At 42.2% G+C, this 105,021-nt stretch overlaps 1 protein-coding gene across 1 annotated transcript; it reads left to right on the top strand.

Moving 5' to 3' along the window:
• Positions 1-4,989: 4,989 nt before the first annotated feature.
• Positions 4,990-100,456, top strand: LOC121865321 (helicase POLQ-like; the record flags this gene model as incomplete). Its single annotated transcript, XM_042364660.1, is given in 7 exon segments — positions 4,990-5,027; positions 5,626-5,804; positions 23,191-23,312; positions 34,187-34,270; positions 42,011-42,169; positions 52,525-52,639; positions 100,344-100,456. Coding segments are annotated over 7 exon segments (810 nt in total), but the record flags the coding sequence as incomplete, so codon positions are not given.
• Positions 100,457-105,021: the final 4,565 nt, after the last annotated feature.

The following is a 105,021-nucleotide window of genomic DNA, read 5'->3' as shown; positions in this document are numbered from 1 at the left end:
ATTATACAGAATGTGGGCCAGTGACTCAGCCTGGTGTTAATCCTCAAAAAGTTAAAAAACAAAAACACACCTTTACCACCACCACCTCCCACCCTACCACCACAACCCTCTCCCACCCTACCACCACAACCCCCCACCCCACCAACTCTACCACCCCCACCCCCACCACCCCCACCCCAACCCACCACTAACTCTCCCACCCCTACCACCACAACCCTCCCACCCCTACCAACTCTCCACCACCCCCACCACTAATTCCCCACCCCTACCAACCCCTCACCCCTACCAACCCTTTCCCTACCACCCCCACCCCCTACCACCCCAACCCTACCACCCCACCCCTACCACCCCCCACCCCTACCACCCCCAATTCCCTACCACCCCACCCCTACCCAACCCCACCCCTACCACCACCAATTCTACCACCACCACTCCCCCCACCCCCTTCCACCACCACCACCCCCACCCCTACCACCACCCCCTCCAAACCCCTACCACCACCCCCTCCAAACCCCTTACCACCACCCCTCCAAACCCTACCACCACCCCTCCAAACCCCTACCACCAACTCTCCAAACCCCTACCACCCCTCCAAACCCCACCACCACCCTCCAAAACCCCACCACCACCCTCCAAACCCCTACCACCACCCCTCCAAACCCTACCACCACCCCTCCAAACCCCTACCACCAATTCTCCAAACCCCTACCACCACCCCTCCAAACCCCTACCACCACCCCTCCAAACCCCACCACCACCACCCCCCACCCCCACCCCACCTCCACCACCCCTCCCACCCTACCACCTCCACCACCCTAACCACTCCACCACCCTAACCACCACCAATCCCCCAACCACCACCACCCCCTAACCACCACCACCCCCAACCACCACCCCCCAACCACCACACCCCCTAACCACCACCCCACCACCCCAACAACCAACCATCAACCCCACCAACACCATCAACCCCACCACCACCATCAACCCCAACCCCACCAACCAACACCCCACCACCAACCAACCAACCCCACCAACCAACCCCAACCAACCAACCCCCACCAACCAACCAACAACCCCAACCACCAACCAACCCCACCAACCCCAACCCCACCACCACCCCCAACCAACAACCCCAACCACCTCTAACCACCCCACCAACACCAACCCCACCAACCTACACCACCAACACCAACTAACTCCAACCAACTCAACCCCCACCACACCACCAACCCCACCAACCAACTAACCCCACCAACACCAACCAATCAACCCCACCAACCACCAACTAACCCCACCAACCAACCCCCACCCCACCACCAACCCCAACCCCCACCAACCAACCCCCACCACGACCACCAACCCCTACCACGACCAACAACCCCACCACCACCACCACACACCACTCACCCACCACCACCATCAACCCCACCAACAACCATCAACCCCACCACCACCACAACCCCCACCACCAACCATCACCTTGCTACCACCACCAATCAACTCCCCATCACCAACCAACCCCCACCAACAACCCCAACCAACCCCTACCAACTAACCAATTCCAACCCCCACCACAACCAACAACCCCACCAACCCAACCAACTAACTCCCCACCACCCAACTAATCAACCCCACCACCACCCCACCAACCACCAACCCCACCAACAACCATCACACCCACCAACCACCACAACCTCAACCTACCACCACCATCACCAATCACCACCAACCACCATCACCCCACCACCTCACCAACCCCCACCACCATCACCAACTCAACCACCTCACCACCACCACAACCAACCCCACCAACCACCAACAACTACCCCACCCCACCAACCAACCTCCAACCCCACCAACCAACCACCAACTCCACCAACTCACCATCACCACCAACTCAACCACCACCACCACTAACCAACCAACCAACCACCACCAACCAACCACCAACCCCCACCAAACAACCAACCAACCCCATAACCAAACAACTAACCCCACCAATCACACCAATCAACTCCCACCAACCACCATCAACCCCCACCACCACCATCAACCCCACCACCACCAACTCCCCAACCAACCAACCACCCCACCAATCAACCACCCCACCACCAACCAACCCCACCACCACCAACCCCCACCAACCAACCCCTCCAACCACCAACTCCCCACCAACCAACCAACTTCAACCCCACCAATCAACCCCACCACCACCAATCAACCCCCACCACCAACCCCAACCAATCCACCACCCCAACCCCACCACCACCAACTACCAACCCCAACCCCAACTAACTCCCCACCACAACCAACTCTAACCCCACCACAACCACCCAACTACTCCCACCAACCACCACAACTCCCCTACCACCACCAACCCCCACCAACCAACAACCCCTACCACAACCAACCCCACCACACCAACCTCCCCACCAACCCAACCAACCCCCACCACACCACTCCCCACCACCAACACCAACCCCTACACACCACCCCTACCACCACCACCACCCCTACCACCACCACCAACCCCACCACACGCCACCACCACCACTGCCCCTACCACCACTGCACACCACCCCTACCATCACTACCCCCCACTCTCACCACCACCACCACCACCCCACCACCACCACTACCCCACCACCACCCCTACCACCACCACCACTACCCCTACCACCACTACCCCTACCACCACTACCCCTACCACCACCATCCCTACCACCACCACCACCCCTACCACACACACACTCATGCACACACACACACTCATGCACACACACACACACACACACACACACATGAAAAATAAATACAATAAAATAAAAAATAATTGAACAATGTTCTCACAGATAATAGGAAATAAGACAACAAAATGTTTGAAGACGTGCGATAGTCTACACTCAAGTCAACTCCAGGCTTCTATATATCTATAAAACAAAGAAGTATGTCTGTTTGTTTGTGTGTGTGTCCGCACGAGAATCTCGGAAACTACTTTACCGATCTATGGTGATGATGGATGGTGTTATATTGTAGGGTTATGGGATATTGGTTCACACTCAGGATGGGATGGAGAAAGGAAACTCACAATGTGCTCACTGTATACATATTGTATTGGATGTACAATTCAGCTTGTTGCTGGGTAGGTAGCATGGTAATAAGCATTGAGTAGAGAGAGCTGGGTGGTGAGGGTGCCCAGAGTGAGGGCCTGCGGCTTGAGGGATGCCAAGGTCGCTGGCGGGAGCGGCAGCCACACGGCTGGCGCGGAGGTGGTGTTGCTTGCTGGTGGCACTGGGTAGAAAGAGAGAGAGCTGGTCACAGCGGTGTCAAGCCTTATAAGTCTCCATGGGCGGCGCTGGAGGCGTAGGCTGGGGAATTCGAGAAGGTTCGGTGCTTGTAGGGGAGGAATCCACTACAATATGTAGTGATGATGGATGGTGTTGTATGTAGTGATGATGGATGGTGTTGTATGTAGTGATGATGGGTGGTGTTATATGTAGTGATGATGGGTGGTGCTATATGTAGTGATGATGGGTGGTGTTATATGTAGTGATGATGGATGGTGTTCTATGTAGTGATGATGGATGGTGTTATATATAGTGATGATGGGTGGTGTTATATGTAGTGATGATGGATGATGTTATATGTAGTAATGATTAGACAATAAAATAATAACAGTTTAATGCAAAAAAATATATTTTACTGTACCGTTGTAGTGAAAAATATGGTGGAACTTACATACACTGTTAATGAACTATTGATGGAAGAAGAAGTTTTTGTGATTGAACAGTGAGACAATGTGGAGCCTTACGGAGGGTGGTGTCCTACCGTGGCCTAGCGGATGAGCCGGAGGGCAGCGTTTCTGCTAGTTGTTTATAAAGTTGGGTGGGTTGGGTGCTGTACGGCCATTTTTTCGTAAAAATTACTGTCTCGAGAAGAAATGGCATATGAGCGCCAAATTGGTTGATACGTTGATCAAACTTTAGAATTTTTTCCTAGCCAACTAGCCAACCCAACAGGAAGGATGATCGGTAATTGTGGTGTAATACAATTGGTGCAGACCACTTCCAGGAATGAGAGATTTCCCAGTAACGAGGTGATTCTCTCAAACCCGGAAAGATATCCCCCATTTCCGGAATTTTCAGGATGTCTGGAAAATTTTCTCAGAATTTTCCATAAAATGTGCCCCTCAGGAAATCGTTCCCAAAGCTGGAATTTTCCGGATTTGGGAACGATTTTCCGTGAAAATTTCAATTCCGGCTATCGGAGAGTTCCGGGTTTGAGAGATTCCGGCTAACGGAGATATTACCGTATATCTACCCGAGAAAACGAGTTGAAAAAATCCTTAACACCACACAGCTTGGCCCAGTAGCCTGATGGTTACAGTGGTGAGTTTAACCTGGCTACAATGCCATGTTTAATCACTATTAAACACTATTCTAGCAGCAAACACTAATAATAACAGTAAATCCTGTGAAATGTAGCAGAGAGGAAGGAGAAATACAACTGCAGACGATGTGCTAACCAGCAGTCACTCGCTCCCATTGCTAGGTGTACGTATTGGAGAAATACGTGACCTTTTCTCATCGCTTGTTGGGCACCTTCCCGAGGCTGGATGAAGGTGGTTGAGGGTGTTTGGGAGCCATCACAAACACGAGGAGCACAGTTGTTCACCCTTAAGCCAGGGGTTAGGGTGCTGCTGGCAGTACCTCCACGCGGGGTTAAATTGAGGAAAAAAAAATTTACATTTCCAAAAATAATAATAAAAAAAAATATTAAAAAAAAAATGGCGGGAAAATAGGCGGACGTTCTGGAACGTCACCCGGGGCCTAAGGGTTAAGAGAACAGAGTAGCACATGCGTGAGACAGACAAGTGTTTAACCCGGACTGAGGCGGAGTGAGCGCACAGGGCCCAGCTACCTGGGACAAGAGATACACCTTGTGGGACACCAAAAAACTCGCTGGCTCCCCGACCCGACCGTGAAAATGCCGCCAGCTTTAAAGCAACCTGCTGACATTCTTGGGTACATCCAGGGTATCATCCGTAAATAATCGAAGGCCGCGAATTAAAAATCCGTGAATTGTAAAGGCATGCTGTACCTTTGTTTTATTGAAAGCTTAAGATTCTGAACAGTGTACAGTGGTGGAGAGTTACAGGGTTTAGGAAGTGTTACAACTTATGGTTTACCAAAAGATATTGTCACTTTATCTGTAGTGTTTTTTTATATATATTCTAAGGTCCTTGAATTAGTAGTGTTTCAAGCGCTTGTGAATCCTTTGGAAGATCTGGTGCTCTTGATAAATAAAAAAAACAGCTATTATTATTATTATTATTATTATTATTATTATTATTATTATTATTATTATTATTATTATTATTATTATTATTATTATTTAACTTATCCAATAAAAAATAGGCATGCATATTCCCTTCCAAATTTGTCAGGGCAAGTAAAAATAAAATATCCGGTCAAGTAAGTTACATAAATCACTTGCCCGGGCCAAGTAAGTGTTCCACATATTCTGCTATGATCATTACAGTATATTAATGGTGCTTTATAATTACAGAATTAAGAAGCAAGACACTTGTGGGTTGTAGTGAACTTATTGTACTTGTTACAGAAACGTTGTTTATGTTGCCACCATAGAAAAGGCATCTGGTCTGGTCAACTCCCTGTTGGAGCTTGCCCGTGTGGAGGAGCTTGGCCTGGTGGTGGTGGATGAGGTGCACATGCTGGCTGAGACTGGGGGGAGGGGGGCCTCTCTGGAAGATGTTCTCACAAAACTGCGATATGGTGCATGTAAGTCTGACTATCCTTGTGTTATGGTACATGTAAGTCTGACTATTTCATCTCACAGTATATTCATCAGAGTATGATAAGCATCAAAACACATTAACTCCACATTCAACCTTAAGATTCTCTCAGTAAACTCAACAGAAGAAAAAAAATCCACTTTCTTACCCTCATTATTTATCAGACACAAAATAAATGTATGTTAAACTACACTTCTTTAGAGTGGTCGAGTAGTTAAGGCACGTAGGACGGATATTTTTAAGAAATATCTAAACCGCTGTCACTATGTAACAATATGTTCATTTTATTTACCTCTTATTATTTTATTGATTTATTTGTTCTCTTTTTAACTCTTTATTTATTTCTTTATTCTCTGTATTTCCCCCTTTCTTTTCTCTGTATACTCGTGAGATGGAGGAGGTTAGGGGTAGGGGGGGTTAACGAATGTGAGGGGAGGAAGGCTAGTGGACCTAAAGAGAGAGACTTGTTTATGGTTGACAGGAGGTGGGGGTTTGCCTGTGGTCACTCCCCCCACCACAGGGTAATCTTATATGAGGGTAGACTAAGGGAAAGGCTGATAGTTAGGGAATAGGACTAAAAACTTAAACAGAGGGAAATATGAAATAGTTATGTTATTACTCAGGACTCACTGTATCAGCATACCACCAAGACAATTATAACGAATCAACCTTTCTCAATAAGGGAGGATGAATTAGGACTCTTAGTAATGGTTATTGAATACTTTCTATTAGGGTGTGACAGTTACACTTTAAATCAATGAACCTATCTTCCTAGCTAGTTAAACAGGGATTACATGAATCACAATACATTTTGTGAAACGGATGAAACCTGAAGGGTACTCGTTTATATATATTGTATATCCTGCCATGTGGGAAGGCAATACATGGCATTGTTACATCCTCCTCCTCATTGGTGAGCTATGAGGTGACTCAAGAGGCCAGAGCTATGAAGTGACTCAAGATGCCGATACGGGACCGGCGGGGTCGTCTCCAGATGTTACACATGTGGGGGGCTACATCTAGTGCGGGAGGGGCCGCGGCAGCCTCCTTCTGGCGCTGGTGCTTCTCTGCAGTCGGGCATAACTTGAAAGTATTGACACCTTCTTTTGTGGAGTAATCATCTCCCATGTGTGGGGGTAGATTTGGCACTTTTTCAGGTTTGTCTTAAGACTACCTTTATACCTTATCAGTTGCCCGCTCGCATTACGTTTGCTATTTGTTAGGTGACTGTAAAGCAGCTGCTTTGGCAGTCTACTGTTTTCCATGCTGGTGACATGGCCAGTCCAACGTAGATGTTCATGGATAATGGTAGCCTCGATGCTTCTACAGTTGGTGTCAGCGACAATACTGGCATTTGGTCTCTTGTCTTCCCAGCGAACTCGGAGGATGGAACGTAGACTATGTTGGTGAAAGTTTTCAAGTGCCTTGAGGTGCTTCCTGTATGTAACCCTTGTCATATAGCAGGTTTGGGGGGGGCACTGCTCGATATACATGCAACTTCGTAGATAATTTCAGCTGAAGACGCTGGTACTGAGTCTGCCAAATGCTTGAGATGCATATCTGAACAGATGTTGAATCTCTTCATCCATGGTGGTGGACAAGTGGGAGCCAAGGTACTGAAAGTGGGTAACATTAGAGAGGGTAGTACCATTAAGCTGCCTGGAGTCATCTTGTATTGAAAATTTCCTTCATCCGATACTGGATGTCCACTCGCTGGCTAAATTGGCACTGGCACGAGTAAGTAAAGCAGCCAAGAAAATGGAAAAGAGAGTTGGTGCCGATACACACCCTTGTTTTACCTCCGTTTGGATGGGTAAGATCTCGGACTGGGTGCCATTGTGCAGGACACTGCCGTTTATGCCATCGTGAAGTTGCCTCACAATGGCAATGAATTTTGGTGGGCAGCCAAAACGGTTGATGGTCCACCAGAGGGCTTCCCTGTTGACCGAGTCGAAGGCCTTGGTTAGGTCGATGAAAGCCATGTACAGGTCACAACGTTGTTCTCTGCACTTTTCCTGTATCTGGCAGGCAGCAAAGATCATGTCATTGGTGTCACGGGATGGTCTACAGTCACATTGAAATTCTGGGAAGAAGTTATCTGCCTCAGGAAGGAGTCTGTTTAGGAGGACAGGCGATAATCTTGCCTGCTACGGAGAGCAGCGAGATCCCACGGTAGTTGCCACAGTCTTGCCACAGTCTTATAAATATTGACGATGGAGGCGTCTTTAAGAGCTTGGGGGATTTCCTCCTTTTCCCATATATTCTCCAGGAGAGAGTGGAGACGGCTGGTAAGCAGAGGTCCTCCTGCTTTATACTCCTCGGCTAGGATTCCATCAGGCCCTGAGGCTTTGTTATTTTTCATCTGTTTGATGGCAGTGACTACCTCATCCAGGGATTGAGGATAACTGAGGTGGGTCACCTCTGGATGCTGAGGGACCTGCTGGGTAGACCTCACCATTTCCTCCAATATGTCCTGGAAGTCACACATCCTTATTATAGCTAAAGCTGCCTCCCGAAAGTTGGGAATGCTGTACAGATGCCGTAGCTACTTCAATCCTGTGCAGTTGCTCCAAGTATATAAGGGATTCATTCATCCTAACTTGGAGTACTGCTTTCATATCTGGGGTGGCTCTTCTACTGTTAGGTAGGGTGAAATCAAAGGCATTTCATCTTATTAACTCTCCTCCTTTAGTCGACAATCTCTCTTCCCTTTCTCTTTGCCGCAATGTTGCTTCACTCTCTCTTTTACAGGTACTTTAATGGACATTATTCGGTAAATTTGGCATCCTGTGTACTGCCGGCAAGGCCATGGGCTTGTAACACTCATCTTGCCTGCGGTGCCCACCGTTTCTCTGTGGATGTCGGTCAAACGAGAATAACCCGATATAGTACCTCCTTCTTTCCTCACACGGCCAAACTGTGGAATGCACTGACTTCTTCTGTGTTTCCATACTCATGCAATCTGTCTCACTTTAAAAAGCTGGTTTTCCGGCATCTTCGTGGTGTAGATTAACACATTATAACCTTTTTCTTCACTATTTTCAATTTCTTTCTGTTCTCCCCCCAGGCTCCATTGTGGGTCGTTTGACCTGTGCACAGGTGGGCTAATTCCCTTTAAAAAAAAAAGAATAAAAAAGTCAGGACATCCACATTGGTGTTTTGGTTGAGTAGCGAATGGTAGTGCTCTTTCCAGAGCTGACGGATGCTTTCTTCATCTTTAATTAAGGAATTACCATCGGATGAGTGAAGGGAGCTGAACAATGAGTAGTTGGACCATATTTGTTTTAGTGGCATTGAAAAATTATCGCATCTTCAGTTGTTAAGCCAATTTTTGTATTTCACATGTTATATTTTTCCATCATTTGTTCATTAGTTTGTGAAATTTGTTCTGGACCACCGCTTTCTTCTCGAGCGAGGTTATCAGCTTTGGTCCGAGACTTAGGGTTGTTCTGTCAATCAGTGAGAGCAACGAGTATGCCATTGACATACTTCAGTTTCCAGGTTGTTTTCATCAAACCAATCCTGGTGTTTTCTTTTGATCAGGCCGAGTGTTTTATTGCAGGTTGCTGTGATGACAGATATGATGGGACCCCATTCGGCAGTGGAATTTTGATTGTTTGTTCTTTGGCTGTTTGTCATCCTATCGTTGAGTCTGCTCTCTGAAAGCATGTGTTACCGCTGGATCCTCCAGTCACTTGGAGGCTTGTTACCTTCACTGTTTTGGAGTGACATGAAGTGAGAGCTCGGCTCTGACGAACTGATGATCAGTGTCACAGTGGTCTGAGCCACGCATGGCACGGGTGATGAGGATAATCTCGGCAATCTCTTTCTCTGACAATGATGTCAATGAGATGCCAGTGTCTGAATCGTGGGTGTTGCCACGACCCCATGAACTTGTTGGCCTGCCTAAACAAGGTATTGATGACAGTGAAGTTGTATGCAGCACACTGGCTGAGGAGGAGTAGGTCGTTTACACTTGCCAAGTCCTTTTCTGTATGGTTCCCTGCAAAGTGTCAGCATATCTGCCAACTCTGGCATTGAAGTCACCAAGGAGCACAACCTTATCTTCTCTGGGGATAGATCATGGAGGTAGAATAAGGGTGGTGGCTTCATGAGCTGTGTTTCGCACCGTCGGGGCTTCAGCCACACTGCCGCCATACTGTGGTTGGCAAGAGCCCACTGCCCGCCTCCACACCTCACCAGTCAACCACGGGGGGGAGGAGGGAGGGTGGGAGAGGAGGAGGAGGGTGGGAGAGGAGGAGGGTGGGAAGAGGAGGAGGAGGGGCAAGGAAGAGGAGGAGGGGAGGAGGAGGAGGAGGTGGGAGAGGAGGAGGAGGTGGGAGGAGGAGGAGGAGGTGGGGAGAGAGGAGGAGAGTGGGGGAAGGGGAGGAGGAGGGGGAAGGGGAGGGAGAGGGAGGGGAGGGTGGGAGGGGAGGGGAGGGAGAGGGGTGGGGAGGTGGGAGGGGAGGAGGAGGGGTGGAAGAGGGAGGGAGGGGAGGGAGGGGTGGAAGAGGAGGAGGGGAGGGAGGGGAGGGAGAGGGATGGTGGGAGAGGGAGGAGGGAGGAGGAGGGAGGGGGAGGGAGGGTGGGGAGGGAGGGGAGGGAGGGGGGGAGGTGGGGAGAGGAGGAGGAGGGTGGGGAGGAGGGGAGGAGGGGGAGAGGAGAAGGGGTGGGAGGGGTGGAAGAGGAGGGAGGGGAGGAGGAGGGAGGGAGGGAGGGAGGTGGGAGAGAGAGAGGGGAGGGGAGGAGGAGGGGGGGAGGTGGGGAGAGGAGGAGGAGGGGTGGGAGAGGAGGAGGTGGGAGAGGAGGGAGGAGGAGGTGGGAGAGAGAGGAGGAGGGAGGGTGGGAGGAGGAGGAGGAGGGGTGGGAGAGAGGAGGAGGAGGGAGGGAGGGGAAGAGGAGGAGGGAGGGAGGGGAGGGAGGGTGAAGAGGAGGAGGGGAGGAGAGAGGAGGAGGAGGGGAGAGGGAGGGGAGGAGGGGAGGAGAGGAGGAGGAGGGGAGGGGAGGGAGGGAGGAGGGGAGGGGAGGGGGAGTGAGGTGGGGAGGGAGGAGGAAGAGGGAGGGGGGAGGGAGGAGGGAGGAGGGGAGGGGAGATGAGAGGGAGGGGAAGAGAGGAGGGGAGGAGGGAGGAGAGGGAGGGGAGGGAGGGAGGGAGGAGGAGGGGAGGGAGCGGGAGGAGGAGGGGTGGGAGAGGGGAGGAGAGAGGAGGGGAGGAGGAGGAGAGGGGAGGGAGGAGGGGAGGAGGGGGGGAAGGGAGGAGGGAGGAGGAGGGAGGGGTGGAGGGAGGAGGGGAGGGGAGAGGTGGGAGGTGGAGGAGGAGGGAGGGAGGGGGGAGGGAGGGAGGAGGGGGAGGAGAGGAGGAGGAGGAGGAGGAGGAGGAGGAGGAGGAGGAGGAGGGGAGGAGGAGGAGGGGGTAAGAGGAGGGAGGGGGGTGGAGGGGAGGAGGGAGGGGGAGGGGAGGAGGAGGAGAGGGAGGAGGGAGGGGGGAGGAGGAGGGGAGGGGAGGAAGAGGAGGAGGTGGGGAGAGGAGGAGGAGGAGGAGGTAAGAGGGAGGGAGGGAGGGGAGAGGAGGGGAGGAGGAGGGAGGAGGAGGAGGAGGTGGGAGGAGGAGAGGGAGGAGGAGGGAGGAGGGAGGAGGAGGGGGGGAGGAGGAGGGGAGGAGGGAGAGGGGAGGAGGGGGAGGGGGGGGTGAGGAGGGAGGGGGGGGGAGGAGGGGAGGGAGGGGAGGGAGGAGGAGGAGGGGAGGGGGGGAGGAGGTGGGGAGGGGAGGGAGGGAGGAGGAGGGGTGGGGGAGGAGGGAGGAGGGAGGGGAGGGGAGGAGGGAGGAGGGGGAGGGAGGAGGGAGGGAGGGAGGGAGGAGGAGGGAGGGAGGAGGGAGGGGTGGAGGGAGGAGGGGGGGAGAGGAGGGGAGGAGGGAGGAGGAGGAGGGAGGGAGAGGGGAGGAGGAGGAGGGGGGGAGGAGGGGTGGGAGGGAGGGGTGGAGAGGAGGGAGGAGGAGGAGGGAGGGGAGGAGGGAGGAGGAGGAGGAGGAGGGGAGAGGAGGAGGAGGGAGGAGGAGGAGGAGGGGAGAGAGGAGAGGAGGAGGAGGAGGAGGAGGGGAGGAGGAGGTGAGAGGAGAGGGAGGAGGAGGAGGAGGGGGAGAGAGGAGGGAGGAGGGAGGAGGGAGAGGGGAGGAGGAGGGTGGAGGAGGAGGAGGAGGAGGGGGAGGAGGGGAGGAGGAGAGGGTAGAGGGGAGAGGAGGAAGGAGAGGGTGAGAGGAGGAGGAGGGAGGAGGAGGAGGGAGGAGGAGGGGGGGAGAGGAGGAGGAGGAGAGCAGGAGGGAGGGGTGGAGGAGGAAGGAGGAGGAGGAGGAGGAGGAGGAGGGGAGGGGGGGGAGAGGAGGAGGAGGAGGAGGGGAGGAGAGGAGGAGGGTGGAGAGGAGGAGGGAGAGGAGGAGGTGCAGGGGAGGAAGGGAGGGTGGGAGGAGGGAGGAGGGAGGGGGAGAGGAGGAGGTTGCAGGGGGGAGGGAGGAGGGGAGGAGGGAGAGGGAGGTGGTGGGAGATTGGAAGAGGAGGAGGGAGGAGGAGGGAGGAGGAGGAAGGGTGGAAGGGGGAGGGAGGGAGAGGAGGAGGGAGGAGGAGGGAGAAGGGGTGGAGAGGAGGAGGGGAGGGAGAAGGGTGGGAGAGGAGGAGGGAGGAGAAGGGGAGGAGGAGGAGGAGAAGGGGTGGGGAGAGGAGGGAGGAGGAGGGAGGGAGGAGAAGGAGAAGGGGGGAGAGGAGGGAGAAGGGTGGGAGAGGAGGAGGGAGGAGGAGGGGTGTGGGAGAGAGGGGGGAGAGGGGAGGAGGAGAAGGGAGGGGTGGGGAGAGGAGGGGAGGAGGAGGAGGGGTGGGAGAGGAGGAGGAGGAGGGGGTGGGAGAGGAGGGAGGGAGGAGGAGGGGGAGGAGGAGAGGAGGGGTGGAGAGGAGGAGGAGGAGGAGGGAGAAGGGGGAGAGGAGAGGAGGGGGGGTGGGGAGAGGAGGAGGAGGAGGAGGAGGGGTGGGGAGAGGAGGAGGAGGAGGAGGAAGGTGGGGAGAGGAGGAGGAGGAGGAGGAAAAGGGGTGGGAGAGGAGGAGAAGGTGGGAGAGGAGGAGGAGGAGGAGGGAAAAGAGGGAGAGAGATGGTTGGGGGGGAGAGGGGATGGTGGGGAGGAGAGGAGGAGGAGGAGGAGGAGAGGAAAAAGAGAGAGGGAGGGGGAGAGGGAGATGGTGGGTGGGGAGAGAGGAGGAGGGAGGATGGTTGGGGGGAGAGGGATGGTAGGGGAGAAGGAGGAGAGGAGGAGGAGAGGGGAAAGAGGGTGAGATGGGAAGGGAGAGGGCTGGGTGGGGAGGAGGAGGAGGAGAGGGAAGAGGGGTGAGATGGTTGGGGAGAGGACAGGGGAGGAGGAGGAGGAGAGGGAAGAGGAGATGGCTGGGGGGAGAGGATGCAGGGGGTGGGAGGAGAGGAGGGGGTGGGAAAGAGGGAGAGGGAGGGAGAGGGGAGGAGGAGAGGTGGGGAGGGGAGAGGAGGGAGAGGGGGAGGAGGGAGGAGGAGGAGGGAGGGAGAGGGGGAGGGGGAGAGGAGGGAGGAGGAGGAGAGGAGGAGGAGGAGGAGGAGGAGGGGAGGAGGAGGGGGAGGAGGAGGAGGGGAGAGGAGGGGAGGGAGAGGGAGGGAGGAGGAGGGAGGAGGAGGGAGGAGGGAGGGGGGAGGTGGGAGGGGGAGGAGGAGGAGGAGGGGTGGAGAGAGGAGGGGAGGAGGGAGGAGGAGGAGAGGGGAGAGGAGGAGAGGGGGGGGGAGGAGGAGGAGGAGGAAGGAGGTGGGAGAGGAGGAGAGGGTGGGGAGAGGAGGAGGAGGAGGGGAGGAGAGGAGGGAGAGGGAGGAGGGGGGAGAGGAGGGGGGGGAGGGAGGGAGGGGGGGGAGAGGAGGAGAGGGTGGGGAGGAGGGGAGGAGGAGGAGGAGGGAGGAGGGAGAGGAGGATGAGGGAGGAGGAGGAGGGAGGAGGGAGAGGGGGGGGAGAGGAGGAGGGAGGAGGGGGAGGAGAGGGAGAGGAGGAGGGAGGAGAGGGGGGAGAGGAGGAGGAGGAGGAGGGGGGAGAGGAGGAGGAGGAGGAGAAGGGGAGGGGAGAGGAGGAGGAGGAGAGGGGGGGGAGGAGGAAGGGGTGGGAGAGGGGAGGAGGAGAGGAGGAGGAGGAGGAGGAGGAGGTGGAGGAGGAGGAGGAGGAGGAGGAGAGGAGGAGGAGGAGAGGGTGGGAGGGGGGAGAGGGGAGAGGAGGAGGAGGAGAGGAGGAGGAGGAGGAGGGGGGAGGAGGTGGGAGGAGGAGGGTGGGAGAGGAGGAGGAGGAGGAGGTGGGAGAGGAGGAGGAGGAGGAGGGTGAGTCACTGAGACCTGCGGCTGCCTCTTCTACTTGTTTGGTTCCTCCACTGTTGTTTCTCCTCCTCCATGATTGTTTGCTCTCCACCTCTTGTTGTTTGCTCCTCCTCGGCTGCTGTGTGCTCCCTGTTGTTTGCTCCTCCACCATTGTTGTTTGCTCCTCCACCATTGTTGTTTGCTCCTTCCACCATTGTTGCTCCTTCACCATTGTTGCTTGCTCCTCCACCATTGTTGCTTGCTCCTCCACCATTGTTGTTTGCTCCTCCACCATTGTTGCTTTGCTCCTCCTCCACCGCTGTTGTTTCCTCCACCATTGTTGCTTGCCCTCCACCGTTGTTGTTTCTGTTCCTTCACCATTGTTGTTTGCTCCTCCACCGTTGTTGTTTGCCCTTCACCATTGTTGTTTGCTCCTTCACCATTGTTGTTTGCTCCTCCACCGTTGTTGTTTGCTCCTCCACCGTTGTTGTTTGCTCCTCCACCATTGTTGTTTGCTCCTTCACCATTGTTGTTTGCTCCTTCACCATTGTTGTTTGCTCCTTCACCATTGTTGTTTGCTCCTCCACCATTGTTGTTTGCTCCTTCACCATTGTTGTTTGCTCCTTCACCATTGTTGTTTGCTCCTTCACCATTGTTGTTTGCTCCTTCACCATTGTTGTTTGCTCCTTCACCATTGTTGTTTGCTCCTTCACCATTGTTGTTTGCTCCTTCACCATTGTTGTTTCATTGTTGTTTGCTCCTCCACCGTTGTTGTTTGCTCCTCGGCTGCTGTGTGCTCCTTCACCGTTGTTGTTTGATCCTCCACCGTTGTTGTTTGCGCCTCCTCGGCTGCTGTGTGCTCCTCCACCGTTGTTGTTTGCTCCTTCACCATTGTTGTTTGCTCCTCCACCATTGTTGTTTGCTCCTCCACCATTGTTGTTTGCTCCTCCACCGTTGTTGTTTGCTCCTCGGCTGCTGTGTGCTCCTCCTTCACCGTTGTTGTTTGCTCCTCCAACGTTGTTGTTTGCGCCTCCTCGGCTGCTGTGTGCTCCACCTCGGCTGCCAGCTGTTATGAAGAAGCTTCTGCCGTCCCAGAACGAACAAATTAATCCAGTGTTGACTGCTTGGTGCTACTCTTCTTCTCCTTATACGTCTCAGTGTAACAATCAAGACTGTCATCAATGCTAAATTCAACCTTTGAGCTACGTTCTCTGTTGGGTCGTCATCTATAAGGATTTGCATTGCTTGCTGGAACATGTTGAAAGCTTCTTCCATCCTCTTGGACGTTAGCGTTTGTTGAGGTTCTTCGTCTTCGTTGTCTTCAACGGGACTGTGTTCTGTTAGTTGTTGCAGATCTTTGTTGGTGAGCTCTTCTGTATGGGATGCCAGGACGTCGTCAATATCCTCTGATTCCAGCTCATCAAAGCCTGCCTGTCTAGCCAAGGTAAGGATATCCCTATTTACTGCTGGGACTAAGCCTGTGAATCTCGTAAAACTGTTGACGCATTCAAGCCGCAATTTACGCCACACACCATTCAGGCAACTTTCTGAAACCTCTTCCCATGCCTTGCCAATGTTGTCAATTGCATGAAGAATGTTGAAGCCGCGCCAATATTCTCGGATCGTGGGTTTATTTTCTCCATCTGTAACCTTGAGCAGCTGGGCCATGGTACGGCATAAATAATACACTTTGAATGTGGTGATGATGCCTTGGTCTATAGGCTGCATCAGTGCTGTCGTGTTGGGAGGCAGGAAACAATTTAGACTCTCATGCAAGTCGTCGAGATTGGGAGGATGAGCTGGAGCATTGTCAACGATCAGAAGAATTTTGTGGTCAAAGTTCTCCTTGGCACAGTATTCTTCAGTGCAGGGACGGCGTACACGTTTAACCACTGGCTAAATATGGCGCCAGTTATCCATGCCTTCTTATTTGCCTTGTAGATCACTGTAAAGTGATCCTTAGAGTAACCTTTCAGGGCCCGTGGGTTGGCAGCGCGAGAAATCAGTGTAGGTTTCAGCTTGAAGTAGCCGGCAGCGTTTGCGCCAAGCAGCAGCGTCAAGCGGTCTTTTACTGCTTTGAAACCTGGTGCTCTTTTCTCCTCCTTGGAGATATAGGTCCTCTCAGGCATCCTCTTCCAAAAGAGACCATTCTCATCCACATTGAAGACTTGCTTTGGTGAGTATCCTCCTCCCTGGATAATCTGCTTTAATTAAGGAGGGAATGTCTCGGCAGCAACCGTATCTGAAATAGCAGCTTCACCAGTCATCTTTATGTTGTGGAAGTTATAACGACATTTAAACCATTGAAACCATCCCCGGCTGGCCGTAAAGGTCTCATCCTTCGATCCTTCACCCTCTGTTTCCTTTATGTCGTCAAACAGGGATATGGCCTTATGCTGGATAACCATAAGGCTCACAGGGGCATTGCGTTGATTCTGGTCCTCCATCCACATAGCCATCATTTCCACCTTTTCTATCACAGTACTTCTAGGACGAGTTGTTTTAGTTGCACTGAGAGTAGTACCACTTCCAGCACTAACCTTAATCTGGTCAGCGTTGGTCTGGATAGTGCGCACCGTTGTGGGGGTTAGACCAAGCACAGAGGCTCAGTCCACAGCTCGTTCCCCTTTTTCAAATTGGGTTAATACATCCATTTTTGTAGCAAGGGTAATGGTCTTACGTTGCCTCTTCACTACACTAGCATCAGTAGCACTTGATGGGCGCTTGGAAACCATTTTGAATGATTATAGTACAGTTTTAGAGCAAAAGCACTTATGCACACACGAATGATGTGAAGTCATAACAGACTGGCTTGGTGTCTCTTGGGGACGCTGTGATGTTCCATGAGTGAGGACAGCGCCCCGAGCCGAGAGAGAGCTTAGCGCCGCCAAACAAGAGCGGTGGATGTGCCGTAAAAAGTAGTCCGTGACGACGCAAAACGACGTTGTACTGAATCACCTGGACGTTAAACAAATTTTAAGTCTCTAAAGTTTAGCGACGTAGTACCGAAACAACGTTAAGCGGGACGACGATAAGCGAAGACTTTCTGTATTTATAACTTTGTTTCAAAACAGAGGTATTATTAAAAGCCTTCACAAAGAGGGTGTCTACCCACACATTATTTGCACTGCTGCTAGTCACAGCCAATATTGGTACAGTTCCTAGTGTAAACAGTTGCCACAAACTATATCATTCATGTCATTATGTACCATGATCTTATAAGCAGCAGAAAACTGCCTAACTGTGGTATTGTTATTACATCCTCCCATGCTTCTAATTTTTCCGAAAAACAATTCAATATAAGCAGCACACCATACTGGCATTTTTATATGTTATACACACAAAAAGAAACGTGTGCACCTGTGAGCTGGTGGCTGTTAACTGGAGGGACACGGCCGCAACCTAGCCTATTTTGCCAACCACAGTGTGGCCGCCGGCAGCTCAGAGAGACCTCACTTTTCTGAGGGTATGCCGCCTCCACCCATATTCAACCTCCATGGGATAGAGGTTATCACTCTGTCAAGATTAGTGTAAAAGGTCTCCTTGATGTCATCCTCTGCATCCAGTGTTGGGGCATATGCACTGGTGAAGAAGGCATGACTTGAGTGATTCAGTGGGACTCGAAGAGTCTTGAGGCGCTCGTTGATCCCAATAGGCATTTCAGCTAGCCTGTGAAGGATGCATTGGAGGATGACAAAGCCAACTCCATAAATGCGGTTTCTTTCTGCAGCAGGCTTACCCTTCCAGAAGAAGGTGTAGCCAGACCCCTGTTCTGTGAGTTGGCCAAACATCTTTTTATTATAAATTTTATTTATTATGAATTATTATTATTATTATTATTATTACATTTTTCCCCTCTAGGCCCTGATGTGGGTCAGTGACCGGTGCCCGGGTGGGCTAATACCCGTAAAAAAAAAAATCTGTGAGCCGGGACTCACTGATGGCTGCTATGTAGATGTTATACCTAGCCAACTCTTTTGCCACAAGGGCAGTTCTTCTTTCAGGATGTGCATCTCTGCCAATATCCAGAATGGTCCTGACATTCCATGCAGCGACCATAAGAGGTTGTATACAGTTGTACCCCACTTAACGCGGTCAATAGAACCCAGAGGGTCCCGTGTTAAGTGAAATCCGCGTTAAGTGAACAACAGAACATATGGGATTAATTCCAATAGAAACCGGCCCGACCCCCAAACTCCACTTTTTGAAGACACATAACTATGTTGTAGTAAAAATAACATCTTAATTTTATGATGGTACATGCACACAATTAATACTTAAGAGAAACAGAGAAATACAGTCGCCAAGTTAATGTCCATTCAAATAATGGACTCAACTCCCTCCTCCTCTCACACTACACTGCCGGCTCTTCCCTCTCTGAGAAATTTTTGGGGGAAAACCACTAAATTTTAATAAATAATACCTCAAACTAAAGTTAGGATAATACAATTGACATTGCTGGATTCCTTGTAAGACCAGGAATATTTTGAATATAAATGTCATATATTTTGCACAAAAGATAACATAGTTACTCAGAAAATTTTTTTATCTAAAATTTGTATGTCTAATGCAAAATATATGATGTTTATATTCAAAATGATCACCAAATTATAAGAATTCCAGCAATGTAAATTATATTCTGGCCGGGTAATTTGTATGAATTTTATGAGCTAAAACAAATATCTTCAGATAATAAAAAAAAATATAATCTTCACGACACTATCTGTCAATCAAAGTACCCCACCTTGCATCCCCCCTCTTCCAACCGCACGGTCAGTCCCAACCCTCCCCCCCCCCACCCCCACCAAGAGAAAGAGTGGGTGAAAAAAATAAATTTTAACATTTTGTATTAAATAATACCTCAGATTAAAGTTAGGATAATATAATTGACATTGCTGGATTCCTTGTAAGACCAGGAATATTTTGAATATAAACGTCATATATTTTGCGCAAAAGATAACATACTTACTCAGATTAAACATTTTATCTAAAAATTTTATGTCTAATGCAAAATATATGATGTTTATATTCAAAATGATCATCAAATTATAAGAATTCCAGCAATGTAAATTATATTCTGACCGGGTAATTTGTATGAATTTTATGAGCTAAAACAAATATCTTCAGTTAATAAAAAAAAAAATATATTCTTCACGGGTAACAGATGGTCGGTCGGTCCCTCCCTCCCCCCCACCCCCCACCAACCGTCCCAAGGAGATGTGTGGGAAAACCAGAATACTTAACTTTTTTGTAATAAATAATACCTCAAACTAAAGTTAGGATAATATAATTGACATTGCTGGATTCCTTGTAAGACCAGGAATATTTTGAATATAAATGTCATATATTTTGCACAAAAGATAACATAGTTACCCAGAGAAAAAATGTTATCTAAAATTTGTATGTCTAATGCAAAATATATGATGTTTATATTCAAAATGATCACCAAATTATAAGAATTCCAGCAATGTAAATTATATTCTGGCCGGGTAATTTGTATGAATTTTATGAGCTAAAACAGGCAGTCAGGCAGGGTGGCGGGTGGGGCAAATCTAAAAATAGCGTCTCGAGCCGGACACTCACCGCGTATATGTGGAAAAAATCCGTGTTAAGTGAAAGTTCAGCTCTGGCGAGGCACCGCGTATATGATAAAATGCGTTAAGTGAAACCGCGTTAGGCGGGGTAATACTGTAGTTTGTTTTCGCTTTGATCTGTGATTCTGATTTCTGATTATGGTTTTGACTGCATTAGGATGACATTACCGGGTGTGGTTGCCCAGTCAGGTTTCATTCTTTAGGCAGGCTATGTTTAGGGCACCTTTTCTAGCCCCCTCCCCAGGTGGGGTGAGCGGAGCGGCTCCTGGTAAGGGCTGTTCAGTTGCACGGACAGGACCGGATTGCACTGCTGCCCAGAGCCCAGTGCATAAATGACCATCTTATCTGTGCCTCCCATGTGCAGAGTTGTGACTGGAGGCTCCCGGCAGTCATCTCGGCCTGTCCCCGTCGCCACAGAACTTTTGGGGTTTTGATGATGATGAAAGGTGTGATGAACTGGATGATGACTGCGCGTGAGTTGATTTATGTGGTGAGGCAGGAGCTCAAGCTGCAACCACACATCTTGGCTTTCCTTTTTCCTGATCCAGTGATGCAACTGTTGCAACGACTGGGGAGAGGGAGAGTTGCAATGGACTGCCTACCGCCCAGTTTGTTGGGTTTCGCTTTAGTAGCATGTCCATACTGCATTGCTTTCGTTCGCCGGTGTAGTCGTTGGGTTCCCATGGTGGTCACCTCTTCCACCTATACCACTATTGGGGTCTTGTTGGAGCTCTGTAAGCATGTCTGCCTGATGCGGGGCTCCACCACAGATTTTCAGCCAGGGTTTACTCCAGTAGCTTTATACCTACCAAGGTTAATCTGCAAGGCAGAGGGGCGGTGGTTGGTAGGTGCCAGGATGTGTCCACATGCCAGTGGGCCAATGCGCCGTCCCTCTGGGGCCCACTGCTACTTCGAGATCCCTGCTGATCTAGCCTGGGCCCACGAGGCACCCAGTTACCGTGTGTTGCTACGAGGAAGCACAGCGGGAGTCTTGATGGTGAGGAGGCTGTATACTTGCAGGGTAAGAGTTATGCAAGTTGCTTCCCTGTTCGCCACGAGGGCTAGCCAGCAGCGGAAGCTGAAAGCGAGAGGGAGCAAGTAGTGCTTGCACCTTAACACTAACATAATGCTGCAACACTAGATGCATCACAACACACTGTGTTTACTCACACACACCTCTCATTGTCAATAAACTTATTCGAAGTGCTATAGTCACAGCTCCAAGGTGGCACAGTACCCAGAAGGCATGTTAATGGTTTCCTCACATTCTCTTCATATTGTTCTCAGGTTTATACACTTTGCTTGACAAAAAAGTGATTGTCTCGTTATATTGTATGTACAGTATTGGACTTAGGATATAGTTCGTGTCAGTGTGATGGATAAAGTGGTGTGTGTGTTGGTTAAGTCATTGTCATCTTCTGCTTACCTGTTGTAATCACTGATGAATATCCTCTATAGTCAGTATTTAATGTATTCTGGAAGTAACGTAAATAAATGTTTGAGTTAAATTTTCAAACCCAAATGGTCTTTTCTCCATTTATTAAGGAAGTAAGCTAATGCACAATAACTAGGATATCACCGTTATTGATGCTATGAGCCAAGAGCATTAAGGGATGATGCTCATGTGTAGCGAGCTTCCTGAACACACGTGGGTGAGAGACATGTACAGACAGTTTGATAGCCTGCGTACCAAAGTGTTGCCCCAGGTGCGGGAGAGGTCAGTGGAAAGCAGTCACATGTTCAATTAAGACTACTCACTGCTCATAGTTTATACCCTTTTCACACTAACCTGGCCCGTAAGCCACGCCCCTCGTCTATAGCTACAAATATCTGATTGGTTCCCCCGAGTGTTTTACCCCCCCCCCCTGTGAAGTGCTAATGCCTTGAAATGATTTTCATTTAGATAGTTCAGACATTAAGCATTATTGTAGATAATAACAGGTCTGCTTACCTATTGTGAACATATTTAGTTTAAATATTCTATGAACCAATTGCCTATTAGTATAGAAGAGGAGCATGGCTTATCTATGTTTAAGATAGAAATTTCTTTGTTATTGTCAGGGTGCTAGGACAATTCGTCGCCAGGTCAATTCGTCGCCGGACAATTCGTCGCCGGTCAATTCGTCGCCGGTCAATTCGTCGCTGGTCAATTCGTCGTCGGTAAATTTGATATGAATGGTTTACAATTTGAACCTAACCTAACTTAACACAAATAAAGTGCAATATAGGATTATGCATTGCCTTGTGTTATCTATTTCTGGCTATATTTTGTTGAGTAGTGACCGTGTTATCTTATGATTATTTCTTGATTGTCCGAATAGAGAGATATTTTCTCTTCCGGTTGTTTGTCACCCTTGGAAATCCCTGGCTTTTGACTCTCCTGTTTTTAAGATCCTGAATAGGTTGGCCAGGACTGGCGTGACTGATGACGAATTGACCGACGACGTATTGACCGGTGATGAATTGACCTGGCGACGAATTGACCGGTGACGGATTGACCTGGCGACGAATTGACCGGACGGATTGACCTGGCGCGAATTGACGTGTGGATTGACCTGGCGACGAATTGACCGGCGACGGATTGACCTGGCGTAATTGACCGCGACGAATTGACCTGGCATTTAATTAACCGCCGACGAATTGATTGACCTGGCGACAAATTGACGGCGACAGAATGACCCTGGCGACCGATCGACCAGCGACGTTCGACCTGGCGACGAATCGACCTGGCGACGTTACCTGGCGCATCGACCTGGCCATTGACCTAATTGACCTGGCGGCGATTTAATTGACGACCGGCGTATTTAATTGACGTGACCAGCGAATTGACCTAATTGACCGGCGACGAATTGACCGGCGACGAATTGACTGGCGACTAATTGACCGGACGCCATTGTCAGGTACAGTGAGTGTCAGGAACTTGCTGGTGTCAGGTAGAGTGAGTGTCAGGAAGCTGCTAGTGTCAGGTAGAGTGAGTGTCAGGAACCTGCTAGTGTCAGGTAGAGTGAGTGTCAGGAACCTGCTAGTGTCAGGTAGAGTGAGTGTCAGCTGAGTGTCAGGTAGAGTGAGTGTCAGGAAGCTGCTAGTGTCAGGTAGAGTGAGTGTCAGGAACCTGCTAGTGCAGGTAGAGTGAGTGTCAGGAACCTGCTAGTGCCAGGTAGAGTGAGTGTCAGGAACCTGCTAGTGTCAGGTAGAGTGAGTGTCAGGAACCTGCTAGTGTCAGGTAGAGTGAGTGTCAGGAACCTGCTAGTGTCAGGAACCTGCTAGTGGCCATGAGCATCTCTAGCCAGGGTACAGCTTGTGGCCATGAGCATCTCTAGTCAGGGTACAGTTTGTGGCCATGAGCATCTCTAACCAGGGTACAGCTTGTGGCCATGAGCATCTTTAGCCAGGGTACAGTTTGTGGCCATGAACATAACTATTATTCTTTCTCTCTAGCCAGGGTACAGCTTGTGGCCATGAGCGCTACCGTTGGTAACTTGAAGGAATTGGCGATATATTTGGATGCCAGACTGTACGCAGGAAACTTCAGACCAGTGCAGCTGACGGAGTGTGTTAAGGTACTGTACTGTTGCAGCTGACAGTGTGTTAAGGTACTCGAAAGTATTGACACCTTCTTGTGTGGTGCTCCTACAAGCGTTACAGTGTGGAGTGATCGTCTCCCAGGTGAGGGGGTCGATTTGGCACTTTTTCAGGTTTGTCTTAAGACTATCCTTATACCTTTTCAGTTGCCTGCTAGCATTACGTTTACTATTCGTTAGGTGACTGTAAAGCAGCTGCTTTGGCAGTCTACTGTTGTCCATGCGGGTAATATGGCCAGTCCAACGTAGGTGTTCATGGATAATGGTAGCCTCGATGCTCCTATAGTTGGTGTCAGCAAGAATACTGGCATTTGTTCTTTTGTCTTCCCAGCGAACTTGGAGGATCGAACGTAGACTAGGTTGATGAAAGTTTTCAAGTGCTTTGAGGTGCCTCCTGTATGTAACAAATGTCTTGCTGCAATATAGCAGGGTGGGGAGGACCACTGCTCGATATATGTGCAGCTTTGTGGATAATTTCAGCTCCCTACAGCTGAAGACACGATTTTTGAGTCTGTCAAAGGCTTGAGATGCACATCTGATCCGATGCTGAATCTCATCGATGTCTGCGGTGGTGGGCAGGTGGAAGCCGAGATACTGAAAGTGGGCAACATTAGAGAGGGAAGTACTGTTAAGCTGGATGGATGGTGGAGGTGTGTCTGAATCGGGCAGGCTGAAAGAGAATACGAGTCTTACGTACATTCACCTCAAGGCCAAAGTGTGCATAAGCGTCTGCATAGGTGTTCAGGATCTCCTGTAGGTCGCGTTCAGTGTGAGCAACAAGGGTGAGGTCGTCTGCATACAGTGGTACCTCGGTTAACAAACGCCTTGGTTTACGAAATTTCGGTTAACGAATTACCTTCCATAAGAATGTTAAATTTGGTTAATGAACAAAAATTCGGTTAACGAAATTCTTAAGAAAAAGTTTCGACATGCTTTGGCTTGCTCACCAACTGGAAGATTAGTCTGCCAATGCAGAAATCGGTTCTAGGGCTTACATTCATTAAAATTGGAGTAAATATCAAGAAGGTTGTACTATTCAATAATTTTCATAGTTTTATATTCAAATTTTTAGTAATTTTAACACTTATTTAACAAGATTGCAGTACAGGGAACTAGTTTTTGGTGCACCCAACAGCCACTTACCTCACCCACCAAGGCCTCAGTTTGTGACTGTTCAGTGGAGGAAACATCTTGTTTGTGGGTCTCTTGAACACAGAGTATTTTTACGTTTTTACAGTACAATTATTGGTCATTCTGAAATTTATTTAACACATTCACAATATATAGTGCAGTGCAGTGTTGATTTAAAGAAAATAATCTTGAATTACACCGAGTGAACTTAAAATTTTATGGGTGAAATAACAGCATGAAGCATGGGGTGATTTCTCTTCCACCCTCACTTCCTTCTCTTCTCTCTTCTCCTCCACCCCCACTTCTAATTCCCATCATCATCATCATCAACCAGGAACCTTCTACATACACACCTCAAAGTGAGTGTACTTTATTGCATTTTTTTTTACTTTGTATGTAATTTTTGGTGAGCTGGAACCAATTACCCAAAATCCCATTGAAACAATGGTTTCGGTTAATGAAATTTTCGATTAACGAATGACCTTCTGGAACGAATTGTGTTCGTTAACCGAGGGACCACTGTACTGAAGTTCAATAATGGAAGCTGCTGACACCTTTGTTCTTGCCTGGAGTTGTCTTACGTTGAAAAAACCCTTCACTCGGTACTCAATGTTCACCCGCTGGCTAAATTGGTACTAGCACGAGTAAGGAAGGCAGCCAAGAAAATGGAAAAGAGAGTTGGTGCCAGAACACACCCTTGTTTAACCCCTGCTTGGATGGGGAAGAACTCGAACTGGGTGCCATTGTGCAGGACACTGCCATCGTGAAGTTGCCTCACAATGGCGATGAATTTTGGTGTGCAGCCAAAACAGCTGAGGGTTCACCATAGGGCTTCCCTGTTGACCGAGTCGAAGGCCTTGGTTAGGTCGATGAAAGCCATTTTCAGGTCACGATGCTGTTCTCTGCACTTTTCCTGCATCTGGTAGGCAGCAAAGATCATGTCGGTGGTGCCACGTGATGGTCTAAAACCACAATGAGATTCAGGGAGGAAGTTTTCCACCTCGTGGAAGAAGTCCGTTTAGGAGGACTCGGGCGATAATCTTGCCATCTACGGACAGCAGTGAGATCCCGCGGTAGTTGCCACAGTCTGACTGGTCTCCATTGTTCTTATAAATATTAAATATTGATGATGGAGAGTTTCAGGGCGACGTTAATTGAGAACTTGGCTCTGATGAGGACATATCAGCAATCTCTTTCTCTGACAATGATGTAGTCAATGAGATGCCAGTGTCTGGATCTTGGGTGTTGCCACGAACCCTTGAACTTGTCTGCCTGCCTAAACAAGGTATTGGTGACAGTGAAGTTGTGAGCAGCACACTTGCTGAGGAGGAGTAGGTCGTTGGGATTACACTTGCCTAGTCCATTTCTCCCTATGGTTCCCTGCGAAATGTCAGCATCTCTGCCAACTCTGGCATTGAAGTCACCAAGGAGCACAACCTTGTCTTCTCTGGGGATAGAGGTTAGCACTCTGTCAAGGTCTGCATAAAAGGCCTCCTTGATGTCATCCTCTGCATCCAGTGTTGGGGTGTATGACTGATGAAGAAGGCATGACCTGAGTGATTCAGTGGGACTCGAAGCGTCTTGAGGCGCTCGTTGATCCCAACAGGCATTTCAGTTATCCTGTGTAGGATGAGTTGGCGGATGACAAAGCCAACTCCTTAAATGAAGAATGATTTTTTTTTTACGGGGATTAGCCCACCTGGGCACAGGTCTCTGACCCACATCGATTCCTACGGGGTGAAAATGTAAGAATAATAATAATAACAATAATAATAAAAAATAATAATAATAATAAAAATAATAATAATAATAATAAAGAACCACAAAGAAATACAAAAATTTAGAAAAAAAAATCAATTGTTGGAAACAATATATGTATGTTGTGTTGTCAAAGTAAGAGAAACAATTGAGTCCCTTGAATTGTGTAAATACGGCAGAAAGTCGGCTCAGCAATATGGGACTTGGTCACAATTTTTGTGATGCCATATGGCAGCAGGGTCTATCATTAGACAATACATTATGCTTCAAATGTCTTCCCAGACATTAGTACCTCCCTGTTTGGTAGTTGCCTGCTACCTACTACCTGTAGCCAGAGCCCCGTTCTGTGAGTTGGCCCTCATCTGGGAGCCGGGACTCTGATGGCTGCTATGTAGATGTTATACCTAGCCAGCTCTTTTGCCACAAGGGCAGTTCTTCTTTCCGGCCGCTCATTTGTGCCAGTATCCAGAATGGTCCTGACATTCCATGTAGTGACCATAAGAGGTTGTATAGTTTGTTTTTGCTTTGATCTGTGATTCTGATTATGTTTTCGACCCCATAATGATGACCTTACAGGGTGCAGTTGCCCTGTCAGGTTGGTTCTTTAGGCAAGCTCTTAGAGCACCTTTTCTAGCCCCCTCCCTGTGTGGGGTGAGCAGAGTGGCTCCCCGAAAGGGCTGCCGAGTCGCACAGACTGGACCGGATTGCACTGCTGCCCAGAGCCCAGTGCATAAACGACCATCTTATCTGTGCCGCCCATGTGCAGAGTTGTGACTGGAGGCTCCCGGCAGTCATCTCTGCCTGTCCCCGTCGCCACAGGACTTTTGGGGTTTTGATGATGATGAGAGGTGTGATGAACTGGATGATGACTGCACGTGAGTTGATTTATGTGGTGAGGCAGGAGCGCAGGCTGCAACCTTGGCCTCCTTTTCTGATCCAGTGCAAGTGTTGCCACTGGAGAGAAGTTGATGGACTGCAGATAGCTCGTTTTAGTAGCCTGTCCATACCATTGCCTTTGTTCGCGTAGCGTTGGGTCCGGTGTCACCTCTTCCCCTATACACCAGGGTCTTTGGAGCTCTGTAAGCATGTCTGCCTGAGGCCACCACAGATTCAGCCAGGGTTTACTCCAGTAGCCTTATACCTACAGGTTAATGCAGAGGCGGTTGTAGGTGCCAGGATGTCCACATGCCAGTGGGCCTATGTGGCCCTCTGGGGCCCTCTACTCTGAATCCTGCTGGTCTAGCTGGCCCAGAGCTTCACCATGTATGCCGAGGGGCAGAGTTGATGGTGAGGAGGTGTACTGGCAGGGACTTCAGTTGCTTTCCTCACAGGCTAGCCAGGAGCTGAAAGCTAGAGGAGCAAGCAGTGCTTTCACATTAACACTAACATAATGCTACACTAGATACATTTCACCATGCTGTGACACACACACACACACACACACACACACACACACCCTAAAAGCAAAATACATAAGACTATTTTCTCCCCCTCCCACATATCAAAGCAACGTTGACCTCCGCCTCACTGACCATCACCTACTCATCTGCAAATTGGTGAACACACCATCATAGCTACACCACTCAGATCCCTTGTCCATGACTTCACATCCAGCCCATAAGCACTTACTGATCACTATAAGAACAGCCCAGTCAACCATTGTAAAAATTATGAATAACTAAAGTGCCCCCAGTCAATCTTACCTTCACTGTCACTATTTAAAATTCCTGTATATGTCCTTCTCCCACCTAGTTATTATATATTTAACTGATCCTTATTTTGATCAGGCCTCGTTACACAATGTCCAGAAGTTAGTTAACCAACATGTTCAGTTTTGGTTGGTTCGCTCAAATACATACAAACTAAAATAAATGCAAAAAACACTTACAGAATTGTGTGAATAGTGAGGGTGGAGGAGAAAGGAGAAGGCAGTGAGGTGGAGGAGAAGGAGAAGAGGCAGTGGGGTGGAAGAATCACCCATGCTTCATGCATTTCACCCATAAAATTTTAAGTTCACTCGGTGTAATTCAAAATTATTTTCTTTAAATCAACACTGCACTGCACTATATTGTCAATATGTAAAATAAATTTCAGAATGACCAATAATTGTACTGTAAAAATAGTTTATTTTCAAGAGGGTGTCAAGCAAGTGCTACCTCCACAGAGCAGAGATACAAACTAAAGCCATTCTGGGTGAGTCAGTAGGGTGTTTGGCACGCTAAAAACTAGTTCCCTGCACTTCAATTATGTTAAATAATTGTTAAAATGATTGAAAATTTTAATATAAGACTTGGAAAATTATTGAATAGTACAACCTTCTTGATATTTACTCAAATGATAGCAATTTAAGCCCTAAAACCGATTACTGTTTTGGCGGACTAATACTCCAGCTGGTGAGCAGGCGAAAACATGTTGACACGATTTCGTAATTATTTCATTAACCGAAATTTTTGTTTGTTAATCGAGTTGAAGATTCTTATGGAAGGTAATTTGTTAACTGAAATTTCGTTAACTAGGTCGTTAACCAAGGGATCACTGTACGATTTGTTAATCAAGGGACCCATTCCCCAATTATGCAACTGTATATTTTTAGCCTTCTGACTGCCCTGCTCATTCAACAAACCGTTAATTATTATTATTATTATTACTATTTATCACACACACACACACATATGCAATATATACAGCATTTCACCAATATTAGCATTAGTAAAAATTAAAACTTGAGCCATATATTAATAATGTAATATTGAATAAATTTGAAATTTAATTTATTTATGTTATGTGCATTTATATATAACATGTTATGAGTGCTCTACTGTAGTGTGTGAGTCATGAGGGATATAACATGTTATGAGTACTGTAGTGTGTGAGTTATGATGGATATAAGATGTTATGAGTACTGTAGTTTAGTGTGTGAGTCATGAGGGATATATCATGCTATGAGTACTGTAGTGCGAGTCAAGGGGATATAACATGTTATGAGTACTGTAGTATAGTGTGTGAGTCATGAGGGATATGACATGTTATGAGTACTGTATTGTAGTCCGAGTCATGAGGGACATAACATGTTATGAGTACTGTAGTGTGTGAGTCATGAGGGATATATCATGTTATGAGTACTGTAGTGTTGTGTGTGAGTCATGAGGGATATAGCATGTTATGAGTACTGTAGTGTAGTGTGTGAGTCATGAGGGATATATCATGTTATGAGTACTGTAGTGTGTGAGTCATGAGGGATATATCATGTTATGAGTACAGTTAACCCTCACTTTACGCGGTTAATGTAACCCGGAGGGTACCGTGGAAAGCGACAGCGTAAAGTGAATAACATAACATATGGGATTAATTGAAATGGAGTCAGGCCGATCCCCAAACTCCACTTCTGACACATAACTATGTTGTAGTAAAATAACATCTTAATTTTATGATGATACATGCACACAATTAATACTTAAAAATAAGAAATACAGTCGCAAGTTAATGTCCATTCAAATAATGGACCCGACTCCTCCCCTTCTTCTCACACTACACTGCTGGCTCTTCCTCTGAAAATTTTTGGGAAAACCAGGTATAGTAATAAATAATACCTCAAACTAAAGTTAGGATAATATAATTGACATTGCTGGATTCCTTGTAAGACCAGGAATATTTTGAATATAAATGTCATATATTTTTCACAAAAGATAACATATTTACTCAGATTAAACATTACATCTAAAATTTGTATGTCTAATGCAAAATCTATGATGTTTATATTCAAAATGATCATCAAATTGTAAGAATTCCGCAATTCCCCACCCCCACCAATCCTCCCTTCAAGAGATGTTGGGTGAAAAAAATAAATTTTAACATTTTGTATTAAATAATACCTCAGATTAAAGTTAGGATAATATAATTGGCATTGCTGGATTCCTTGTAAGACCAGGAATATTTTGAATATAAATATCATATATTTTGCACAAAAGATAACATATTTACTCAAGAGTAAACATTATATCTAAAATTTATGTCTAATGCAAAATCTATGATGTTTATATTCAAAATGATCATCAAATTATGAAATTCCAGCAATGTAAATTATATTCTGGCGGATAATTTGTATGATTTTATGAGCTAAATTAAAAAAATTATACTTCACCCGTGTAAAGGGGTACACCCACCGCGGAATGTGAGCATCCTGGGTTCTGGCAGGGCACCGCATAAACGTGGAAACGCGGAATGTGGGACCGCGTAAAGTGAGGGTTGACTGTACTGTAGTGTTGTGTGTGAGTCATGAGGGATATAGCATGTTCTGAGTTCTGTAGTGTGTGAGTCATGAGGAATATAACATGTTATGAGTACTGTAGTGTAGTGTGTGAGTCATGAGGGATATATCATGTTACTAGCCGAATTACCCGCGCCTTGCGCGGAACATTTTCTGTCGACCATACATGGGGATCCTTCATTTAGGGGACCACATGAGCCACGGATCATATGTTTCATGACCAGATCATGGAGTTCTTTATCTTGCTCTTTTTTAGGGATTTCTGCAGAAATTGCCAAATCATATTCTTCGGCTTTGAATTTGTGCTCTGGAGCTATCCAGAAAAGAAAGTGTGCATGGGGTAAACCTTTCTTCTGGTACTCAATGGTGTACAGCCATGCTTGCAAAGTACCAAATATTCCCTTCTTCATATGTTCCATAAACTTTTTCACTTTTAATCTGAAGACTCTCGCAACAATATCTGGTCGATCATGACTCTCTTGTCCGGGAGCCAAATTGTCAACAATTTCGGGCCAACGTGGATTACATGTCATAGTGATAAAGTAATCTTCTCTTCCGTAGTGTCTCACAAAGGCCATCGCATCTGACCTTTTTTCATGAACGTATCGAGGACCACCAGTATAGGTCGCTGGAAGCACAATGCGACGACCAACTTGATTTGGATCTCCATCAGCAGCAAGCAGACTGTCACGTAAATCTGAGTAATTTTCAGCACGGAGACTTTGCTGTTCTCTTCTCAAAAACTTCAATCTTTCAGTTTCTATTTTGCAGTATGCATCCACCAAGAATTGCTGGAAGAGTCGCCTTCCAAGCAAGAGGTAGTTCCCTTCTCTGCACATAATATGGAAAGAGTAAAACTGCAACTATGTGACTTTCCGACCATTTCTCCCTTGCAAATATATGTGGTAGCCGTCTGTTCCATATGGAAAAAAACAATGGATACATCAAAGGATCATAGGATCGATGTAGCTCTGAAATTCTCCTCAATCCACCTTGTTTCAACTGAAGAACAATATCTCTATTTTCTGTAGGCTCATTTGACATTAAAATTGCAACTTCAGCCCCTGTTGGTGCATTAAAACGCTGAGCATGTTCTCCCTGGGCACGCTTATATTCCCAAATTACAATGTTCTTGTCATTTATGTTTCCTTGCCGTACTTCCTCTAGCGCTGTCTTTAGCTCCCTCACATAATGATTATTTTCATTTAACCAGGCTGTAATTCTCTCCAATATATCAGCATTCAAGTTTTGATGCTCTCCTCTTGCTCTCAGTTGATCTTCCAAAGTGTCCAAAAAGTAAACTTGAATGTATCTTGCTCTTCTATCTTCAGGAGGCATCAGTGACCCAAGTTGATGGTAAATTTGTCCTTGGATTCTTACAGATGGATTCCATCCTTGGACAGATGCATCTTTGTGACCAAAGCTGGTCATGGCAAACAGAGAGTTGTACTCCCTGAGTCTTGACAAAAAGTGTTTGCTGAATTGACTTTCCCTAGTGAACAGTTCTTCAAATAACTGAGGCAGGGGTGGAAATTGATCCAGTGTAACCTTTCCATTTCCACAGCAAATTTCTTAGCGCCACACTGACAAAGTTTGGTCATTTCTCCAATTGCAGCCTTGTTACATGGGTCATTTTTGTCATACAGTAATGCAGAACGTTTAGCATTTTGAATCTCACGTTGTCTTAAATTTTGATACCTGTTTCTGTCAGCAATCAAACGCTGTTTTCTCTCTTCTTCAGACTCATTTCTTCTTGCAACTATATGGCGAAATCTATCTTGCTCCTGTCTTTCTTGATGCTCACCCAAGGTTTAATTTTGCCGAGACTCTGTTTGCCTCTGTCTTTGCCTAGAAAGTCGTTCTTCCCTTGCATCACAGCTTTCAGATTGACGACGAAGCCTCATCCTTTGTGCATGTGGAGTATTTGCATAACTGGACTTTCTTTTCCGTGGCATAATGGATGTCTGAAAAAAAATAAGTAAATGAAAATGTTAAAAAAGTAGAGTCATTAACTAATAATTTTTCTTGCCATAATTCTCGTGATGTTTTGTCATAGATAAAATGTCTAAATTTGCCAAATTTTTCTATAAAGGGAGAGGTAATTTTTGTTGTTGTTTTACGTTTAATTAATAGAAAAAGCCCGGGATAATAGAGGTTCCAATACTCAAGTTATGGGCTTCCAAAATTTTCAATATAGGGGGGTTTAGCCCCCATTAGGGTGTCTTAATATTATTGAAATTTGCTGATATTTTGTGAATAGGCAACATTTCTGGTCATTTACCTATGGTTTAAATTTCATTTAAATCGAAGGGAAAAAATTTTTCAGTGGAGGGTTTGTGCCCCCCGGGGACCCCCTTTGATCAAAATGAAATATACTTATCCAAGTACCCTGGGTAATGTAGTTTCAGAATATATATGGTTATGGGGGTCTATCTTCAAAACCCTAGGAGGAGTTCGTGAACAAAGAGACAGAGGCTACAACTTTATATATATAGATGAGTACTGTAGTGTGTGAGTCATGAGGGATATAACATGTTATGAGTACTGTAGTGTAGTGTGTGAGTCATGAGGGATATATCATGTTATGAGTACTGTAGTGCGAGTCATGAGGGATATAACATGTTACGAGTACTGTAGTATAGTGTGTGAGTCATGAGGGATATAACATGTTATGATTACTGTAGTGTAGTGTGTGAGTCATGAGGGATATAACATGTTATAAGTACTGTAGTGTGTGAGTCATGAGGGATATAACATGGTATGAGTACTGTAGTGTAGTGTGTGAGTCATGAGGGATATATCATGTTATGAGTACTTGAGTAGTCATGAGGGATATAACATGTTACGATACTGTAGTATAGTGTGTGAGTCATGAGGGATATAACATGTTATGATTACTGTAGTGTAGTGTGTGAGTCATGAGGATATAACATGTGTTATAAGTACTGTAGTGTGTGAGTCATGAGGGATATAACATGGTATGAGTACTGTAGTGTAGTGTGTGAGTCATGAGGGGTATAACATGTTATGGGTACTGTACTGTACTGTAGTTTGTGAGTCATGAGGGATATAACATGTTATAAGTTCTGTAGTGTGTGAGTCATGAGGGATATAACATGTTATGAGTACTGTACTGTGGTGTGTGAGTCATGAGGAATATAACATGTTATGAGTACTGTAGTGTGTGAGTCATGAGGGATATAACGTGTTATGAGTACTGCAGTGTGCGAGTCATGAGGGATATAACATGTTATGAGTACTGTAGTGTGTGAGTCTTAAGGGATATAACATGGTATGAGTACCGTAGTGTAGTGTGTAAGTCATGAGGGATATAACATATTATGAGTACTGTAGTGTGTGAGTCATGAGGGATATAACATGTTATGAGTACTGTACTGTAGTGCGTGAGTCATGAGGGATATAACATGTTATGAGTACTGTAGTGTAGTGTGTGAGTCATGAGTGGATATAACATGTTATGAGTACTGTACTGTGAGTCATGAGGGATATAACATGTTATGAGTATTGTAGTGTGTGAGTCATAAGGGGTATAACATGGTACGAGTACTGTAGTGTAGTGTGTGAGTCATGAGTGGATATAACATGTTGTGAGTACTGTACTGTGAGTCATGAGGGGTATAACATGTTATGAGTATTGTAGTGTTTTGTGGTGCTTCATGAGTTATCATTATTGCAGGTGCTTGATAAAATATGGGAGGTGAACCTTGGTGCTCACACAGAGGAAGAATTACTCCAGAATGAACGGCTGTGTTGTTTCCCGGTAAGTGAAGTACTGTGATATACTGTATTGTGTTATTGTCCATATACTGTACTGTTACCGTACCGGGCCGCATTTTCAAAAGCATTTACAGGACTGTATCTCTTTGTTTACCCTGTAACTGGACTTACAGTCTCCGATCGGTATAATTAAAACAAATATTTGGCACTGGACTCGGTAAGCAAGTTCGTATTCGAGGCCGTAACTTACAGGACCTCCTTAGGTGTTGTAACATGATCAACCCGGATATAGTGAGTCAAAATTTCCCGATTGCATTAAAAAATATAAACTAAATACAGTACTGTACTGTACAGTATACTGTACAATAATAAATAAAAAACAATAGAATACTGTATTTTAACTTACTTTGAGGTGGGTATGTCATATTCCTGGCAGCTTTTTTACATATCAAATGGCTGATTGTAGAGGCTGTCGATGATGACATGCGATATTCTTTACAGAGTGCATTGGTTCTAATGCCTTCTTCGTGTTTCATTATAATTTCTGCACTGTATATTATCAATATGCTGACTAAATTTCAGAATGACTAATAATTTTAATATAAAAAATGCAGAAATATTCAAGAACACAACTTTCTTGATATTTACTCCACTGGGAACGAATGTAAACATACAGTCTGCGCGGAATATTAAATCGCGATAGGGTCGACGAACTAAGTTCTCGCAAAAATAAGATCATATGTCGTGAAGGCTGTCCTCGGATGCGAGATGTCAAAACGCCTGGTTTGCTGGCAAGTGGTGACATTTGGCAACTGAGCACACATCACGGTTTGTAGTCAGTACGCCTCTGGCAACTGTGTGGGGAAGATTTATTGTGCGGGTTCCCGCGCCATGTGGCCGTGTTTTTGTCTAGTTAAAGGTGCATTAACCCAACATAGTGGCCATCAGAGATGTCCAGGAGGGTTACTACAAGAGACGATATTGTAGCAGTGATTGCATTGTACAAAGTGAACCATGTACTGAGAGAAATTTCGGCTCAGACTGGTGTGGCTCTACGAGTTGTTCAAAATGTTGTCAAACATTTCCGTGATCTTGGAGAGGACAAGTTACCAGCTCCATTACCTAAGTCTGGTAGGCCTAAATTATTGTCTCCACGGACACTTAAGGTTATTTCTCGACAAGTTCGGTCCAATCCCTCACTCACAGCACGTGAAGTGAAAGAGAGAAACCCCCGTCTTCTGAGTCACGTCTTGTTACGTTGTGTTCAACAAGCCCTGCATGATGACCTGGGATTTAAGAGCTTTCGTGCCCGCCGTAAACCTCTGTTGACAAAGAGACAGAAGGAAAATAGAGTGAAATTTTGCAAGAAATATGAAGTGTGGGATTTAGAGACATGGAGGAGTGTATTATGGTCGGATAAGGCTACGTTTTCTGTGAGTGGGAGTAGTGGAGGGAGGGTGTACCGCCCGCCCCACTCAGACGCGCACCTCCCACAGTACACTGTAAAGACTGTTGAGCACCCTGCCTCGCTTATGGTTTGGGCTTCCTTTACGTATTATGGTGTTGGTGAACTAGTAATCCTCCCTAAGAACCAGATGATGAATCAGTACAACTATCTTGAACTGCTCAGTGATTTCTTACCTGAATCATTTGATAAAGCAAAGGCAAGCCTTTTCATGCAGGACGGTGCCCCATGCCACACTGATAAAAGTGTCATACAGTGGCTCAAAGACTGTGAGGTACCTTTCTTTAATGACTGGCCTGGCAGTAGCCCAGATCTTAACCCAGTAGAAAATTTGTGGTCCATTATTAAGCGTCGTCTGCGCGACGCTGACACATCATCAATCCCGAAGCAAGAGGCAGCCAGCAAGGATACCTGGGCTAACTTGCCACCTGACCTCTTGCAAAACCTTGCTGACAGTGTTCCTCGAAGGCTAAAAGACTGTCTGAAGCGCAGAGGAAACACTACAAAGTATTAATTGAAGTGGTAAGGGTTACTTGACTTTATTTATATAATATAATCGTAAATATGCATATTTTTTCAGCACATGATCTCACAATCCGCGCAGACTGTAGAAGAGATTACTGTATTGGGTGACTAGCCGATCAGCTGATGAGCACAGCAAAACGTGTTTGTCGTAAGGATTTCGTTAATCAAAGTTTTGTTCGTTAATCAAGCTGAAAATCCTTATGGGAGGTAATTCGTTAACCGAACTTTCGTTAATCGAACCGTTCGTTAACCGAGGAACCACTGTACAGTGGTCCCTTGGTTAAAAAAATTTTCGGTTAACGAATTACCTTCCATAAGAATCTTTAATTCGGTTAACAAACAAAAATTTGATTAACGAAATCCTTACGAAAACATGTCAACATGTTTTGGCATGCGCATCAGCTGATAGGCTAGTCTGCCAATACAGTAATCGGTTCTAGGCTTACATTCATTTCCTTTGGAGTAAATATCAAGAAGGGTGTGCTATTCAATATTTTTGCAAGTTTTATATTAAAATTATTAGTCATTATAGCACTTATTTAACATACAGTGAACCCTCACTTTACACGGTTAATTGAACCCACGGCGGCCCGCGTAAAGTGAGAAACGCGTAAAGTGAACAACATAACATATGGGATTAATTGAAATAGAGACCGGACCGACCCCCAAACTCCACTTTTTCCCAACACAATACGTACGTTTTACTAAAAATAACATCTTGACACTTATGGTATTCACACACACATAATATAGAAAGGAACAATCAATAAGAGAATAATAAACTGAAGGTTAGGTTAGAAAAAAACAAGGTTGGGGTTAACACTTACGTTAATAGAAGAGATGGGTCGGCGTAGGGGAATGGAGGCTGGTTCCGAGGCAGAGGGCAGGCTACTGGTCCTCAGGCGAGTCTTCATCGGTGTCATCCACACTTACTAGTGCCTCCCTGACAAATCCCTCAAAGTCATCATCACTGTCTCTGCCTCTGTCACTATCACTGGCTTGGGCTGGCTGTGGTGGGTTGCGGGCGAAGAACTCTGTTATGCTTTGCTGACGGCTGGTGTTTATGTTGTCGTGATAAACCTTGATGTAGGGCTCCATAGTCTGCAACAGCTGGGTAGTGAAGATTTCATACCTGTTAGCGTCAGGGTCGTCGGAAAGGAGGAGCTTGACTTTCTCAATACGCTCGATGGCACCCCTTACATTACTATGGGATAAGCAGCGTTCTTCTTGGGATGACGCACCACCTGCCTCTTCACTGACGTCATCTACCATCTCGTCGGTTGTCACATCAGGATCCCTTATCACCTCCAGGATGTCGTCGTTGGTGGTCTCGGAGAAGCCTGCAGCTGTAACACTTGCTGCAGCTTCTCTGGCAAGGTCCACTGCTACTGCAACAGTCTGAACCTCACCAGTCACAGATTTACTCTGCCTAACACCTGGAATGCCTTGCAACACATGTCTCCATGCGTGACGAACAGTTGCTACAGACAGCTGATCCCATGCCTCCACCAAGAAGTCCACAGCTTTCTTGACGTTGAATGTTCTCCAGAATTGTTTCAAAAGTACTTCTTGCTCTGCAAACTGTTGATCCTCGTCGTCTTCGCTCTTGCTATCGGTGTTGGTGTCACTCAGGTTACGCAACTCTTCCTTGGTGTTGGTGTAGTCGTTCAGGAGCTTGAATTTTTTAGCAGAGAATGCAGTTTTTACATTACAGATCAATTCTTGGTCCTTGGGCTGTATTATAGACGTAGTGTTGGGAGGAAGGAAGACCACTTTTACGTTGGGGTGACGATCTAACAGTAGGGGCGAGTGTCCTGGTGCGTTGTCAAGCAGCAACAAAATCTTGAATGGCACATTCTGTTGCTCACAGAATTTCTTCACATCGGGAACGAAACAGTCATCAAACCAGGAGAGGGACAGTGTAGAGAACATCCACGCCTTACGTGCGGTCAGCCAGTGGACATTTAGCTTGGTCATGTCCATGCTCTTGTAGGCGTGCGGCTTGCAGGCTGTGTGGATCACCGATAACTTGAGCTTACAGGTACCGGAGGCATTGGTGGTAAACAGGACGGTGATGCGCTCCTTCTGCAACTTCTGGCTCCGACACTTGCTGGCATTCTTCACAACAAAGGTCTTGGAAGGTAGCTTTTTCCAAAAAAGACCAGATTCGTCCATGTTAAACACCTGGTCATCGGTGTACTGTCCTTCCTCCATAATCTCACGTAAAAACGGAGGAAATTCCCTAGCCGCAACACCGTCAGCACTAGCTTCTTCACCACCAATGTTGATATTGGTGATCTTGTTCCTCTTCTTAAACCTCTGTAACCACCCAGAGGAAGCATTAAAGGGTTTAGGCTCTGTAATTCCCATTTTTCGTGACACTGCAGCATACAGTTCACGTGCGTACTACTTAACTGAGCGCGTGTCCACCGCCATGTTCCGTCGCGCTTGACGCACCAAGTAGCTCACAAGTAATTTTTCCGTCTTGAGAAGCACCTGGTTGTGGAAATACTTGATCATAGAAGCACCTGTAGACTTTGTGATGTTCATGTGCTCCTTAATCTTGGCTGCATCCTTCTTAATTGTCCTGATAGTTGATTCGTTAACACCATGCTGGCGCGCGAGATTAACCTGTCTTGTTCCTTTCTCCAACTGTTGTATGATCTTATATTTGATTTCGTAGCTTAAGGAACGTCGTGTCTTCTTTGGCTTAGGGCGGCTGGGTCCAGGTAATGCAAGATTTCTTTGTGGTTGTGGTCCGGTGGAAGCCATTCTTATGGAACAATCGATACCGATATACACGGTGTAGCCGGGAGGGGTGTCACTGACGCGGTAGGTCAAGGGGCTTGAACGCTCTCGCGGCGGGGCACGTCATAGTACTACATTAAACCAATCACAGCTAGCAGGGAGGGAGGTAAGGATGCTTTGCCCAATCACAGTCCGCTACGTCATATGACGTCACCGATAACGCAACAAAGACATACACTCACAACCTACTCGCGCCGCTTACACAACATGGAGGATGGCGGGAGAGGGGACGAGAGGTTTGGATCCAAAAATGGCGCGGCGCGAGAGGACCCCCAGCCGCTCTCCGCATAAAGGGGTACACGCACCTCGGAAAGTGAGCATTCCGTGTTCGGCAGGGTACCGCGTAAACGTGGAAACGCTTAAAGTGGGACCGCGTAAAGCGAGGGTTGACTGTATTGATAATATATGCAGTACAGGGAACTAGTTTTTTGTGCGCCCATCAGCCACTTCACTCACCCACTAAGGCATCTCTTTAACTCTCGGTACAGTGGAGGAAACATCTTGCTTGTGGGTCTCTTGAACACAGAGTATTTTTACATTTTTACAGTACATTTATTGGTCATTCTGAAATTTATTTAACATATTGATAATATATAGCGCAGTGCAGTGTTGATTTAAATAAAATAATCTTTAATTACAGCTAGTGAACTTAAAATTTTAGCGGTGAAATTACTGTATTGAATCAAGCATGGGTCCATTGAAATCTAGAAAGGCGATTTCAATTCAAGTGAAACGGGAAATTACTAAGAAACATGAAGAAGGCATTAGAACAAATGTGCTTAGTAAAGAATATGGCATGTCGGCATCAACTGTGTCGACAATTATTACGCAGAAATAAAAATTTAAAGAAGTGAAAGTGAGAGATAAATCTACCAGGGAGGTTACTTCCTATTTGGATTAAGGAAAAACAAATAAAAGGAGATTCAATTTCTACTGAATTTATTTGTGAAAGAGTCAGGAAAATATACGAACATTTGAAGGAAGATCAACCTAGTTCTTCTGAAACTGAGTTTGAAGAGTTGAGGGCCAGCAAGGGCTGGTTCGATAAGTTTAAGAAAAGAAGTGATATTTATAGTGTTGTTAGGCATGGTGAAGCTGCCAGTGCAGATAAAGAAGGAGCAGCAAAATTTGTAGTGGAGTTCAAGGAACTGGTGGATGAAGAAAATTATCTTCCACAGCAAGTGTTCAACGTGGACGAAACTGGGCTGTTCTGGAAGAAAATGACCTAAAGGACATTCATCACCAAAGATGAAGCCTCTTTTCCTGGGCATAAACCCATGAAGGACCGTCTCACTCTATTGCTTGGTGCCAGTGTTTCAGGGGATTTCCGACTGAAGCCTATGCTTGTATACCACTCTGAGAACCCCAGGGTGTTCAAGCAACAAAAAGTGGTAAGAGGACAAGTTGGTGTTTATTGGAAGTCCAACCGTAAGGCATGGGTAACAAGACAGCTCTTTAATGAATGGGCAGTTGAGGGGTTTTGTCCTTCTGTGAAGAGTTACCTAACCACCAATAAACTTCCTTTAAAGGCTCATCTCCTTCTGGATAATGCCCCTGGTCATGACCCTGACCTTGCCAGCACTTTGGAGGCTCGATTTGACTTTGTGAAAGTGTTGTTTTTGCCTCCCAACACTACATCAATTATACAGTCAATAGACCAGAATGTGATCAGCAACTTCAAGAAGCTGTACATGAAGAAAATGTTCAGGTGTCATCAGGCAACTTCCACTGATCCTGAACTAACACTGTCACAGTTCTGAAAGACGCAAGTGGACGAGGATGATGTTGAAGAGCTTGTGATGTCTCATGAGCAGGAACTTACTGCTAAAGACTTGCAGCAACTGGATGTGATGTTAGAAGCTGACAGTGGTGAAGAGGAAAGGGAAAGTGATGACCATATGTCTTCTTCAGACTTAAAAGATGTTGTTCACTACTGGGAGATGTTCAGGAAACTGTCTTCAAGACACCCTGATGTGGAAGCAACAGAACCTATTTTGTGTACTGTGGAGGGTAAAGTGGTCTCCTTCAAGAACCAGCTAATGATGAGGAAGAGAAATGCCCCACAAAGAAAAATTGACAGTTTCTTCTCCAAAAGGCAGTGGGAGAAAGATGCTACCCCCCAGCCTTCCACTTCAAAAGGAGAGAGGATTTTCCTGTTGGAGAATCTGTCAGTCCAGAGGTTCCTGACATTATTATGTAAGGTGACTCGCCTTCCAAGAAGCATTAAAATGCTTCTTCTCCATCCCCACTTCCTTCTCTTCTCCCTTCTCCTCCACCCCCACTTCCTTCTCTTCTCCCTTCTCCACCCCTACTTCTAATTCCCATCATCATCACCAACCAGGAGCCTTCTACATACACGCCTCAAAGTAAGTGTACTGTACTGCATTTTTTTTTTTTTTTACTTTGTATGTACTTTTCAGTGAGTTGGAACCAATTACCCAAAATCCCATTGAACCGATGGATTCGGTTAACGAAATTTTTGGTTAACGAACGACCCTCTGGAACGAATTGTGTTCGTTAACCGAGGAACCACTGTGTGTGTGTGTGATACTGGATTGGGTTATGTTTGTCACTGGTTAATCGTTAATCATTGTCCTCAAGTATTATTTAAACATAATTCCATCTTCACTAATTACCTTCAAATATGTCTAGCAATTATCACGTGCGTCGATCTCAGCTGATTTCTCCTTCTCTCGTGATTGGTTGATGATTTTGTTCACTGTGCGACGATTGGCCAACTAGCTCCTGCACTGCCATCTACCTTTGGACAAGAGAACTGAATTTACAGGGTAAGCACTAGAGTTACATACTGCTTACGGACACACAATTAAATTTTGAGAATGCCAAATTTACTGGACCGTAAGGCGTCCATAAGTTAGGTTACCGTATCTGTGCTGCTGTACGTAACTGATGAGGTGTTTCTTAAATGCGGCCCCTGTACTGTACATGTTTTACCTCATAGTCATTAAGAGTTACTTTACCCAGTACAGTAATGAGCAGAAGAAGATAGATGTCGACATGGTTGGTGGGCTGGTGGGGGAGGTGATACCTGACCACTCCTGCCTCGTCTTCTGCCCCACAAGACGCAACTGTGAAACTCTCGCTGAGTTGATCTGCAAGGTGTTGCCTACACAGCTGAAACAGGTGAGTACATGTGTTGCTCACTGAGTACATGAGTGTTGCTCACTGAGTTCATGAGTGTTGTTCACTGAGTACATGAGTGTAACACCCTTATGGTGTCATACTGCCCTTGTGTAACACTTATGGTGCCATACTGCCCTTGTGTGGTAGTGGGACGTGTGTGTGGGAGCTCCCATGTTTTTCGTCAAAAACGGACTTTCCAGGAGTACCCGGCCTGATTTCTAGGAAGTCTGATTCGTGAGTGACATGTGAGTGTCGTGACCAGTACAATATCTATCTGTGATCCCCCTAAGTAGATATATTTGTCAATTTACTGGTGAATCTGTGACTACCACATTAGGTATAGGCCCACCAAATTCCCCTCAGTGCCAGGGCTTGTAATCTGAGCCCTGTCCACCCTCCCCCACCGTCCCACCAGGCCACCCAGCTGACCACACAACTTGACCGACTCCCTACTACTGCCAGCTACTCACCCCTCACTAACTCCAATATGTCTAAGTTGGCTGCTAGTATCAAACATTCAAATTTCACGAAACAACAGCTGACTGATGTGATAATGGAAGTCCAACGGACTCTCATACAGGACATCATACACCAAATGAATAAGGAGATCATCAGGAAGCTAGAAAAGGCTGACCGGCATCTCACTGACCAGCTTAGTGAGATTAAGAGAAGCTTGGAATTCTCGCAAGGAGAAATAAATGACTTACAAGCAAAATTGAACGTTGAAGCTAAAGACAACTGAACACTCAAGACCCAAGTTCAACAGCTGAGTGAGGAGAATTCCAAGCACAAAACGGAACTAACGACAACTGCAGACCGGGTGGATTATGTGGATGACATAGGGCGGCGAAACAACCTCAAGATTGCCGGAGTCGCCGAAGATGCCCACGAGAACCGGGAGTCATCCCAGCACAAAATTTCACGCCTGCTGAATGACCATTTTAAACTTCCTGAAGTAAAGTTTGACCGTGTTCAACACTTCGGGAACCCAACTCCTCCCGCCCCCGCGACATCATAACAAAATTCTCATCCCCCTCTGACCGTGACAAAGTGTTTTATCTAGCTGAAAGACACCACTATCTTCGTCAACGAGGATCTCTGCCCAGGTATGACTAAAGCCCGCCTACAGCAAATGGACCAGTTTAAAGAAGCCAGGAAACAAGGGAAACACGTGACGTTAAGTCATAAAACCCTTGTTGTGAGGGATTGGGCAAGTGGACACCCGCCCACTCACCCACCCGCTGTACCAACCCCTCTAAGCCCCTCGAGAACCCCCTACCCACTGAGGGGGAACCAGCCACTGTCGCGATCACTTGAGGAGTTTCCCCCTCTGCCGGCCAACTCGAGTACTACACGTCTACCCTCTGTGGTGGAAACCAGCAACCCTCAAAACCGAGTGACAGGCGCACCTCCCACTCTATCTGGGAATCACCCTCAACAGTACCGGTCATCCTAATTCTGTTGGTTGTAGCACTTGTGAGTACGTGTCCCCCCCCCCCACTTTTATAATTTTCATAGATCTTCCTTTTTCACACCTCGGTGACCCTGAGTTTTTACTGTTCCTTAATCAGTATCAATGTCCCCACAATGATGATGCTAGTGTCATTCCCTTAGATGTGCTAGATAGTATGTGTTACACCCCCTTTACCCATGGTGTCGACAATACTCCCTCATATCGATCCTGATGTCTTTCTACAAAACTCACTGGGTTACACCAACCCCAACTGTAACTATTACTTTCCTGACTCCCGAGTTTAGTTCTAGTCTTCTACTACCTCATTCCTTCTCCTTGATTAGCCATAACATCAGCAGTATTCCCCTTCATCTAGATACCTTTTTAGATCAGTGTTTATCTTCTATTGCCCACAAATTTGACGTACTTGGGTTCTGTGAGACCAAACTCGCTAACGATATTGAACATTTGTATAACATTCCTAATTATAATAGACACTGCGTCAACACGTCACGACACAGTGGTGGTGTCGCCCTACAGTATATGTTGATATCATGTGTAAAACTTTTGTAAGAGATGATTTAATGGTTCAGGAGGAGTACATGGAGAGTGTTTTCATTGAATTACGTAATGACACACGAAATATCCTAGTAGGAGTAATCTACAGAAGATCCCACACTAATGTAAGGAATTTTCTTGATAAATTTTTGGAGCTTATCACCAACATAAGTTCAAAGAGGAAACATTGCTACATTACAGGAGATTTCAACCTTGATCTATTAAAATCAGAAACTGACACCTCAGTATTAGACCTTCTTGCTACCTGTCATTCTAAACTCTTCTTCAACACTATAACCAAACCCACTAGAGCAGGGGTGTCAATTATGCGGCCCGACACACTCTTGCATGCGGCCTGTGGCTCATTTGCTGCTCCAGCCTTACCTTAAGGAGCTAAAACTAAATAGAGAGTGTATCCCTCAGCTGAATAAAATAGTCTGCTGTTTTCTAGAACAAAATACTCAATCAACATCACCAATGAAAGAACAATAAGACTAGTTGCAGAAAGAATTGGTGAATTATCAGAGAATATTAACAGTCAACTCAAAGACAAAGTTAAGTCCTTTACTGCATTTTCAGTTGCAATTGATGAAAGTACCGATGTAAGTATTGTAGCACAACTTGCAGTTTTTATATGTGGTGTGGATGAAAATATGCAGGTAACAGAAGAATTTGTGAAACTGGTATCAATGAAAGGAACAACAGGTGATGACATCTTTGTGGGTTTGGTAGGGGCACTGGATAAATTAGGTGTTGACTGGGCACAAACTGTGAGTCTGGCTACAGATGGAGCACCACAAATGGTGGGTAGAAAAGCTGGCGTGGCAACAGAATTAAAGGAAAAACTAATAGCTGTGAACCCAAACCATCAAATTTATAAAGTGCATTGTATTATACATAAAGAAGTGTTGTATAGTAAAACATTAAAGATGGATAATGTCATGGATGTTGTTATAAAGATGGTGAACTTCATACACGCACAAGGTCTGAACCACAGACAGTTCAACTGCTTATTGGAGGAAAATGAGAACGCACACGGACTGCCATATCACACTGATGTTCGCTGGTTAAGTCGGGGAGTCGTACTGAAGCGATTTTATGAATTGCTCAGTGAAATACAGATGTTTATGAAACGGAAAGGAAGGGATTTGCATGAACTGAAAGATAATGAATGGGTTCAAGATCTAACTTTCATGGTGGAAATTACAGAACACACAAATTACTTGAATACAAAGATGCAAGGATGTAATAAATTGGTGACAGAGTTTTATGACTGCATTCATGCCTTTGAGATGAAACTTCAGCGTTTTGAACGGCTACTATCAGAGAGTAATCTTTTTCACTTTCCGACCTTGAAGTCCCTGCAAGGCACACCTGAGTTTCATGCTGATATCAACACAAAAAAAGTATTGTATCAAGATTTCCAAATTAATGAATGAGTTCCAAGAAAGATTTGCTGACTTTAAAAGACAAGAAGAATTTTTTCATTTTTCGGGACCCATTCTCTGTTGGTGTTAATGAGGTACCAGAACATCTTCAGTTAGAATTAATTGAGCTCCAGTGTGATTCTGTGTTGAGGAACAAGTTTTTGAGTGTTGATGTTGGCACATTTTATCAATATTTTGGACCAAATTATCCCAGGATTAAATGTTTTGCCTCAAAGATTGTCAATGTTCGGAAGTACATATGTCTGTGAACAACTCTTTTCTGTGATGAACTTGAACAAGTTTCGGCTTCGGTCTCAACTTACTGATTCAATACTGAAGGTTGCTACAGTTCAGTCGTTAGTGCCAAACTTTGATGCACTGGTCCATACCAAGAGGTGCCAATTATCAGGAAGCAGCAGTAGCAAACAATAAGATTGATCAAGGTAAGTAAACACTTGATTTGTTTGTTTTTAAGGGTTTCGCACGAGCCAGACTAAATCCACCTTTCTTATTTTGTCGTACTACTCACCTAAGAGGTGATTGCGAAGTGCTCATAATTATGTTACTTGTCCCACATACTGTGTACTCATATTAAATCTGGCCTGCTTTGGCAAATGAGTTTGACACCCCTGCACTCGAGTAACCTCCACCTCTGCCACTGTGATAGATCATATCTGGACTAACGACACTACTAACAATCTTGCAAGTGGAATTATTTAAAACAATATCTCAGATCACTTCCCAGTTTTTGCCATGTATAAAACAGCCACAAGACTTGAAAGGTCTAGTAGAGTCTCAATACAATACAGAGACTACTGCACCGACAACATGCTCCTTTTTTAAAACGACCTAATGAATGCTAACTGGGATCTTGTCTATACCTCCGACAACCCTAATGTGAACAGCTGCATCTTCAATGCTTGCTTTGATAAATGCTTCCTGCTCAAGACTACTGTAAGTCAGTGAAAACTGTATCCATTTCCAAACCCTATATCACAAGCGAAATTATGATAATGATAAAAGAAAAACACAAACTCCAAAGGAAATTTGCAAAAGACCCATAACTTTCGGTGATGCTTACCGAAGTATCAGAAATAGAGTAATTCATACAGTTAGAAATGCCAGACGTAGCTATTATACAAATAAGCTCCAGTCGGCATCAGGTGACGGTAAGAAGACCTGGAATGTCATAAATTCTATTCAGATCTGGAACACTCAGCCTTCGGCCCCCCACTCAGCTTTTATGATAAATGATTCCGTTGTAACGGAACCCTCCTTCATTGCCAACCACTTCAATGAATATTTTATTAATGTTGGCAAAAATCTTAAAGAGAGCATCTCTGATCACTCTGAGGAATTTAGAGCTAACCTGCAAAACAGACAGCAAAATGAGCTGTTCTTATCCCCTGTCACAGCAGATGAATTATTGGCCATAAAAATGTCCAAAGATGCAGCAGCAGGCAAAGACAATATATCAATGAGCATCATTAAGAAAGTAGCCCACTTATTACTACCTGTTCTCCTACACATTTGTAACTCCTCCTTTACTAGTGGTGTCTTTCCAGATAAACTAAAAATTGCTAAAGTTCACCCAGCATATAAAAGGGATAAAGGTCTCTTCAAGAATTACCGCCACATATCAGTGTTTCCAGCCTTGAGTAAGATACTGAAGAAGCTAGCATGTAGTAGAATAAGTTCCTTCTGCAATGCCAATAACATCTTTACAGACTCCCGGTTTGGCTTTAGAGCTGCAAGGTCGACTGAGAGTGCTCTGCTATCCTTTACTAATGACATCTTAAATTCCTTTGATGACAGTCAGTTCACAGTCAGTATATTCCTGGACCTCTCTAAAGCCTTCGACACTGTTGACCATAGCATCCTCCTTTCAAAGCTTGAACATTACGGTGTTAGGGGCTTGTCCCACAATTGGTTTACCTCATATCTGTCCAACAGGAAGCAGTATGTCTGCTATAATAATCAACAATCTGATTCCTCACCAATCTTGTATGGCGTCCCCTAAGGTTCCATTCTCGGTCCAGTACTGTTTCTGTTGTACATAAGCGACATAGTCCACTCCAGCACACTCATAAAATGCAACTTATTTGCAGACGATAGTAATCTCTATGCCAGCAACTCAGACCTCCATTCCTTGATGAGAACTATGAACACTGAATTGACTAAAGTCAGGACCTGGGTAATACGTAATAAACTGAACTTAAACCTTGAGAAAACCCACTACACGATCTTTCACTGAAGGAAAAACTTACTCCCAGACTTGGACCCCCTGTACCTTTGTAATACAGTTCTCAAATGCGAATAAAATACTAAATTTATCGGAGTTATTGTTGATAAGAAACTTAACTGGAGAAACTACATACAAGCCATTCGCAGTAAAGTCAATAAACAGTGCGGTATCATGTATCACACTCGACAGTCTCTCACTCGCAGCAATGAAAGAAATCTATCATGATCTTGTTTACCAACACCTGATACACTGTCACACACCATGGGAGCCTCTGGCTCTTCAAAAACACAATCCCTGGTTACTACACAAAAGTGAGTTGTACGGACAATGACCTACTTGAAATAAACAGATCACACAAACAAAAAATTTGCTATATTGAAAATGTTAAAATTCGAGGATATTAACACCTACTGCTGTGCCCTCTTTGTTTACAAATCTATCAATCACTTGCTTGACAATAACTATTTCCAGTTCCGGAATAATCAGAGACACAACTTAAGGCACCCAGAGCTACTAAGACCACCCCCCATGCACTCCTCTCAGTCCCAGACCTCCATAAAATATCATGGTGTGAAGGTGTGGAATAACTTACCCCCACCCATCCAAGCAAAGACTACGCTCCCTTCCTTTAAATCATCTCTTAAAAAATACCTATTGTCGAAGTATTAATATCTCTTGTAATATGTACTATAATTACAGTACAGTTGTACCCCACTTAACGCGGTCAATAGAACCCAGAGGGTCCCGTGTTAAGTGAAATCCGCGTTAAGTGAACAACAGAACATATGGGATTAATTCCAATAGAAACCGGCCCGACCCCCAAACTCCACTTTTTGAAGACACATAACTATGTTGTAGTAAAAATAACATCTTAATTTTATGATGGTACATGCACACAATTAATACTTAAGAGAAATAGAGAAATACAGTCGCCAAGTTAATGTCCATTCAAATAATGGACTCAACTCCCTCCCCCTCTCACACTACACTGCCGGCTCTTCCCTCTCCGAGAAATTTTTGGGGGAAAACCACTAAATTTTAATAAATAATACCTCAAACTAAAGTTAGGATAATACAATTGACATTGCTGGATTCCTTGTAAGACCAGGAATATTTTGAATATAAATGTCATATATTTTGCACAAAAGATAACATAGTTACCCAGAGAAAAAATTTTATCTAAAATTTGTATGTCTAATGCAAAATATATGATGTTTATATTCAAAATGATCACCAAATTATAAGAATTCCAGCAATGTAAATTATATTCTGACCGGGTAATTTGTATGAATTTTATGAGCTAAAACAAATATCTTCAGTTAATAAAAAAAAAATAATCTTCACGACACTATCTGTCAATCAAAGTACCCCACCTTGCCTCCCCCCTCTTCCAACCGCGCGGTCAGTCCCAACCCTCCCCCCCACCCCCCACCAATCCTCCCTTCAAGAGATGTGGGGTGAAAAAAATAAATTTTAACATTTTGTATTAAATAATACCTCAGATTAAAGTTAGGATAATATAATTGACATTGCTGGATTCCTTGTAAGACCAGGAATATTTTGAATATAAATGTCATATATTTTGCCCAAAAGATAACATATTACTCAGAAAACATTTTATCTAAAATTTGTATGTCTAATGCAAAATATATGATGTTTATATTCAAAATGATCATCAAATTATAAGAATTCCAGCAATGTAAATTATATTCTGACCGGGTAATTTGTATGAATTTTATGAGCTAAAACAAATATCTTCAGTTAATAAAAAAAAAAATATTCTTCACAGGGTAACAGATGGTCGGTCGGTCCCTCCCTCCCCCCACCCCCCACCAACCGTCCCAAGGAGATGTGTGGGAAAACCAGAATACTTAACTTTTTTGTAATAAATAATACCTCAAACTAAAGTTAGGATAATATAATTGACATTGCTGGATTCCTTGTAAGACCAGGAATATTTTGAATATAAATGTCATATATTTTGCACAAAAGATAACATAGTTACTCAGAGAAAAAATTTTATCTTAAATTTGTATGTCTAATGCAAAATATATGATGTTTATATTCAAAATGATCACCAAATTATAAGAATTCCAGCAATGTAAGTTATATTCTGACCGGGTAATTTGTATGAATTTTATGAGCTAAAACAGGCAGGGTGGCGGGTGGGGCAAATCTAAAAATAGCGTCTCGAGCCGGACACTCACCGCGTATATGTGGAAAAAATCCGTGTTAAGTGAAAGTTCAGCTCTGGCGAGGCACCGCGTATATGATAAAACGCGTTAAGTGAAACCGCGTTAGGCGGGGTAATACTGTACCTGCTTTTATTGTACCATCAAAACCTTTTTATTGGAAATTATCATGTAAGTAGATAAGAAATTACCATTGCAATAAATATATTTGCCAACTAGACATAATCCTGACAGCTCTGTCCTCTTGTTCAACCTTAATACCGTACAACCCATGTTGTACTGCTCCCCCATTGTACTTATGTTTTTTAATTCTACTTTAATTTATGTATATACTTATACAGGTTGTACCTCTCTAGTCCGGCATTCTGTGGTTCGGAAACTTCCGTGGTCCGGAATGATTTTAGTTTGTCCAATAGGTAGATAGGCAGCTTTTTTTTTTTTTATCTGAATTATTATTATTATTACAGGAGTATTAAATTTTTGCCCCTCAGGCCCCAATGTGGGTCAGCGACCTATGCCCGGGTGGACTAATCCCCTTAAAAAAAACAAAAAAAAAACAAAGCCGCGGGAAATTAAGGTTTGTTTACATCCGGCAGTTCGGCTGCTCTCTCTCTCTGCTTGTCTATACAGAGTACAACATTTAACCCTTCAATATATATGAGCAGTAAATAAGTGTTGCTTTCATATTCTTATGTAGAGTAATAACGATATGTTTTCACATGTGTGCGCTTACATACGCGCAGTCTCACTCTTTTTTTTTACCATTAATGGTTAGCTACTTATATTGTTCCATTTATTAACATTAAATAATATTACAGGTACTTCAAACAACCATATTAATTTTTTTACATTAATTTTACTACAGCTAAAATCAGGATCTTATTTTCTTCTGTTTTATATGTAGAACCAATCAGTCACTGGTTTCGTAAGCTTTAACATAAACAATGCCGGCAGCCGTCTCGTCTCCTCTAATATTCCACGTATTATTAATACTTGTAAATTGTATTGTTAATTTTGCACACACAAACATTAATTCAATAAAAACAAATTCAGAAACATTAATTAAAATATATATGAACAGTAAATAAGTGTTGCTTTCATATTCGTATGTAAAGTAATGACGATATGTTTTCACGTGTGCGCATGCACACTTACATACGCGATCTCTCTTTTTTCTTTACCATTATCGTTAGCTACTTCTATTGTTCCATTTATTTCCATTTATTAACATTACATAACATTACTTAAAACAACCATATTAATTTTACTACAGCTACAGCCAAGGTCTTATTTTCTTCAGTTTTATATGTAGAACCAGTCAGTCACTGGTTTTGTAATCAACGAAAACAATGCTGTGTCATTTCCTTGTGTGTTTTAATATTCTACGTATTATTAATGAATTGTATTGCTCATTTTGCACACATAAACATTAATTCAATAAAAAAGACATTCAGTAATAAACAATAATGAATCTTTTGTACATAAGAGAAATGACGCTGTTTACACGATTATGCCCGTCGTCTGCACGTTGGCGGGCCGTTCAAACCCGTCGAAATTCAAGTTTCCGCCGTCAAAATTTTTACTTTTTTTTATTTTTTGTTCCAATAAAATACGTTAAGAATTAAAAACTCGCGAAATTTGAGAAGCTACTATACGACATTTAACCCTTCAATATGTCTTTAAAGAGACCATGATGCAGAGAAAGTGGTGCTGTGCTTCCAAGCATAAGCACAAGTCACTATCTATCCAGGAAAAGGGTGAATTTCCATGGTCCGGCAATTTCCATGGTCCGGCACCGGTCAGGTCCCGAGGTTGCCGGACTAGAGAGGTACAACCTGTAGTATAAATAAAAAATAAAATAAATAAATAAAATAAATAAATATTGAAGTGATAACCGTGGTAACATTATGAGATGTTCTTATTACCACCATGCTATTGTACTATTCCAGATATTACCAGATATTACTAAATGTTACATGATACTTCCTTTAGATAAATATATAGCATATATCAGGTGCCTAAAAGAGAGCTCAGGTTCTCAACTGGCTCAGCCATGTTATTATTATCCACTCTGTATCTGTGTTTTCCTGGCTAAATAAACTGTTTCAATTCAATTCACTTATGATGCCATACTGCCCTTCTGTAACACTTATGGTGCCATACTTCCCTTATGTAACACTTATGGTGCCATACTGCCTTTGTGTAACACTTATGGTGCCATACTGCCCTTGTGTAACACTTATGGTGCCATGCTTCCCTTGTGTAACACTTATGGTGCCATACTGCCCTTGTGTAACACTTCACTTATGGTGCCATACTGCCCTTGTGTAACACTTCACATATGGTGCCATACTGCCCGTGTGTAACACTTCACTTATGGTGCCATACTGCCCTTGTGTAACACTTCACTTATGGTGCCATACTGCCCTTGTGTAACACTTCATATATTATGCTTATATCTGCCATATTATTAATTTCAGGTAAAAAACAGAGAGAAAGTGTCGCTGTATCGGGCGTTGGTGGAGGAGGGTGGTGGCTCTGTGTGCCCAGTACTGCGCAAGACCTTACCTTATGGGGTCGCCTACCATCATTCAGGTCTGTTAACTTTATTTATTCTGAATTTATTTAATGGCAGTGTGACCATGTATTTATTGCCTTAACTACTATACAGTGGGGTATGCTATAACGAATCTAATTGGTTCTAGAACCTTGTTCGTTATAGCATTCGTTCGTTATAGGATTAATCCGTTCCAGGCCCCCAAATACAACCACTTAACACTGAAAAATATAATATAAAATTGTAAAAATTGTAAAAAAGTGCATAAATATGCATCTAAACCCCTGAAATAAAAAATATCATTAATATTTGTAATAAAAAAACAATAAATTAGTAAAAAAAAAATTTAAATAATGTTCGTTGTAGGAGTTTCGTTCGTTATAGCATTCTCAATTTTATAGGTAAAACCGTTCGTTATAGGAATATTCGTAGTAGGATCCGTTCGTTATAGCATACCCCACTGTATAGTGTTTCCCTTGTGAGTCTGTGTGTCTGTTTGTCTTGCTACATTTTTCATCTTTGTGATCAGGATTTATTGTCTCATTGGTATTGTAGTTTTCACCCACATATGAAACAGTAAAAGTGTTTGTTGTAAGCTGCACTTTGTACAGTGTGTATGCTGTCATGTTGAAACGAAAATATATTACTGTAGTTTTCAGGACATTAAGTAAAAAAATGAAGGCCATTCTTGCTGAAACTAAATGAATGTTTTGCACTGAAGTTTATAGCCAAATGTAGCCTAGTATGAAGCTTCCCTGTAGTAACTTATAGCCAATTGTAGCCCAGTATGAAGCAAGTTTATTCATCACTTATAAATATTTATACAGTATTACCCCGCCTAACGCGGTTTCACTTAACGTTTTTTATCATATACGCGGTGCCTCGCCAGAGCTGAACTTTCACTTAACACGGATTTTTTCCACATATACGCGGTGATTTTCCGGCTCGAGACGCTATTTTTAGATTTGCCCCACCTGCCACCCTGCCTGACTGCCTGTTTTAGCTCATAAAATTCATACAAATTACCCGGCCAGAATATAATTTACATTGCTGGAATTCTTATAATTTGATGATCATTTTGAATATAAACATCATATATTTTGCATTAGACATACAAATTTTAGATAAAAATTTTTCTCAGAGTAACTATGTTATCTTTTGTGCAAAATATATGACATTTATATTCAAAATATTCCTGGTCTTACAAGGAATCCAGCAATGTCAATTATATTATCCTAACTTTAATCTGAGGTATTATTTAATACAAAATGTTAAAAATATTCCTGGTCTTACAAGGAATCCAGCAATGTCAATTATATTATCCTAACTTTAGTTTGAGGTATTATTTATTACAAAAAAGTTAAGTATTCTGGTTTTCCCACACATCTCCTTGGGACTGTTGGTGGGGGGTGGGGGGGAGGGAGGGACCGACCGACCATCTGTTACCCCTGAAGAATATTTTTTTTTTTTATTAACTGAAGATATTTGTTTTAGCTCATAAAATTCATACAAATTACCCGGTGTGAATATAATTTACATTGCTGGAATTCTTATAATTTGATGATCATTTTGAATATAAACATCATATATTTTGCATTAGACATACAAATTTTAGATAAAAATTTTTCTCAGAGTAACTATGTTATCTTTTGTGCAAAATATATGACATTTATATTCAAAATATTCCTGGTCTTACAAGGAATCCAGCAATGTCAATTATATTATCCTAACTTTAATCTGAGGTATTATTTAATACAAAATGTTAAAAACTCTTGAAGGGAGGATTGGTGGGGGGTGGGGGGGAGGGTTGGGACTGACCGCGCGGTTGGAAGAGGGGGGGAGGCAAGGTGGGGTACTTTGATTGACAGATAGTGTCGTGAAGATTATTTTTTTTTTTATTAACTGAAGATATTTGTTTTAGCTCATAAAATTCATACAAATTACCCGGTCAGAATATAATTTACATTGCTGGAATTCTTATAATTTGGTGATCATTTTGAATATAAACATCATATATTTTGCATTAAACATACAAATTTTAGATAAAATTTTTCTCTAGGTAACTATGTTATCTTTTGTGCAAAATATATGACATTTATATTCAAAATATTCCTGGTCTTACAAGGAATCCAGCAATGTCAATTGTATTATCCTAACTTTAGTTTGAGGTATTATTTATTAAAATTTAGTGGTTTTCCCCCAAAAATTTCTCAGAGAGGGAAGAGCCGGCAGTGTAGTGTGAGAGGGGGAGGAGTTGAGTCCATTATTTGAATGGACATTAACTTGGCGACTGTATTTCTCTATTTCTCTTAAGTATTAATTGTGTACATGTACCATCATAAAATTAAGATGTTATTTTTACTACAACATAGGTATGTGCCTTCAAAAAGTGGAGTTTGGGGGTCGGGCCGGTTTCTATTGGAATTAATCCCATATGTTCTGTTGTTCACTTAACGCGGATTTCACTTAACACGGGACCTTCTGGGTTCTATTGACCGCGTTAAGTGGGGTACAACTGTACATTAATTTTTTAATAATGTAAAATTTTTAATTTTTAACATAGATTATCTAATATACTATAGCGCTAGGCGTGTGTGTGTGTGTCTGCTCTGGGGAGCCGAAACTGCACAATCGTTTTTCATCAAAGTTGGTGGAAAATTCGCAAAAAATGCATACAGTGGAACAAACCTGGTTCCATATCGACTGTTTCTTTAGGAAGCCATTACACAACCATTTTATTTACGCTGGAAAATGGTGCAAGGCTACGGACTTGGCGCACCCAGCCCACGATTGCAGTTATCGTACGGCTCCCTCCTCCTCCCCCCACTTTTTTCTTAGCCTACTTTTTTTTAATGTTTGGATTAGTAAGGAAGGAAGATGAGTAAATAGAAGAATAAATAAAGAACAGGTGAGGGGGGGGAGCTGAGTTTCATCATGCGTCTGGATGCGCAGTTTCAACGTTACCAGACGACCTTACAGGGTGAATATAGACAGTGAAACAGACAGGAGGTTGACAAAAATAGACAGATTCATACATGCACAAATAGACAATATGGCAACTAAAATGACAGGCAGACAGCTGACAACTGGTTCACATTAGTAAAGACGGGCTTACATTCAAACACCACGCAGACGAACAGACAGTTGGGATGGCAATAGACAGGACGGATAGACTTGAGACAGATTAGAAGGCATTTATAAACAAGAATAACACCAAATTGACCATAGCTGCGTCAGTGAGGGTAGGAGGTCTTACATCCACCAGCGTAAATAATAAGACTCAATACCCTCGCGCGGAAAGAACATCGTTGGTCGGTCAGTCATATGAGATGGGCCTAAAACTGACTAATGTAGATGATGACTATGATGACTTAACACAGGTGATGACTTAAGCAGATGGTGACTAATCTAACCAGAATCAAGGTCACTTCTCTTCATAATATAATTTATCTCGGAATGATCATCAGGGATTCATAATAATTTTTTTGTTTTATGATTTATGATTATAACAACCATGACCATGATTATAACAAGCACGACCATGATTATAACAACCACGACCATGATTATAACCACGACCATGATTATAACAACCACGACCATGATTATAACAACCACGACCATGATTATAACAACCACGACCATGATTATAACAACCACGACTATGGTTATAACAACCATGACTATGATTATAACAACCACGACTATGGTTATAACAACCACGACTATGATCATAACCACGACCATGATTATATCAACCACGACCGTGATTATAGCAACCACGCCCATGATTATTACAACCACAGCTATGCTTATAACAACGACGACCATGATTATAACAACCACGACCATGATTATAACAACCACGACTATGGTTATAACAACCATGACCATGATTATAATAACCAACTTACCATGATTATAACAACCCACGACTATGATTATAACAACTGATAATAACTAACATGGTTATAAACAACCACGACCATGATTATAACAAACTATACCTGACGATTATAATAACCACGACCATGATTATAATAACCACACCATGATTATAACAACACTACTATGGTTATAACAACCATGACCATGATTATAACAACCACGACTATGGTTATAACAACCACGACCATGATTATAACAACCACGACCATGATTATAACAACCACGACCATGATTATAACAACCACGACTATGATTATAACAACGACCATGATTATATCAGCCAGGACCTTGATTATAACAACCACGACTATGGTTATAACAACCATGACCATGATTATAACAACCACGACCATGATTATAACACCACGACCATGATTATAACAACCACGACCATGACGATTATAACAACCACGACTATGGTTATAACAACTAATTTATAACATGATCATAACCACTAACTATGATTATATCAACCACTTAACGCGGATTATAGCAACCACGCCATGATTATTACAACCACAGCTATGCTTATAACAACGACGACCATGATTATAACAACCACGACCATGATAAATAACCACGACTATGGTTATAACAACCATGACCATGATTATAACAACCATGACCATGATTATAACAACGACGACCATGATTATAACAACTACGACTATGATTATAACAACCACGACTATGGTTATAACAACCACGACAACCACGACCATGATTATATGATTATAACAACCCATGATTATAACAACCACGACCATGATTATAACAACCACGACCATGATTATAACAAACTATGGTTATAACAACCGACCATGATTATAACCATTATGGTTATTACCATGATTATAACAACCACGACCATGATTATAACAACCACGACCATGATTATAATAACCACGACTATGATTATAACAACGACCATGATTATATCAGCCAGGACCTTGATTATAACAACCACGACTATGGTTATAACAACCATGACCATGATTATAACAACCACGACTATGATCATAACCACGACCATGATTATATCAACCAGGACCTTGATTATAACAACCATGACTATGGTTATAACAACCATGACCATGATTATAACAACCACGACTATGATCATAACCACGACCATGATTATATCAAACAGGACCATGAGTATAACAACCACGACCATGATTATAAAAACCAGGACCATGATTATAACAACCACGACAATGATTATATTAACCACAACCATGATTATAACAACCAGGACCATGATTATAACAACCAGGACCATGATTATAACAACCACACCATGATTATAGCAACCACTACCATGATTATAGCAACCACGACCGTGATTATAGCAACCACGCCCATGATTATTACAACCACAGCTATGCTTATAACAACGACGACCATGATTATAACAACCACGACCATGATTATAACAACCACGACTATGATTATGAGGCGGTTGGTTAATTCCCAATTAACCAGGTTGGTTCACATATATTATATTGGGCTCTAGTAACGAAACCCAATTGAAGTTTCTTGTTTTATTAGAAAAGTATTATGTTTATATAATTCCTGAGTGTAGATCAACCGTAAGGGACAGCGTTTATGTACAGTAAACCCCTGCTTTACGCGGTTTCACTTTACGCGTTTCCACGTTTACGCGGTACCTTGCCGAAACCGGAATACTCACTTTCCGCGGTGTGTGTACCCTTTTACGCGGAGAGCGGCGCGAGCAGGGTGCGCACAAGGTCGCCCAGTCATCAAAACATTACTGAGTTCTTCACCCACCACAGCCGGCCCAAGTCAGTGATAATGATAGTGAGGATATGGACTTATATGGACTTTGAGGGGCTTGACAAAGAGGCGCTGCAAGCCTCTGTGGTGGATAGTGATACAATTGACACAAGTGATACAGGTGAGGGCCAATAATCTGCCCTCTGCCTCGGAACCAACCCCCCATCCCCGTGTGCCCAGCCATCTTTTCTACCAATGTAAGTGTTAAAAAACCTAATATTATTGATATTTCTCTTAATTATTAATTGTGTGTGCATACCATCATAAAATTAAGAAGTTATTTTTATTACAACGTAGGTATTGTGTCTGAAAAAGTGGAGTTTGGAGGGTCGGCCCGGTCTCTATTTCAATTAATCCCATATGTTATGTTGTTCACTTTACGTGTTTCTCACTTTACGCGGGCCGCCGTGGGTTCAATTGACCGCGTAAAGTGAGGGTTCACTGTATATAAACATGAATCAACGTCCGTTCGATATTAGTTGGTGTGAGTGACTGCCTGAAGGCGTCGCCTTGGTGCGTGCTTACATAGATGCCGACATATGGGCTTCTCCCTCTTGGGAAAGTTACCGTTCACGTGTTCAGTTCATGTCCTCACAGATAGTGGAAAATTACAGGGGGTGAATCTGAATATAAATCAGATGTAAATAACCCATTTATATAATACTTCTGTTGATGAGTCAGGGGCCATTACATCGCTCGGTCACCTACAGCCAAACTCCGTGAGGCCTAAATAAGCTCACAGAGTACAGTACATCCTATACAACCCTAACCATGTTATAAACAGATGTGTAGACACTAAGCTGGGGATTCTACTACTGTAGAGGTATTAGCTACTACAGGGGACCTATACTTTAGTGTCTTACGGGTTAAAATTTTATGTACAACTTTCATTTTGGATGACACTGACTTATAATAACAAAACAGAAACATGATTGCCAAAATTAACATGATTGTGGGAATTGTGAGACCAGGTATAGCAAATTCCTGTGATAAATAAAATGGCAAATTATTATTCAAATCAGCAAATTTTGTCTCCTTCAAGAATGCAATGATCTTTAATTTCTCTAAAACAATCTGAATATCCTTTACAGTGAAATTCATAACAGGAAGTGGAATTAAAGCAGACTTGAGTTTTAAATTTAAGGCAAAGTGCTGATGAGTAGGCAAGGTCCGTAATGAACCACAAGTGATTTCACAATAATCCGGAGCCTTGTAATGACCGCTCACAACTAGTTGCTTAACACCATCATGGCATTTTAAAATAACAGTAGTTGTATTTGGAAAGAATAAATACTGCACATTGTGGAGATGAGCATGAAACACAGTTTTGACACTAATTGGCCTATAGGTGCATTCCGCAAGTGCTGTGCGTACATTTGTTTGTATGACTGCCAATTCGCATATTCCCTCTGCAGCAGGAATAAACGCGAACATAATAGGCTAGACATACGTGTAGGCGTAGATATGACGACTTACACCGTGACAGTACCTCAGGATCCTCTAATGCCAACAAAGAATAATCTTCATCTATTAGGAAAAGTTCTTTAGGCCTATCCAGAGTATACAGTGTGTCGTTAACAAACCAGGGGAAGAGTTCTAAATGCCATGCATTAAACTGATGTTGCCCTCGCATAGGAATGTGGATGAGAATAGCATTGTGCGTGAGAGTCGACTCCAACAGAGGGTAATAATATTCTACCTAATTATCATTAAAAATAGGAGTTAAATGATACTGCAACTTGGCAATCTGTAAAGCATCAAGAAGCATCTGCACAGGCACAAGCTTTGCGTCCACACGCCCTATCCCGGCATCTACTATGCTGTCAATTAGTTCGGTATTACAGGTAAGAACCTTCTGAACTGAAATTTCCGCAACATGCAAATATTCTGTGAAATAAAGGAGCCACTCTAACGTCAGGATTGATTTCTGTAACTTATTAACAACCCTCGATACATGTTTAGACTCCGATATTATCGCATTAACTTTTGACTCTAAAGCAGTAATCGCATGAAATGTTTGAGAGATAATGCGATTCTGCTGAGATACAGCTTGATCGACAATGTTCATTCGGTCCCCCAATTTAGCTACATCGTCGGCCGTTGCCGTGCCGAATAGAGTGCTTTGGATAAGACCCACAAAATTAAATAAACCCATTTTTCGTCCTGTCTGAGAATGCACTTCTTTTGCAAGATCTATCTCAGACGCTGGTATGCTTTTTCCAACAGCAACGAGACGCTTGCAAAGGTTCAAGAGACGAAAGTGTAGAAGTTCAATAGTTAGTGGAGCCATCGTCGATATGTTAGTAGCTGAACTGAGGCTCTGTAGGATGTCCAATGCTGATTGTAGTTGCACGTCGACGTTTTCCATCTGACGGGGAAGTTGGAGCAATCCATTTAACTCATACTTGATGTTCACCACGTCCTCAACTATGAGAACGCGTCCAAGGGGTGCAACAAGCGCACCTGGTTTGAGGACTGATGTGGACATGTCTGTCAACACAACGGTGCCACAACACAGTAGAAGCAACACAATGATGTTCCAAGCCTTTCTGTGAGAGATTACACACAGTTTAACATCTACTTGCACAACGAAGTTTCATACAATGCTCATTTGGCACACTTTGCTTCTGTACAGTCTGTAAAGAGGTGTCTATCACATCATCATCAACTGTGGGCAATAAATTCTCATGGGTCTTCTTAAGACGGTCCGCATGCACGACATCTGCAATCTATGCGTTAGGCTTCCAAATTTTAAATTTGTTGCCTGTTTCTTTGGCAATAATGCGGAATGGACCTGAAAACTTAGCCGAAAGCTTGGAGTTCCTTTCAGGTTCTCGTACCATAACAGCATCTACGTTTAGCACGACAGGTTTAGCATGTTTATGTTGCTTGACCATCATTTCAGCGCAGGACGCTGCTAAATGTGATCGTACTTGGGTATGAATATCCGTAAAAACACGGATTTGTTTTGCCTCGAAATCATCCATATTATCAACAGGGTTGGGCGTGTCCGTAAGTACATCATAAGGTAGACGCTTATCTGTACCATAGACAATGTAGTAGGGTGATTTGCCCGTAGAACTATTAATCGACCCATTAATGGACGCTGCAACCTGTGGTAACCAATCTTCCCATGTGTATTGCAAATCACGCACAATCGGGCGAAGTATCTCCAGGATCTTGCGATTGGTTCTCTCAACAAGGCCATTAGCCTGTGGATGATAAGCTGTCACAAAACTTTGCTTAATTCCATATTGCACACATATTTGCGCTACCAGCTGATTCTTGAACTCTGTCCCATTTTCAGAGAGAAGAACTTTAGGCGTAGTATATGGACATATAAAATTCATCACTAATGCATAGGCCACCGAATCGGCCGTTTTATCTTATAGTGGGACCAAGACCACGAATCTAGAAAAATGATCCTCACACACTAAGGCGTAAGCTGATCCCTGATGACTCCTCGGGAGTTGTAACAAGTCAATAGCGACCATGTCAAACGGACGGTCTGGTGTAGGATATTGTAGAATCGGGGCCGGTGATCCTGTAGAACCTTTATGTTGAGCACATTCCAAACATTTAGCAATGTGTAATTCTATGTCTTTCTTCATTGTATTCCAGAAATACTTCTTTCTTAATTCCGCCAAGCATTTGTCACCACCCTGGTGACCTGCCTGTGGGACATCATGGAACAATGTTATAACCGTTTCACACAACGTGTCAGGTACGACTATTTGAGAAACAATACCCTCTGGCTTCTTTTTCGACCTATGGAGTATGTTATGTCGTAATTCAAACTGACTTAAGGGAAGAATTAATTTGGGGAGTTTAACAGCCTCTCCCGATTCGAGAGCAAAAATGACTGTTGACCATAATGGGTCGCGTCGTTGCTCATCTTCCAGTTGCGAAAGAGTGAACGTTGATACAGGCGTTACTGGTGCTATATTTCTTGACAAAGCGTCGGCGACAACATTCGCCCTTCCCGGTAAATACCTAAACTCTGGGTCAAATTCCTGAATTGTCAGATGCCAGCGTGCTAATCTGCCTGATAAGTTTTTGCCATGGAACAGCTCAGTTATTGCCGCATGATCCGTAAAAAACAGTTATCTTATATCCAAAGATAATGCGTTACCGAATAACTTGTTTCAGCATCAATAAGCTTGCTACTTGCAAAAGCTATCACTCTAAACTTTCTACGAGTATCCTCTTGCATGAGCACTGCTCCGATTCCAAGTCCAGAAGCGTTAGTACAGAGGGTGAAAGGTTGAGTGTCGTCAGGGAATGCTAGAACAGTGGCATTGATAAGCGCTATCTTCAATGCCGCAAAACTATTTTCTTGTTCAGCATCCCATATAAACATTGCATCATTCTTGTTAGGGGCGATGCTAATTTTGCATAGTTCTTGATAAAAGAACGATAATATCCAGATAAGCCAAGAAAATTACACACATGATCAACTGAGGTAGGATGCGGGAACTGAGATACAGCTTTTACTTTATCATCTACTGTGTGTATGCCCTCACCGTCAACTACATGACCAAGGAAATGGATTCTGGATTTTAGAAACTCACATTTTGAGTTTAATTTTAAGGCCTGCTGTGGAAAGTTTTTCCAACACTTCACGCAGTTTAATCAGATGGGAATCAACGTCCTTACTGACTACTATTAGATCATCCAAATAAGCACAGACTGTGGTACCAATCAATCCGGCAAATAGGGTGTTGATCATTCTTTGAAATGTTAGTGGGGCATTTCTAAGACCAAATGGCATCCGGAAGAACTCAAAGTGGCCCAGTGGCGCGCTAAACGCCCTGACCTCTAAGCAAATCTAAGTTGCTTAATACTGCATTATCCTTACCCAAGGATTGCAATATGTCACTCAAGACAAGCATAGGGTACCTATCTGGGATCGTTTTTTTTCATTAACGCGCCTGAAATCAATAACGGCGCCACTCACCATCCTTTTTCCGGACGAGGAATAAGGGGCTATTAAAAAGGGACTTAGAATGTTTAATAACATTCTCATCCAACATATCTTGCACCATATGTTGGACTACAGCGCGCTGGCTATGAGGTAGTCTGTAAGCTGGTACATAGATAGGATTTGTTCCCTCCTTTAATGTTATATGTTAAGTCTGTCTGACCTAGCTTTTCCCCTGGCAAGGCTACAATATTTCTGTAGTCAGCAAGCAGCTTTAAAAGGCGTGTCTTGCCATGAGGATGATCGATCCCCTTAACATGTGGCGCTATTTGATCTTTCCTCTCCTGCCTAGTCTGTTGGGATTGTGTAACAATATTACCAATTGGGAAGTTTGTATGTTGTACTTCGACATTGTTGTGATATACTAGAAAAGCACACAAATAACATCCTTTCTTTAATATACGCTGAACGCCTGTTCTATTCAGAATCAGTACGTCTGTCAAACCACCAGGGCGTATCGTGCTTAACGTCGATTCGCACGACAACCCTTTTACCTTGGATGTTTCCGGGAGACATACTATATCGGTGCCCGTGTACACGTCAGGTAATTCGACAGTTGCATTTGTGAATTCCTCATTCTGGTAGTGGAGAGTACTCTTCAAAACTGCAGGTACTATCTTCCAACTGTTGCTGCTATAATCACGCTGGGAAAGTGAGGGTGTGAAGTCTTGAGTTAGCTCTGACACATTTTCCGCATTCCTCTGAGTGGGAATGGTGGACAACACTTTCGACCTAGCAGCAAGCAAAGGTGTAGAGTGACGCATAGTGCTGTAGAAAACACTTTTAAACGTAATAGTATTATTACGTGAATGAACGTCTATTTTATGAGTTCTAAGGGTTGGGAGACCAAGTAACCCATCAGCTGGCAAATTAAATAGCTGAACCACATAAAAGTCTGCGTTGAAGGGAGCACCACGTCTTGAGAATCTGAGTGGTAACGTCACCATTCCGTTAATGCTAAACTGCGCGCCAGATACTCCTTCGAGATCAGCGTTGGTAGGTCTCCATTTGAAATCACGGTGAGGGAATTTACGTTGTAACTCCTGATAGGATGTCAAGGCCAAAACATTAGCGCAAGCACCAGTATCTATATCAAGAGCCAATCTTGTACTATCCACTCTCACCGGCACTGACAACACTTCCACTTTGCTAAGCGCCGCTACTAACGAGGCCGCTATCGAAGTGTTGTGGGGAGAAGCAGGAAACAATGTACCTATCCCTCTCCTTGTGGCGGGCGCTGGTCTTCCCCCGACGACTTGTCTTGGGAACGATTCTGTTTACGCCTGTGCGCCACATGTGTTTCACCAAAGTCTAAATTCCGACTCTTCATCATAAAGCCGCACGCTTGTGTGTTATGAGGTGTTGTCTTGTGGAGTGCACACCACATGCGCGGTTTCTGGGTGGGTGGAGGTGTTGCCTTAACTGCCTCTGTGTATGACCTTGTCCGCTGCTTGGCACCTGATGTCTCCTTTAATTTAACACCATTACCTTGGAGCTGGAAACAGTTCTCAATTACATGGCCTCTTTTATTACAATGAGCACATCGTAAAGAACGACGTTGTTTGTATGTCCGGTGTTGAGGTGTAATTGGAACCAATGGTGTCGTATGAGGAATTTGGGGTGGTGCCGTAGTGAGAGAGGGATGCGCCATCAAGGGTCCTGTAGCCGTGGGACACAGTTTGTTTGCGTAGTCTACCATATCAACAGGTGGTACAAACTGAACCTCCTGTGCCCGACTGTATAAAGGACGACGAACAACTAATAGGAAACTAATTAATTCTATCAGCGTTTCCACATCGGTCGCTGACATTTTATTATCCTGGTCGTACCAATCTGAATTCCGGAAGGTCGCTTCCATATCTTGGCGCACTTCCCCAGCAATATCCACTGCCACCACCGGTGTTTCAGCGTGAACCACCTGAAATCCACTGCAACTGGCCCAACTGGGACCTGCCCAAAATAAATCCAATGTGGGTTTGCTTGAATTTCTCATAGCTAGGGTCCGTTAAACCATACGCATTTAAATGATTTCCAGCATATGATCCCTGCGTAATGTGGGAACGCACAAATGCCTTTTTTCTTCATCACTGGTAATTCTTGCAGTGCTCATTGTGTCTTCACATGCACGAATAAAATGCGTTACTCGAAAATCATCCTGACCCGTAAAATTACGAACGTAGTCGCCACGCTGCACTATATGAACAACATTATCAGGTTCAGTGGACATGGTAACATTCTTGGGTAGAGTGTTAGAGGAAGCCATTTTAGCATTAGCAGTTAGTAAGCCAGTACATTTGTTACTCCTAACAGAAGGCTCTGTTAATGGGGATGGTAATGATAAATCAACTGACACACTGTCACCCGGAACAGGGTTAGAAACTACCTGTTTAAGTCTAGGTGAGGTGCTATATTGAATCCCCGACCGTAAAACACGACGATTTAAGTCCTCAAACGATTCCTCAATTAACTGCTCACTACTTTCTCCCGAAATGTCTGACTGTGTTTCCAGCTGAAGTCCAAACTCAATCTCAGCAGTTGACACTTGATGTTTATCCTCTTAATTGTAAACTGTCAGCTAATAATTGTGCAAGGTGAGCAATGTCTTCTTATTTATACATTGGAAACTTTGAAAATTTATCCAATAAGTTTCAGTTTAGCCAGACAATAATTAATGGTAAAAGCAAAATACTTGCCTCTCATTTACAGGAAATGATAAAGATTATAGCTAAATAATTAACATATGAATGATTAAACAGATAAGAAATAACTACTGCAAATTATATTATGTCAGTACACATGAATACACGTAAGACACAGATTTCAATGACATACCCTATCCGATGACCTATCGTTGTGAAGTTATGTCTCGAACGTGTTAATGTGTGTATGAACTATGTATACTTTAGAAATACCTTATACAGGAGTTATAGCGTCTGTATAGAAAACGCGATCCGTCCAGCTGTGGTGGGGTGATAGGCGGGTCCTCCTCAATCGTCCTTCAATGCGCTCGCCTCTGGCTGGTGTCCCTGGCATCGAGTATGACGTATGACGCGCTGCAATCACTTGACGTCGGGCGAGTCCACTTCACGATAGGGGAATACTTCCACAGGAGAACAAATGCCGCTGACCTAAGACAGAACAGGTTCCTTCTTTTGCTGATATGATGTCGCCTCTGCCGTGTGCCAAACTTCTGTAGTCTCGTATATATGGAGAACTGTCTGATAACACCGGAAATACAACAGTCCAGCTACTTATGAAATTTCACTTGTTAGTAAAGTTCATGAAACCATCTGCAACACTGTACTGTAGACCACACATTCGTAAATCGCTGACAGTATGTTTTCTTGTGTTGCCGCCCGTGTTACTAACAGTGATTTCACCAGGCTGTATTATTTCGTAACTCAGTTGCGGTTATTTTTTAATAATTCTGCACCCTTTTCTTGGCTACAGAATGAGAAACACACACAAAATATCGTCTCAATACGGGATATTGCCTCAACACTCAGATTCGTAATGTAATACATCACTGTTTTTTGTTATTCTTGTTTCACAAAACACTGTCGTCTTGGTATGTAGACTGGTAAACATCCGTCACCACCGTGCTGCCACCAATGAGCCGGTTGGTTAATTCTCAATTAACCAGGTTGGTTCACATATATTATATTGGGCTTTAGTAACGAAACCCAATTGAAGTTTCTTTTTTTATTAAAAAAAGTATTGTGTTTATATAATTCCCGAGTGTAGATCAACCGTAATTTCCACTATTTATGAGTGTGATGAGAAAGGGACGGCGTCTTTGTATATAAACGTAAATCAACGTCCGTTCGATATTAGTTGGTGTGAGTGACTGTCTGAAGGCGTCGCCTTGGTGCGCTCTTACATAGATGCTGACATATGGGCTTCTCCCTCTTGGGAAAGCTACCGTTCACGTGTTCAGTTCATGTCTTACTCATAATTAGTGGAAAGTTACAGGTAGTGAATCTGAATATAAATCAGATGTAAATAACCCATTTATATAATACTTCTGTTGATGAGACAGGGGCCATTACAATTTTAACAACCAGGACCATGATTATAACAACCACGACCATGATTATAACAACCTCGGTAAACTGTACCATCAGATTCGCCACCGGGCACGAAGTGCCCACGATCACTTGTTTATACTAGATTATTTATACTTATGCTTCAGCTAAGTGAGGTGGTGCGTGACTTAGACCAGACGCAACACTGGCACTAGAACCCAACCTCACCTCACCAGACCCAGCAGAGGTGGCTACTGTACTGTACAACATGCCCTTCAAATTCGAGGGGTTAGTTTCTCAAAATGGCTCCGAATTGCCAAATCCGTGCATATCCTTTGTTCTCCATTGGGGGCGGGGGGCATGGACGTATATGCGACAGGACGTTGTTCGGTTGGACGTTAACCGGCGCCTGACTGTATATACGCAGTGAGCCCTCGGTTAAAAAAATTTTGGTTCACGAATTACCTTCCAAAAGATTCTTCACTTCAGTTAATGAGCAATCCCTCGATTTACGAATTCCTTAGGAGCGCCCCTCAACATGTTTTCGCATGCTCATAAGCTGTCGTATTAGTCCGCCAATACAGTAATCGGTTCTAGGGCTTAAATTCCTTACTATTTTAGTAAATATCAAGAAGTTTGTACTATTCAATAATTTTAAAAGTCTTATATTAAAATTTTTAGTCATTTTAACAATTATTTAACATAATTGAAGTACAGGGAAACTAGTTTTTAGCGCGCCAAACAGCCACTCAACACACCAAACAGGCGTCAGTCTCTGTGTCTTTTCAGTGGAGATAACATCTTGCTTCAGACTCTCTTCAACATAAACTATTTTTTCCATTTTTACTGTGAAATTATTGGTCATTTTGAAATTTATTTTACATATTGATGATATATAGCACAGTGCAGTGTTGATATAAAGAAAATATTCTTTATTTACAGCAATTAAACTTAAAATTTTAGTGTTGAAATTGTTTTTGAATCCAGCATGGGTCCCAAGAAATCAAGAAAAGCGATTTCAATCCAGGTGAAACAGGAAATTATTAAAAAACATGAAGAAGGCATTTGAACAAATGTGCTTAGCAAAGAATATGGCATGTCGACATCAATTGTGTCGACATTTCTTTCACAGAAAGACAAATTCAAGGAAGTGAAAGTGAGAGACAAATCTACAAGAGTGTTTAAAAGTAGATCCCTAATTGCAAAAACGGAGAGGTTACTTCTCATCTGGATTATAGAAAAACAGATGAAAGGTGATTCAGTTTCTACTGAATTCATTTGTGAAAGAGCCAGGGAGATTTACAAACATTTAAAGACAGATCAACCTGGTTCTTCAGGCACAGAATTTGAAGATTTTCGGGCCAGCAAAGGCTGGTTCGAAAAATTTAAGAAAAGAAGTGACATTTTCAGTGTTGTTAGGCATGGTGAAGCTGCTAGTGCTGATAAGGAAGGGGGCAGCAAAGTTTTTAGTTGAATTTAAAGAACTGATGGAAGAAAATTATCTTCCACAGCAAGTGTTCAATGTGGACGAAACTGGGCTGTTCTGGAAAAAGATGCCCAAAAGAACATTCATCACCAGAAATGAAGCCTCTTTACCTGGGCATAAACCCACGAAAGACCGTCTCACTCTATTGCTTGGTGCCTATGTTTCAGGGGATTTCCGACTGAAGCCTATGCTTGTCTACCACTCTGAAAACCCCAGGGTGTTCAAGCAACAGAAAGTGGGAAGAACAAAGCTTGGAGTTTATTGGAAGTCCAACCATAAGGCATGGGTGACAAAACAGCTCTTTAATGAATGGGCTGTTGATGTGTTTTGCCCTTCTGTCAAGAGCTACCTAACCACCAATAAACTTCCTTTAAAGGCTCTTCTCCTCATGGATAATGCTCCTGGTCATGACCCTGACCTTGCCAGAAATTTGGAGTATCAATTTGACTTTGTGAAAGTGTTGTTTTTGCCTCCAAACACTACATCAATCATACAGCCAATGGACCAGAATGTGATCAGCAACTTCAAGAAGTTGTACATGAAAAAAATGTTTAGGAGGTGTCATCAGGCAACTTCCAATGATCCTGAACTGACACTGAAACATTTCTGGAAGACACAATTCAACATCCTGGAGGCTGTAAAATTGATTGTGTCATCATGGCAAGAAGTCTCCACTAGATCCCTCAATTCTTCATGGAAAGTACTGTGGCCATCAGTAGTCCATGATATATATATATATATATATATATATATATATATATATATATATATATATATATATATATATATATATATATATATATATATATATATATATATATATATATATATATATATATATATAGATAGATAGATAGATAGATAGATAGATAGATAGATAGATAGATAGATAGATAGATAGATAGATAGATAGATAGATAGATAGATAGATAGATAGATAGATAGATAGATAGATAGATAGATAGATAGATAGATAGATAGATAGATAGATAGATAGATAGATAGATAGACAGACACACACAAAGTACCCCACTTAACGCGGTCAATAGAACCCAGAGGGTCCCGTGTTAAGTGAAATCCGCGTTAAGTGAACAACAGAACATATGGGATTAATTCCAATAGAAACCGGCCCGACCCCCAAACTCCACTTTTTGAAGACACATAACTATGTTGTAGTAAAAATAACATCTTAATTTTATGATGGTACATGCACACAATTAATACTTAAGAGAAATAGAGAAATACAGTCGCCAAGTTAATGTCCATTCAATTAATGGACTCGACTCCCTCCCCCTCTCACACTACACTGCCGGCTCTTCCCTCTCTGAGAAATTTTTGGGGGAAAACCACTAAATTTTAATAAATAATACCTCAAACTAAAGTTAGGATAATACAATTGACATTGCTGGATTCCTTGTGAGACCAGGAATATTTTGAATATAAATGTCATATATTTTGCACAAAAGATAACATATTTACTCAAGAGTGAACATTTTATCTAAAATTTGTATGTCTAATGCAAAATATATGATGTTTATATTCAAAATGATCACCAAATTATAAGAATTCCAGCAATGTAAACTATATTCTGACCGGGTAATTTGTATGAATTTTATGAGCTAAAACAAATATCTTCAGTTAATAAAAAAAAAATAATCTTCACGACACTATCTGTCAATCAAAGTACCCCACCTTGCCTCCCCCCTCTTCCAACCGCGCGGTCAGTCCCAACCCTCCCCCCACCCCCCACCCCCCCACCAATCGTCCCTTCAAGAGAAAGAGTGGGTGAAAAAAATAAATTTTAACATTTTGTATTAAATAATACCTCAGATTAAAGTTAGGATAATATAATTGACATTGCTGGATTCCTTGTAAGACCAGGAATATTTTGAATATAAATGTCATATATTTTGCACAAAAGATAACATATTTACTCAAGAGTGAACATTTTATCTAAAATTTGTATGTCTAATGCAAAATATATGATGTTTATATTCAAAATGATCATCAAATTATAAGAATTCCAGCAATGTAAATTATATTCTGACCGGGTAATTTGTATGAATTTTATGAGCTAAAACAAATATCTTCAGTTAATAAAAAAAAAAAAATATTCTTCACGGGTAACAGATGGTCGGTCGGTCCCCCCCCCCCCACCCCCCACCAACCGTCCCAAGGAGATGTGTGGGAAAACCAGAATACTTAACTTTTTTGTAATAAATAATACCTCAAACTAAAGTTAGGATAATATAATTGACATTGCTGGATTCCTTGTAAGACCAGGAATATTTTGAATATAAATGTCATATATTTTGCACAAAAGATAACATATTTACTCAAGAGTAAACATTTTATCTAAAATTTGTATGTCTAATGCAAAATATATGATGTTTATATTCAAAATGATCACCAAATTATAAGAATTCCAGCAATGTAAATTATATTCTGGCCGGGTAATTTGTATGAATTTTATGAGCTAAAACAGGCAGTCAGGCAGGGTGGCGGGTGGGGCAAATCTAAAAATAGCGTCTGGAGCCGGACACTCACCGCGTATATGTGGAAAAATCCGTGTTAAGTGAAAGTTCAGCTCTGGCGAGGCACCGCGTATATGATAAAACGCGTTAAGTGAAACTGCGTTAGGCGGGTAATACTGTTTGTATATATATATATATATATATATATATATATATATATATATATATATATATATATATATATATATATATATATATATATATATATATATATATATATATCTATCTATCTATCTATCTATCTATCTATCTATCTATCTATCTATCTATCTATCTATCTATCTATCTATCTATCTATCTATCTATCTATCTATCTATCTATCTATCTATCTATCTATCTATCTATCTATCTATCTATCTATCTATCTAATACATACATACATACATACATACATACATACATACATACATACATACATACATACATACATACATACATATATATATATTTATTTATTTATTTATTTATTTATTTATTGGGAAGAGGGAGCCTCCCAATAGGGTTTGCACAAATTAGTCCATTATTGGGAGGGATTACTGTATATATCTATGTTTTCTCTACATTCACTCTCAAAACTTATCTCTATTCATGCCTTCCATTTGTTCAATTTCTATTTTCAATACTCAAGTATTTGTTACTAAACCATCTGTGTAGTACTGTACTGTACAGTATAGTGACTAGACACCTTGCACAATGTTTGATGATGAGCTTAAGGCGAATGTGAAGGTTCGAGTTCCCTGGCCGTATTATTTGGGCCTCAGGTTGAACTCACCTTGTGACCACAAACTGTGTCTGAAATTTTACTGTGTTATTAATGACATAGTATGTTGTTATTATGTATAATATGCCAATATTACTGTGTCATGTACTGGACTGTATTGGGTGAGTAATGAGAGTAGCATATGTATTTTAGAATTTGGCAGAATGATTGCTTCCTGAAATGTGATTGGTGGGAGATCTTCTATTTTGGAAAGTGTAATTGGTAAATACTGAGTTTTATTACTTTTGAATTTAACCAAGGTTTTAACTCCCCATTAGGAGATGCTGCACAGATCTGCATTGGTAGATGTAATGATATCAGCTCTAGAAACAGATCTAGCTTGAGAAATAGGGGGAAGGGGAAAATGTGAAGAAGAGTGAAGAGTCGAATCATCAGCATAAGAATGGATAGAATTAGTCATAGTGTGAAGTAAATCTTTGATAAAAAGAAGGAAGAGAGTTGGTGAAAGAACAGAACCCTGTGGGACACCACTATTGGTAGAGAAAGAGCGAGAGATCGATCCCTCGACAACAACTGCCATGGATCGGTTCTCAAGGAAGCTAGAGATTAAAGAACGAAGTGGGGGAGAGAAACCATAAGAGGGAAGTTTAGAAAGCAAAGACTTGTGCCATAATCCCGAACAGAGGTTAACCAAAGACGGGTACAGTAGGAGAGCAGATCACCAGTAGATCTCGACTGGCGAAAGCCATACTGGTGATCCGACAAAAGAGAAAGGTGACTGAGAAAATGGGAGTTTTGAAAATCTTAAAGACGGATTAAGTTAGGGTAATGGGGCGATAGTTAGAGGGAGTAGGAAAGAGAGAGTGCAGAAGTTATTACAGATGTTTTTGGTTTAGGACCAGAAAGATTTACTAGCGGAAGAATTAGCCAGGTCAGCGGTCTTTATTATTATAAAATTCCGCTTGGCCTTACAACAATTCTTAGAAGTAATGAAAGATGAGTGGGTGATAGGAGATAGTTTCATAGCTTCATATGCCCTATCTCTCTCCCTACATGCAAGAGAACAGGAGCGATCAAACCATGATTGTAATGTGAAAGTTTTAGTAGAAGATGGGATAAATGTACTCATACCACCCTGTATAACCCCAGCAATGCTGTCAGCACATACCAAGGCGTCCCGGGTGGAAAACCAACATTCATCCCAAGGAAAGTCGGAGAAGAATTCATGCAAGGATTGCCGGTTTATCCTCCGATAGTGCCATAGTTTTTTTTTTTATTTACAGTAGTACCCCGATTTACGCGGTCAATTGAACCCACAGGGTACCGCGGAAAGTGAAAACCGCGTAAAGTGAACAACAGAATACAGTGGCCCCTCGGTTAACGAACTCAATCCGTTCCAGAAGGTCGTTCGTTAACCGAAAAGTTCGTTAACCGAAACCATTGTTTCAATGGGTTTTTGGGTAATTGGTTCCAGCTCACCGAAAATTTCCTAAATTCAACAAAAATGGTAGAAAAGTTCACTTACTTTGAGGTGTGTATGTAGAAGGCTCCTGGATGATGATGATGATGATGGGAATTACAATGGGGGTGGAGGAGAAGGAAGAAGAGAAGGCATTGGGGTGGAAGAGAAGTCACCCCATGGCACCATTTCACCCATAAAATTTTAGTTCTCTTGGTGTATTTCAAGATTATTTTCTTTAAATCAACACTGTACTGCATTATATATTGTCAATATGTAAAATATATTTCAAAATGACCAATAATTTGCTTGGAAACACAGAAAAAAGCGTTTAGTTGAAGAGAGTCTCAAGCAAGATGTTACCTCCAGTGAAAACAGAGAGACTAACGCCTGTTTGCTGTGTTAAGAGGCTGGATGCTGCGCTTTAAACTAGTCACTTTACCTTCAATTATGTTCAATAATTGTTAAAATGACTAAAAAATTGAATATTAAACTTTTAAAATTATTGAATAGTATAAACTTCTTGATATTTACTAAAATAGTTAGGAATTTAAGCCCTAGAACCGATTAATGTATTGGCGGACTGATACTAAAGCTGGTTGCCCGGCCAGTGCAAACGAAAACATGTTGAGGTCGGTTCGTAAGAACTTCGTTAACCGAATTTTTTTTCGTTAACCGAATTGAAGATCCTTATGGAAGGCAGTTCGTTAATCGAAATTACGTTAACCGAGGTGTTTGTTAAATGAGGGGTCACTGTATATGTAAATTGTAAAAATTTAAATAAAAGAAAAACTAAATACGTAGCATTTAAAGTGTACTGTACAGTGTTGTGGCTTCGCGCGGGATTATGCAATGTTTACAGTTCACGTTCGACATCACATGTTCAATTGATTTATGTGTTTTGTTTGTGAAGAAATACCTGTACAGTATATGTAAATTGTAAAATTTTAAATAAGAAAGAAAAACAAAATACGTAGTGTTTAAAGTGTACTCTACAGTGTAGTCGCTTGGCGCGGAGTTATGCAGTGTTTACAGTTCACGTTCAACATCACATGTTCAATCGATTTATGTGTTTTGTTTGTGAACAATTGCAGAAATAATTTATGTAATATTTATGTACAGTCATGCGCCGGTTAACGTCCTAGATACGTTCTTGGAAACGTGACGTTAACCGAAATGGACGTTGTCCGATCATCACATAAACTTTGTATTTTTACTTACGTGTTTGTGGAATACTATATACGTACATATACACTTTTACTCTTAAATCACTACTGTAATGTGATACAGGTGATAAATTTTATCTCTTGTGCAAAATACATAGTGTTTATATTAAAATTATTCACTGTTTTACAAGGATTCCAGAAACGCCGAGCAGTTGAGGGAGAGAGAGAGAGGGTGGGAGCGAGCGAGGGGGCGTGGTCTAACGTGTGTATATTTAGCAGTTCTTAAGTGACTAAGCTTCTCTCTTATAAAAAGCCAGTGAAATGACCTGGGTGAATATAATTAACATTGCTGGGATTCTTGTAACATACTGATTAATTTGAATATAAACATGCTATAATTTGCACTAGACAAAACAATTTTAGTACCGTAATCAAATTAGTACATGTGCACTCCAGCTTTGCACTAATGTCATTTATTTCTATTACGTTTCTTTTAGTATGGTGTGTGCATACAAATGGATGAAAATAAATGAAGAAATCTATGTAAATCTACCCAAAAATACAGTTGAAAAACTTTTTTATAAAATGTACTACAGTACTGTACACTAATGTACAACAATTTTTATCTCTTGAGCAAAATATATGACGTTTATATTCAAATTATTGGCTGTTTTGCAAGGATTCCAGCAATGCAAATTATAATCTCCTAACTTTAGTCTGAGATATTATAAGATAAAAACTGTAAGCCTAAAAGGCTGGGGGTGAGGGAGGGACTGACGGAGCCAGCCAGTCAGCGAGGGGTTGGGGGGGGTTGAGGTGATAAGTTTGAGGCGAAGGTCGTTGTGTTTATTTAACAGTCCTACTAAGCTTCTCTCATTTTAAAATGCCAGTGATATGACCTAGGAGAATATAATTAACATTGCTGGAATTCTTGTAAGATACTGATTTATTTGAATATAAACATGTTGTAATTCACACTAGACATAAAAATTTTAGTACCGTGATCAAATTAGTACATGTGCACTCCAGCTTTGCACTAAGGTCATTTATTTCTTTTACGTTTGTTTTAGTATGGTGTGTGCATGTAAAGGGATGAAAATAAAAGAAATTTTTTTTGTAAATCTACCCAAAAATACAGTTGAAATTTTTTTTATAAAATGTACTACAGTATTGTACACTAATGTACTACATTTTTTATATCTTGAGCAAAATATATGATGCTTATATTCAAATTAATCTGTCTTGCAAGGATTTCAGCAATGCAAATTATATTATCCTAACTTTAGTCTGAGATATTATATAAAATAAACATAAAGAAATCACCAATCTTTTGTCTGGGAACACAAGGAGGGTGGGAAGAGGGGGGGGAGGTGACAGAATGTCTGGCGTTTGTTTTTTATTTATTTGAGATAAGATTTGACAGTTGGCGCTGAAGGCCTGCCTGTGTGTTTATTTATCATTACTTAAGAGTGACTAAGCTCTTCTCATAATTTGCCACCCAAACGACCTGGGTGAATATAACTTACATTGGAGCGATTCTTGTAAGATAGTAATTTATTTGAATACCTGTATAAACAAGCTTTATTTGCAATAGACATAACAATTTTAGTACCGTAATCATTTAGTAGATGTACAATACAGGTTTGCACTTAGGTCCATTGTTACTGTACAATATTGACTAAATTCACTAGATAACATACGCCTGGCAACACAATCTATAAGAATACGCGATGCATACGTGACTGAACATAAGAACATAAGAATGGAGGAAACTGCAGCGGGCCTATTGGCCCATACTGGGCAGTCCCGTTTACACCCAACCCCTATTGCTCATATGAGCATCCAACCTATGTTTGAAGCAATTCAGCGTATTCGAGTTAATGATGATATTTGGTAACTTGTTCCATTCATCCACTACTCTGTTTCCAAACCAGTGTTTACCTATTTCACGCCTAAATCTAAATTTGTCTAATTTAAAACCATTGTTACGAGTTCGCTCCTGGTTGGATAATTTGAGTACCTTTGTAATGTCCCCTTTGTTTAGCCCTGTCTTCCACTTATACACCTCTATCAGGTCGCCTCGCTCTACGTCTCTCGAGGGAGTGCAAATTAAGATGCTTTAACCTGTCTCTATATACTCAAGGTTCCTAATGCCCGGATTAGTCTTGTCATTCTCCTCTGAATTCTTTCCGCAAGGATCTCTATATCCATTCTGTAACACGGTGACCAGAACTGAACCAAGAATCCACAGTGGTCCTCACGTTGCTAAAGACAGCCTTTGACCGACTCGCTAGTCTTGTAACTAACACTCCTTTGTATGAACTCAAGTACTTTATTAGCCTTGTTACGAGCAAAAACACATTGCTTACTTGGCTTAAGGTTCCTACTTATCATTACTCCTAAATCTCTCTCGCAGTCGGATTTCTCTATGGCATCGTTGTTCATCAGGAATCTGGTTTCCCTGTTTACATTTCCTATACTGAGTACTTTACATTTGTCCACGTTGAATTTCATCTGCCATTTTTCAGACCATTCGAAAAATTTGTTTAGATCTTCCTGTAGTTTTGCTGAGTCCTCGTCAGATTTAATAACACGTCCTATTTTAGTGTCATCAGCAAATTTACTTATGTTGCTGTCTATGCCGATATCTATGTCGCTTATGTATATAATAAATAATAATGGTCCAAGTACTGAGCCTTGGGGAACTCCACTTGTGACGTTGCTCCAATGGGACTTAGTGCCGTTAATGCTCACTCGCTGTTTCCTGTCCTGTAACCACGCCTAATCCATTTAAGGATGTCACCTTTGGATGCCATAGTCACCTTCTAATTGCCTTTGGGGACTTGTCGGCTTTATAAAGCTCTAGATATACCACATCATAATTGTGCCCTCGGCCCACTGGATAAAACTGATGAAAGAACAGCATTAGATTAGTTAGGCAGAACGCCCGCTTGTAGCTTTCACGCTTGGGAATCATTGATCAATCGGTGCTTCTCCAGGTGGATTTCGAATAGAGTTTGAAATGATTGCTTCCAGTAATTTGCCTACTATTGATGTTAGACTGATTGGGCGGTAGTTAGAGGATAGTGATCTATCCCCCTTCTTGAAAATCGGTATTACATTCACTATCCTCCAGGATTCTGGTACTACACCTGTTTTAAGGACATGTTAAACAACTTTGCTAAGGGCATACTAAGCTCTTCCTTACATTCCTTTAATACTCTGGCAAATATCTCATCGGGACCAGGTGACTTATTAGGCTTTAGTTTGTCTATTTGCTTACTAACATCGTTACTAGTCACTACTATCTCACTTAATTTGTTTTATTCACTATCTCTGAATAGAGTCGGTGCCTCGGGTATCATGTTTAGATTTTCGGTGGTGAAAACTGTTGAAAAATATTTATTCAAATTATTGCTCATTTCTCCGTCGTTATCAGTGAGCTCGCCGGAGTCTGACCGTATTGGTCCAATCTTTTCTCGTGTTTTAGTTTGATACATTTGGTAGAATCCTTGGGGTTTGTCTTCGCCTCCCTTGCTATCCTTACCTCGTTATTCCTCTTTGCTTTCCTTATCTCGGTTTTAACTCTACTCGCCAATACCCTATAATAGTCCCGGAGGTGAATTTCGCCACGATTTATCCTTCTACCTATAGCCTTCCTTTGGCCAATGATGTTCTTTAAATAATTATTTATCCATTTAGGGTCATTGTTGTCTGATCTGAGTTTTTTGTATGGTATGTTCTGCCTTTGTGTATTAAGTAACTCACTATTTAAATTATCGTGGAACTCGGCAATCTCAGATCTCGTTATCAGGTCGGTGTCATCTGTCAGGTTCACGGCCAAGCGCGACACCCTCTCTCTCAGCTGCCTCTTTAAACTGTCAAAGTTTGCCCTTCTGAAATCTGGTACTTTAGTGGAATTTTCCTTACTTCTGCCCTGAAAATCTAACTGGAATCGAATTTCTTTGTGATCGCTGTTTGCAAGTTCGTTCCCTACCTCGACATTGCTAATGAGGTTTTCTCTGTTCGTCAGAACTAAATCCAGTATATTATTACCCCGTGTGGGTTCGGTTATATGTTGACTTAGGAAACAGTCTTGGATCGTCTCGAGAAAATCCTCTGATTCTGAGTTACCCGTAAGGACAGTCCAATCTATTTGGCCAAGGTTAAAGTCGCCTACTATACAGACTTTGTTGTGTATGGAAGCCCTGCGCATTTCATCCCAGATAAGTCGCTCATTGACGCTATCAAGATTGGGGGTCTATATATTAACCCTGTGATTAATTTTTCCCGACCGTCGCTTAATTCTATCCAAATTGTTTCTGTATTCCTCTCAGTTTTTATTTCCTTATTTATTTCACACTTCAGATTATCCCTAACATAGATTGCTACTCCGCCTCCTTTTCTGGTCTGCCTATCGGTATGGAACAGTTTGTAACCCGTAATTTGGTATTCGACTGGTAATTCACGTGTGTCTAGGTTGATCCATGTTTCAGTGAATGCAATTATATCGATTTCTTCGGTACATACCAAGGCCTTAATATCATCCATTTTGTTTCTCATACTTCTACTGTTCGCGTAGTATACATTTAAGTTAGTCGTGTTCTGAGTCTTTTCCCTTACCGCGTTTAGTTTTAAACTCCCTGTCTAATTTAGTTTTGTCATCATTCCTAACACTATTTCCCTGTAATCTTTCGCCTTGTTTACCCGCTCCCACTGCAGTCTCCTCCACCCCCGTGCTCCTATGTTCTCTTAGCAGTTTAAAGACTTCGATATCTTTTGAACTGCCCCCTCTAGAGCCCCAGCCAGGGTTGCTACTGTGCCCGCTCTAGGTCCATTTAGGTTCGCTAGGTCCCATTATTTTATTTTTTTTTTTTTTCAATTTAAATTTTAATTGTTTATTCCTTGATAGAGGAAGTGGGATCCTAGTGCTGTCACTTGGTACCCCTGTACCATAACACCAGAGCAACTGGCCAGTGTCACAAGTATAAACAGTACAGTACAGTCATCCCTTGGTTATCGCGCCTAATTGGGACCCCGCCGATAACGAAAGTACAGAACCTATGGGATTTTTTCTAATTGGTTCAGGCACCCAAGACCCAAACCCAAGTCTCCCATTTTATGACCATTTATACCCACTAAATATATATATAATGTTATGGTAAGTATCATAAACACAAATAGGCATGGCTAGGTGTATTACAAAGTGATGAAAAGGGTACGCTTAATAATGTAGTCCACAAAACATGTAGCTATACTTTTTTTATTTGGTCCCCCGTCATACGAGTCCGTTTTCTCTCACATCAGGACGCCTGCGTCCTCTGTCTTCTCTCTTAATCTTAGAGTGCACCAGAGACTTAACTATTCTTAGTAATGCCACAGAATTTGAAATTGCAACTGGGGTTGCAATTGTTGAGGCAACTAGATATGTCTGATTACAGCAAATGTGTTATTGTCAATTTGTAGGAAGCATATTCCTTTACCACATAATATCTGACCAGTATGGGGAGGATCATCGTGTCTGCGTCAGGGGGTCGTGGAGTGGTGGTCCAGCAGGCGTCACGGTTTTTTAGACGCAGGGCGTATATGCGATCGGACATTGTTCGGTCGGACGTTAACCGGCACATGACTGTATACAGTATATGTGTACAGTATACAGTTGTACCCCACTTAACACGGTCAATTGAACCCAGAGGGTCCCGCGTTAAGTGAAATCCGCGTTAAGTGAACAACAGAACATATGGGATTAATTCCAATAGAAACCGGCCTGACCCCCAAACTCCACTTTTTGAAGGCACATACCTATGTTGTAGTAAAAATAACATCTTAATTTTATGATGGTACATGCACACAATTAATACTTAAGAGAAATACAGTCGCCAAGTTAATGTCCATTCAAATAATGGACTCAACTCCCTCCCTCTCTCACACTACACTCGCTGGCTCTTCCCTCTCAGAGAAATTTTTGGGGGAAAACCACTAAATTTTAATAAATAATACCTCAAACTAAAGTTAGGATAATACAATTGACATTGCTGGATTCCTTGTAAGACCAGGAATATTTTGAATATAAATGTCATATATTTTGCACAAAAGATAACATAGTTACCTAGAGAAAAATTTTTATCTAAAATTTGTATGTTTAATGAAAAATATATGATGTTTATATTCAAAATGATCACCAAATTATAAGAATTCCAGCAATGTAAATTATATTCTGACCGGGTAATTTGTATGAATTTTATGAGCTAAAACAAATATCTTCAGTTAATAAAAAAAAAAATAATCTTCACAACACTATCTGTCAATCAAAGTACCCCACCTTGCCTCCCCCCCTCTTCCAACCGCGCGGTCAGTCCCAACCCTCCCCCCCACCCCCCACCAATCCTCCCTTCCAGGGTTTTTAACATTTAGTATTAAATAATACCTCAGATTAAAGTTAGGATAATATAATTGACATTGCTGGATTCCTTGTAAGACCAGGAATATTTTGAATATAAATGTCATATATTTTGCACAAAAGATAACATAGTTAATTTGAGAAAAATTTTTATCTAAAATTTGTATGTCTAATGCAAAAATATAAATTATATTCTGGCCGGGTAATTTGTATGAATTTTATGAGCTAAAACAGGCAGTCAGGCAGGGTGGGGCAAATCTAAAAATAGCGTCTCGAGCCGGACACTCACCGCGTATATGTGGAAAAAATCCGTGTTAAGTGAAAGTTCAGCTCTGGCGAGGCACCGCGTATATGATAAAACGCGTTAAGTGAAACCGCGTTAGGCGGGGTAATACTGTATGTAAATTGTAAAATTTTAAAAAAGAGAGAAAAACAAAATACGTAGGATTTAGACCCGCGTGCTCTGTTTACACCACACGATCAGTCTGATACACGTGTGAAGTTTTTAAGCGTCCTCAGTGATTTCCAATTACTGTTTCTCCAATTTTGTGACTATGTAAAAGAAGAATATCTCCGGGAAGCGTTCTGGTGATTGCATTTCCGGTGGTGATCGTAAAAGAAAGGCTATAACACTTGAAGAAAAGCTTGATGTTGTCAATCTTTTTGAAAATAAGGAAAGAACATGTGATATTGCGCGTGCAACGGGAATAAAGGAATCTACTTTACGCACCATTAGAGACAATGCAGCAAAGATTAAAGCAAGCTGTATTGCTGGAAAAACCTTGAGTGCTAGCAAAAGTGTGAGATCACGGCCAAAGGAACTTGAGGAGATGGAATGGCTTCTAAGTGCTTGGATAGAAGATCAAACGAAAAAGCAATGTGGGACCAGCTTCCTCACCATTAAAGAGAAAGCTTTACCAATATATGAGGACCTAAAGAAAAACTGCACCTGATGATGATGATACTGATGATGGCAACTGTCATATCCTGTCTGCATGACACCTCAACATGAACCGTCTCCCCCATCAAGTTATATTCATATTTTTTCAAGGTAAAGTGTAACATTTACTGTATGATTTCATTATTAGATATGAATGCAACATTTATTTAGACTGTGCTATCCTTTGTGTTAGGCTAACTACTAATTTTTTTTCGATTTCGAGTAATCTGCACCTAACCCTATTTTCTTCATAAGCCCTGTTATTTCTATTACGCGAATTTCTATAACACGATGTTTTACAAGAAGTTCAGGAAACTGGATTCAAGACACCCAGATGTGGAAACAGAACCTATTTTGTGTAATGTTGAGGACAGAGTGGTCTCCTTCTTAAAAAATGAGTTAATGATTTGTAGGAGAAAATCCCCACAAACAAAAATTGACTGTTTCTTCACTAAAATGCATCGGGAAAAAGATGCTACCCTCAGCCTTCCACTTCAAGAAGGAAAGAGGATGTTCCTGCTGGAGAATCTGTCAGTCCAGAGGTTCCTGACATTTTCATGGAAGGTGACTCACCTTCCAAGAAACAGCAAAATGCTTCTCCTCCACCCCCACTTCCTTCTCTTCTCCCTTCTCCTCCTCCACTTCCCACTTCAAATTCACATCAGCATCATCATCCAGGAGCCTTCTACATACACACCTCAAAGTAAGTGTACTTTACTGCATTTTTTTTTTACTTTAGGTAATTTTCGGTGAGTTGGAACCAATTAACCAAAAACCCATTGAAATATGGTTCTGTTAACGAACAACTTTCAGGAACGAATTGTGTTCGTTAACCAAGGGACCACTGTATTGTACAAGGACACATTATATTACTTATATTAGTAATAGTACTAATAAATATATATGCTGGTATTTCTCAGTTTGCACTATCTTTTCGTCAAAATATGAATGCTAGTGCACACACCCCTCCCCACCCCGGAGCAGAAATACGCCGCGTCAACAGTCTCTCGTTTAGTCTCGTTGTGTTCAAGTTCGATCGCCACGTACCTGCTTGGGTGTGTTGTGTGAGAGCTGCTCGGCGTGACATTCATATTTATCATTGGATTTTGTCTTTACTAAGTTTATTGTTCATTGAATGAGTATGATTCTATGCTTTAGAATTATGGTACAGTAGACCCTCGTTAATTCGGACCCCTTTAATCCGGATTTCGGATAAAGCGGACAAAATCTGAACTGTCCATATCAAATTTCTGGTTTTGGGATTGTCCCAGTTGCAATTTCAAATTCTGTGTCATTACTAAGAAATAAAGAAGTCATTGGTGTACTGCACTCTAAGATTAAGAGAAAACGGACGACTCAGGCGTCCTGAAGTGAAAGAAAACGGACTCGTATGACGGGGGACCAAATAAAAAAAGCATAGCTACATGTTTTGTGGACTACAGTATTAAGCGTACCCTTTTCATCACTTTGTAATAATCCTAGCCATGCCTATGTGTGTTTATGATATTTACCATAACATTATATATATATTTAGTGGGTATAAATGGTCGTAAAATGGGAAACGGGGGGGGGGGGTCCCAATTAGGCGCGATAACCAAGGGATGACTGTACTGTACTGTACTGTATATACTTGTGACACTGGCCAGTTGCTTCTGGTGTTATGGTACAGGGGTACCAAGTGACAGCACTAGGATCCTGCTTCCTGTATCAAGGAATAAACAATTGAAATTGAAAAAAAATCATTCAAATAATGTGAAGTAGTGAACCAAATGGCCCTAGAGTGGGCACAGTCACGTTTGCGTCACGTATGCATCGCATATTCTTATCGTTTGTGCTGCCAGGCGTATAATGATACAGTACAGTAACTATATATCCATAATGTTTTGATAGATATAAGAAATGTATATGTTACTGTTTCTGTTTTTTGTCTATTGTAGTGTACAGTACATTACTTTTAATTTGATTTCTTTACTTACGAAATAAAAAGTTTACAAACTGTATAACAGTTTAGGCTTTGTTTTTGCTCTCGGCAGCGTCACATCATCATCGTCCATTCTTCATTACCTCAGCGTATCGTGAACGTTAATATTCCATTGTCTTCATTTGATTTTATTAAAATCAGTCCACCCTAAAGTTAATTATGGGTCCCAAACGCAGCTCAACCAGCCCTAGTGGTAGCAGCAGCAAGAAACAACGCAAGAGTATTAATTTGGAGGAGAAGCAGAAAATAATAAGACAGCGTGACGGCGGTAAATCTGTGAATGATATCGCACGTGATTTCGGCATAGTCACACTCTACGATCACGACGATAATGAAAAACAGAGAGAAGATTCTTGAAGCGGTAAAAGGATCGGCTTCACTGAAGGCAACAAGTTTGACCAAGTTTCGAGAGGGGCCGATATCAAATATGGAAAAGATGCTGATGACCTGGATTGAAGACCAGACTCAAATTCGGGTCCCATTCAGCACGCTAACCATCACGGCCAAAGCAAAAAGTTTGTTCGAGATGTTGAAGCAACAAGCAGGAGCCGACTACGACAGAGAGTTTTTCGCAAGCTCTGGCTGGTTTAAGCGCTTTAAACATCGCTATGGGCTACATAACGTCAAGGTCAGCGGCGAGTCAGCGAGTGCGGATTCTGCAGGCACGGCGGAATTCATCGAAACCTTGGACAACCTTATCGTCGAGGGAGGATATTTGCCCCAGCAAATAATTAATATGGACGAAACCTTGTTGTTGTGGAAGAGGATGCCCGAAAGGTCATTCATACACAAGGAGGCCAAGTCGATGCAAGGCTTTAAGGCATTCAAGGATCGAGTGACTGTTATGTTGGGCGGGAGTGTTACCGGATTCAAGTTGAAACCTTTTGTGGTGTGGCATAGTAAAAACCCCAGGGCTTTTAAAAAAGTCAACAAACATACGTTACCAGTGTATTATAGAGCCAACCAAAAGTCATGGATGATGCAAGCATTGTTCCAGGATGCTCTTCGCAACTGCTATGCTAGTGACCTTGAAAAAACTGCAAAGAAGAAGGGATAGAGTTCAAAATTTTGTTGATTTTGGACAATGCTCCAGGTCACCCCCCTTCATTGGTGACCTCCACCCCAACATCAAAGTGGTTTTTCTGCCGCCGAATACCACCTCTTTGATTCAGCCTATGGATCAAGGGGCTATTGCAGCTTTCAAGTCCTACTATCTCAGGAGGACCTTTGTAATGGCTATTTCTGCAACGGATGATGGCGAGAAGACACTGAGGGAGTTTTTGAGAGAATACAACATGTACGACTGCATCAAGAACATTGCTTGGGCCTAGGATGATGTCACAAAACAATGTATGAACGGAGTGTGGAAAAAAATATTGAGGAGATATGTGAACGATTTCAGGGGTTTTGAGACAATCACAGAACTCGAGAAAATTACTAACAATCTTGTGAACATGGCAAACGAGCTGAACCTCGGCATGGACGACAACGATATAGAAGAACTGCTAGACATTGTTCCTGAAGAATTAACCAACGAAGAGTTGTTAGAGTTACAGGAACATCGAATAGCTGAAGAAGAGGCAAGGGAAAAGGAAAGCGAGGAGTAGGTGGAGGAGATACCAAAGAAGTTCACTGTAAAGGGGTTATCTAAGTTCTTCTCCAACCTTAACACTTTGCTGAAAAGTGCCGAAGAGATGGACCCCAACACTGAACGCTTCTCACTCATAGAAAGGAATGCACATGCAGTGTTTGCCGCAAATCGTCAAATCTACGAGGAGAAGAAAAAGCTGACAAAACAAACAACGCTCGACATTTAAAAAAAAAAAAACAAGTCATCCCCACGACAAACCTCAGCCAGGCCCCTCACATGCTACAGATGATATCGTCATTGAAGCTGCAACTGAGGAACCTGTGTATCAAATTGATAGCAGTGACAGTGATGTTGATGATCCAGGAATGGCTTAAAAATTGTGTAATGTATATGTAAATTGTATACTATACTTAAGTTAAATAAGTGAAATGTAAAATTTAATTTTCAAAGTAAAACGTAAGAAAAATCCATCAGATTTAAGGATACGATACTGCAGTTACTTCTCAATCAGTGAACAGTGTAGTGTTTAATTTTACTATACTGTACTGTACTGTACCTGTTTTGCTGTATGTATATTATACTGTATCTGTATTTTTTTTACTTCAATATATTAGCAATTGTAGACATTATTTTATTTTATTATCCTTCCTAACCTCTGTGTTTCATTAGTTGTGTACGTTATCTCGTGAATTTAGTCAATATTGTACAGTACAAGTTCACTGCAATACAGTGGTCCCTCGGTTAACAATGGACCTAAGTGCAATCCTGTATTGTACATGTACTAAATGATTACGGTACTGAAATTGTTATGTCTATTGCAAATACCTGTATAGCTTGTTTATACAGGTATTCAAATAAATTACTATCTTACAAGAATCCAAGCTATGTAAGTTATATTCACCCAGGTTGTTTGGGTGGCAAATTATGAGAAGAGTTTAGTCACTCTTAAGTAATGATAAATAAACACCCAGGCCTTCAGCGCCAACTGTCAAATCTTATCTCAAATAAATAAAGACACTGTCACCTCACCTCACGCTCGGCTGGCTACCTCCTTCCTTGTGTTCCCAGACAAAAGATTGGTGATTTCTTTATGTTTATTTTATATAATATCTAAGACTAAAGTTAGGATAATATAATTTGCAGTGCTGAAATCCTTGCAAGACAGAGATTAATTTGAATATAAGCGTCATATATTTTGCTCAAGATATAAAAAATGTAGTACAATAGTGTACAATACTGTAGTACATTTTATAAAGAAAATTTCTTCTGTATTTTTGAGTAGATTTACATAAATTTCTTCATTTATTTTCATACATTTACATGCAGATACCATAGTAAAAAAAAACGTAAAAGAAATACTGTAAATGACTTTAGTGCAAAGCTGGAGTGCACATGTACTAATTTGATTACGGTACTAAAATTGTTATGTCTAGTGCGAATTACAACATGTTTATATTAAAGTAAATCAGTATCTTACAAGAATCCCAGCAATGTTAATTATATTCTCCTAGGTCAATCACTGGCATTTTAAAATGAGAGAAGCTTAGTAGGACTGTTAAATAAACACACAGAGACCTTCGCCTCAAACTTATCACCTCAACCCCCCCACCAACCCCTCGCTGGGTGGCGTAGCTGGCTACGTCCTCCCCCCCCCACCACCAACCAGGCTTTTAGGCTTTTTCTTATATAATATCTCAGACTAAAGTTAGGAGATTATAATTTGCATTGCTGGAATCCTTGCAAGACAGCCAATAATTTGAATATAAAGGTCATATATTTTGCTCAAGAGATAAAAAATTTTGTACATTAGTGTACAGTACTGTAGTACATTTTATAAAAAAGTTTTTCAACTGTATTTTTGGGTAGATTTACATAGATTTCGTACTGCAAAGCTGGAGTGCACATGTACTAATTTGATTACGGTATTAAAATTGTTTTGTCTAGTGCAAATTATAGCATGATTATATTCAAATTAATCAGTATGTTACAAGAATCCCAGCTAGGTTAATTATATTCACCCAGGTTATCTCACTGGCTTTTTATAAGAGAGAAGCTTAGTCACTTAAGAACTGATAAATATACACGCGTTAGACCTGGGCCTGTGCCAACTGTCAAACGTACTACCTCCCCTCCCCCCACGCCACCTCGCTCGCTCTCCCCCATCTGCTCGGCGTTGCTGGAATCCTTGTAAAACAGTGAATAATTTTAATATAAACTTCATGTATTTTGCATAAGAGATAAAAATTAATCACCTGTATCACATGACAGTAGTGATTTAACAGTAAAAGTGTATATGTACTTATATAGTATTCCACATACACATAAGTACAGTGGCCCCTCCATTAACGAACTCAATCCGTTCCATAAGGTCGTTCGTTAACCGAAACCATTGTTTCAATGGGTTTTTGGGTAATTGGTTCCAGCTCACCGAAAATTTCCTAACTTCAACAAAAATGGCGGAAAAATTTACTTACTTTGAGGTGTGTATGTAGAAGGCTCCTGAATGATGGTGATGATGTGCATTTGAAGTGGGAGGTGCAGGAGGAGAAGGGAGAAGAGAAGGAAGTGGGGGTGGAGGAGAAGCATTTTACTACTTCTTGGAAGGTGAGTCACCTTCCATGAAAATGTCAGGAACCTCTGGACTGACAGATTCTCCTCCATGAACATCCTCTCTCCTTCTTGAAGTGGAAGGCTGAGCGCTAGCATCTTGTTCCCTCTGCCTTTTACTGAAGAAAGTGTCAATTGTGGTCTGTGGGGCATCTTTCCTCCTCACCATTAACTTATGTTTAAAGAAGGAGACCACTGAGTCCTCAACATGACACAAAGTTAGTTCAGTTTTTTCCACTTCTGGGTGCTTTGAAGCCAGTTCCCTGAACTTCTCCCAGTGGTAAATCACATCTTTCAACTGTTTAGCTGACATATGGTCATCACTTTCAATTTCCTCCTCACCACTGTCAGCCTCTACCCGTAACATCTCATCCAGTTCCTTCAAGTCATCAGGAGTAAGTTCCTCCTCATGAGACATCACAAGCTCTTCCACATCCTTCTCCTCCACTTCAAGGCCCAATGAGTGACCAATGGACACAATCTCCTGGTCCAACTCTGTGTCCTCCTCAAATCCCTCAAAATCATGGACTACTGATGGCCACAGTGCTTTCCATGAAGAATTGAGGGTTCTATTGGAGACTTCTTGCCATGATGACACAATAAATTTTACAGCCTCCAGGACGTTGAATTGTGTCTTCCAGAACTGTTTCAGTGTTAGTTCAGGATCAGCGGAAGTTGCCTGATGACCCCTCCTAAACATTTTCTTCATGTACAACTTCTTGAAGTTGCTGATTACATTCTGGTCCATTGGCTGTATGAGTGATGTAGTGTTTGGAGGCAAAAACAACACTTTCACAAAGTCAAATTGATACTCCAAATTTCTGGCAAGGTCAGGGTCATGACCAGGAGCATTATCCATGAGGAGAAGAGCCTTTAAAGGAAGTTTATTGGTGGTTAGGTAGATCTTGACAGAGGGGCAAAACACATCAACAGCCCATTCATTAAAGAACTGTCTTGTCACCCATGCCTTACGGTTGGACTTCCAATAAACTCCAAGCATTGTTCTTACCACTTTCTGTTGCTTGAACACCCTGGGGTTTTCAGAGTGGTAGACAAGCATAGGCTTCAGTCGGAAATCCCCTGAAGCATTGGCACCAAGCAGTAGAGTGAGACGGTCCTTCATGGGTTTATGCCCAGGTAAAGAGGCTTCATCTTTGGTGATGAATGTTCTTTTGGGCATCTTTTTCCAGAACAGCCCAGTTTCGTCCACATTGAACACTTGCTGTGGAAGATAATATTCTTCTTCCATCAGTTTTTTAAATTCAACTAAAAATTTGCTGCCCCTTCTTTATCAGCACTAGCAGCTTCACCATGCCTAACAACACTTAAAATGTCACTTCTTTTCTTAAATTTTTCGAACCAGCCTTTGCTAGCCCGAAAATCTTCAAATTCTGTTCCTGAAGAACCAGGTTGATCTGCCTTTAAATGTTCATAAATCTCCCTGGCTCTTTCACAAATGAAATCACCAGAAACTGAATCACTTTTCATCTGTTTTTCCATAATCCAGATGATAAGTAACCTCTCAGTTTCTACGATTAGGGATCTACTTTTAAACACTCTTGTAGATTTGTCTCTCACGTTCACTTCCTTAAATTTGTCTTTTTGTGCAAGAATTGTCGACACAGTTGATGCCGACATGCCATATTCTTTGCATAGCGCATTTGATTTAATACCTTGTTCGTGTTTTTTTATTATTTCCTGCTTTATTTGGATTGAAATCGCTTTTCTTGATCTCTTAGGCCCCATGCTGGATTCAAACAATGGCAACACGTATTTTTCAAAGTTAAACTAGCTGTAAATAAAGAATATTTTCTTTAAAATAACACTGCACTGCACTATATATTGTCAATATGTAAAATAATTTTCAAAATGACCAATAATTTGCTTGGAAACACAGAAAAAAAGCGTTTAGTTGAAGAGAGTCTCAAGCAAGATGTTACCTCCAGTGAAAACAGAGAGAGACTGACGCCTGTTTGCTGTGTTAAGAGGCTGGATGCCGCGCATTAAACTAGTCACTTTACCTTCAATTTTGCTCAATAATTGTTAAAATGACTAAAAAATTGAATATTAAACTTTTAAAATTATTGAATAGTATAAACTTCTTGATATTTACTAAAATAGTAAGGAATTTAAGCCCTAGAACCGATTAATGTATTGGCGGACTGATACTAAAGCTGGTTGCCCGGTCAGTGCAAGCGAAAACATGTTGAGGTCGGTTCGTAAGAAGTTCGTTAAGCGAAATTTTTTTCGTTAACCGAATTGAAGATCCTTATGGAAGGCAGTTCGTTAATCGAAATTACGTTAACCGAGGTGTTCGTTAAACGAGGGGTCACTGTATAAATAAAAAGTTTATGTGATGATCAGACAACATCCATTTCGGTTAACGTCACATTTCCAAGAACGTATTTAGGACGTTAACCGGTGCATGACTGTATATATATACGTAAATTGTAATTTCCATACCGTATATCTCGGCCTATAAGACGGAATTTGAACCTTAAAAAAATCAGCCCAAAATTAGGGGTCGTCTTAAGCACCAGGTATAAAATTCTTACCTGTTAAATTTTGTGGTTTAGCGTGTCAAGAGTGGTGATGGAGAACATCGTAAACCACTCACATGGCCCTACCACTAATTATTTTATACTGAAACTTACGTTTGGGAAGCCTGATTAAAAATATGATTACCGGTACTGTATATTAAAATAATAAAAATGTATTATAAACCTGTGTAACATACCGTAAAAGAACACTATACCCCGGTAATAAACACAGCTATCATCACGCACCCCCGCCATTTGGTAGTGACGAGACAAGAAAGAGAAAGTGACCAGCTGTAAGAGGGTGAGGTAGGGCTATTTTTAGCCGTCTTTGTGTTCGAGGTGGTCAGTAATGCATACGTATATCACGGCCTATAAGACGAAATTTGAACATTAAAAAAATCTGCCCAAAGTTAGGGGGTCGTCTAAACCACCAAGTTTAAAATTCTTACCTCTTAAATATTGTGGTTTAGTGTGTCAAGAGTGGTGATGAAAACATCGTAAGCCACTCACAAGGTCTTACCACTAATTATTTTATACTGAAACTTACGTTTGGCAAGCTGGATTCAAATTAAGATTACCGGTATATTAAAATAATAAAAATGTATTATAAACCTGTCTAACATACCGTAAAAGAGATTTATACCCCTGTAATAAACACAGCTATCATCACACACCCCTCCCCACGCCCCCCCCCATTTGCCAGTGAGGAGACAAGAAAGGCAAAGTGACCGCGAGATTGGGCTATTTTTAGCCGTGGAGGTGGTCAGTAATGCATACTGGTATCGGTATATTTACTCATAATAATATTTATCTCCTATAAATAATTGATTTAAATTATATTTTTTTACAAAGAATATTCAGTAAATGAGTGCATTAATTCTTGAAACTATCGACGGTTAATTACAGACGCTCAAGTGACGTCACTAGTGTTTACACTACACCAGCTGGTAATATTTGATGCCATTACTTGAAGTGAATTGGCCTTATTTTAAGTAACTAACTATAAATAAATACAAAAATTAAAAAAAAAGATCAAAACTGAGAAATAATATACTGTATGTATGTTGTGTTGTCAAAGTAAGAGGAACAATTGCGTAAGTACGTAATATTTTTTCACTCAAATCCTAATGAAACACTACTGGAGAACATTCCTTTGTCGCAAAACAGTTTATAAATTAAAGAAAATAATTACAGTGTGTTTAATATATTACAGTATATTATAAATAAATAAATAAAACAAATAATTCGGTAAATCTATTTAAAGTAAATGGAAAATAAGCAAACATGTTATTTACCAAGACGCTTCCGTCTGGCTCAGGGTGAGATGGAGGGGAGATAACAAGGCTATTTATAGCCCATCTGAAGTGGCCAGTACCCTAATGCACCATAAATAATTCATTGAACATTCATTTTTTGTACATAGTATATATATATATATATATATATATATATATATATATATATATATATATATATATATATATATATATATATATATATATATATATATATATATATATATATATATATATATATATATATATATATATATATATATATATATATATATATATATATATATATATATATATATATTTGTGTAATAAATGTATGTAGTAAGTACATACTGGTAACCTTTTTCACTCAAATCCTAATGAAACACCACAATTAGAATACGGTGGTTGCTGTTGAATCACATGTTGTATAAATAGTCGGAACACAGCCACACCACCGAGACGAGGGAACACTCCCACCACGCTTCAGTGACGTCACTAGTGTTTACACTACACCAGCGGGTATAATTTGATGACATTACTTGAAGTGAATTGGCCTTATTTTAAAAAATCAAGGATGGTTGGTAAAGGACTACTGAGTCAGTGGGTAAGTGTCACATTTGGGGTACTGGTCTTATACAGCAAATAGAGCTCAAAAGCTACTTTTTAAATGGAAATTTGGGGGGGGCGTCTTATGCACCCCGCCGCCTTATAGGCCGTGATATACGGTATCGGTATACTTACTGATCATAATACTTATCTCCTTTAAATAATTAACTTAAAATTTATTTTTTTACAAAGAATATTCAGTAAATGACTGTGTTAATTCTTGAAACTATCAACAGTGGTAAATTTTTGGATGAGAATGAAGACGAAGTCAGGTCATCTGATTCGGAGTTTGATCCTTAATGATCACCATAAATGTATCAGGTCAACTTCACCTACCAGGTATAATGGTAGCCTCCCTTTGACCCAAAACAAGTTTATAAATTTAAGAAAATACTTGCAGTGTGTTTAATATATTACAGTACAGTTGAGTCTAGATTTACGCGATTTTGGTTTACGCGTTTTGTCATCTACGCGGTGCCTTGCCAGAATTGAAATGCTTGATTTACGCAGCAAATTTGGTCATTTACGCGGAAGCGGCGTGGGCAGGGTGCGCACAAGGTCGCCCAGTCATCAAAACATTACCGAGTTCTTCACCTGCCACCCACCGCAGCCGGCCCAAGTCAGTGATAGTGAGAATATGGACTTATATGGACTTTGAGGGGTTTGACAAAGAGGCCCTGCATGCCTCTGTAGGGCCTGTTTCAGCCTGATGTTATTTGACTAAGCAGTCAGTTCGTTCTATTTCAATTAATCCCATATGTTCTGTTATTTCATTTATGTGTTTCTCGTTTTACGCTGCCTAAAGAGGTTCAATTGACCTCGTAAATGAAGACCCAACTGTATATTATAAATAAATAAATAAACAAATAAATCAGTAAATCCATTTCAAGTACAGTGAACCCTCACTTTACTCGGTTAATTCAACCCATGGCGGCCCGCAGAAGTGAGAAACGCTAGGGAACAATATAACATAGGGGGTTAATTGAATAGAGACCGGGCTGAACTTCAAACTCCACTTTTCCAGACACAATACCTAGAAAATAACTTTTAATTTTATGATGGTATGCACACACAATTAATATTAAGAGAAATGTCAATAATATTAGGTTTTTTAACACTTACATTAGTAGAAAAGATGGCTGGGGCACACGGGATGGGGGTTGGTTCCAGGCAGAGGCAGATTATTGGCCCTCACCTGTATTACTTGTATCAATTGCATCACTATCCACCACAGAGGCTTGCAGGGCCTCTTAGTCAAACCCCTCAAAGTCCATATAAGTCCATATCCTCTCTATAATTATCACTATCACTGACTTGGGCCGGCTGTGGTGGGTGGTGGGTGAAGATCTCGTAATGTTTTGATGACTGGGCGATTTGTAGTAATCCTGCTCGCACTTCTCCCGCAAAGGGGCATGACGACCGCGGAATGTGAGCATTCCGGTTTCGCAGGGTAAGCGTGAAAGTTAGGTTGACTGTAAATGGAAAAATTTTACTCTCGACACCCACATTAGTTCCAGTTAAATAACAGACGCTAAGTGACGCTACTAGTGTTTACACTACACCAAAGGGTAACATTTGATGAGATTACTTGAAGTGAATTGGCCTTATTTAAAAAACCAAGGATGTAAACAGCACTGGTCAACAGGATGGTGTTGTAAAGGACTACTGGTCAGTAAGCTCCCAATGGTAAGTGTCACATTGGGGGTACCTGCTTATACTGTTTAATAGAGCCTAAATAGCCTTTAAATGGAAATTTTAGTGCGTTTATACACCCTGTTACCTTGGAGGCCGAGATATACGGTATTATTCATATTATGCTACAGCCCACAAACATGAGAAACGCTTAGCCCCCAGTAGAGATGTCCGCTCTCTACCCACTTCAGGATGTCTTAGTCCTCCGTTTTTTTGTGTACTTCAGGGACTCAAGTATTTCTGTAACACAGGATGATAAGGGAATTTGAAATATATGAGTGAATGAATTTATTATACAGTGATCAATTAACATAGTTTTGATGTGTTTAAGTAGTATTAGGCGCCTTTCAGCCTAGTAATGTTACGATATCAGATTACTTACTGTAAACCACTTAATTCCATTCATACAGAGAGAGAGAGAGGCTGAAGCCTGTTTACATCACACACATAAATATTACATACCGATATACTGTGTAGCATAGAAGTTCTTAAGACAAATTTTGGCAAAAAGTGGGGGGGGCCTCTATCTCTATCCCGGATAATAGTTTCGTTAGGTTGAAAAATATTTACCAGCTACCAGTAAACAATGGAAAACGGCCTTTTAGCACTGCCGCTGTGAGTGTCGGTACAGTTGCCGGGCAGATCTCTTGCGTCATCATATGAAGCCCAATGTAAATACATAGTATAGTATGCACAGGAGTATGCAACATAAAGTATTCTTTTTTGAAATTTTATTTATAGATACAAATTTTTTGTTAATTAAATTTTGAAACATCAATCGTTATTAATTAAATTTGGAAACAAAAAGAAAAAATCGATACTTATATTTATAAATATTTTCATTAAAATATTACATTGCAAATATATTTTACCTTAACTGTGCCTGAATGAATATATTCTCAGAAATAAATATACAAATGTAATATTTTGCTGAAATAAACATCATTACAGTGGAAGTGGGATAAAATTGTGGCGAAAACAATGACTCACTTTCTTTAAATAGATTCAAAGATTTTACCGTAATACGCTTTTTGAATGGTTTTCAGTTAAAAACTGTTGTATTACAATAATATTCTATCCTAATTGACTTGAATAAATACTCACGATACCACTATTTCTGAATATTTTCATTAAAATCCATCAAAATCATTTTCCTTATATCTGCAGCACCAAGTGGCTCCTCCCAGTCCTCTCCTTGAACAACATCGTCATATGGATCAACACCATCATCAGCCATAGGATCATCCAATATCTTCATCCTCGTCCGCTCTCATTAGCCTCATAATCCCACAACAGAAGTAGTCTTCTATTTCCATCAAACATTCGAAATCACATTCTTAAAAGATTCCCACCTAATTTCTGGTCTGATTGCATCCCAGGCCTCTACAATCTATTCACATAATGTTGCTAGTGATGGAGCTTGGATGTTGCCTCCTTTGTGTATGTCTTATACCTTCTGTCCAGTTGTTCCACTTCACTCTTACGCATCTTTAAATGGTTTGTTTATGGGAAACATCCAGTGGTTGGACAAGACTTGTTAATCCACCAGGAATACAGCTGTATCAGTGTTTTCGGCACCTAATCATGATAACACTGTCAACAGATGTGACTGAAACATATCCACCCAAAAAAGACTTTTTCTTTTGCTTGATCCCCTGGTCTAAGTTCCAGACTATTTTTAAGCCATATTTGTATGCATGACCACATCCATCCATCCTTTCGTGCACATGGATGATTAAAAAAAATATTGTCTGACTTGCAACACTGTTAGTAAGGTCAGGTGGATTCTACTTGACACCTGCTGGAAGACCGATAATCAAATTTATAACAGTGTCTAACCTCCAATTACTGTAGTTTTATCTGATGTAGGCAATATGAAGTAAAAAATACCAGTTAAGTGAAAATTGGAAGAAGATAAACAAGAAAGATGTCGTTGGGCGCTATTTTTGGTAGGGCTGAGGGAAAAGTACCAGCTGTTTGGTCCTTTTTTGGCCCGGGAGAGTCCATAAATAACCGTGAAATACTAGTATATGTTTGAGTGTCTTCTGTATTTTAAAAATGAATGCCCCATAGAGATTAAAGAAATGCCGTAACATTGTATTATACTTTAAACTTGTCATATTTCTGGAAAATAAAAGCAAAATAAGAATATGCGGTAAACACAATTTCAACGTGTGCTAAAATTAAAAGCTGGCAAGAAGGGCGATAAACAAAGCCCCTCCGTGACCAGGGCTCTGCCATATCAGCTAAACCCAGTACCGCGTGTTTTTAAATCGTTTTCAGTTAAAAACTGTTACATCCCAAGTGAATTAGGATAGAAATATTGTTGTAATACAACAGTTTTTAACTGAAAACCATTCAGCAATCTGGTAACATCTTTCATCTTTTCCATGAAAAGCGAAAGTAATTGTTTTTGTCTTGATTTTATCCCTTCCCGCACTATAATCACGTCACGTCATTTCAGCAAAATATTACATTTCTATATTCTCCAGAAAGAAATAAATAGTAGTTTGCGAAACATGATGTACAGTGGGAATTTATGCTATGAAACCCGGATCCTACTACGAATATTCCTATATGACGGTTTTTACCTATAAAATTGAGAATGCTATAACGAGGCAAACTCCTACAACGAACATTATTTAAAAAAAAAATAATTTTTTTTTTTTTTACTAATTTATTGTTTTTTTATTACAAGCAATAATGATACTGTTTCCAGGGTTTAGATGCATGTTGTGCCGTTTTTTACAATTTTACAATTTTTATGTTATATTTTTTTCAGTGTTAAGTAGTTTGTATTTGGGGGCCTGGAACAGATTAATCCTATAACGAGCGAATGCTATGCTTGAACAAGGTTCTAAGACAATTAGATTCGTTATAGCATGCCTGTATTTCAGTATAAATTAAGATAAACGCTACATGATAAAACAAAAAGACTTTACCAAACCTTCCGATGTTCAAGATATATTTACTCGTTTTTTAATAGTTTTTTGGTTAAAAATACTGTTATATTAGTGATATTCTATTTATACTGTGGATTTAATATAATGCATTCCGCAAAATGTAATATTTTTTTTGCTGAAATAGCGTAAATATTACAGTGGAAAGTAGGATAAGAGTGTAGCGAAAACAATGACTTTTTGCTTTCTTTAGATTTCAAAATATGTTACGTAATAAGCTTTTCGAATGGTTTTGGTTAAAAACTGTTGTATTACCAATAATATTCCATCCTAATTGACGAATAAATGCTTGAATTAAGGAAATATGCAATATTTTTGTTGAAACTACCAGCGTTTCAGTGTAAAGTGTCGTAATAATAAATGATAGAAACAAGTTTATAGGATGTAGTGTTTTTATGAAGGTTTTGTTGTTCCTTTGCCCTCAAAAACTTGGGTGGAAGCCTATAAGCGAGGAATATTCATAAATTAACGATTTCTTGGTCAAAAAATAGGAATTAAACCTATATCTGAAGGGGGTTGACAAAACGGTATATCACAGTAAATTATTTCTGCAATTCTTCACAAACAAAACATAAATCAATTGAACATGTGATGTCGAATGTGAACTGTAAACACTGTGTGTGATGTAAAGAGAGCGCGGGTGTAAAATGCTACATAATTTGATTTTCTCTTATTTAAAATTTTGCAATTTATTATACTGTACAGGTATACTGTATACATAAATATTACATACATTATTTCTGCAATTGTTCACAAACAAAACACATAACTCAATTGAACATGTGATATCGAACGTGAACTGTAAGCGCTGCATAACCCCGCGCCAAGCCACAACAACCGTTCGAGTGGAATCGCGTTAGAGGAAACGCATTCGCGTTTTGCAAATATTGTTCCTCTATTCATCAATCGCGTTAGAGCCAATTCGCGAGTCAAAACACGCCATTATAGCAGAACTCACTGTAGTGAACAATATCTTTCAAATCTGAAGTAGACATATGGTCATCACTTTCCCTTTCCTCCTCACCACTGTCAGCCTCTAACATCTCATTCAGTTGCTGCAAGTCATCAGGAGTTAGTTCCTGCTCATGAGACATCACAAGCTCTTCCACATCAACCTCCTCCACTTCGAGGCCCAATGACTGACCAATGGACACAATCTCCTCGTCCAACTCTGTCATTCCTCAAAATACTGCTGATTGGCCACAGTGCTTTCCATGCAGAATTGAGGGATCTAATGGAGACTTCTCGCCATGAGGACACAATCAATTTTACAGCCCAGGATGTTAAATTGTGTCTCCACAGAACTGTGCCAGTGTTAGTTCAGGATCAGTGGAAGTTGCCTGATGACACCTGAACATTTTCTTCCTGTACAGCTTCTTGAAGTTGCTGATCACATTCTGGTCCATTGACTGTATAATTGATGTAGTGTTGGGAGGCAAAAACAACACTTTGACAAAGTCAAATTGAGCCTCCAAAGTGCTGGCAAGGTCAGGGTCATGACCAGGGGCATTATCCATGAGGAGAAGAGCCTTTAAAGGAGGTTTATTGGTGGTTAGGTAACTCTTCACAGAAGGCAAAACACCTCAACAGCCCATTCATTAAAGAGCTGTCTTGTTACCCATGCCTTACGGTTGGACTTCCAATAAACTCCAAGTTGTCCTCTTACCACCTTTTGTTGCTTGAACACCCTGGGGTTCTCAGAGTGGTATACAAGCATAGGCTTCAGTCGGAAATCCCCTGAAACACTGGCACCAAGCAATAGAGTGAGACGGTCCTTCATGGGTTTATGCCCAGGTAAAGAGGCTTCATCTCTGGTGATGAATGTCCTTTAGGTCATTTTCTTCCAGAACAGCCCAGTTTCGTCCACATTGAACACTTGCTGTTGAAGATAATTTTCTTCATCCACCAGTTCCTTGAACTCCACTTCAAATCTTGCTGCTCCTTCTTTATCTGCACTGGCAGCTTCACCTATGTTTAACAACACTATAAATGTCACTTCTTTTCTTAAATTTTTCAAACCAGCCCTTGCTTGCCCAAAATCTTGAACTCTGTGCCAGAAGAACCAGGTTGATCTTCCTTTAAATGTTCGTAAATCTCCCTTGCTCTTTCACAAATAAATTCTGTAGAAACTGAATCACCTTTCATTTGTTTTCCCTGATCCAAATGAGAAGTAACCTCTCTGTTTCTGCTAGTTTCCTGTACTTCAATTATGTTCAATAATTGTTAAAATGACTAAAAATATTTATATAAAACTTTTAAAATTATTGAATAGTACAACCTTCTTGATATTTACTCAAATGGTAACGAATTTAAGCCCTAGAACCGATTATTGTACTGTATTGGCGGACTAATACTACAGCTGGTGAGCAGGCGAAAACGTTTGGGAAAATTGTAAGGAATTTTAACCAAATTTTTTTCGTGAAGTGAAGATTCTTATGGAAGGTAATTGTAACCGAAATTTCGTTAACCGAGGCATTCGTTAACCGAGCGACCACCGTACAGTTCTGCAAACATTTACTATTTATGCTGCAATGTAATGGGCTGCAAAGTTTACATTATTATTATTATTATAACAAATATTTGCAAGCTCAAGCGCGCCCCTGGACCAGGGCCCCGGACCGGGCTCCTCGGGCACCGTTTTTAATGCGGCCCTGACTAAGTCATCAGTATACAACTCCCAGAGCAGACCAGTTCACAAGTGAAGAATATTGGGAGAGGCTGTGAGACATGACCTTAGAGTTAAGAACCTGATGAAATAGACTGCAAGAGTCAATGTGGTATGGAGTGCTGCCATCAGGTAATGGCGGCTGAGTGGAAGCCAGGAAAACGACGGAAGTGAGGAAGATAATGGTGCCTGTAGTGTGTGAGCATGACCTGGGGTAGTGGCTTATATGTAAAGTATGAGGAAGTTTCTGTTTGATGCAGTACAGCTGTACAATGTTTGGGGCTGTCTTTCACCCAAGTATTGACTGTGGCATTCATTATTTTCTGTGTGTATACAAATTAATGATGATTAATGGTTTTGGGCAGGTTTATTGGAAGGTGAGAAGCGGCTGCTGGAGGAAGGTTACTTGATGGGCACACTGTGTTGCTTGTGCTGCACCTCAACCCTGGCTGCCGGCATTAACTTACCTGCCCGGAGAGTAAGTAACTATTCCTTGTGGCTTGAAGACTCTAGTATAAGATAATGGTTATAATACAGTATTATTAAACAACATCTTCATAGAAGAAGTCAAATGGTGTTTCAACCGAGTTTTAAACTAAATGAGTCTGGGGACACCGCAGTACAGTGCTTAGCGAGGTGGTGTGGCGGTAAATTAACAAATTCCAATAAAATTAATTTATAATTTGGAATTAGTTAATTTTACCGCTACCTGTTAACGAACTGCGGTGTCCTCAGACTCACATTAGCTTCAATTCCCTCAAGGGAAGATGTTGTTTAATAATAAGAACAATAATCTCTTTATCATGTTTGTATTGTCAATCATGTAACAGTTATGCAGTACAGTACAGTATATATGTAATGAAGAGTTATTTTTATGTTTTACACCATTATTTTGTTACATGTAACTTTTGTATTATTAAATCTCCTTACAACAACCTCACTCTCTGACATATAACACCACCCAACAGTGTAACACCACCCAACAGTAACACCACCCAACAGTGTAACACCACCCAACAGTAACACCACCCAACAGTGTAACACCACCCAACAGTAACACCCCAACAGTGTAGTAACACCCCAACAGTGTAACACCACACAATAGTAACACCACCCAACAGTGTAACACCACTCATCAGTGTAACACCACCCAACAGTGTAACACCACATTGTAACACCACCCAACAGTAACACCACCCAACAGTAACACCACCCAACAGTGTAACACCACCCAACAGTAACACCACCCAACAGTGTAACACCGCAACAGTGTAACACCACCCAACAGTAACACCCCAACAGTGTAACACCACCCAGCAGTAACACCACCCAACAGTAACACCGCAACAGTGTAACACCGCAGCAATACCACCCAACAGTGTAACACCACCCAATAGTAACACCACCCAACAGTGTACCACCCAGCAGTGTAAACACCACCCAACAGTGTAACACCCCAACAGTGTAACACCACCCAGCAGTATAACACCACCCAGCAGTGTAACACCACCCAGCAGTATAACACCACCCAGCAGTGTAACACCACCCAGCAGTATAACACCACCCAGCAGTGTAACACCGCAGCAGCATAACACCCCAGCAGTGTAACACCACCCAGCAGTATAACACCCCAACAGTGTAACACCACCCAACAGTGTAACACCACCCAACAGTGTAACACCACAACAGTGTAACACCACCCAACAGTTTACCGCAACAGTATAACACCACCCAACAGTGTAACACCCCAACAGTGCAACACCCCAACAGTATAACACCCCAACAGTATAACACCCCAACAGTATAACACCACAGCAGTGTAACACCCCAACAGTGTAACACCACCCAACAGCGTAACACCCCAACAGCGTAACACCACCCAACAGCGTAACACCGCAACAGTGTAACACCACCCAGCAGTGTAACACCACCCAGCAGTGTAACACCACCCAGCAGTGTAACACCCAACAGTGTAACACCACCCAGCAGTACCACCCAGCATTAACACCCAGCAGCATAACACCACCCAGCAGTGTAACACCACAGCAGCATAACACCACCCAGCAGCAGCAACACCCAGCAGTGTAACACCACCCAGCAGTGTAACACCACCAGCAGTGTAACACCACCCAGCAGTGTAACACCCCAGCAGTTAACACCACCCAACAGTATAACACCACCCAACAGTGTAACACCACCCAGCAATATAACACCACCAGCAGCATAACACCACCCAGCAGCATAACACCACCCAGCAGTGTAACACCACCCAGCAGTATAACACCACCCAGCAGTATAACACCACCCAGCAGGATAACATCACCCAGCAGGATATCACCCAGCAGTGTAACACCACCCAGCAGTGTAACACCACCCAGCAGTATAACACCACCCAGCAGTATAACACCACCCAGCAGCATAACACCCCAGCAGTGTAACACCACCCAGCAGTATAACACCACCCAGCAGTATAACACCCCAGCAGGATAACACCACCCAACAGTGTAACACCCCAGCAGCATAACACCACCGCAATATAACACCCCAGCAGTATAACACCACCCAGCAGTGTAACACCACCCAGCAATATAACACCACCCAGCAGCTAACACCACCAGCAGTGTAACACCACCCAGCAGTATAACACCACCCAGCAGTGTAACACCACCCAGCATTGTAACACCAGCATAACACCACCAGCAGTGTAACACCACCCAGCAGTATAACACCACCCAGCAGGATAACACCACCCAGCAGCGACACCACCCAGCAGTTAACACCCAGCAGTATAACACCACCAGCAGTATAACACCACCCAGCAGTGTAACACCACCCAGCAGTATAACACCACCCAACAGTTAACACCGCAGTATACCACCCAGCAGTATAACACCACCCAGCAGTATAACACCACCCAGCAGTATAACACCACCCAGCAGTATAACACCACAGCAGTATAACACCCCAGCAGTATAACACCCCAGCAGTGTAACACCACCCAGCAGTGTAACACCCCAGCAGTATAACACCCAACAGTGTAACACCACCCAGGTATAACACCACCCAGCAGTGTAACACCACCCAGCAGCATAACACCACCAGCAGTATAACACCACCCAGCAGTATACACCACCCAGCAGTATAACACCACCCAGCAGTATAACACCACCCAGCAGTATAACACCACCCAGCAGTATAACACCACCCAGCAGTATACACCACCCAGCAGTGTACCACCCAGCTGTAACACCCCAACAGTGTAACACCACCCAGCAATAACACCACCCAACAGTGTAACACCACCCAGCAGCATAACACCACCCAGCAGTGTAACACCCCAGCAGTATAACACCACCCAGCAGTATAACACCACCCAGCAGCATAACCACCCAACAGTGTAACACCACCCAGCAGTATATACCACCCAGCAGTATAACACCACCCAGCAGTGTAACACCACCCAGCAGTATAACACCACCCAGCAGTGTACACCACCGAGCAGTATACACCACCCAGCAGTATAACACCACCCAGCAGTATAACACCACCAGCAGCATAACACCACCCAGCAGCATAACACCACCCAGCAGCATAACACCACCCAGCAGTATAACACCCCAGCAGTATAACACCCCAGCAGTGTAACACCACCAGCAATCTAACACCACCCAGCAGTATAACACCACCCAGCAGTATAACACCACCCAGCAGCATAACACCACCCAACAGTGTAACACCACCCAGCAGTGTAACACCACCCAGCAGTATAACATCACCCAGCAGCGTAACACCACCCAACAGCGTAACACCACCCAGCAGTGTAACACCACCCAGCAGTATAACACCACCCAGCAGTATAACACCACCCAGCAGCATAACACCACCCAACAGTGTAACACCACCAGCAGTATAACACCACCCAGCAGCTAACACCACCCAGCAGTGTAACACCCCAGCAGTGTAACACCCCAGCAGTATAACACCACCCAGCAGCATAACACCGCAACAGTGTAACACCACCCAGCAGTATAACACCACCCAGCAGTATAACACCACCCAGCAGTATAACACCACAGCAGTATAACACCCCCAGCAGTATAACACCACCCAGCAGTATAACACCACCCAGCAGTATAACACCACCCAGCAGTATAACACCCCAACAGCATAACACCCAACAGTGTAACACCACCCAGCAGTGTAACACCCCAGCAGTATAACACCACCCAGCAGCGTAACACCACCCAACAGTTAACACCACCCAGCAGTGTAACACCACCCACAGCAGTATAACACCACCCAGCAGTATAACACACCCAGCAGCATAACACCACCCAACAGTGTAACACCACCCAGCAGTATAACACCACCCAGCAGCATAACACCACCCAGCAGTGTAACACCACCCAGCAGTATAACACCACCCAGCAGCATAACACCACCCAACAGTGTAACACCACCCAGCAGTATAACACCACCCAGCAGGATAACATCACCCAACAGTGTAACACCACCCAGCAGCATAACACCCCAGCAGTATAACACCACCCAGCAGTGTAACACCACCCAACAGTATAACACCACCCAACAGTGTAACACCACCCAACAGTATAACACCCCAGCAGTATAACACCACCCAGCAGTGTAACACCACCCAACAGTGTAACACCACCCAGCAGTGTAACACCACCCAGCAGTGTAACACCCCAACAGTATAACACCACCCAGCAGTATAACACCACAGCAGTGTAACACCACCCAGCAGTATAACACCCCAGCAGTATAACACCACCCAGCAGTGTAACACCCCAGCAGTGTAACACACCCAGCAGGATAACATCCAACCGTGTAACACCACCAGCAGCATAACACCACCCAGCAGCATAACACCACCCAGCAGTATAACACCACCCAGCAGTGTAACACCACCCAGCAGTGTAACACCACCAGCAGTATAACACCACCCAGCAGTATAACACCACCCAACAGTGTAACACCACCCAGCAGTATAACACCAACAGGCAGTACTATAGAGAACTCACC

This window comes from Homarus americanus, unplaced genomic scaffold (assembly GCF_018991925.1).
Source record: "Homarus americanus isolate GMGI-L3 unplaced genomic scaffold, GMGI_Hamer_2.0 scaffold9477, whole genome shotgun sequence".
NCBI lineage: Eukaryota > Metazoa > Arthropoda > Malacostraca > Decapoda > Nephropidae > Homarus > Homarus americanus.
The sequence above is the reverse complement of the archived record's forward strand: the minus strand, read 5'-3'. Positions and strand labels throughout refer to the sequence as shown.